The sequence below is a fragment of the Balaenoptera borealis genome (genome assembly GCF_965194805.1).
Source record: "Balaenoptera borealis genome assembly, chromosome: 20".
In the NCBI taxonomy this organism is placed as follows: Eukaryota; Metazoa; Chordata; class Mammalia; order Artiodactyla; family Balaenopteridae; genus Balaenoptera; species Balaenoptera borealis.
Genome location: NC_138879.1, coordinates 12,763,570 through 12,885,465, shown reverse-complemented (window position 1 = coordinate 12,885,465; position 121,896 = coordinate 12,763,570). Strand labels below are relative to the sequence as shown.

The 121,896-nt window shown below is 46.9% G+C and overlaps 3 protein-coding genes and 2 long non-coding RNA genes across 10 annotated transcripts in view; 2 read left to right on the top strand and 3 right to left on the bottom strand.

The window, feature by feature from the left end:
* Nucleotides 1-963: 963 nt before the first annotated feature.
* FOXK2 (forkhead box K2) lies at nt 964-70,794 on the bottom strand. 2 transcript variants are annotated; one of them, XM_082374210.1, is made up of 9 exons: nt 70,284-70,794; nt 29,466-29,660; nt 26,632-26,779; nt 22,945-23,091; nt 17,640-17,833; nt 16,647-16,822; nt 15,208-15,504; nt 14,777-14,986; nt 964-4,198 (listed from the first exon to the last, which is right to left on the bottom strand). In XM_082374210.1, exons 1-9 carry the CDS (start codon nt 70,694-70,696, stop codon nt 4,005-4,007), a joined length of 1,974 nt encoding a protein of 657 aa, XP_082230336.1. In that variant the 5' UTR covers nt 70,697-70,794; the 3' UTR covers nt 964-4,004. The 2 variants fall into 2 exon arrangements, with proteins under 2 accessions (XP_082230336.1, XP_082230335.1); XM_082374209.1 differs by having other exon boundaries at nt 964-4,201; nt 70,284-70,792.
* A 163-nt stretch (nt 70,795-70,957) lies between these two features.
* LOC309619247 lies at nt 70,958-77,700 on the top strand. Its single transcript, XR_014238827.1, has 2 exons — nt 70,958-71,240; nt 75,065-77,700. It is a non-coding gene; the product is annotated as an uncharacterized lncRNA (long non-coding RNA).
* Nucleotides 77,701-95,408: 17,708 nt separating this feature from the next.
* On the bottom strand, nt 95,409-116,027 carry NARF (nuclear prelamin A recognition factor). Of its 2 annotated transcripts, XM_082374237.1 has the most exons (11): nt 115,870-116,027; nt 114,843-114,927; nt 111,696-111,835; nt 109,059-109,191; nt 106,391-106,525; nt 102,392-102,510; nt 101,667-101,796; nt 100,582-100,645; nt 99,509-99,646; nt 99,071-99,228; nt 95,409-97,072 (listed from the first exon to the last, which is right to left on the bottom strand). In XM_082374237.1, exons 1-11 carry the CDS (start codon nt 115,894-115,896, stop codon nt 96,831-96,833), a joined length of 1,371 nt encoding a protein of 456 aa, XP_082230363.1. In that variant the 5' UTR covers nt 115,897-116,027; the 3' UTR covers nt 95,409-96,830. The 2 variants fall into 2 exon arrangements, with proteins under 2 accessions (XP_082230363.1, XP_082230364.1); XM_082374238.1 differs by lacking the exon at nt 111,696-111,835 and having other exon boundaries at nt 114,847-114,927.
* A 2,050-nt stretch (nt 116,028-118,077) lies between these two features.
* On the bottom strand, nt 118,078-120,348 carry LOC309619246. The gene is made up of 3 exons (XR_014238826.1): nt 120,214-120,348; nt 119,113-119,650; nt 118,078-118,244 (listed from the first exon to the last, which is right to left on the bottom strand). It is a non-coding gene; the product is annotated as an uncharacterized lncRNA (long non-coding RNA).
* Nucleotides 120,349-120,441: 93 nt separating this feature from the next.
* The window catches only part of CYBC1 (cytochrome b-245 chaperone 1), a 6,336-nt gene continuing 4,881 nt past the window's right edge, over nt 120,442-121,896 (top strand). For 2 of the 4 annotated variants that reach the window (XM_082374304.1, XM_082374302.1), the window contains exons 1-3: nt 120,466-120,555; nt 120,931-121,149; nt 121,604-121,731. In XM_082374304.1, coding sequence (XP_082230430.1) covers nt 121,647-121,731 — 85 coding nt within the window. In that variant the 5' untranslated portion in view covers nt 120,466-120,555; nt 120,931-121,149; nt 121,604-121,646. Of the gene's footprint in view, nt 120,556-120,930; nt 121,150-121,603; nt 121,732-121,896 lie in introns of all 4 variants that reach the window. The other 2 variants (XM_082374305.1, XM_082374303.1) reach the window with 1 other exon arrangement.

The window sequence follows — 121,896 nt, the reverse complement described above, 5'->3', positions numbered from 1 at the left end:
AATGAATTACCAGAGGAGCTTTTCCTGAGTGAGAAGGGAGAGGTAAGACCTAATGCACTTTAAAGCATCTATTAATACAAAATGGACCGCGCCTAAAGCCCGTGATCTGCGACAAGAGAAGCCACTGCAATGAGAAGCCTGCGCACCGCAACGAAGAGTAGCCCCCGCTCGCCGCAACTAGAGAAAGCCTGTGCACAGCAACAAAGGCCCAACACAGCCAAAAGTAAATAAAATAAAATAAATACATTTGTTAAAAAAAACAACAACATGGACAACAGATCTGAAAAAAACATTTAGGAACGCTCCCTTTTGTTAGGAGAGAGTCTCAGTACACAAAGAGCAGTTCTTTTATGCTAATAGAACTGTTTTTACACTAGGGCATCAATGTCAAGAACAAAACTCCATGTGAACTCTGTGCTTGAGCTTCCTTTAGCTCCCAAAGGGGACTTCATGTCATTTCAGTATTCCTCCTTCCTCTTACCACCCCTCAGGACATCAGCAATCCACACCACAGACTTTCTAGTAGCTGGACAATCCAAGTGTTAACAGTGTGGGGACTGGAATACCCATGTGCCTATTTAGACAAGAATTTCATCTCATGGGAGGATGTATCATCTCAGGCTGTTTGCAATGATCTTTCTCAGGCTGAGGAGCAAGTCTGCAGAAGAAATGGCAGCTACAACCAGAACCTCAAAGTAAGTTTGAAAACTCTAACATGATGGATTGAAAGCCAGCAAGACTGTTATCGCTGCCTGTGACCCAATGCCCTTTTCACATGCAAACACTCAATGCCCCCTTTCTTCTGGTGGAGTCAAGAAGCCTGAACTGCTGTCCTCACAGCAGCTCCTTCGAATATTCGCTCCAGTGCTTTAGGCCTTTGGCATGCTCAAAGAGCATTTAAAAAAAGCAAAAAAGCAGTGCCTGCTTAAGCTTATCAAAATGACAATGATACTCTGTATTCAATTAAAATTAATAAAAATATTTTATTGAATTTCAGGAACTTGGTACTTTTAAAATTTCAAATCTTTGCACACAAATCACCACTATACCTTCTAGAATAGTGGAGGTTAGGACTTGAAGATTGTCACTTGTCTCCTTGTGTAACATAGCACAGAAATCCCAAGTCCTGACACGCCCCACCCCCTTCTGACCGTGACCCCGCCTACTCTGTTGTTCTAGGAGAGGACGATGAGAGGTGTGATGCATTTAAGGAGCTCAACTGTCCGAGTGGAGACTCAACTGACGTGAGAGGAAGATCAATCCAAAAACCATTCATAGACAGCTTGGGATGCGCCACATCACTTGGCTCACGTGTGAGTTTCCCTTTTGTATTTTTGTCTGGTTCAGGGCGAAGCTGCTGAAATGAAATTTCTAGTCCCTGAGGGAGCTCAGAAGTTTGGCAAAGGTCAAAGCAGAGACTTTTTGAAATGAGACACTTAGGAACCACCAGTGGACAGCCGGGCGGGAGTGAAGTGCAATGTGACTGTTGATGTAGCACCAGGCATCAAGTGGGGCCACAAGGACACAAGCTCATGACTCCTGGGTGTTGAAGGGCTCCTGGGGATTCAAAGCTAAATTAAAAAATTTTTTTAAGTGCCCAGTACATGGTAGTTTGTTAATCTATGTTTTCCTTTCCCTGCCTTCTCCTTGATATTCTTAAATTCCTACGTGCCAATGAATGAGCCAACTGAATAAGACAGAAGGAAAAAGGAAAGAGAATGCCCCACCTTTGAAAAAGGCATGCTCTAGCTCCCAGCAGCAAAAACTATCCTTCTCCCTTCTTTAAGTTTGAGAACAGGGTACTTTTCTTACCTATAAACCAAGCAGAAATCCCTCCAGACCCATAAAGTCTACATTTTAGGCTCAGAAATAATCAACTGATGGACTGGGCTTACGCAGGGAAAATCTACCCGAGTCTTTCTGGACGGTTGTGGAGATGCGTCTCCTGGAGGACGCACAAGGCATTTGCTTAGTGTTGCCCAGGCCATCTCCCCATCAGGGTGGTCTTGTCCACTCACCTCCCCAGAGCTCATGGTTAGGGGGCTGCAGTGGCTATGACTGAGAGGTCTGGAGCACTCAGTGGAGTGACCTGACCCCACATGTAGGACACAGCAGATCTGAATTATTTTGCAAATTGCAAACCTTCTGAGTAAAAAGAAAAAAAAAATACATTCCAAGGTATCTGTAAAGTGCCTGGGAGATGCAGATTGCTGCCCTGAGGTGCTCTGATCCATCCGTGCTTCAGTCTGCAAGTTAGATTTTGCTACTGTCACACACGTGGTCTCATTCACATGATGGTTTCGTTTTTATTTTTTAAATGGCTGAGTTATAACTCCAGCTAGTGTGCAGTAATTTCATAATTTTTAATATGCATTATCTGCAACAACATTGTGACAGCTCCATACCGTGGATTGACACATAATACTTAGAACAGGTTTATCATATTTGGTCTTTAGGTAAATAATAAATGTTTTAAAATTGCCTAAATATACCATTCTGAGCCGTTTCATTCCACCAGGAAAATACAGGGGTTTTTTCCTCTCTTTAAAAAAAAATTAAATACCAAAATAACTACATTTAAATAAATAACGTTATGATGACATTTAAAAATTCACAATAAGGCCAAAGCCCTCTTTCTGTTTGCATGCTGCTCAGCTCTGACCCCCAGAACCCTCTGGAAAGGTGAGTGGCTTTCTTCTGGAGGAACATGGGCTGAGGCCGTGTGGGCCTCCTGCTTCTCATTCTCTCACCTTTGTTTCCTTTCCTTTCGCTTTTATTTTTTGTAGGAGAGAAGTCAGCCTTAGTACCGAATTCAGTTCTAAAAGGTTGAGGGGAATTTCCTATTACAAATCAGAAAGCAACCTAGGTGTTTCCAATGCTTACCGGACGGAGGGCGCCTGCTTCCAAGACCCTTGTATTAACAGGCAGCTTCTGCTCCACCCCAGCAGCTGCTCCTGCCATGAGGGGGGCAAACCGCACCATCATCAGGTGGCCGGCTGGTCGGACGATGCCGAGAGCTGGTGACGGCACCTAAAATAGCGAACGTGCCACGGAGAGATCTGTGATGTTTGTTTGAAAAGGGTGTGTGATAAAAGATTGAATCTTTTTTCCCAAATGAAGAAGTAATAGTTCTGTTGTTTTAAACATACACAATACATAGGAGACTTGTTTTACTTAGAGTGGAAAATTATGCCAGGGACAAAGTCAACACAAAGAAACAAACAACAAAAAGTAGCAAGAAAGAGAAATGGGTAAGTGCAGCTCCGCGAGCCTGGCAGCTCTTTCCGTCAGGGTTACAAGTGGCCCGCGGGTGTCCGTCTGTGTGTCTGTCCGTCTTACACACGGAAATGGAGGTGGATTAAATTCATCAGGTAACTGCTCTAACGTGGAAAATTTGTAGATGTCAAGCAGCTCCATTTAACTTAAACAGGACAGACAAAAGTAAATCATTCCATAGGCTGAAAACAAACAACAAAAACAAACAAAACTACTTTGTTTCTTCTCCCCAGATGAAATCCACACAAAAGGTCCTGTGTGATTCCAAAATTACCAGAGTAGAAATGGAGTGATCTGAAATGTCAAAGACCCCATTATTTTGTAAAGAAAGAAAGTACACCTCAAAATATTCTAATTCCACATGTGAACAACAAAATACTGTCTTGTCTACTGGCGGCGGGGTGGCTCTGGCCCAGCAGGCCCGCTCGCACCGGGTCCGTCCTCCCTCGGAAGGACTGAGAGTATCTACTCGGAGCTAAGCTGAGCGCTGGGCGGGGAGACACTGCCGGAGCCCAGCTTTGCTGCGTGTGGTTTTGTTCAGGGGTGACTTCAGTCTTTAAATTAAGGAGTTTTAAGGCCACCTGGGTTTGTGTTTCCAGTGCTGAGGTGAAGTCCAACCGCAGGGCCCTCTACCCACCGAGGGAACGCGCTCTGAGCGTCGGTGAGAGGCAGTGTCTCCTTTTGGCACCACAGAGTTGACGTTAAAGTGAGAAACACTCTCCCGGCCGCTAGTTCTGGACGCTCTTCTCCCGCACGGCTGCCGGCGGCGCATCCATGCTCAGGGCGATGACGAGGCCCTCGCCATCTTCTGTCTTGACCCGCTTTAGCTCTGGCTGCTCCGCCGGGTCGCCGTTCTGGCGCTTGGTGGGCAGGGAGGCTGACGCTGAGGCGTGTGTCGCCAGCATGTGCAAGGGACTCGCCGCTGCTGTGGAGAGACAGTGAGTCAGCGCCCGTGCTTCTGGGTGGACCCTCGTCCCCGCCAGACCCCTGGGGATCAGAAACCCCACCACACGTTAACCGCGTGAACAGTGAGTCTTTTTATGAACGGCCGGCATCTGTTTATTGCTTCCAGTCGTGTGCTGTCTTGCTGAAGCGGGAGGGGGTAAAGGGACTGAGGCAGTGGTGGGGCACAGAGCAGATGGCTTTGCTGTTTTGGCCCATGGGCCACTGCCGGCTTCTCCCTGATGCAGAGTCCCCAAATCCAGAAGGGGATCGGGGTGCAGCAAGCCAAGCCTGCATCTGAGCCACACACCTTCTCCCGAGCCTGTTGGAAGGGAGCTCTGCGAGCCCTGGGCCGGCTTCCCCACACCCCTCCACCCGAGCCCTTCTTCTCTCCAGTCTTCATCACAGAGGGGCCCTTCCTCCTCATGGGGCTCTCACTGGGCACAAGGGTCTCCACCACCTCTGATCTCACCTGCCTCGTGCTCTGCACAACCAGGCAAACTGGTCGTCCCACACCTGGAAGTGCTGCTTCCTCCAATGGGGAAAGCAGGCCTGGGCTGGGAGGAGCCTGGAGCTATTCCACTCGGAGGGGGGTGGGGGTGAGTGGGGGGTGGGATGTGTACTGGAGGAGGCACAGTGACCTGGAGAAGCAGCATCCTGTCCAGGAAGACCCCTGCCCTCCTACCCCATGCCCTCGTGCCCCGAGGGAGGTTTAGGACCATGGCAGCAGGTGGCCAGATGGAGAAAGATATGTGCACAAAGAGCCGGGAAGAGCGACCCTGTCTCCTGAGCATGCCTGAGTCCCAGCAGTGACACGCGTGCTGTCCCGCCACACTGATGTTAGTAACTAGACGTTACGGCTGCTGCAACTCATGACAGTTTGCTCTGCATGCTGCATAAGAGCTGTAAGTATAAGGAGTTTACACCAAGCTTTATAACTTTAGGTATTTTAACATACCGCTTTAGCTGGCACAGGGTGATTACAGAATTTCCTCTCAAGAAATGGAACTTGAAGCTAAGTGAAGAGATGAGGGAGGGTCTACAAAATGAAAGAGACAGGAAGCCACGGGACACAGACGACTGAGGTCAAAGAAAGGGGAGCTCTGACACTGCCAGGATGCCAGTGTCCCCACTCTCACCTCCAGATTCAACACCATTCCAACTGAAAGTCCCAGTAGGCTTTTGTGTAGGAAAATTTCATGTGGCCATGCCTTTAGGGAACAAAGGGACCAGCAGCTGGACCCTGGTTAACATGGGGCCTCTGACCACCTCCAGTGTCATCTCTCAAGAACGACTGCTGTGTCACTTTCATGAATAAGGGCATGTGTGGCGCTGGGGCAGCACTGCCACGGAGCCTGGGTTCTTCCAGCAGGACACACACTTCACTGCTGCAGTCCATGGCAGAGACCCAGAGCCCTGGCTAGTCTAGGAGATGCCCCACAAAATTCTGGCTTGAAAAAATGCTATTTCAGGAGGATGTAGTGGCTGTAGAATCAGAGCAGAATGGAGTTAACGCTACATCAGTGCAAACGGTCAAAGCCTGAAAAATGATGTGACTGGAAGAAGGGGCTGGTGCGCTGGGGCAGGGCAGCAGCGAGCAGGGCCTGCTGTCCGGGAGGCAGGGATGTGGGTGGAGCCTGGGTCCCAGATTCCCAAGCAGGCATGGCGTGGTTCCTAGGCCAGGCTGAGCAGGGTTTTCCGCTAACTGTGAACTGCAAACCCTTAAGAAAGGTGACAGAAAGAAAAGGAAAGGACCAGGACAGTGAGGGAGACTGAGGAGTGGGCAGAGGAGAAATCTCAGCAGGAAGAGTGCAAAGGGGCACTCAGGCCACAGTGAGCAGGTGAGACGCCACCTAAGCATGGCGTCGGCCCAAGACTCCATATCCGACCAAAATGATGAAGAGTCGTTGAAGAAATAACACAGCCATAACCATGCTAGTGAACCACACATGTGCACCTGTGACTGAGGCCAGGGCCAAGAGCCCACCTCACAGCTGGACTCATCCTACCTCTCCACTTCCCATGAACACTGGGCATCAAAATGCCAGGCTTTCCTTTCCGTGCCCTCCTCATGCCCATGGTGGCAGTAACTGGAGCTCAACGCACGTGCCTGGGGAGACAGGCTTCCTTTCCCAAGGGTGAGAGGGCAGCTGTGACAATGTGCTGCACCGGGGCTCTCTCTCGAGGCCACGCAGGCGCCCAGAGAGCAGGGAGAGCACCATGTTCCCGTTGGGGGTACTCTGCCCTCAGTCACATGGTGCCTCAGCAGGAGGGTGACTCAACTCCAGGGTCACCTTCCAAGGGGACGCCAGGCACCATCCTGACCCCTCTCGCCCCCCACCCATCTAATCAGCACTGTCTGCGCACATGGGCAGAGGCCAGCAGCTCCAACCTGGATGGTGGCACGGCCTCCCGGCTGATCCCCTGAAGCCTCCTTGTGGCTGTGAATGCCCCTGAAATACCCATCTTAGGCTTGGACACTCGTTGGTCCCCCAGCTTGCCCGCTTCCCACACCAGCAGCCCCTGGCCCTGCAGGTCTCCCTGCCAATGCGCTGTCCTACCCAGTTTCTTGGCTGTGTCCCGGGATGCACTCTCCACTCAGGCAGAGACTCAACTCCCGTCCAAGCATAACGCATGGACACATTTCCTGCTATAGCCCAGCACCACTGCTCCTAAGAGATGCCTGACACGGCTGTGAGTGAATCAGTGCCCAAAGCTGAGCCATACCAGGTGGGATACCAAGCTGGCAGGTGCTGAGTTGCTGTCCCGGGGAAACATGGGGTAGGGCTTGTCAACTGATCAACACATACCTTGTTTTATGTGGTTTTTGATTAAAGACAATTTAATCTATACTGTTGATCCATTAACACTGAACTCATGCCTGTACTTTCTCCATAAGGCACGTCACAGCCTTCTGTGCCTAGAACACTCCAGGCCTTTTCAGAACCATGCTCAGAGTCCACTTTAAACAGCAAAACCGGGACTTCCCTGGTGGCGCAGTGGTTAAGAATCCACCTGCCAATGCAGGGGACACAGGTTTGACCCCTGGCCCAGGAAGATCCCACATGCTGCGGAGCAACTAAGCCCCTGTGCCACAACTACTGAGCCTGTGCTCTAGAGCCCATAAGCCACAACTACTGAGCCCGCGTGCTGCAACTACTGAAGCCCGCGCGCTTAGAGCCCAGGCTCCGCAACAAGAGAAGCCACCACAATGAGAAGCCTGTGCACCACAGTGAAGAGTAGCCCCCACTCACCACTAGAGAAAGCCCACATGCAGCAACGATGACCCAATGCAGCCATATATACATAGTTTTATAAAAAAACAAAATAAACAGCAAAACCACCAACAAAAATTACAAAACGTGAAAAATGTGGCCCTAAGAAACAGTGAGTAGGACACGTGTTCACAGTGGGAGCTGAAATGAGGAGGAGGGGCACTGCCGAGTTGTGCTCGGCCGGGAACCAGCATGCTGAACTTGAATACTTTGCTGCTCTGCACAAGCCCGCAAAGGACTGTGAAATCAATACAATGAGTACTGATCTGGGAGTTGTAAGTAAATTTCAGTGATCTGCAAGAAATCTGCAAATATGGAATCCACGGATACAGGCTCAAGTGTGTGGGACCACCTACCAGGAGTCCCACAGAGCAGCAGCCTCACATGGGGCGGGTGTTGCAGATGCAGAGGCAGAATGATGCCCCGGAGGAGGCGGCGCTGCCTCACTGCTAACCCAGCCGCGCCCCGCCGAGTCCAAGCAGCTCCTCCCCTTGCGCCAGCGGAAGACGGTGCTGGTACGGCGGGCGCTCTGCCTGCTGCTACCACAACCTGCAAGTGGTTCCCGGAGGACGCTGGGGTAAGTCAACAGAGCACACCACCGGGCAGATGGAGAAGGCTCCCACAAAACCCTTTCACCTCCTCAACACCTAGCAGGGCCTGGACCCCAGGGCAGCACAGGCTGGAGGCTGGGGCCACTTTCTGTGAGAAGGAGTAATACCTGTGAGCACAGGGGAGACTATTTAGGACAACAGGTGAAACGCTGGTCATACGAGGACACTGTCTGCAGGGTGAAGACACCTTTCCTCCCGAGACCACTGCCCCACAAGATGGAGGTCTAGGGTAGCAGAGTCTCCACAAAAATGGACTGAATACCTGTGACCAGAACTGTGGTCCAGTGCGGAAGAGGCTGAAAAGTGGCCAGAGCATGTTGGGTTCAACCAATGGAATACACTGTTTTAATAGACTAAAGGAGAAAACCCACACGACTATCTTAACACAGAAAAAGTATGTGACAAAATTCAACACCCTTTCATGATAAAACTACTCAGCAAACCAGGAATAAAAGGAAAAGTCCTCAACATAGTAACATGTATGATAACCCACACTTAATCAGCTTCAATGGTGAGACTGGATGCTTCCCCCAAGATCAGGAACAAGACAAGGATGCCCGCTTTGCCACTGCTAGTCAACACTGCATTCGAAGTCCTACCAGGGCAGCTGGGCAGGAAAGGGGAATAAAAGGCATCCAAATGGGAAAGGAGGTAAAACTATCTCTACTGGCAGATGACATAATCTTTATATACAGAAAATCCTAACAAATCGACATAAGGAAACCCCCTAATCAAAAAGTAATACAATCAATTAGTATTAGTTTTTGAATTCAGCAAACTTGCAGGATACAAGGTCAACATGCAAAACAATCAGTTGTATTTCTATACAGTACCAATGAACAATTTCAAAAAAAATTATGAAAACAATTCCATTTAGAAAAACATTCAAAAGAAATAAAATAGGAAGAATTTTAACCAAGACTTAAACACTGCAAGACTTATATACTGAAAACTATAAAACACTGTTGAAGAAATCAAAGACCTAAATAAATGGAAAGACATTCCGCGCTCAAGGATTAGAGAACTTAGTATCATTAAGATGGCAATACTACCCAAAGTAATCTACAGATTCAATGCAATCCCTATCAAAATCCCATTTTTTCCCCCAGAAATGGAAAAGCTGATCTTAAAATTCACATGGAATTGTAAGGTATCCAGAATAGTTGGAACATTCTTGAAAAAGAATGCTAGACTCGCTCTTTACGCTGTGACTGAAGATTGAGTTCTCCACTGGATATAATAGTAACTTGATAGTGCTATGTTTTCCGGATGGAGATACAAGCCACTCATACCCATGATTGGTGATGTGGGAAAGTAAAAATAAATGTAAATATCTTCCAACTTAAAAAAAAAAAGAATGGTGGACTCACACTTCCGGATTTCAAAACTTCCTACACAGCTACAGTAGTCAAAACGGTGTGGTGTTGGCATAAGGGTAGACACGAAAATCAATGAAATAGAACTGAGAGAAATAAATGCATACATCTGAGGTCAACAGATTTTCAACAGTGGAGCCAAGACCATTCAACGGGGAAAGAACAGTCTCTTCAACAAGTGGTGCTGGGACAACTGGATCTCCACATGCAAAACAATGAAGCCGGGCCCTCGCATTATATACAAAAATTAACTCAAAATGCATCAAAGACCTAAACATAAGAGCTAAACTATAAAACTCTTAGTAGAAGAAAACACAGGGGTCTAAGTGTAAGTCTTCATGACCTCAGATCTGGCAATGAATTCTTACATATGACACCAAAAGCATAAGAAACAAAAGGGAAAATAAACTGGACTTCATCAAAATTAAAAACTTTTGTGCATTAAAGACACTATCAAGAAAGTGAAAAGACAAACCCACTGAATGGAAGAAAATATCTGCAAATCATATACAGGTATCCCCCCACACCCCCCTTTGCAAAAGTTCCCTTTATGCCACTTCACTTTTATGAAAGACCTACATTAGTACCCATTTTTGATAATGGGAAGAAATCTGAAGAGGATTTTCACTTTTATGGAGAAAGGCAAAAAGCAAACAAATAGGGCTTCCCTGGTGGCGCAGTGGTTGAATTACCATACAACTCAGTAATTTCACTCCTAGGTATACACCAAAAAGAAATGAAAACAAGGACTCAAACCAATACTTGTATATGAATGTCATAGCAGCAAGAAAGAAAGAAAGAAATTCTTAAAAAAAAAAAAAGAGTAAGATGGCCATGATCAAAAAAAAGGAGAAAGTACCAAGTGAGGATATGGACAAATCAAAACCTTTGCACATCATTGAGGATGGAATGGAAAATTGTTGTGGCTGCTGAGGAAAACAGTTTGGTGGCTACTCAATAAATTAACAGAGAATTACCATACAACTCAGTAATTTCACTCCTAGGTATACACCAAAAAGAAATGAAAACAAGGACTCAAACCAATACTTGTATATGAATGTCATAGCAGCAATATTCCCAATAGCCAGAAGGTGGAAACAACCCAAATGCCCATCAACTGATGAATGAATAAACAAAATGGAAACATATTTAGCTAAGGAATGATGCACACATGCTACAACATGGATGAACCTCAAAACATTGTGCTAAGAGGCCAGCTAAGAAGAGCCACAATTCATACGATTCCATTCACAGGAAATATCCAGTACAGGTAAATCCACAGAGATGTAAAGTACATTAGCGGTTACCAGGGACTGAGGTAAGTGGGGAATGGGGAGTAACTGCTTAATGGGTGTGAGATTTCCTTTTGGGGTGATGAAAATGCTTTTCAACTAGTTAGAGGTGATGGCTTCAAAATACTGTGAATGTACTTAATGCCACTGAACCACATACTTTAAAATGGTAAACTTTATATTATGTATATTTTATTGAATACCACAATTAAAAAAATATACAGATGATTTGAACCCTAAGGAGACACTGGGTATAAAAGAATTATTGTTGGGACTTCCCTGGTGGCGCAGTGGTTAAGAATCCGCCTGCCAATGCAGGGGACATGGGTTCGAGCCCAGGTCCAGGAAGATCCCACATGTCGCGGAGCAACTAAGCCCGTGCACCACAACTACTGAACCTGCGCTCTAGAGCCCGCGAGCCACAACTGCTGAGCCTGCGTGCCACAACTACTGCAGCCCGTGTGCCTACAGCCTGTGCTCTGCAACGAAGAGTAGCCCCCACTCCCGCAACTAGAGAAAGCCTGTGCACAGCAACGAAGACCCAACGCAGCCAAAAACTAACTAAAAGAATTATTGTTTATTTTTAAAACTATAACAGTGGTATTGTGCTTATATACTAAAAGAGAGTCCTTATCTTTAGAGACACATGCCAAAACAGGGAATGACATGTCTGGATCTGGGTGGGAGCAGATGGGGCGGGTGGGGAATATGGAACAAGGCTGGCTGTGAATTAATTTTCAGAAAGTTTGTCATTTTCCATCATAAAAATTTAAAATACCAAAGCTTCTGATTTTCAAAATTCATTAGTACTAGGCACTGCTTCCCTTTCTTGAGAGTGACTTTCAAGGGTAAGGGAGGTCACAGCTGGGTCATACAGCATCCACATCACACCCAACATCAGTTTTCAAAAACACCACCATCAGAGTCTCCACTTGCCCATGGAATCTTTCTAAAAGCTGATCTGCCACCTCCTCCCTCCTCCCCTTTCTCAACAGCCTCTCTCTCACCCACTCAACTGGGCTGCTTTTGGGGATGCAAATGTCAAGATGGAGCATGAAACAAAGGAAGAGTGAAAACACTGGCACTGTGAACCTGACTTACTACTGACTAGACATCAAATCCTCTTCTAGACCAAGTGATTTCTAAGTAAAAGTTTGAGACTAAATTCAAGGAGAACCAATAAAATTTCCTACTAATGGATAATTCCCACTAAAAGATGACTAAAACTGGAAGGAGTTTTAGCATTTCTTCTACCCTTCCTTATTCTGAGTGGGAACAAGGTTTCTCAGGGCTGACCCAGCACTTTGCCTACTGTTCTCAGCAGTGATCGTCAATATAATACAATAATTGTGTGGTTTTCTTTAAAGCCCAGATATATTGAGAAATGCATCTTTAATACCACCTATCTATCTATCTATCTATCTAGCTGTGCCATGCGGCTTGCAGGATCTTAGTTCCCTGACCAGCGACTGAACCCGGGTCCGTGGTAGTGAAAGCGTGCAGAGTCCTAACCACTGGACCGCCAGGGAATTCCCAAATACAATTTTTAAAGAATTGTAAGTTTGATTTTGATCAATTCTGTAGTTATAACGATTGATAAATGAATCCTTATAGTCATAGACAATTAAATCTCTAATATTTCTCCATTTTATTATTGCAAAGAAAATATGTACTCAGTTAATGACATTTAAGCATAAAATATGTGGCACTAGCACAAAATCTGTGGGGGACATGGGATTGAGCCACAAGAATTGGCGAGCCTGCTTGTCTGTGTGCCGATATGCGGGTGAGAATGGGCATCAAATCAGAGCAGTATTTAGAGCCAGGAGCACGTTTAAAAGAATAATGTAAGTTTTATTTTAAAACATCAGTATTGGGAATTCCCTGGTGGTCCAGTGGTTAGGACTCCGCACTTTCACTGCTGAGGGCTCAGGTTCAATCCTGGTTGGGGAACTAAGATCCCGCAAGCTGTGCAGTGCAGCCAAAAATAAAAATAAAAAAAATATTTTAAAATAAAACATCAGTATTTTCAATAGTGGAAAATTTAATTCCTTGCTTATTAAATTTATAAAGAAAAATTTTAGACACCAATTTAAGTATGTGAAAAGGATACACAGTTTCTCAAACTCCTTAGACAGGTGGCCATAAAAGGGCCCTGACCTGCACAGCGGTTCTCAGAAGGTCTGGAACATGTGAGAAATGTACATTCTTGGGTCCCAGGCCAGACCTGCTCAGTTGGGGACTCTGGGAGGGAGCCCTTGAGTGATTCTAAGGCACATGGTATCTGGGAATCAACAGCCTACACCATGGCTTAAGACAGGGAAGAACGGCTCTGACCAGAAATAGACCGTCCACCTCTTGACACCACCTGCTCCCAGCCACACACCGGGCCACCAGGTTTGCCACATCTGGACCACCTGTGACAACCAAGTTATTCATGGAGAAAAGAAGAACGAGGCCTGAAAAACTCTTAGTTACTTAGGAGACACCCGGCTTGAGGAAGAAAGCATTTTAAATGGGCAACTGGTTGCAAACTTCTCAATTTATCCACAAGTGGCATGTTACCTATTACTTAAAAACAAAAAACTCTCAGTGGTTAGTCTTCCCTAGAAAAGATCGCAGATATCGTTCGTCCATTAAATTTGGGGAGGAGCAAGGGGGAAGCAGAATCACATGAGGTGTCTGTCCCAGGTCTCTGTCCCTTAATAGCTCAGTAAGGAAGGATTCAGAGGTCAACACAATTAAGCCTTCTGTTCCCCACCCTCTTTCCAAGAAACTACCTCTGGGCACAGAGAGCTACTTTGAGCCAATAGCTTCTGATTCTACTGCCTGGAGTCCTGTAGTTGAATCACGACAGCCCACATGTGTGGACAGCAAGCACTCCACATGCCTGGGTGAAGACCCACGGCAAAGACGTCTGAACACCAGTTCCAAGGACCCCAAACTCCTGAGATGACTTAACAGCCAGCTGGACTCCTACCCTTCACACTGCTCCACAGGACTGGGTGGAAGAAGGTTCTCTGTCCTCTGGTTTAAAAGCCAAGCTCCCTTAGGCTCGTCCATGTCAGAACATCTGCGGGAGCTATGTGCACAGGGCTCCAGAGGGCTTTCAGAGCAAAGAGAACAGGAGACCAGCATTCTCCCCTTCCACCATCAGATACTCTCAAGCACACCCCTGCCCCAGGGGAGGGCACCACCATTGGACAGATCAGCTGGGACAGCCCCCAGGTTGCTTCTAGGCCACACCCAGATGTCTACAAAAGGTGGGAGTATTTTCATCTCTCTGGATACGTAAGTCCCCTACATACAAACCTTCAAGTTGCAAACTTTCAAGGTGCAAATGTGCAGTCCATCAACGTCAGGCATGGGTGAAACTGCAGCTTGCCCTCCGTCTCCTATTGCTGATGATCCTTCAGCTCTACCATCTCCCACCTCCTCTCCCTCCTCCAGTCAGTAACGTTTCTTGCCTGTTCACTCCATGCCAGCCCCTGTATGCCAGCTGTTGTACTGTACTACTGTACTTTTCAAGGTACTGTACTGTAAGATTAAAAATGTTTTATTTTTTGTTTGCTTGTTTTTTATGTGTTATTTGTATGAAAAGTTATTATAAACCTATTAACAGTACAGTACTATACAGCCAATTGTGTTAGTTGGGTACCTAGGCTAACTTTGTTGGACTTACGAGCAAACTGGACTTATGAACGTGCTCTTGGAATGGAACTTTTTCATATGTAGGGGACTTACTATATTTAGAAATGCTTCTCTCTTCAGATGGCTCCTCCAATGGGAATCACATGGGAGCCAATTCCCACAGCCAATTCCCCGGTATCCTATAGCACTATTCAGTTTCCTATAGTTTAGAAATGCAAATATTTCTTCAGACAAAAAAATTAAAATTGTAACAGTCAGAATGAAAACCTTGAACACCATGCTTCATAAAAGGACAGCAGAGGACCTGTGCTCGAGTTGTTAGCACCCAGTAACCCACGGAGGACACTGCTTACCGTTATTCACCTGGCCGTGGACGGCGGCGGGGATTGGCACCACGTGAGTCCCGTTTTGTGTTACAGTTTTTATTGGAAGCTGGTGCTGACCTAGAGGTGCCTGCTGCACTATGGTGACCGTCTGGACAGGGGTGGTCTGTGACGTCTGAATGATCCGGCCAGCAGCACCTAGTGTGGCATGGCTAATCGCAGGAATAGGTTCTACTTTCACTAAATTCAAAGAAAAGGAAAAGAGAAAAAGTGACACCAACTAATATTACTGGGTAGCTTACAGAAATCTCACTAGTTTGAAGTACAACAAACCAGGCGGCGAGCAGCCCTGCTCCATCACAACGTTACGTAACATGTTAGCAAGGGGGTCAGGATGAACGAGGCTGGTGGGTTTCTAAGAGCTTGAAAAGCTGCCCGAAGTGACTGCTTCTGCTGCTCACCTTTTACTTCTCTGTGGTCTCCATTCTCTTGTGGCTCTGCCTTAGGGGGCGCCAGCACGGCCGCCTGAGTGACCACGGCCTGTCCTGCGACGGTGTACGTGTTTGCCGGGGCCAGTCCGGCCACGCTGGTGACAGACACCGCTGGGATCTGGTGGACGACGTGAACCGTCTGCACGACGGGCTGCTGGGAGGTCGAGGTGGTCACAGGGGCGGCGACAGTGTAGGTAACAGGCTTGATCGTCGGTGGCAGTGGTCGCTGCACGGCGATTAAGACGGGCTGACTAGACAGAGGTGAGCCTACCGAGGACGGGAGTGGGGGTGAGGCTCATACATCCCAAACCAACTAACTATGACCCTTCACTAGCAACATGCAGACTGATTTAAGAAAACAGGACATGGCCCCTTTCACCTGGTAATAATAAAGTCATTCATGATGAAAGAAATGACATATTTAATGGGGATATTTAATGTATATCTAACTGCTAAAAAGGCAATCTCTGCTTTGTTCAGATTTCTTTTCTTTTTTTTTTGGACGCACCATGCCGTATGCGGTACTCCCTGACCAGGGATCAAACCCGGGCCCCCTGCAGTGGAAGCACGGAGTCTTAACCACTGGACCGCCAGGGAAGTGCCTGTTCAGATTTCTTACAACACCTCTTCCCACAGTTCTCTCATGAAAAAGAAAACCTCAACACAAGATATGGGAAGAAGGTGCCCAATGAAGCCTGAAGGAGGGGGCCATGTTCCCCAAGATCAAAGTCTCCATCTTATGATGGGTACAGAGGAGCAGGAAGTGTGCAGACAGAGCTGGCAGCCAGCAGCTCTGCCAGTCTCTGTTCTTTCTGATTTGGGCGTTTGGACTCCAGCAACAGGAATGGGGGCTGGCAGGGGGTATTGCCAGCATGGCCAGGAATTCCAATATACCAAAATGCACATTTTGCCAACCAACAAGGAACCATAACAATTACTTTGGACACATTTTCACACTACTTTTTTTTTTTTTTTTTAATTCCCCAGGGCACATATTTTTATTCTACATTGCGACTTTGTAAGTACACTGAGAAATGCTCACCTATTCATTAAATAGACATTTTTTTTGCTGCTAAGGTCTACTTCATCAAATTTATATTATTTCTTTACAAGGGGAATCTTTTTCATAGATTTTTGAATGATAAAGCAACTAAGAAATGGGTTAATTCTAAAATATTTCAGGCACCTACACAGAGTCATAAAAGAATGTTGACTGATTTTTTTTTTTTTAACGCAGTGCAATTAATTTTTCAGAGCCTATAAAATAACATTCAGGTACTATGCAGAAAGTATCAGGCACAAGGTGCAAAGGATCCAAGGCCTCTTGCTATTTCTTCTCTGATGAGACTGGCTCACATGCTCATCTGACCCACCCCTCTCCCACCACACTTGCCCTCTGCACATCTCACCTGGTGCACTCTGGGCAAACCGTGCCTCCTGGATGACAGCGAGTTTGGGCTGTGAGGCACCAGGCTCGGGCTCCAGAGGGGCCGGTGAACCTTCCCTCGACAGGCTCTCAGGGGTCTGGGCGCCACTGGAGTGAGCAGACAGCACTCCAGCATGATTGGGAGAGGCTGGGGCACTTCTGTATGACCAAAAAGAAGACAGTGGATTTTTACAGGTAAAGCACTCATAAAGCTGCCTTGTTTTAATAGGCGTATTTTGCAAAAACAAAGGTGTCATTTGTCTTCTGCCAACCAACTACAGTTCCATAAGTCTTACTTTAGGTGTGATGCCTGTGACCTGAGACGGACACTCAGCGAGGCTGGCATGGCTGTGACAGAGCCACTGTATGCAGGGTGCCGCTGCTCCACACCCAGCACAGGCCGCACAGCATGGGGTGGGACTGGTTGCTTCCCTAGGCAGCTCCCATCCACAGCCAGGCAGCAGGAGCCAGCAGCGTGCGAGCCAGCTGGGGCTCAAGACTTAACGTTACAGTCATTTCTTTTTTTGTTTAAAAACAGAAATCTAATGGAGCTAAAAATATGGATTTTAAAATCAGGCAATTAATACTGTATAAACCAATCTTGAGTTTAAGCAGCTAAGATGTAGCTTTAAAGAGCTTTTCACATCCAAGAAAAAGGAAAAAACATTATTCATCAACATGGCATCGTGATATTGCCGACTCATCATATTGACAATATGCATTCAATGAAGCAACAATGTTACATAGGAATGAAATTCAAGTAAAACTTTATAATCTGAATTGTTTCAGACCACTAGAAACAAAAATACATGGGTGGCATCCAACACTTTTTTTTTTTTTTCCAAATCCCCAACCCAACATTTAATCATAATGCATTTGGTAATTCCTTCATTTTCAAAAGGAAAATTTACCAATACATCAAAGGTAAATTTACTGACCATTAAATGAGGTCTTTTTGTTTGTCTTTTTTCCTTACCTAGACGAGAGCGGTCCCAGAGGGGTTCTAAAGCAAGGCACGCCCCTAGGCCGTCTTTTCCTAAAAGCCTGCTCTATTAATTTGCTTTCAGAGGCAGGATCTATCCTCCAGAATGAGCCTTTGCCTGGTTCTTCCTGGGAACGTGGTACTTTGATGAAATAACGATTCAGAGAGAGATTGTGGCGAATTGAATTCTATGAAACATAAAAAAATACGTAGAATTCATATATTTCTTTGCTGAGAAATAAAAATGTGCCCCAGTTTTAGTGCCCTGCAAAGGTCCTGCAGCTCTGTGCTGGAAGGAACCGGCCCTCCCCAAAGTGAAGGAGGAACTGCGGGGTGTGACTACTCAGAGGCTGCAACATGGCTTCTACAGAGGAAAAGACACAAGGACACAGGGCACTGTGAACAGCATGGCAGGATGGGCACCAGGAGGCAAGGAAGGGAACTGGGAATGGGGAAGGGGTGAGAAATCTACACCACACAGAAAGAGGCTATTTCCAACGGGAAAAACGTCAACTTCCACCTTTTTACCAGGTAGGAAATCAAGGGCTATCACTGTGACCTCTCCCTGTTTGGAGAAGGACAGCGCTGAGATCCACTATTCCTTTAAAATACTTTTTTGAGCGCAAAATTAGCTTATAGAAACTGTCACAACCTTTAAAATGAATTAATCCAGCATAAGGTATTTGGCAAACCAGCAAAGGAGAAAAAAATGAGCCAAAGTTTGAGAAATATTATTGACACCATCTTCCCATAAAAGAACTTCTATATACTTTGATTCTCAAAATAATATTGTGAGGCACATTGAGAAAATTTTTCTCAATTCCTAAGTCCATTCTTCTTTCTATTACAAAAAGCTCAGCTCACAGTTTACACATGATTTGAGGACAGCTCCCTGATGCACCGAAATCTGAGACCTACGAAAGGTCAGGAAAAGCTGGATGGAAGTCCTGCATTCAGATCCTTTCAGCATTTACATTAATGCTTAAATTTAAAATTAATAAACTATTAAAGTTTCAACCCAAACTAAAATTCTGGCTATCCAAAAATCATTTCTAAGTTCTCCAACTAACTTTCTAATAGAACTGCTAGTCACGACCTGAAATTCTGAATTCCCAGAGGTGGCTCAGAAATCAACACATGTCAAATACTACTTTACAACCAATCTAAGGGACTATTCAAGAACCAGACCAGTCACAGGCCACGACGAACCACCAATGCCTGTGGATGTCAGTCACCTCATTGGCAACATGAAGGGACAGGCTAAGCTATGTCTGTGATTTGTGAGATTGTTTATAAGCAGATGTAGTATATTAGATTTAGAATATATGCATAACCACAGATACTTGCTATGACGTTTTATCATAGGGTTTGGCTGATAACCAACCAACGCCTACCAATCCCTCCAGAAAATCGAATCTGTTATTGGTGCCCCCATCAAGACAGAGAAGGCAATCCTTCTCCATCTGCATTCAGACCTTTCGAGTGTGGAGTAGAAGGCAGATTCTAAGAAAAAAGACTGAGAAAAGCCAGCCCAGATGATGACACTGGAAGACACTCTCACTGTGAACTGTGGGTGAGGGTCCAGAGTTCCTGACTGCGCCGTGGGAGGCCGGCACCCAGATGGGAGCTCAGAAGTGACCACTATAAGCCACAGTGCTAGGTGACACGTGACAAGGGAGGTGCTGAGCCTCAAGTGAAGGCTGGAACTGCACTAACTGGGGTGAAGTAGGTTCACATGCATGTTGTTAGGAGGAGAAAGGGAGGTTAGCACAGTGGGAATCTGGAGGCAGGAAGTGCTACTTCAGGGGACTGGGCACTAGGATTTCTACCCACTGACAAAGGTCAGGACCAGGATCAGCAATACAGCTGTTCCGTTAACCCTCACACCACGGACAAACTGTACAGTTAAGTCCTTAGGTCAGGGAGTTGCTATTTTCTGTTCTGAAAATGTAACAGAACCCAGTCTGCACCATCAAAAGAGGGTCTAACTTCCTCTGCGCTCCAACAACAATCTCACAGACAAATGACCCCAATTACTGGTCACCTGTGATTCTCCAGCCAACAAGACTCTAGAAAACATGAAGAGGTAATAAGAGATATTTAATGTATACACAGATAGAATAAATAATTGTATTTCTAAGGTAATTTAAGGCCTTTGTAATTTGACCAAACCAAGCTATATACATTTAAACCACACTGATTCAATTCCAGTGATTCAGAAATTATTTTAAAGTATTCAGGGAGAAGGCAGGTTATTATTTAAAACTAAATACGAAGAAAAGGATCTTCAATACTGTGCACATTCTCTTTCCCCCAAATTCTCCCCAGTAGGGGCTGCTTCCCAGAGCCCAGCTGACAAAGGGGAAAGGCACAGAGCTCATCACTCGTGCCTGCTCTGTGCCGTCCTCCCTGAGCGCCTCCAGCCTTCCTGCCCGTAACCTACACTTCTCATGGGCAGTTTGTGTCTGTTAGTCCCACTCAGCACTGAGCATTTGCCCATGTGTACTCAGCATAGTAAGGACTTGTAAAGAAATTTAAGGGAAGGACCTTCCAGAGGAGAGTCCAGTGTGCAGGGAGTGGGTGAGCACAAGTCACTCCCTCTACTTTCAGAAACCAGCTCTGGTCCTTTCAGAGGCCAAGAGCTCCAGAATTCTCAAACTTTTCAGTCACAACAAATACCTCAATTCTGAGCGGGGTAAAATTATAAGTCATAACAAAGTGAAACATTTTGGCATAAGTATGCAACCAAAAGAGATATGCCATCTTTCCAGCTAGTGTTACTCAGACCATCTTGCTTTATCCTCAAGTTTGCTCCGGATTAATCAATAAGCTTTTGGCATGGGTAGACTGCATAATACCAAAAGTAAGTCTGAAAGGAGACATGGATTTCCATTAAGTGCTCAGAATTGGCATGGTGGGAAGTGTCCGCAGGCGTCATCTTAGGAACTGAGGCAGAGCAAGGGGCTCAAGCACCGGGACCTGAGCTCCGAGAAGCATGGCACTGCCATCTCCCCTGCCCCACTGGGGAGGGCAGGATGCAGTCTGCAAATCCACACTTGAAAAATGGGCTGTTTTGGTTGACAGTTGGTTTTTTTTTTTTTCTCAAAAGAAAAAGGATATGGGTCTTTTATGAAACAAGGTTGCAAAATAGAAGGCTTTTTGTTTTCATCCAGGAGAGAGGGAATGGGAATGAGCCTTCCGTGTAGAGTCTGTAAGTGCAGTCCCTCAGGATGGGCAGCTCAGAGAGTCCCATGGCAGAAAACAACACATGCGGGCATGCTGGGGAGAGCAAGGACTGCTGAGGACAGGAATTTGAGTGCATATCCATGAATTAAAGGAGGGCTGGAGCAAGAAAGCCCTTTCTCGCTAAAATAGCTGGAGCAGGAGGTGTGAAATGTCCCAGGAACAGCCTTACACGGGCAAGAGGCGCAGTCACCCTTACGAACCTTTATCTGGACAGAAAAGAAGATGTTTCAATAAAAACAAGCGTTAATGACAGTTCAGTAGAGAGGGTGTTTATAACTCTCAGTTCTAAGTGGGCTGTGAAGTCACTTCAGGAGCCAGCAGCAATCAGTGTACTCAGGGGTCACCTCCACAGGCCTCGCCTCTCCATGATCACGGCCCCTCCTGACTGACTCACTCCCCAGGACCCCGAGGCCAGGAGGAGGTCGCCCTTCAGCCTTCAGTCTTCTTTAGCAAGAAAACCCTGTGATGCATGGAATCAGTTCTCCCGTAAATGGATGCTACAAAGCACAGGGAAATATGACCAGAAGGGAAACACACCACTGAAAGTCTGGCCAGGCTTTTCAGAAACACTCACTCCCATTACAACCCAGCTCACTGGCATTTCAAATCATCAGAATTCCACACACAGTTCCTGGACAGGACACTCTGTGACAGACCTCACCTGCCTGTGCCCAGGGAGCTGTGTGACATGGACATGGATATAGACTGTCGTCTGCTTCTGCTTCTTTTGTTTTTCATTTTCTTTGAAGCACAACCTCACTGTTACAGATTAAAATACGGTAAGTACTGCTGGGACCTAATTGTACATCATCTTAAGAGAACTGCCAGGTAGCTGGATACAGAAGTGTTCTCCCGAGCCACTGTTTCCCTCATGGCCAACTAAGAAATGCCACCTTGCTGTGAACAGGAAGGCGGGCAGGGCACAGATGCTCCAGGCCAGGAGGATAGGCTAGGTCTCATTTCGTACCTTTAGTCTTTACATGACTAAAGACCCCTTACAGAGGAAAGAGTCAGGATTTGGCTGGAATACTATTTTTTATTACAACACGTTTATACATCTGCAGATAGAAGAAAAAAGTTTTTACCCTCCGTAAACAGAATGGCTTACCCCCTACCCCGCCCACATCACTTGATTATGGTTATGGTTCAACAGATGTATTTTTCAAAGGATCATTTACTCATTAAGCCTCAAAGGAATTCTGTAGCCATTCCTGGTTACTTAATAAATTCAAAATATGTAAATGTATGTTTCTTCTCTCTTTTGTGATGCTTTTACTATTCCATACTTCAAACTTACCCTTTCCCATACTGTCTGAATTAGTGAGGTCTTGCTAAACACCTAGTAAATGGCCACACATAACACAGACACGCAGAACAAGGAAAAACATACACAATGTAGAGGTTTAAAAATTAAACTAAATTAAAAAGCTAAAAAATGGAAATACTATGCACCAATTTCAAAGTGTCCTCTGAGGAGGCCTGGATTCACAGACAGCCTAGGAATAGGCTGGAAGTACAGGTGGACAATTGAAACAGGGCAGCGCTGTGTTCATCTGTTTTGTATACTGGCCAACTGGAGGAGGTATCTTTTGAAGAAAGGGTTCCTCAGTAAAACAGTTTGAAAACCATCTCTGTGCAAACTTCAAAAAGCTACGTATGTCAGCAGACGTATAGCTAAGGAAGACAGAAGAATGCCAAAGTAAATGGATGGACAAGATTTTTAACTCTCCCTCACTTTAGACATATGAACTGCACTGGTCCAAGAGAAACATCTCAAACGATCCACACCTTTCCCATCCATGGAGACCATAACAGTAAAAAACAGTGCTGAGATTTCTTCTAGAACCACTATTCCTCCCACTCTGCGCTAAGGAGGTCAGAGAGAGTGTGGCAACAGCAGGCCTCTTCCTTTCTCGGCACAAGAGACCCTCACTCATCTCATTCTACCTGTGCCCCAGCTACATACATAGCAGCTCAATTCTCTTCTCATTTGCCAACCAGCATCTACAAGACATGTAACAGAAACATTTAATAACAACTGAAATGGATTTACCTGCCAGCCCTTGTCCGCAGTCCTGTAGTAGGGATAGTTTTTCGTGATGTGCGTATAAATTCCATTTAGGGTGAGTTGTTTATCAGGAGCCATCGTAATTGCTTGTACGATTAATTGTGCATAGGAATAAGGTGGCTTTGAATCATCCTGTGTTTAAGTTAAAAAAAAAAAAGTATTGAAGTTATCAAAATTTTTACTAAATTTACTAAAATTCAGGATTCTTGACATTTTTGAGCATTCCTATGATAATGCTTAGTTTTCCTTCCTATAAAAGTAATCTAATGTGATGGGGGGAACTCCCTGGTAGTCCAGTGGTTAAGACACTGCGCTCTCACTGCTGAGGGCCCAGGTTTAATCCATGGTCAGGGAACTAAAATCCCACAAGCCGCGTGGCAGGGGGAAGAAAAAAAAGTAATATAATATGATGGGAAAGCATTTGGAAAATTTGGAGGAAGCAAATGGATGCATGTACAGCAGCATAAAAAAGAACATTAAAACCACATGAGGAAAAAGTCCAAATGGTAAAAACGAAAAGAATAAGAAAATGAGAAAAGCTGCCTCACCTCAGCAGGGTCCACAGCATGCACACTAAACCATGCCAGAGGACCATCACGTGGCTCTAGCAGTCAAGTGAAGAGCTGGGCCAGGACAGTGGTGGCGAAGGGTGGAGTGAGCCACCCTCTCTCAGGCCCCTGTGGGGGTCCTCATACACCCAAGGAGATGGGGCAGGAATGCTGAACACCCCAGCGCCAGAGTAAGGACCACTCAGAAACAAGTGTCCATCAAGAGGCTCCTCCTGTAAGAAAACCCCACGCAGAGGAAAGCACCAGGAGCCAGACGCAGGGTTCCCACACCGGGGTCCAAGGCACTTGGGCAGGCATTGTTCAGGTGTGCAGGGCTGCCATGCACACCACAGGATGTTGGCATTCCTGGTCCCAGCGCACTCAGAGCCACCAGTGGCTCTTTGCCACTGTGACAACTCAGAACCCCATACACGTGCACAAGCCCACTGGGGAGAGGGTGCACCTCTGGCTGTGAACTGGGAAATACACATATCAACAGAGAAACCACAGAACCTAACATTGAATGTAAACAGTAAGCTGCAAAAGAATACATTCAAGATGATATTCCTTATATGAGGTTTAGAAATGAACAATTTAGATATTGTTTAGAGATAAATACAAATAGGCAGACAAGCAGAGGACTGTAGGATGGGTGAGGAAGGAAAGTGAAGTGCCAAAGAACGGAATGCAGGCTTCACCTGTACAGGCTAACTTTAGTCCTGACAGCTGGCCGTGGGCATGTGCTCTGCACTGGAAGACTGAACCACCTGTTATCCCAGCACCCCACTTTTATTTACTTTTTTTATTTTTTAAAATATTTATTTATTTGGCTGCACCAGGGTGTGGCACGCGGGATCTTCGTTGTGACGTGCAGGATCTTTAGCTGCGTCAATGTAGGATCTTTTTTTAGTTGAGGCATGTGGGATCTTTTTTAAGTTCATGTGGGATCTAGTTCCCTGACCAGGGATCAAACCCGGGCCCCCTGAATTGGGAGTCTTAGCCACTGGATCACCAGGGAAGTCCGTTAGCATCCCATCCGTCCATTCATTCATTCACTCATTCATTCATTCATTTATTTATGGTTGCATTGGGTCTTTGTTGCTGCGCACGGGCCCTCTCTAGTTGCAGCGAGCAGGGGTTACTCTTCGTTGCAGTGTGCGGGTTTCTCATTGCAGTGGCTTCCCTTTGCTGTGGAGCACGGGCTCTAGGCGCGCGGGCTTCAGTAGTTCTGGCACTCGGGTTCAGCAGTTGTGGTTCTCGGGCTCTAGAGGGCAGGTTCAGTAGTTGTGGCACACGGGCTTAGTTGCTCCGCGGCATGTGGGATCTTCCCGGACCAGGGCTCGAACCCATGTCCCCTGCACTGGCAGGCTGATTCTTAACCACTGCACCACCAGGGAAGTCCCCGGCACCCCGCTTTTAAATAGCTGATATTTCCTGAGCACTTGGGCCAGGCTCTGCCCTGTCTGTCCCCTGAGTGAGCTCACGCTGAGTTACAGGAAAGGGACGGTGGAGTGGCTGAGCTGGAGTACACACCAGGTGAGAGTACAAAGCCTTCCTCACTGTGCCTATGCTGCTGTGTTTGTTATCTTTCTTCTATACATTTCAATTTTTTAAAAAAGCTTTTTTATATTGAAAAACATAACACAGACAGAAAAGCCCGTAATACACCCATATCAGGTAAAAACAAATTTTTGTAAAGTGAACAACAGTACAACCAACACTAGGTCAAGAGAGAACACAGCCCACGTCTCAGAAGCTTCCTCGTGCCCCCTCTGCCTCCCAGAGAGGCCACTACTATTCCTGACATTTTATACTAATCATAACCTTACTGTGACTTAAGTTTTACCATCTAAGAATGCATCTTGAAACAATTTAGTTTTGCCTGGTTTTAAACAGGCAAATGGACTATGGACAAAAATGGAATCCAACAGAGGGTGCCCCTCTGTGTCTGCCCCTGCCCAGCACCCTGTGCAAGAGGCTCCTGGCTGCTGTGGAGAGACAGTGCGCAGCCACGGCTTAGCCATTTCCATGGCTGTGACGTGTCCTATGACACGAATATACCACATTTTATAAGTACATAAAGTAACACTATGCCTGGTTTTATTTTATTTTTTCACGTAGCATTATATCAAGAGCACTTCCATATCAGTAACTATGCCACATAATATCCCCTTACTTAATCATTCTTCTCTCAGTTAGGGGCATTTAGGTTGCTTTCAATTTTCTGTTTTATATGAACTTTTGTTTTGAGATTTTTGTCCATTTCCCTTAAATGAAGTCCTAGAAGGGGTGTTACTGGGTCAAAGAATAGAAATAAGCAGGGTCCTACTGTGGGCCATCAATAATTACCATCCAGGGACTTCCCTGGTGGTCCAGAGGTTAAGAATCCACCTTTCAATGCAGGGCATGTGGGTTTGATCCCTGGTCAGGGAACTAAGATCCCACATGCCGCAGAGCAACTAAGCCTGTGTGCTGCAACTACTGAGCCAAAGTGCCACAACTACTGAGCCCGCGCATGCTGCAACTATTGAGCCCGCACGCTCTGGAGCCTGTGCTCCACAACTAGAGAGAAGCCCGCGCACCACAACGAAGAGCCTGCGTGCCACAATGAAAGATCCTGTGTGCCGCAACGAAGATCCCACATGCCACAATTAAGACCCGATGCGGCCAAATAAATTAAATAAATAAATAAAATTAAAAAAAAAAAATTACCATCCAAAAGGGGAACTGATGTGCCCTCTCTAAAGTGTGTTTGTGTGCATATGTGTTCACATGTACATTCAGACATGTGTGTGTGCAACCTTCAGCATCTGGGACAGGAGGACTAAATCCTAAGAGTGGTCTCCTAGGACACCAGGCAGTGACCTTGTGAGGACCAAGGGTTCAAGCTCTCAGGACCTGGGCCCATAGCTGCCACCAAGGAGGGCCCAGTGCTGAATGACCAAAAGAACGCATCTCTAGTGCCCAGCACTGAGAACATGCTCAGCAATGACCCAACATCCGCGTAGACGTGCACTTCTCAAAAGGCCCTGGGGGGTTGTTCCTTGACATGCAGGCAATGCAGTGAGGACAGCTGGCTCCCCAACAGGCCCTGGGTTCTGTTTCGAGGCTATAAAACATTTACCTTTGGGCTGTCTCCACCTGAAGCTTCTTTCTCATTTTCTGGCTGTGAGTTGTCGGCCATTAAATTGAGGTCAGATGGTATCACACGGCCCATTTTGTACCCTGAAGACCCTGCTCCCCGGGGGCTGGATGGACAGGAGTTCGCAGCACTGTGGACGAGAAAAGGTTGTTCCTATCAGTCTATGGTAAAACGTACATCACACTCTGTTTCAATAACTGACTCTTATTTCAAGGAAAACAAATTTTAAAAGTAAGAGAACTTCAGCATTTTCCATGGAAAAATGGACTCATTAACTCTGTGAAATTTAAGATCACCCTAAGAAATCAGGTATTTGCTTCCACATGTGTCATCTTAGGAACTTACCAAGGACACAGAACCATGCATGATGGCTCCAGGACTCGGCCTGGTAGAGGAACACAGACCACTGCTCTGCTCGCCCCCTCCCACCAGGAAGCTGAGGACAGGCTGTGACAAAGGACATGGCTTCCAGCTACACTGGAAAGGTCAGGGGGAGTCTGAAGAGAGGGGGACAGCAGCGAGGCTGAAGACAGGACGCACAAAGAGGGGAGGAGGCCGTGGATACAGACACGCAGGCTGTGACGGGCTCACAGGGAACACCCAGAAATCAGAAACAGGAACCTGTTTTCAAACATGCACTTTCTTTTTTCACAAGGTAGGGCTTGGCCATGATGCTGAGAATGTTCTGATTCTTGATGTCTGCTGATTAAGAGCCACATTCATTTGTGGTAATTCACCAAGTTATGTATTTAACTTATTCTCCCTTTTCTGTACAGTATTATACTTTACAAAAGAGAACAAGCTACTGAAATGGAAGGATGCCAAGATAAGACTGTTTTAAAAATCCAGTAAGTTATAGAACAGTATGTATGGTTAGATCTCATTTATGTTTTGGATAAAAAAAAGTCAAGTATTGCAAATGTATAGAAAATTTCTGGAAAAAATACCTAAGAAACAGTAGTTACCTCCAAAAAACTGAACTGGAAAGGAGGGGCCCAGGAGGTGGAACAACACACTATTACCTGGCACCCTCTGAAGCACTACTGGACTCTCTACCATGAACATGCACCGTCAGTATATGCACTCACCCACGAAACAAGTGTTTACCGCATGGCAGGAACAACTCTTAAAGCACTGGGGAGAGAGGAACAAGACAGATGGCAGGACCACACTCTTGGAACTCCCACTTTATGATTTTAAAACTAGCTAACATAAATGAACGGTCAATGTGGTGAGTGGCCCCACTGGCTGGGTGGTGGTGGGCTCCACCACCGTGAGCTGTCTCAACAGCAGGGGTGCTCTGCTGCTCGGTGCTGGTGGTGGGGTATGAAGAGGGGATGAGCAAGGAAAACAGGATGAAGATGGGGCAGGGGGTGAGGAGAGACTGCATCAGCTCCTGACCCAAACCCTAAAGTTTCCAACCACCTCCAGTTCCCTGAGCGCCCACAGAACTTCTGTCTCCACATGGCCAGGCAGTTTGCCAGTGACCTGACCCTAAGGCTGCTGCTTCCACTGTGGGCCGCTGTCCCACGTGGGTAAACACGGGCTTTCTCCTCTTCCTCTGTGAATTCTGTGCACTTTTCACACAGTGCTGAATAAAAATCGGGCCACCGGCTGCTGACTTCTGCCTACCCACTGCCACACTTACTACCTGGTCCATCTAGTCACATGCAGACAAATTCAACCAAGTGGGAGAGACAGAGGCAGCATCCTCAGCGGAGCAGCCATGGCAGGGGGCAGAGAAGGGGCCCGAGAGCAGCTGCACTCACACAACACCAAGCAAGGGTGCAGCCAGAGTCTACCTGACACTCCTTCCAGGCCTTTCCAGAAGGATACCTTTCTGTGCATGCTGGCTTTTAAGATAAGAAACAGAAGTGTCCGACTGAAAGCTACAACCCAGAGCTGCCAGTGTTCCCTCTGTGCCCTCCTTGCTCTGCTACATGTAGGGGTCAGTCCCAGTGGACGAGGCAAGGCCTTCTCTGCCTGGAGCCATGCCCTGCGGACACACCTGGACAGTAGGAGCTTGGCTCTCAAGAGAAGCAAATGTGTTCCTTTTGCACCTAAGTCTAACATTACTCACATGGAAGAAGATGCCTGAATACACACTTCACTCTTCTAAGACCCAACAGAACACAGGAGGACCGACCATCTGAGCCCTGTCCTAGGGTCGCGCCTGCTGGTCCTGGGCAATTCCTGACCTGACCCTCAGCTACTGCCCCCTGAAAGCGCGGCACAACATGACCATCTTGCACTGGGTTATGCAGTGGAGAGCACGCCTTGAAGGCACCATCCTCCACTTCCTGAGGCTCCCAGTCTCTCTTAGGACATCAGAACAAACAGAAGTTTGTCACCTCACTGTGGTCAAACTCAGTAATCCAAAGTGTAAGTCATGAAAATTTGCACGAAATTGTAGCAAACCAAAAAACTCAAAATGCAACTGAAAACCCACCTCACACTTTAGACCAATAAGACAAATCATCTGTCCTTTAAACTTACACTCAAATAAAAGAATCCACAAGTGAAAACAAGGAACATTTGGGAACCGTGTTTCATATGCAGGAAACTAAGAGCAAACAGTGCTCAGAAACTAAACAATATTTTAAGTGCCCTCAACATCTCCCTCTCCATGTAGGTCAGCACCAGGGAAGGGAGAAGACGTCGCTGTGTGCTGCTGCCCACTACTGTGACGTACGATGGCTTCTGAATGTCCCACTGCAAGAGGCAAGGACTGAAATTTGGACAGGGTCATGTCCACCTTGGCACATGCACACCCTGACCCCACGGTGACCCCGTCTACCATGGAAGCTGCTGTGTACCTGATGGTTCCTGTGGGGGAGGGGAGGGGGCTGATGAGGTGGGCCATGGTGTCTGGAATGTTGATGGTCAGCGGCGAGATGTGAGCCTGCACGGGCTTCACTGGGGACTCGGGCGCTTCCTGTTTCTCCCTCTTCTCGCTGGACAGGGCAGTGAATGTGATCTTGATGTTTGTGCTCGGGAACCTGAACGTGCACCTAAAAAAGAAAAGCCAACTGTCAGCGTCCATCTGCCGATCGGTGGGCAGGATGCCCCACCCACAACAGGTTGCAGAGCCCGAGTGTCCCCAGACATACTGGAGCCTCGACTTGCATGGAAGAGTCGGAAAGAAGCCCACTTCAAGTTCACCTCACATGTTACAAGTCGATTAATGAGTGAAACACAAAGGAGGCATCACATGATTTAAAAACACTAGTAAGCAAAAACATCATTTAGACCAGCCCAACAGGAAAAAAAAAAAAGGGAGAGGAGACTCAAAAAAGACTCAAATACCACTTAATCTACACTGGGCAGGCTCTGGAGACAGGCTTGGGACCTGGAGATGTGCTCTTGGCATTGAGTAGGTGGAGGCCAGGCAGGAATGCTGCTAACCCTGCAGTGCATGGACAGTCCCATCACAAGGAGGAGGCGCCCCAGGCACGCCCCTCACCTGCTTACCTCTGATGACATCTCTTGCCCAGCCCTTCTCTCAGGTACCCACTCTAGTCTGTCTGCAGCCAGGAGCCAGGGTGTTTCTAAAACAGCAAGATCTGCATGTGGTGTTCAAAGATACAAAAAGGCCAGCCTCTGTCTCTTCTGCCCTCGGGGCACAGCTCTTTCCTTCTCGAGATCCTTCTCTCATGCTGTCCTCCCTCCACTTTAATACCCCAGAGGCCCCCACCCCACTGTGGGTCAGACCCCACATCCCTGCCTCTTGTCCGTTCCTCCCCTTGCTCACTACCCAGGGGTCCCCTCCCACCCCTCAGCTGCCTATCCAAGGGTTTCCTTACCGCCCCACACCCTCCCCTTGCTGCCTTGTTCTTCATTTCACTCTGGCCACATGATTCTATGTTACCCCACTTTTGCTTGTTGTCACCCCAATAGGATACAACCTCCATTAGAACAAAGCTCAGTTCACTGCTATAACATGGAGACCAGAAGAGTCCCTGGTATATACAGAGAAGGCCCTCAGTACACACTTGTTGGAATTAATGAACAAGTGCCCAGTTTCATACATTAAAAAGGTAATTAAAACAAGCAAATCACATGAATACAACAAACGGGAAGCCCACAATTGCAGCTGCCCCTTTGTCGTTAGCATGAGATTTGAATAATCAACTCCAGGCCTAGAAAAGAAGGGGATTAAGACCCCACTGGCCTTAATTTCTAGCACAATATATATAACAATTATGGGAGTAAGGAAGTTTCCTCCTTTTCCTCCCATTTGTAGTTCCCGAGCCCCTGTCCTCAGGCGACAGTCATTGTTCAGCAGGAAGGTCAGGCTGTTAGAACAAGCATCGTCACCCAGCACGAGGGCATCCGATCCTGCAGAGCAGTTACCTCTCTGTGCCTGTTTCCTCATCCACAGAACAGATGACAGCATCTTTCTCTGAGAGTACCATGAGGATTAATTCAAATATTTATCAAACACTCAAACGTTTATTAAAATGAAAAAACCAAACTACCTTCAGCCCCACTGTAAGATGTCAATAGTACTTGCTTTTCCTACAGTTGGACACTCGCCATCCACTGTGTTGTTTGTTCCGTCATCACCTGGGAACTCACAGAAGCCCAGACTGCACCAGAGGAGCAGCACACCCAACTGCCTGTCCTCCATGTGCCACGGAAGCAACAAAGCACTGTGCACAATTCCAACACGGGAATGTGAGAATGGGACTCCTCCCTCCCCCAAGGGGTACCTACACGTCTCCCGGGGTTTATTTCTGCTTTCCACAAAATAGGACCACACCCTGCACATTGGCCCTCAGTCTGCACGTTCCCTCAGTGTCACCCACAGGGTCTGTTCGCACAGACGGCTGAGCGCTGCCTTCAGGGCTAGCACCACCACATGGAGAACTTCCTTCCTTTGTATCCTATTCCCAAAGTTTCCAATTAAAGACAACAATCGTCTCCACGGCACAGGCGCCATCCATAAACGTCAGGTTCCAAGGGCACAGAGGGCATCTAAAGCAACGCAAGGCACTGTCAGGCCACCTGCTGACAGCCTCTGAGCGACAGCATGTGAGAGTGTCCTGGCCATCAGTGGACACTGCCACTAACCCCACCCCCTTGACAGGTGAAAATGGTATCTCTGTTTGCATCTAAGCGTGAACTTCTCATACGTGTATGAGCCATGAAACACATTTAAAAGCTACCCAGGTAGTGTGGTAACTTTGTTTTTTAATCTGAGTTATTATTACATGGGTGAGTTCCTATTAGTGAAAATTCATCGAGTTATGCATGTATGAAACATACACTCTTCTGTATATGTAGTATACGTCAATAAAGTTTTTTTTTTTTAAATAAAAAAAGCCATCTGTAGATGGATACAGAAATTGGTAAAATGTTGATAACATGTCAGGGGGTTCACAGCACATATTCTATACTTTTGGGTTAACAGTGGCCTATTTCTTTACCTGGGTTGTGATTACATGGGCACCCATGTTATAATTATAACCGATTTTTCTATGTAGGTTACATTCAAAGCAAAATATATCAAAACGGTGTTTGAGTTCTCTATGGAGTTCCATTAGTGATGAAATCCTTGTTCCCCTTTAGGGAATGTGAATGGCCACTGCTTGACTTTTCTAAGCTAGAAATAAAAAACAGTGGGATAGGGACTTCCCCGGCGGTCCAACGGTTACGACTCGATGCTTCTACTGCAGGGGGCCCAGGTTGGATCCCTGGTCAGGGAACTAAGGTCCCACATGCCACGCAGCCAAAAAGAAATAAAATAAATTAATAAAATAAACAAAGCTTAATTACAGAGACTAGGTAGCCCAGCCCACCCTACCCAACATGTTAAAAAAAAATAGTGGGATAATTTTAATTAATTGTTTCACAAAAGTAAAAAGAGCAGCAAAACATTAAAACAGCAGACAAAGCAAGGTGAGTGTCAGATCTCTGTCTCCCCCACACCACCACCAAGAGGCTGTTACGTCTGGGCACTCTGGTCCTCGTTCCCATGAAGCACCTCAGGTCATGGAAAGGGTTTAAGAGCCTAAAAGATACTATACTGATTTGGGAAATTAAGAGCATGCTGCCCGGGTCTCACACTGCTTCATACCACCACAATACCTAACACCGTGTGCTCTTTAAAAATACTTTAACTGATCCTGAAAGATTTGTAATAAAGCTCAGTATAAAAATAGGCATCTGTGGGCTTCCCTGGTGGCGCTGTGGTTGAGAATCTGCCTGCCAATGCAGGGGACACGGGTTCGAGCCCTGGTCTGGGAAGATCCCACATGCCGCAGAGCAACTAGGCCCGTGAGCCACAATTACTGAGCCTGCGCGTCTGGAGCCTGTGCTCTGCAACAAGAGAGGCCACAATAGTGAGAGGCCCGTGCACCGCGATGAAGAGTGGTCCCCACTTGCCGCAACTAGAGAAAGCCCTCGCACAGAAACGAAGACCCAACACAGCCATAAATAAATAAATTAAAAAAAAAAAACAAATATATTTTAAAAAATGCATCTGTTTATGAGAACTCTGAGAAATATGACAGAATAACAGAGAAAAGGGAAAGATTTTAAAATGAACAATAAGAAAAACCAGACAGCAGAAAGCAGAACGGCAAACCCCTAAGCAAAAAATGACCAGGTACTGAGCACCTCTGAGAAGCCACACAACTTGAGCCACAAATCAAAACTGAAGCAACACAACAGCTGATGGTTTCAAACTTAGGCAAGGACCCTGATAAAAACTAAGTTTCTTTTACTTGAATAAACATTAACAATTTTAATACGAATTCAGAGTTGCAAATATCTTTTTCTTCACCTCTCTCTTAGTCTCCTATACTTGGTGACAGGCATTTTTCTTGTTGGAATGGAAACTCTTACAAATGAGATATGCAAGCCAATGGCTTGGGTCTAGAGCTCTGAATTTTCAGATTCACAAAGAAGCTCTAAGGATTCTGAAGACCTGTTCTTTATTTATTTATTGGCTGCATTGGGTCTTCGCTGCTGCGCCTGGGCTTTCTCTAGTTGCGGCGAGCAGGGGTCACTCTTCTTTGCGGTGCGCAGGCTTCTCCTTGCGGTGGCCTCTCTTGTTGTGGAGCACGGGCTCTAGGTGAGCAGGTTTCAGTAGCTGTGGCGCACGGGCTTAGTTGCTCTGCGGCATGTGAGATCTTCCCAGACCAGGGCTCAAACCCATGTCCCCTGCATTGGTAGGCGGATTCTTAACCACTGTGCCACCAGGGAAGTCCCTGAAGACCTGTTCTTTATATATCAATACAAAGCCAGGCCTTGCTGTAAATACTTCAACACTAACATCATACAGCTAGGCAGAAATAAGCCATATTGAAATAAGTCTCCAACCAAATGGAAAGTCAAATTTAGTGATATCTCTATGCAAAGCAAGTTCAAACAATTAACCAATTAGGCAAACTATTCCCTACAACCAAGTCCAACTGGGCCACTTCAGAGGTGTAGCTGGTCTCAGGAAGAGGTTGGCTCCCATACCCTTTACCCCATAGAAGACGAGACAGGCAGGAACAGTGGTCTGGCCCCACAGCACCACTCGGAACGGTGAGTGCAGCAGAGCAACCTTCCACCTCAGCCCCCACAGTGACGGCAGGCCCCGGGGGGGACGGCCACCATGTCCCCCAGCCTCCTGTCATCCTTCTCTGTCGTGGCACAGATTACTCAGACACACTTCCTGAGTTGGAAAAATCTCCCCACAAGTGGGCTCCATTTCTACCTACTTAAAAAAACACATCTGAATGTGATTCAGACAGTCATTATTAGGATAACTCTGGAGTCCCTCAGTTTTTAAAGAGTATTTTAGAAAGTTTAATGGGACAAGGCCTGCAGATGCCACCCTCATGGCCAGGGCACAAAGCAGCAACAGTGTCCCTGCCATGGGGCACCGAGAAGACACTGCCTCACCTTTGGATTTCCTGCTAAAAATAACAAACCTGGATCTCACCAAGAGGAAACATCAGACAAATATTCTACAAAACAACTGGCCTGTCCTCAAATATTCTACAAAACAATGGGACTTTCCTGGTGATCCAGTGGTTAAGACTCCATGCTCCCAATGCAGGGGGCTCAGGTTCGATACCTGGTCAGGGAACTAGATCCCACATGGCGCAACTAAGAGCCCACATGCTGCAAATAAAGATCCTGCATGCCGCTAAGACCCAGCACAGCCAAATAAGTAAATAAATATTAAAACAAATGAACAAAAAACCCCAACTTTCTCCAGCTCCCTAAATCTATGACCTGCTAACTTCCTATCTCACCCCCAGCAGCTGACCCTACTTCTTAAAAAAAAATAAAAATCAACATACAAGACACAGAAAGGCCAAGGAACGGTCACAAATGAGAGTAAAGTTCAATGCATGTGTGATCTGACTCTAGAAAAAGGGCATCAGTAAACGATTGCTAAGTCCAGTTAAGGCCAGTGGGTTAGGTCACAGTGTTGTATCAACGCTAACTGGCATTGGTACCTGGGCTGTGGTTATGTTAGAAAATTTTTTAGGAAATACACATGGAAATATTTTAGAGGTAAAAATGAATCATGTATGCAGCTTATTCTCAAAATTTTCAGGGAAAAAACAGAGTAATGAAGCAAGTGTGGTAAATGTTAGTATTTGGGGAATCTGGGAAAATGAGAATCTCTGTTCTATTTTTGCAACTTTTCTATAAGTCTGAGTAATTTCAAAGAAAAAGAAAAAAATTTGGAAACTTTCAAGATGTCCAATGCAAAGCTTGATGATCTAGGCTGTGCCACTCCAGGTGTCGCTGGGCCTGAGCCAGGCCAGGAACTGTGTCATGAGCCATGACAAGGGGAGCATAGACACAGTGTTTGGAAACCACTCACTCTTCTACTTGTTCAGACTATACCTTCTCCACAGACTGTCTGAGAGCCCTGCTCTGGGACACACCCTCATCATTATCTATCTTCTATATATTTCAGAATCCCACCAAATTCCAAGGACAATCTTGTGGGACACCTGACACAGTTATGAAATGTCACCTCACTGCAATTCTTATCAACTCCAGACCCTCCTCCAGAGTCAGTTTGTCCCTGATAGTCAGCCTCGGGCTAAGCAGGGAAGTACAACCCCAGTTCTGGAGTTCACAGGACAGGGTCATGGCCACATTCACATAAGTGACCCTGACATCTATGCCCTCACATTCACCCAACACAGTTGATGTCTGTTAAACCTACACACCATCCCATCACTGGGCTTCCAGACTGTGACCCAAGAAGCTATGGTTTGTGGTGACACCATACTCTGTACTCTGGATTTCTTCTCTCCTGGGAAGATTTGTCCCATCCTACATATAGCAATATTCACACAGAACAGTATCTCCCAATCATGTTCCTAGAGCACAGCATTGAGTGTCCTGACAGCCAGCATAGGCTGAACCCTGCTGTTCTACAAACGGCCCAAGATCTCTGTGGCTCACAGCAAAGGTCTGGGTCTAGCTTCTACCATCCACCCACCCCATAAGTGGCTGCTCGTGGCTGCTCTGCTCCACGTTTCCCTCACTCTGGGGCCCAGGCTGATGCAGTGGCTCCACTGAGGATACTGCTGGTTCCAAGGCAGAGAGAAAAGACAGAAGGAGCGAGTTCCGTGGCCACACCTGCGGTCAATGGGCAGAAGGGCTTACAGCGAGGACCCGCTCCACACACCATCACCTCTCTAGTGTTAGCAATCCCAAGGGATGTCTGGAAAATCATTTCAAGTCCTTTCAGCTATGCAACTGGCCACAGAGACATTAGCTGAGCTGCTGACCTGCTCTCCAAGGGAAGAAATGGGAGGCTAGTTACTCTGTCATTCACCTGTGACAGCTGACAAAGATAATCTAATAAGAAGGGGAAGACAATCCGATCATTTAATCTCGGGATTGGCAAAGGAAAGACTGTGTCAATAAAAATAACATGTCACACAGGGTGGACAGTGCTCCGAGGCCATCGAAGACTTGCTATAAGCAGCAGTGATTGCCAAGGAGGAAAGCAACAGGATCTTCCGCATTTGAAGAAATGTGTGGACAGTTACATCCAAGACTGGATCGGGAGATAAGGGGGGAAATGAGGAAACCAGTGAGGAGGCTTCCAAGGAGCCAGGGTGTGCAGTGCTCACACCACGTGAGGCAGTGAGGACAGAAAGAGGAGACGGGATCTGACTGGTATGGGAGATGGAAATAAACGGCCCTGATGACCCACCAATATGTGTGGGCACAGAAGGGAGAAGACCGCAGGATGACTGGCTTCACATCTGGCTCGTGTGACTAAGAATGTTGGTACCAATTACTGAGATGAGGATGGATGAGGAACAGGCTGGGGGGTGCAATGGCTAAGTGGACACATGACCTCTGAGGTGCCCATTACCCATAATCCCAGGGGGACATCCAAGCAGCCCCTCCTGAAACCTGGACACACTCACTCGGTGTCCTCGGCGGTGAGAGGGTACATTCGCCACATCACAGAGGAGAAAGAGCCTAAGAAACTCAACCAGCAGGCCTGGTGGAAGAGAACAGCCTTCAGGACTCAAGCAAGCATTACCCTGCAGGAGGAAACACTATTGTGGGAGTTTAACAATGGGCTCCAGTCAACCCATAACTCAGTTACGATGGCAAGCCATGCCTCTTTTTTATCTTTTGCAAAAATGGAAGAAAATTCCATTGGAATTTTGGAAGAAAAATTGGAAAAAAAATTCCTCTTCTTTCCAAACCCTGAGGCGGACTTAGCCAAAAAGGCACTTTAAATGGGCCTATATATACACTTTGATCATTCTCTTCTACTAGTTTCCTCTAATTTTTGACAGAAATATCAAAACTTTTACTACAACCTTTAATGAATTGTAGCCCTTAATCAATCACATTTGTCAGTGACTCATAAATCACTCCCCCACCCGGGGCTGCCTTTTCTGTGGCTCCAAGAGCAACAAGTCCGCACCACCAGTCAGTCCTACCCGCTGGTCACGCTGAGCTGCCACCACCATGGGTCTGAAAGGGCCACTCGGAGCCTGGCGGGTGCTCCCTTCGCCCCAGAAGAGGGTATGTGGAGGGGCAGGTTATCAGCTCAGGAGAGGGCTGCCCTCAGAGGAGGTGTCTTTGGGAGGCCAGCAGCCACTTATTAAAGAGCACAAGTCACAGGTCGACAGCCTGACCCACTATAAGACAGGTTAGGACAATGAAGACCATACTGGAAGGAGCCCGAAACCCTAAGTAGTCCACACTTTTCTCTGCTGCTCCTTTGCAGTAAACCTCAAGCAACACCTATTACCTCAGCTTGACTTCTTACCCTGAAAAACGCTAAAACATTCTATAAAACTCATGAAACACAATGGTGTTTATTAAAAGAGGCCACGTTACTATAGTTTTTGTTGGGTTTAGCATGAATTTCTTTTTTATATATAATAAAGCTATTCCTTCTTTTTTAAATTTATTTTTTATTTATTTTTGTCTGCGTTGGGTCTTTGTTGCTGCGCGAGGGCTTTCTCTAGCTGCGGAGAGCGGGGGCTCCTCTTCGTTGCGGTGCGCGGGCTTCTCATTGTGGTGGCTTCTCTTGTTGCAGAGCACAGGCTCCAGGCACACGCGCTTCAGTAGTTGAAGCACACAGGCAGTAGTTGTGGCACTCAGGCCCTAGAGTGCGCGGGCTTCAGTAGCTGCAGTGCGTGGTCTCAGTAGTTGGCGCGCAGGCTTCAGTAGTTGTGGCTTGCGGGCTCTAAAGCAGGCTCAGTAGTTGTGGCGCACGGGCTTAGTTGCTCCGTGGCATGTGGGATCTTCCTGGACCAGGGCTCGAACCCATGTCCCCCGCGTTGGCAGGAGGATTCTTAACCACTGTGCCACCAGGTAAGTCCCTAGCATGAACTTCTAACCGGAGCCTCAAAAGCCTAATTCAATAAGACACCTGCAACCTGGGCTCAGGCGCTGCGAGATTTATCTTTGAGTGAAGCACTTTCACTGCACGTTTAGCTTTGAGGTGACTTAGAAACTACACAGCACGTGAAACAACGCTTTTCTGCGTGGACAGGGACACTGCAGGCATGTGGCTAGTTAGTGAGTCAAACAGGCGTTGTGCTCAGAAGGGCCCACAGATGAGGCTGAATGTTCCGTAGCCACCACCTTGAAATCTCTCCTTAATCATTTTATCTGAGTCTGTGTTTTGTAAGTGAGGTCCAATGGGTCAAAGGACCACAGCCTGGGGCCTGGAGGCTCAGTTCACACACATCTTGCCTCCCACACCCCCTTCCCCTCCACGACCACCCACTGTCCAGGACGGGGCCTGGACAGGGGCACCTTAGGCACCTGGGAGAGTCTGCACTTGCCCCACGAGTACCCCTCCACCTAAGAAAGCTTGATATTAAATAACAAAAACACCGCAGCAGGTTGAGAGAGAGAGAGACCACAAAAGAAATGAAAAGCTTTTTGCAGCTTCTTAAAAAACCGAGGTATAGTTCATGTACAATGTTACATAAGTTTCCAGCGTACAACACAGCGATTCACAATTTTTAAAGGTTATGTTCCATTTATAGTTATAAAATATTGGTTATATTCCCTTTGTTGTACAATATATCCTTGGAGATTTTTGCAGCATTCTTAATCCACACTTTCATTTTGCACTGGACCCCATGTATTATGGAGCTGGCCCTGTATCCTAAGATACTAGTATATTAGGAAATGGTGCATTTCCATAGGCAGATCTGCTTTTGTTCCCACAGACCAGGAAGCCTTGATTCCAGAAACATTCCTGACCCAATTTAGAGAGCTGGTGTTGGGTTTTCCAGCAACACATGTGACCAGCAGCTTCACAACTGCTTCTGAGTTTTTTCTTTGGCTTGGAGAAGAATTTTGTCTGTTGGCCACTTACTGCACTGCGATTCCATTAATGAAGGTACTGGAAAGAGCTGCCTTATCTACTACTTTGCATGGCAATTTGCTGTTGGGGGAAAGGCTGACTCAGAGAAGCACACTCATTTAAAATCCTGATGCCAGGCTGAGGGTGAAGGCAGTACTGGATATTAGTGTAGTCAATGTGATGCTTTGTGCTTCCAGCAGTCTTATAAAAAACCACAGTACAAATTCTACTTTAATTTTCAGTCATTCAAAACATGTTCTAGACTAACAAAGATTTCCGCTAGTTGTAGAAATAATCCCATGAGCCCTCTCTCGCCTGGATCACAGCCACCACACCCATGGCTCTGGGTGCAGATGGCTGGGTGGGCCCTCCTTCCGTGTTGCTGACGGTAGCAGCAAACAGTCAATCGTGCTGAGCACACAGTAGATGCTCAGAGAGAAGCGATTACCCCTCTGAGGTGGGACTACTCTTGAGATTACCCCAAACTTGCCCAAATAACATTCACATGAAACCAAAGCAGGCTCTCCAACAGACACCTGACTCAGACTGAACTCATAAGCAAAGCCATGGGGCAGGGCCTGGGCTCCCTCCTTCCTCTCCCCAGTTCACAGCAATTCCTTCCGCCAATGCAGAAGAGCAGTAGTCTCCAAATATTTTTGATTGTACACTTTTAAATGAAAAATTAAGCAGGAGTCAACATATGACTAATATATCATCAAGAAATGAAAAGGCAAGGGACAGAATCTGAGAAATATTCATAATACACATAGCTCACAGATGACTTGTGTTCAGGATATACAAAGAATTCTTAAAATTCAATAAGAACACAACCCATTAAAAATGGTCAAAGAGACCTTCACTAAAGTAGTACAGAAATGGCTAACAAGCACATGAAAATATGCTCAACATCATTGGTCATCAGTGAAATGCAAGTCAAAACCACAATAAGATACCACTGCACACCCACAGAATGGCTAATATGAAAAAACTGACAAAACCAAGTGCTGATGAGGTCACAGAGCAACTAGAACTCTCCCACACTGCTGGTGGGAATATAAAAGGGTGGGACTGCTTTGGGAAAGTCTGTTGGCTTCTTAGTAAAGCCATTCCACTCTTAGGCATTTGACAAAGAGAAATGAGAGCATCTGTCCACACAGACTCCTTCATGAATGTTCACAGCAGCAGGATGCATAACAATTCAACCTGGAAATGGCCCAGGTGTCCAGCAACAGGTGAATGGATCAACCAATGATGTTAAGTCCATGCAAGAAAATACTTCTCAACTACCACTCAACAATCACAAAGGAAAAAACTGGGGGCTTCCCTGGTGGCGCAGTGGTTAAGAATCCGCCTGCCAATGCAGGGGACACAGGTTTGAGTCCTGGTCCGGGAGGATCCCACATGCCGCAGAGCAGCTAGGCCCGTGTGCCACAACGGCTGGGCCTGCGGTCTGGAGCCCGCGAGCCACAACTGCTGAAGGCCGCGCGCCTAGAGCCCATGCTCCGCAGCAAGAGAGGCCACCTTAATGAGAGGCCTGCACACCACAGCGAGGAGTGGCCTCCACTCGCTGCAACTAAGAAGAGAGCCCACATGCAGCAGCAAGGACCCAGTGCAGCCAAAAATAAATAAATAAATTTGCAAAAACAAAACAGAAAAAAAAGTGCCCAAACAAGCAACATGGATGAATCTCAAAAACATGTTAATCAAAAAAAGCCAAACTGAAGAGTACACACTGCATGATTCAATTCTTAAGAAATCCTAGAAAAGATAGAACTAGTCTACAGTGACGAAAAGCAGATCAGTGATTGCCTAGGACTTTCAGTTTAGTGAAGAGGGGCAAAAGGGCAGGAGAGAGATTCTGGGAGACAGAAATGTTCTATTATCTTGACTGAAGTTTTGGTTACACAGATATATGCATCTATCAAAACTCTTTGAAAGGTACCCTTAAAATAGCTTTGTTTTATCCTATGTAAAGTATACCTCAAAAAACGTTTTTTTTAAAAGATTAATGTGGCAACAACACATTCACATATGTATAAATTATATTACTGTACTACACATTATAAAACATAAAAATAGCAACCAAACAGGATGAGAAAAACAATCAGAAGCATATCTTCTTCCAAAATTCTAAAAGATCATCTTGATCTCTTTCTGGGGTACACACACACACTCTGGAGACTAATGTACTAGAGAAAACATCACTTTTGTTTTCCCTGTGAGGTTCCAAACACAAGGGCTATAATGTCTAGGATTGTGGAATTTTTTTGTTATATTGAGATAAAACATGGTATAAGTTTAAGATAATGTAAGGTAATGATAAATGCATATAGTGCAGACTGATTAGCACAGTAAGGTTAGTTAACATCCACCAACTCAATAGTTACAGTCTCTGTGTGTGTGTGTGTGTGTGTGTGGAGAACTTTTAAGATTTACTGTCTTACCAACTTTCAAATTTACAATACAGTATTGTTACCTACAGGCACCATGTTGTACATTACATCCCCAGGACCTATTCATCTTACAGCTGGAAGTTTGTAATTTTGACCCTCCCCCCTTCACCCACTTCCTCCATCCTAGGATTGTGTTTTTTAAACCACTGATAAGGCTACCAATTACACAGCAGTAAGAGACATGACTGCAACAAGTTCCTTATTAAATGGACAGTTGTTACGTATGTTCGACAATGGAGTAAGGCATTCCATTCTTGGGGCAGCTTATAAAAAGATAATTTCCACTTTATGGGTAGGAAAACAAAAGCATAACCCATAAGGTGTGCTCTCTGAATCGGCAGTTCTGATGCAGTGTCACCCTCCACATTGAGGTATTGCCGATGCTGAATACCTGCAGGTGCATTTAGACTTCTCACTTATTAGGTCAGCTGCACACAAGAGGTGTGCATTTGCTCAACCTGCAGGAAAGTCTTCTCAAAATACCATGCTGAATGGCCAATATGCACACGAAAAGATCAACGTCATCAGTCATCAGACAAATGCAAATTAAAACCACAATACAATACCACAACATACCCATTAGAAAACCTAAAATGAAAAAGAGAAAATGCCAATGTGACGAAGCTGTGAAGACACCTGAACTCTATCTTACACAGTGTCAAAGAAGTGTAAATGTAGAAAGCGTTTTCCAAAGTGGTTGTACCTACGAAAGCCGAACATATGTACATCCTGTGAGCCACTGGAGCCTACCCAACAGAAACGTGCACGTGCTTGTCAAAACACAGCTACCAGAATCTCAATCAAGTGTTCAACTAAAAAAGTCTTCCACTTAAAAAAAAAAATCTATGAAAGACTCATACAGCATTATCCATTATAACAGCCCCAAATAAAACTACCTAAATGTCCATCTATGGCAGAATATCAAACTGCACTATATTCACATTATTAAATACTTTACAGCAATGAGAATGAATGATCCACAGCCAAGTACAAAAATATGGGCTAATCTCAAAAACATTTTATTCAGTGAAAAGCCAACACCACCCTCTGAAGTACATTCTGTATAACTCCATGTATATGAAATCAAAAGCAAACACTCTACACAGTTTAGAACTCAGGATAGTGGTTCTGTGGCTAGGAGGGACACATGGCAGGCTTCTGTGTGCTGACAAGGCAATGTTTCTTAACTGGGGGCAGGTTACACCATGGGTTCTCATTAAGCTTTATACTTAGGATCTATATTGAGCTTTTCTGTATGTAGATTATACTAAAAACAAAAATAAGAACAAATTGTAGAGGGTGACAAGACTAGAGACCAACTAAGAAAGTACTCCAGAAGGCCAGGTGAAAAATCGCTAAGTCAAGAGCTATGCAGCAGGAAGGTAAGGGAAAGATCTGAGAAATGTTCAAGTGGAATGAAGGGGACAAATAAATAACTCTATGAATTCAGAGAAGCAGAGCAGAGTGGGGAGAGTGTGAGCCCTGGTCCTAGATAGACATCAGCTCACAGGACGAAAGGAGGATACTTGAGCAGAGAGAAACAGCAGGACCGCAGACTCTGGGCTGGAGGACAGCCACCTATCAGCATCTTACTCTTCATATCCCACCACAATGACTTGCCTTCAAGGCCTCTACCTTATACAGGCCCACAACACCTTGTTCACAAATTCCAAAAAGCAAACAGCTCCAAAAAACGTGATCTGAAATGATTTGCAGCCAATTCTGATCTGAACTGAGAAGGAGCTAATTCTAGCCTTTAATTATCCCACTTAGAAAATTCATGTGTTTTGTAACAGAAATTCTAATGTGTTGGATTACAGGGTGCTGGGAATGTGAAACAATATACAGTACACACACTGTACTACTTTTCTAAAATCCAAACTACTCTTGATTCTGAAACACCTCTGGCTCCTTAGGTTCTGGGCGAGATCTGTGTATGCCTGCTGGGTTAGAAATGGTACCATTTCCTTAAGAATTTCTCCAGAAATAATTCTGATTGTTGAAGGGGAAATCAGATGGCTTACTTCAAAAAAAAAAAAAAATCCATTAAGCTACTGTCCAGAGTAGAATATCAATTAGTATTTTTGTTGCTGTCATTAACAGGCAATAAATGTGCATGGCGCAAAATTTAAAAGCCACAAAATAGTAAAAACAGCAAGACTCTCTCTCACCGCTCCAGTTTCTAGTGACAGCTCTCAAAGTAGACCCCAGAACTATTCAAACAAACAAGTAAACAAGCAAAGAGAAGCCTGCCTCAAGAGGCAAAGGCCCTGGGTTCCAAGCAGACCAGCAGTGTCTGCCTCTCTGCTCACTGCCATTTCTTCAACTCCCCACTTGTGGCGCCTCCCCACACCCCAGAGTAGCTCACAAAGCCCCTTAAAAGAAGTGTTCATCTGTGTGCAAAAAGGCTGTTTCACCTACTGCCTCGCTGGTAACTAGCATCTCACTTGTGAATCATGTCTGACCCTCAATAATTTGATTAGCCTCCACAAATGACCAAATTGCAATGTGTTTTTCTTTTTTAAAAAGACATTTCATCAGAAAATTCTGGCACAGGCTACAGCATGGATGAATCTTGAAGATATTATGCTGAGTGAAATAAGTCAGACACAAAAGGACAAACACTGTAAGATTCTATATGAAGTCCCTAGAGGAGTCAAATTCATAGAGACAGAGAGCAGACTGGTGTTGGCTGGACCAGGGGAGGGGAGGATAGGGAATTAGTGTCTAATGGGCACAGAGTTTCAGTTTTACCAGAAGAAACGTGTTCTGGAGGTGGTGGTGTTGCACAGCAGTGTGAATGTGCTTAATGTCACTGAACTGTACACCCTAAAGATGGTTCAGATAGTACATTTTATGTTATGCGTATTTTACCACAATTTAAGAAAAAAATTTTAAGAGCACATACAATTGTGTCAGAACATAGTAAGCACTCAATAAATCTTTATTGTTTCTTTCTTTATTTTTAAAAGACATTTCACTGAAAGAATTTGACGACAAGCCTGACTGGGAGAAAATATTTGCAAAAGACATACCTGATAAAGGGGTGTTATCTAAAACACACAAAGAACTCTTAAAACTGGACTAGAAAACAAATAACCCAATTTAAAAATGAGCAAAAGGGCTTCTCTGGTGGCGCAGGGGTTAAGAATCCATCTGCCAATACAGGGGACACGGGTTCGAGCCCTGCTGCGGGAAGATCCCACATGCCGCAGAGCAACTAAGCCCGTGCGCCTCAACTACCGAGCCTGCGCTCTAGAGCCCACGAGCCACAACTACTGAGCCCAAGTGCCACAACTACTGAAGCCCGCACGCCTAGAGCCTGTGCTCTGTAACAAGAGAAGCCACCCAATGAGAAGCCCGCACACCACAACAAAGAGTAGCCCCTGCTCGCCGCAACTACAGAAAGCCCGTGTGCAGCAACAAAGATCCAACGCAGCCAAAAATAAAAATAAATAAATTTATTAAAATAAATAAATAAAATAAATAAAAATGAGCAAAAGAGCCGAACAGACAACTCACCGATAAAGATATACACATGGCAAATAAGTATAAGAAAAGATGTTCCACATCATATGTTAATCAAGGAAATGCAAATTAAGACAATAATGAGATACAACCACGCAGAATGGTAAAAATTGAAAACAGTGGCAACACCAAATGTTGAGAAGGGTATGGAACAATAGGAACTCTTATTCATTGCTGGTGGGAATGCAAAATGGTTTGGCCATTTTGGAAGACAATTTGTCAGTTTCTTATAAAACTAAACATACTCTTACCATATGATCCAGCACATAAATAAACTGTGGTCCATCCAGGCAATCCAATATTATCAAGTACTAAAAAGAAAGGCGCTATCAAGCCTTGAGAAGACAGGAGGAACCTTAACTGCACATTACTAAGTGAAGGGAGCTAATCAGAAAAGGCTACATATTTGTGTGATTCCAATTCTGTGACATCCTGAAAAAGGCAAAACTATGGAGACAGTAAAAAGATCAGTGGTTGCCAGGGGTGGGGTTGGAAGAGGGAGGGATAAATAAGTGGAGCACAGAGGATTTTAAGGGCAGTGAAACTACTCTGTATGGTACCATAATACGGTGGATACATGTAAATATACACTTGTCTAAACCTACAGAATGTTCAACACCAAGAGTGAACCGTATTGCAAACTATGGACTTTGGGTGATTATGACCCGTGGATGTGGGTTCATTGACTGTACAAATATCCCACTCTGTTGGGGATATTGATAGTAGGGGAGGCTGTGTGTGTGGAGGCAGGGGGTGTATGGGAAATTTCTGGACCTTCCATTCAACCGTGCTATGAACCTAAAACTGCTCTAAAAGTATATTACCCCCTTACCAAAAAAAAAAAGACATCTCAAAATATTATTGATAGAATGTCCAGTTTTTAGTTAATATTTCCAAATAGTTGAGGGGGAAACAGATTTAGAAAACACTGAGCCCCCCACACGGGAAATGACCTCTGACTTGTGGCCCCTCTGGAGACAAGCCAAAAAGGCCTTGCTACAGTCAGACACAGGCGTATCCACACAGCCAACATTACGCCTTCTAATCAGCTCAGGAAGTTGAACCAATTCCATATCTCCTTCTCATGTAAATAACCTAAACAGTAGCCAAAGGCAGGCCGTTTTAAAAGAAACAGAGAAAAACAAACCCACACAACACAGCAAGCACCACCTGCACACTGGCTGACCGACCCCTGGCTAATACAGCTCTAACCCACCTCCCGCCAGGCTCCTTCTCTATGTCTCAACCTTCCCACCTCCTGAGCCCACAGGAGCTTTAAGACACAATGTAGTTTAAATAGTTAAGTTAAGCATAATAAAACCATTTTTCAGAAGTTTGCCAAAAGTTTTGTTTTGAGTGTCATATCTGGTTGTCACGCAAGTTGTCAATTTTTAATATACAGATTTAATAAATTAAAAATTTAAATCATTAGACATTCAGAATCTGTAACTACTTTTTGAAATCCCAACTCCATAAAATTGCTTACTTCAGGAGTACTTTTTTCTTCCACACATGCTCTCCTCCCTCCCTCTGTGAGAGAGGCTGGCCTGATGCACACCTCCGCCCAGAGGACGGCCTGTTGGTGGAGCCAGAGACCAACGCACTCCAGTGTGGACCCACCGTCCCAGAAGGTGGCAAGTCAGTCCTCCAAGGGGGCCGCTGCACTCCAGCCTACACAGTATTAACAAATGAAAAGGCTTCCCACTCAGCAAGCCCAGGTGCCAAGTGCCAGGAAAGCCATCCACTGCTCATCTATCCATATGTGTGCCCTCCGCCATCACTCTTGACAAACTACTTGAAAAAAAACTCAGAAAATGAGTATTCAATGAAACCTATGATGTTTCTCCTCTAAACCTCTTCTTAATATGACAAATGACACAAATAAAATAAATGGTACTAGGTCCAAAATTATTAATTATTTTACTGAACTATTGTTACTGTTGTTGTCTTTTCTTCACTTCTATATATAAGCAAAAAAAATTTTAATGTTTGATTCTTTGTAGTTCATCTCAGTGTAACTAAATTAAAAAATTTAACATTTAAATTTACATCCAATTAATAAGTTGTTCTAGCTGTAGATGCAAATTTAAAATACTAGTAATTTCAAATAAACCAAATTTAAATATAAATATTTGACCTAAAAGTCAGTCAGCTTTACAGTTGTAAAAGCTTCAATACTCTTTCATTTCTCCCTCCCACACTCACATCAAGTTTTCAACTTCAAAAAGAAATCCCATCACCTCCCAGTTTTAAAAAAATTTTCTATCTCACCAGAAAACAAACCAGAAAAGGAAAGAAAATAAGATTCTCAAGGACTCATCATCACTGCCTGGGTTGGGTGGTCTGTAAGCCCCTCCTCAGTGTGGTAGGGGGACAAGTCCTTCACTGGGCTGCCCATGGCTGAGCATGGCTGGAGGAGGTATCTTAAGTTTGGATGGGGTTTCTACTTCATATAAAAAGAGTAAAACACTTTGCTCTTTTATTTTATACCACAACACAATACACAGAGGAGCCCCTAGCAGCAGTCCAGAGGGCAGCTTTCCACCATTCGTATGTCACAGACAACTAAAGGACCACCAGAGGATTCTGGGAGAAGGAAGAGAACTGCTAGGATGGTAGAATCAGGGTGATCTTTCCTTTTGCAAAATGAACTCAGTGGTGCTACATGTCACTTTTAATAAAAAGAAAGAACATTTAAAAACAGAAATGTGCATCTGACACAAGAACAGCAATTCTAAGAATCTACTAATTCAAAATTCAATCACAGTATTGTTAATAATAGCAAAAACAGTTAATCTAAATGTTGAACCACAGGGGATGGTAAGGTAATTCACAGCACGTCCAACAGAAGGAAGCTCATGCAGCATGTTTTAAGAGTTAACACCATGAAAAAAAGTAATTGAGTGAAAAGAGGAGACAAAAATCCTACCTATAAAGGGAGTCTCTACTATTTAAAAAACAAATTTAAACCTATTCATAGAATAATGCACATATGTTTTGTGCCAACAGTGGCTACCTACGGATGGTGAGATTACAGGTAATTTTTCCTATCCCTTTTAATTGTTCCAAATGTTCTACTGCAAGCATTATGTTATATTATTTTAAAATTTACAATATTTCAAAATAAACTTAATTTGATCATTTAAACTCTAGCCCACAGCCCCACTCAGCTGTCTGCTGGAGGTCAGCCCTCAAACACGTGCCCAGAGGGTGATGCACGAAGAGCCTTCTGCAGCAACTGCTAAGTTTTATACGCTTTTTCCTGGAGAGTGCTTTCTAACCTCAGGTGCCTACCAGAAGCCGCTGGAGAGGTTTTCCAAAGTATACACGCACACAAACACACACACACATCCCTCCCACTGTCCCCTCCGCCAGTCTCTGCAGGGAAAGGGAGGTCCAAGCACCATTTTTCAAAAGACCCCCATGTGACGGTAATGCGTACCCCTGGTAAAGAGCCAAAGGTGGGAACAAACAAAGTTGGACATTTGGCACCACCTCACAGCCCATCCCAGTAAGGGGCTGAGTCAACTAGGGCTCCCACTTTGCCTGCAGAGCAGGGCTTACTCAGGTTTTAAGCACCAGGTAGGGCCAACACATCACCAAAATGATAGTAATGAGGCCAGTGAGGGGTGCGAGGCAGACACGTACTGCGCCTTCTGCTCTTCCGAGAGGAAGAGAGCAAAGGCGGCGGCCGGGGAGCATAAGGGCTGAGAATCCTGAACCTGGGCAGGGCACTCTGACCACAGGCCCCACAAGTCTGAGCGACAAGCTCAGCTTCCACTGCACATCCTATCTGCTCCTCACTGTGTGTACCACCCCAAATGCTATGTTTTTGGCTGACGTCAAAATTGGAAAGGCCAAAGAAACCTGTGCCTTAATAATAAATCCTGGGGATTTACCAGTGCCTCAAATTCAACAGGTCCAAAACGAAATCCAGCCACTCCCCATCGGTTAGGGCAGCGCTAAGGTGTAGGTTTACTCCTAGGACCTCCCCACCCCCGCAGCATGTGCTGCCCTCTGACAGGACCCGGTCCTGTTGAGGTGCTGGTCTCAGCACCCTGTCCACTACAGCCTGTGGCCCACGCAGAACCAACCAGTATGCTTCCACCTCTTCTCATGTTTTGAAACAGGTGACCTCCTGGGAGCACCAGCCTAGATCCTTCCCCTCCCTTCAGCCAGGAGGGAATTCAGGTCCACAGGAAAGCAGGAAGAGTCTAAGGACATCACCACCGAGAAAGACACAGGAGACAGTGGGGAATGGAGACATCACAGGCCCTGAGAAGCACCTGAGACCACCTCAGTCCCTCCTCCTCCATAGTGGAGCTTCTGCTTCAACCAGCTTGAATTCCAGCACTCCGCAGGTCAAAGGGGGCCCAGGACAAGAAGTACACAGAACAAAGAAAGGACAGTGAAAACTATAGGACAAAACCAGAAAAAACACCAGATTAGAACATTAATGCCAGAAGGAAAAACATAAAGGGCATATACATAAGCCAAAAGATCTGTGTTATCCTCTTGGACAGGGCTTAGCACCTGCTCTGTCTCCCATGTGCTCAGACTAGTCAATGTCAGCAGCAAGAACCATTAACTAGAGCCTAGAGGTCTGTCTGCCTGATGCCCACAATCCCCTCACTCCTGCGAGCTGCACCACACAGTATCCCTGCTCCCTCCCTCCTTGCAAGGGCACCTACAGTTGCCAGCTTACCCACATGCTCTTTCAGTCAGGTAGAGCCATGAATTCCAGTGCTAAGCAAGAAGATGCACAGGAAGTGCCTGGGACTCCAGGAAGTGCTCACCCTGCTGCCTGGAATGCAGGGGTAATGCTGGAATGCCGGCCATCACACATTACAAAAACAAGAGCCATAGTAAATTCATATTTTTAAAATGAGAGAGAGGGACTTCCCTGGTGGCGCAGTGGTTAAGAATCCACCTGCCAACGCAGGGGACATGGGTTCGAGCCCTGGTCTGGGAAGATCCCGCATGCCGCGGAGCCACTAAGCCTGCGCGCCACAACTACTGAAGCCCTCCTCCTTCCCTAGGGCCCATGCTCCGTAACAAGAGAAGCCATGGCAATGAGAAGCCCGCGCACTGCAACGAAGAGTAGCCCCTGCTCGCCGCAACTAGAGAAAGCCCACGCACAGCAACAAAGACCCAACGCAGCCCCCAACCACCACAAAAAAATAAATAAATTAAAATAAAAAAATAAAATGAGAGAGAAATACACTTCCATGTGTACAAAATCCCTCATCCATAATTCTGAAATCACCAAAGTCTGGTTTTTTTTGTTATTCATTTGGCCACAAAGCCTGATCTGAAAGCGGAAATGTACATGTTTCTCTGCAGAAACAGGATATGACTGAGGGGTAGCACTGCCCAGCCTCTGCAGAAGATCCCAGGAGCTGATTTATACATAAGCACTGGGTCACCCTTCTACAATCCCAAAGCATTCGGAATTCCAAAAGATTTCTGCCCCGCAGGTCTGTGCAAGGATCTTTTTAAGGCCCTGCTAGCTTCTGTCTAGTCATGAGCAGCAAAACCTAGGCCTGGCTCTGCATCCATCTCCAGCCCCCCTCTTCTCAAGTGCAGCACCTAACCCTAACCCCCCACCCCCACCCCATCGCCGTGTAGTCATGATCGTCCTTCTGCTCAGACCACCAGAGCTCCCTGGCTGACGAAGGACAAACTCCTGGGCAGGCAGGGTACTCCCTAGCCTCAGGCCCCATGCCCATCAGTCCACATACGCAGCTTTCTAGACTGTGCCTTACTCCAACTACCCCCAGCCTCCCTGTCCCCACATGCTCCCTCCCACCAAGGCAGGGCCACATCTTCTTGGCCCTCGCATCATAGCCCTGCCTGAAGAAGCTCAACTGCTGGGCCCTCGAAAAGCCAAGGAGTTTCATTGTGGATTCTTGTTTATTGTGAGGGAAAGACTTGAGATCAGAGAGAGGCAACATTTACTATAGTTTAAAGTACTGGGGACATCCCTGGTGGCGCAGTGGTTGGGAATCTGCCTGCCAATGCAGGGGACACGGGTTCCATCCTTGGTCCGGGAGTATCCCACATGCCGCAGAGTGACTGCGCCACAACTACTGAGCCTGTGCTCTGGAGCCCACAAGCCACAGCCGCTGAGGCCCGTGTGCCTGGAGCCCGTGCTCTGCAACGGGAGAAGCCACAGTGGTGAGAGGCCCGCGCACCACCGATGAGGAGTAGCCCCCACTCGCCGCAACTAGAGAAAGCCCGCGCGCAGCAACGAAGACTCAAAGCAGCCAAAAATTAATTAATTAATTAATAAAATTGCCCATGCTCAAGCTCCAGTCCAGGCTAACTAAATCAGAGTTTCTAGGGGTGAGGCTTGAGCATCACTGTTTAAAAAAAAAAAAAAAGTACTGACCTCTCTAAACTGGAGGTGCCCTGAGGCCCTGCCCCTGCTTTGCTCCCCATCTGAAGCCCCCGGGCCCACCCCAACCAGAGAAAGGGCAGGCACCCAGACATCTAAAAAAGCACAGTTACTACACGGAAGGAGAAGAGTGACCTTGAACTGTCCAAAGTACAGATGCCAACAACAGACAGGATGGTCTGGGGCAGAATCAGGAAAAGTAATCCTTCTTTCCTTTCAAAAATGAAAAGGAAAAGAAAGCTTTCTTTGCCTATGTCCACAGATAAAAACTTTAACACAAGCCCAAAAAATAAACAATTTATTTTTGATGAATCGGATTTTCCTTGCTAGCAATCAGAAAGTTAGATCTAAAGAATAAAATTCCCATCAGACTGCCCTATGAAGGCAACGCAAACAGAACATAGAAATTTCAACACGTGGGGGCCATGCAACATTTATGCCAATAACTGACTTCACGTTACTTCCTATTCCTCCTTTAGAGCAGGGGGGCAATCCTCACATGGCTGAGAATTGGAGATTATTTTTAAAATACTCATTCCTAAGAGCTGACAAGCAGTGACATCATCTACTGATGGGCACAGATGCCACAATCCGTGGACACAGCCTATTCTAGGAACAAGACACACACAGCATTTCAAAGCGAGACTAAATGTTCTTCCATGTCAAAAGAGTATTACAAAATAAGCAAACATTCACTTACATCACAGCTCTTCAGCCTATTATATAACATACACAGGCCACTTCACAGTCACAAGGCAGGTCTAGAAGCCACAGGGAGTGTAATTCACTTGCTGCAGAATATGAATAACTAATATGCCTAAAAAACACATTAATCTAAATCAGAGTAGTCAACTTTTAGATGCAACAGTTTCTTATTAAACAGAAACATATGCTCATTACAGTAATTTTTTTAAAAAGGAAAACAGAAATGTCAACCCATGATGCCCATTTGAAGATAAGCATTCTTACCATCTTAATGCTGTTTTAAACGCAGATATGCATCAAGTATACCACACACATACACTTACATTTTTAACCGATGGAATTACACCACACACGCTTGTTCTTTAACTTTTCCTGCTGAACACGAGACTTTCTTTCTATGTGAATAAACACACTTTAATGACTATATGGTATTTCCCTGGCCATGAGTAATTTACATATCTAAATGCAAAAAATAGATTAGAGAAATCAGTGCTATTAAAAAGCTTATTTTATTATTAGAGAAATGCAAATCAAAACTACAATGAGGTATCACCTCACACCAGTCAGAATGGCCATCATCAGAAAGTCTACAAATGGACTTCCCTGGTGGCGCAGTGGTTAAGAATCCGCCTGCCAATGCAGGGGACACAGGTTCGAGCCCTGGTCCGGGAAGATCCCACATGCCGCGGAGCATCTAAGTCCGTGCGCCACAACTACTGAGCCTGCGCTCTAGAGCCCGCGAGCCACAACTACTGCAACCCGTGTGCCTAGAACCTGTGCTCTGCAACAAAGAGAAGCCACTGCAATGAGAAGCCCACACACCACAACAAAGAGTAGCCCCCGCTTGCCGCAACTAGAGAAAGCCCACGCACAGCCATGAAGACCCAACGCAGCCAAAAAACACATTAAAAAAAAAAAAAGTCTACAAATGATAAATGCTGGAGAGGGTGTGGAGAAAAGGGAACCCTCCTACACTGTTGGTGGGAATGTATATCGGTGCAGCCACTATGGAGAACAGTATGGAGCTTCCTTAAAAAACTGAAAATAGAGTTACCATATTATCTGGCAATCCCACCCTGGATCCTACGGGGCATATATCTGGAAAAAACTCTAATTCGAAAAGATACATGCAGCCCAATGTTCACTGCAGCATTATTTACAACAGCCAAGACATGGAAGCAACCACTGACAGATGAATGGATAAAGAAGATGTGGTATATGTATACAATGGAATTATTACTCAGCCATAAAAAAGAATGAAATCCGGCCGTTTACAGCAACATGGATGGACCTAGAGATTATCATACTAAGTGAAGTAAGTCAGAGAAAGACAAATATCGTAACACTTATATGTGGAATCTAAAAAATTATGCAAATGAACTTATTCACAAAACACAGACTCACAAACATAAAGAACAAACTTATGAAAAAAAAAAAAAAAAAGAACAAACTTATGGTTACCAAAGGAGAAAAGAGTTGGGGAGGGATAAATTAGGAGCTTGGGATTAACAGATACACACTACTATATATGAATAAGAAGGTCCAACTGCATGGCACAGGGAACTAGATTCAGTATCTTATGATACCCTATAATGGAAAAGAATCTGAAAAAGTACATGTACATATATATATGAACCACTCTGCTATACATCAGAAACTAACAGCACGGTAAACCAACTATAGTTGAATTTTTTTTTTTAAAAAAAAGAGCAAAAATAAATAAATTGAATAAACATCTTATTGGTTTAAAAAAAAAAAAAACAGCCAATTTTAGATTGACCTGTAGAGTTTCCCATCTTCCATCCAATGGCTTTTTCTTGGCCTTGAGTAAAGCTCAGTGCTTTAAAACACTGGCAAGAAAACTGGATGTGGGTTCGAATCTCAGCTCTGCCATTTCCAAGCTATGCAACTTCGGGTTAATACTTCCAAGCCTCAACTCTCAACTGGAATAGGGATAGGAATCAACTCAACAGAACTCACAGAGCAAATGAGAGCAGAAGCTGCAGGTCGGTGCCCCACAGCCTCCATTCCATCCTCAGTACCATCTATATGTAAGAACTTCACCCTTTCCCACTGGCCTACACATGGCAACATTTGAAAACATTTGTAATAACTTAAATGCAAAATTATTTCTTACTTTATACAGAACATCCTGCAGGTACTAAGAAACATTTCTTTAACAAAATCACTATTATGATCTTAACTTTTTTTCTAAGGGATTTTAAAGAAAATGAATCAACTTCACGCAATGTTAAGACTCCTGAAGAAATTTCATATCTTCTGATTCAAAGTATAGACCCTAACAAATTACTAAGAATAGTCAAGACAGACTTATTGGAAATGAATGAGAGTGTGACTTTCATGTCATTTTGCACTCAAGGTAATTTAGAAATTTTGTCGCACTCTATTTCACTTTTAAAAAAATGAGACAATAAGTTTGATTTTATTCAAATATTGTCATATCTCTAAATCCAAGGAAAACAACTGGACTATTTCATACTCAGTGAAAAATGAGAATTAAAAGAATTAAAAATTTCACTGGAAAGAACTAATCAATCAGAGTGACATCAGCAAAATGGCTCAGTAGGAAGTCTAAGCTCTCGTCCCCTACAACACACACACACACACACACACGCACACACACACAAACAAACAAGCAGAAACTGTCAGAACCAATATGTGGAAAACCCTGCAAAGCAGTCAGAAATCTGTAACCACTAAGTGCTGAATTGAGAAAGAGGTACTGGAAGGTAGGAAAGTTTTAGAATTTGCTACCCCTGTCCATCCCCTCTGCAGGGCAGCAGCAGACTTGGTCTTAAAGCATAAATGGTCTTAAAGTGAAGCAGCCTGGGTTGCTAATGTGGGACTGTTTCCCTGGTTCTAGGGAGCAGAGCATATCTTGAGACAATTTATTGCATATGTCTGTTCCAACCTGTCTGAGGGCTACCTGAAGGACTGACACAGGCACCTCTGTGTTTTGCCTACCTCAGAACTCAGGCTGAAAAAGCTTGAAAACACTGCAAATCAAATCTGCCCCAGAGCCTAAGGTGAAAGATTACAGTCCAAATATACAATACACTGCCTAAGGCAAAAGATGGGGAGAGTTTTCCTGGGAAATTAGGACATTCAAAAGTAACAGTGCAGGGGGGAGAGGGGGACTCGGAATTGGTTGTAAGTACTTTGCATATTGTCTGATTAAACACAAACAGATGGGGTGGGGGGAGTAACAGTGCATGCTGGGAAATTCAGAAAGCCACACAGATGCCCAGCGCAAGATGCATGCTCATGTAAGACCTGAGAAGACCCTGGGCTTTCACCTTGGGCTGATCCCCAAGCACAGTGCAAGCCTGACCAAAAGTTGAAGGAGGGCCCAGGCACAGAGACAACTTTCAAAGACTGGGAGATGGGAGAGCCCCTGGTGTTTGAGGAAATCTCTGTCAAAACACCAGCTGAGGGACTTCCCTGGCAGTCCAGTGGTTAAGACTCCATGCTTCCACTCAAGGGGTCATGGGTTGATCCCTGGTCGGGGATCTAGGATCCCGCATGCCACAGCCAAAAAAAAAAGAAAAACCAAACAACAACGACAACAAACCCCCCCACCAGCTGAACACAAGCCATGAAATAGGACTTCAGGGACCACTTTGTCAAGGAATACAGTCTTTGCAATAGCAGTTTGAGAAAATCACTAGGCAAAAAGGAGTCCTGTAGCCTTCAACAAATGAAAAACAGCAATCCCTAGGGAAGGTGGAAAATCTGATTTTCAGAACTATTACATTATAACAGTCAAATGTCCTGTTTTCAATAACAAAGAAATTACAAGGCACACAAAGAAACAGGAAAGTATGACTCAAAGGAACAAAATTAATGAACAGAAATCATCTCAGAAGAAGGTGAGAGATAGGACTTGCTAGATAAAGACTTTAAAACAACTGTGTTAAGTATGCTCAAATAACTAAAGGAAAACACAAAGAACTAAAGGAAATCAGGAAAACGACGTATTGACAAAAATGGAATATCAATAAAGAATACAAAGTATAAGAAGGAACACCACAAAGCCTGGAGCTGAAAAGTACAGTAACTGAAGAAATTCACTACAGGGGTCCAACAGTATATTTGAGCAGGTAGAAGAATGAATCAGCAAATTTAAAAGATAGGACCAATGAAATGATCAAGTCTGAGGAGCAGAAAGAAAAAAGACTGAACACAGCCCAAAGGACTCATGGGACATCAACGAGCAGACCAACATACACATTTTGGGAGTCCCAAAAGAAGAGAGAAAAAGACAGAAAGAATATTTTTTAAAAAATCATGGCAGAAAATGTCCCAAATTTGATGAAAAGACATGAACCTACAAATCCAAAACACTCAACAAAGTCCAAGTAGGTTAAACTCAGAGGTCCCACACTGAAACATTATAATTAAACCATCAAAAGACAAAGAAAGAATCTTGAAAGCAGCAAGAGAGAAGTAACATGTTACATACAAGCACTCTCAATAAGGTTAACAGCTGATTTCTTATCAGAGACCACGGAGGCCAGAAGACAGTGGGATGACACTTAAAGTCCTTAAAAAACAAAACAAACAAACAACAACAAAAAACCGTCAACTTACCAAGAATTATATCCGGCAAAACTGTCCTTCATAAACAAGGGAGAAATTAAGACATTCCTCAATAAACAAAAGTTGAGGGAGTTTGTTAACATTAGACCTGCCCTACAAGAAAGGTTAGAGGGTGCCCTTCAGGTTGAAATGAAAGACCAGGAAACATTGACTCAAAGTCATACAAAGAAAAAGATTTCCAGTGAAGATAAACACATGAGAAAATATAAAGATTAGTATTGTGACTATGGTTTGTAACTCCACTTTCCTACAGGATTCAAAAAACAAATGCATAAAAATAATTATAAATCTGGGAGTTCCCTGGCAGTCCAGGTTAGGACTCGGCACTTTCACTGCTGTGGCCCCGGGTTCAATGCCTGGTCAGGGAACTAAGATCCCGCAAAATGCAAAATGCAAAAAAAAAAAAAACTATGTTATTTGGCACATATGTATGAAGATGTAATTTGTGACAAAACATAAAAGGGAGAAAGAAGAACTGTATAGGAGCAGAGTTTTTGTTTTTGAAGTTGGTATCAATTCAAAATAGACTGTTTTAAATTTAGGATATTAAATGTAACCCACATGGTAACCATAAAGAAAATATCTTAAAAATACACTCAAAAGGAAATGAGAAGATAATCAAAACAGTTGACTACAAAAAAAATCAACTGAACATAAAAGAAGGCAGTTAGGGAGGAAATGAGGAACCAAAAAACTCTAAGACATAGAAAAGAAAACAAAGCAAAATGGCAGAGTCCTTCCTTATCAGTAATTACTTTAAATGTAAATGAATTAAACTCTCCAATCAAAATACTTGAAACAAGAAATTTAAGATGTTTTCTTTAGAGAACAATCATTAATATTCATTCAGCAACTCTCCTGCGTCAGGCAAAGGCAATCCATACAACAACCCCATGAAGTCGATGCAGTAATATCCATGTTTACAGAAGAGGACCCTGAGGTTAAGAGATTAAATAGCTCAGCCACAGGGGGAGGGGCTCTTGCCTTCCTTTGGCCAAAGTGACATTATGACAGTGTTTCAGTAGCCTGATGAGCATACAGTGCCTGCCTTAGTCATTCTCAGCCCACCCTCAACCTTTCCTACGTGGAGCGGTTTGTGGAGAATAACACAGAGAGGGGAATAACAAGCAACCTCTGGGATGTGATTCTTAAGTGAAGCCCCTTGAAAGCTGCCCTCCAAAGAACAGAAAGGAGACCTAGGCTGATCCAGAGCTAGCTAGGGTTACTGGACACCAGGAGGTGAGGGATGCTCAACCAGCCTTCTCAGTTGAGCTCCACCTCAACCTACAGACAATGCAATGACTCACAGAGGCTTGGTCAGATGCCCAAAGTTAATCTGCAGCCAAGCCAGGATGCTGTTCCAACAGCATGAGGTGTCCTCCAACAACTATAACCAAGGCTTAGCGCACTGCTTTAACAAATAATGGCATAAGTATACAAGTCAGTCACAAATAAAAGCGGTCAAATAATTGTCATCCCCAAAATACTAAAATCACTTTAAAAATTATTTATAGGGACTTCCCTGGTGGTCCAGTGGTTAAGACTCTGCTCTACCAATGCAGGGGGTCCAGGTTCCATCCCTGGTCAGGGAACTAGATCCTGCATGCCGCAACTAAAAGATCCTGCGTGCCTGCAACTAAAAGATCCTGCATACTGCAACAAAGATCTCGCACCTGGCAACAAAGATCTGCGTGCCGCAACCAAGACCAAAAAGTAAATAAATAAATATTTTAAAAAATTATTTATAAAAGTAAAGCTCTTCCCATGAGAGATACACAGGAAAAGAAACCCTAAACATTGAATGCCTGGTTACTAGGAACCCACAGATGTTATAAAGAACTAGATATTTTTCAAAACTGTGACTAACAGATAAATTTGCATCAACAAGAAAATGAACACTCTGAAAGACAACTTTTAAGAGAGAACAAAATAAAAGATCAATGGAAAATAAAGTATAACTTTCAGAGGTGGGGCAGGAGTGGGGGTTAGAGTTGGACCACCTCATTAGGACAAGGACATGCTCTGGACTGGGCAATCCCAGAAGGATCTCCCCAGACCTCTGCAAAAGTCCTAAGCCAGAAGAACCACTAGGAGCCTGGCCCTCCTCCAGCCTAAGGCATGAGGCCATAGGAGCCAGGATCTGTGCACCTGCTCTGTGGGAGAAGTGAAGACATATTTGCAGGGACGTAGGCAAGACTAGATCCACCTTGTCTAGCATGGAGCAACACTGAAGAAAAGAAAACTGCATGGTCTGACTTGCTCCTGGAACAGGTCTACAGAAGCTACCCTGCAGCATGACAACAGTTATATGATCAATGCACATCATCAAGGACATTTTTATTCAACTACAGGAAATTCTGTCCACGTGTATCCAGGCTTCCCCTGACCCCCTCCATGTATCAATCAACTTTAACTTTAAAAAACATATATACAAAACCAAAAAGGCCATTTAGGATGGTCCACCATCAATATAAACAAGAAGACAAGTGCAGGGAACTGTAGAATCAAAGAGTGAATTTAATTTTATTTATAACTGTTCTAAACTGTTTCCTTTGGTGCAATATCTATCAAACACAAACCTTGCAGCCTACAAACAAATTCACCAACAGACACTTGAGTCCTTATCATGTTCCTGGCACTACTCAAGGTCACTGAAGGTCACAGGCCACAGTCCCAGTAAGTGTACAACCTGAGGATGAACGAGCCCAGCCCACAGAACACTTGAGTGCCAAGGTACAGGATATGAACAGTGTTTAAAACACGTGTGGGCAAGTTCAGAAGGAGACTAGGCAAAGTGGGAACACAAGACTCAAGGAGGAACCAGAATGGACAGTTTACATTTAAACCACATCTTCCTCCACCCAGCTCAAACAGCTATAAAACTGATGCTCATAAACCTAACATCCTCCAAAAGTTTAGAAGTGGCAAAAACATAGTATTTTTAATACATCACTTAAGCACTCAAAATGCTATTACAGTCTGAAAAAGACCAGAAAAACACAACACTCTCCAATCTACTTGTTTAGGGTTTTCTGTATTCCATCTGTTCAAGAGTCAAAAGATGAGTTTCATACTGCTGACAACTGGTGACTAAATACTATGAAAAAACGGCATCTGACAGCAGTCTTTCACAGTGTGGTTGTAATGACACTAATTCACACTCCCTCACACCGTCAGTTCATTTTCCAGGAGAACCAAGACCACAAAAAACTGGAACAACTCCGCTAAGACAACTCAGTGTTCTTCTCATTAACCGTAAGTGCTTGTAAAGTAATTTGACCAACCTAACTAAAGCCACTGGATATGCCTGAGCGCACATATTCCAAGGGGGAGAACATCAGGCTACTCCCTAAAGTACTAAGGCCAATCTTCTTACAACCCAGGTTAAGGTTTAGGGTCGCTTCCCATGAGTGTCCTTCCAAAGTTGCAAAGAGAATGATTCTATGCCAGGCCTCTCCACCTCAGGCTTCGTTTCAGAAAGGCACCTGCCACTGAATTAGAAACAAATGCTTTGGGGTACCTTAAAGGTTGTAAATAGGTACCATTTGTAAGTTATTAAAATTCACCATCTATGGGGCTAAGAATATCATCACACTGTTACTGACTGCTAAGATCACTGTGCTCCAGGGGTCTCCACCGTCCTACCACTGATGCTTGGGGCAGGATCATCCTCTGTTGTGGGGGGGCTGTCCTGTGTACCGCATTATTTTTGGCAGCATCCCTGGCCCCAGCCCACTAGATGCCAGTCGCACCCCCTCCCAATTGTACCAACCTAACATGTCTCCAGAGGTTGCCGAATAACCTGGGGAAGGGAAGGGTACCCCAGTGAGAACCACTGTTGTACTCTGATACCTTTCACTGGATAAGATACAGAAGCACTCTGCAAATGACAAACTGCAGCAAAAGCCAAATAATGTCTAAAATCCCTATGGAATTCCAGCAGAGCACCAAACATATACTCCAGAAACTGAGGCATGCTAGGAAAGGCAGCTTCCTAAGAGGTGCTTTCTAATCTCCCTGCAGCCATTTCCTGGGATGACGGCAGTTAACACTTTGTCATGGTGCTCAAGCTGCTTCAAATCACAGAAATGGCAATGTGTGCCGCCTTCAATGTGCCCTGGTGTACTGTGTTTCATTAGCAAATTCAAAAAATCCTCATTATAAACTAGGACCAGGGATTTCCCTGGTGGCACAGTGGTTAAGAATCCGCCTGTCAACGCAGGGGACACGGTCTTCGAGCCCTGCTCCGGGAAGATCCCACATGCTGCGGAGCAACTAAGGCCATGCACCACAACTACTGAGCCTGCGCTCTAGAGCCCATGAGGCACAACTACTGAGCCCGCGTGCCACAACTACTGAGCCCGCACACCTAGAGCTGGTGCTCCACAACAAGAGAAGCCACTGTAACGAGAAGCCCGCATACTGCAACGAAGAGTAGCCCCCGCTCGCCGCAACTAGAGAAAGCCCAGGCACAGCAACAAAGACCCAATGCAGCCAAAAATAAATTTATTAAAAAACAAAAACTAGGACCAGAAGTGTGGGAGCTGACTTACTGTATTATCGTTAAGATATTGTAAACTCTCCAAAACCCAGACATAAAAGAAAACATGAGCTACACAAAAATGTTAAACAGATAAGAATACTATCCAAAATGCTAATTGCTTTGGTTAAAAGCTTCCTTATTTTAGAAATCCTCTTTTCTTCATTTAAAACACACAAAAAAACCTTTCTCTCACCAAAGCAAGAATCGTTGAATTTTCACAGTGGAAAAACTTGCTGTTACTGAGGCTGTTGCCTCGTCTTGTGGAATATTTCCACCAATTATGCATGAAGCTATGCTGTGCTTCTGCAACTGTGTATCTAGATGAGACCTGCTGATGAACAGGGGACCATAAATGGTGGGGGAGCCACACCTGACTAGAATCCTGTCACTAAATGATCAACATTTGAGAATATTCAAGTAACAGTAATGTCCTAAATCAGCAGCCAACAGGCACATGTATGCTATTTTTTTTTTAAGATTTTTTTGACGTGGACAATTTTTAAAGTCTTTACTGAATGTTACAATATTGCTTCTGTTTTATGTTTTGGTTTTTTGGCCGTGAGGCATGTGGGATCTTAGCTCCCTGACCAGGGATTGAACCTGCACCCCCTCACTGGAAGGTGAAGTCTTAAACCACCGGACTGCAGGGAAGTCCCTGCACATGTATATTATATATGTACCAAGTGATGATGGATCTGTGCCATTACCAGGGGGAACAAAAACATATAGGACCTGGTCCCCACCTTGGAGGACCAGCAGGGGAGAAAGTCAAACAAGAAGACAAGTTCCAGCACAAGGTGATGAGGAGGGAACGTTTTGCCTCACCCAGCTTGACAGCGGAAAGTGTTGCTGACAGGCTAGTCCCAAGAACGGGCTCCATAACCTACCCCTCCTAGGGGGTCCACAGCACTTTGAATGTCTGAAAAGCACACGGCTGACATTCGAGGCCTGCAGGGGAACCCAGCTTCAGGTCCTCACTGCCTCTAAGAAAGAGACCATGGCCCAAGTTTCAAAAGTATATGTGGGAACTTCCCTGGTGGCACAGTGGTTAAGAATCCACCTGCCAATGCAGGGGACAAGGGTTCAAGCCCTGGTCCGGGAAGATCCCACATGCCGCGGAAAAACTAAGCCCGTGTGCCACAACTACTGAGCCTGCGCTCTAGCGCCCGCGTGTTGCAACTATTGAAGCCCACGCGCCTCGAGCCCGTGCCCCGCAACAAGAGAAGCCACTGCAATGAGAAGCCCGCGCACTGCAACGAAGAGTAGCCCCCGCTCGCCGCAACTAGAGAAAGCCTGCACGCAGCAACGAAGACTCAACGCAGACAAACATACATACATACATATGTACATACATAAATAAATAAAAATTTTTTAAAAAGTAAACGTGGTTTGTGGGACTTCCCTGGTGGCGCAGTGGTTAAGAGTCTGCCTGCCAACGCAGGGGACACGGGTTCGAGCCCTGGTCCGGGAAGAGCCCACATGCCACGGAGCAACTAAGCCCGTGCACCACAACTACTGAGCCTGCGCTCTAGAGCCCGCGAGCCACAACTACTGAGCCCATGCGCCACAACTACTGAAGCCTGCGTGCCTAGAGCCTGTGCTCCACTGCAATGAGAAGCCCGCTCACCGCACTCGCCGCAACTAGAGAAAGCAGCAACGAAGACCCAGAGCAGCCAAAAATAAATAAATAAATTTATTTAAAAAAAAAAAAAAAAGACTCCGTGCTCCCAATGCAGGGGGCCCGGGTTCGACCCTTAGTCAGGGAACTAGATCCCACATGCATGCCACAACTAAGAGTTTTGCATGCTGCAACTAAGGAGCCCGCCTGCCACAACTAAGGAGCCGGCAAGCCACAACTAAGGAGCCCACCTGCCGCAACTAACACCCGGCGCAACTAAATAAATGAGAAATAATTTCCTAAAAAAAGTGTATGCGGTTCGTTACACTTCAACAAAAAGGCAGTTTTAGAAAGAAAAACAGTATACTGTAAATTGCAAAGTTCTTCGACTGGACAGAGAAGCCATCCTTCAATTACAAAATGAGTTTGGCCAATGGCATTAATGAACAAGAATCCTTCAAATCAGATGGCAAACAGGACATGACTTTTAACCAGTTCCTTTTCCTGACTTTGCCCCCAAGGCAGAGGCACTTTTCCTTTCCCCCTGAAATGGGGAAGGTTTGTGGTGAAGCCGACATACTGGAGTGGAGGAGAACCAGAACGGAGGCTCTGGGAGAGAGGGCACCCCCAGACAGACCTGGCGTGCTGGACGACACCATCCACGTCCCATGGCCTGGCTTTATCCTCAGGTCCTGGCAGGGAAAAGACAACTTCTCCCAGCTGAAGAAATTTCAAACTTCGCTCACTACTCCCAGAGGCTCTTGATCAATTTACTGCAAACACGTGTGCATGCGTGTGGAGCTATGAGCAAGTTGGAGAGTGCTGGCCCCTTGAGGACATTTTCACCCCCATGTCATATTTTCTGTCACGTTAGATCTCCATAGGCCCCTCCACACCAGGACACTGTGATAGATAAAATACAAGCAGCCCCTGATGTCTAGCAAGGGCAAGGGCACAGGCATGGTGTTAACCGTGCCACACAATGTCACTTATTATCCCTGTTAAAAGTGAGGGAACTAAAACTCAGATAGGTTAAGCGGCAGGTCTGGAATTTGACTCCAGTCTGTCCAGCCCCAGAGCCCATCCTTGCCTTCTCCTGACACAGTTAGCTGGCACACAAATGACCACTACAGGAGACAGGTCCCACCATGTAGCCTTGTTCTCAAACTCTGTTAGAAATTAAAGTTATTTTAAATCTAACCATCTTAAACTATTCCTTAAGTAAACATTAAAATGAATAGACTGAGCTTTACCACTAGAAGAACTACTAAACACTATGTAAAGTACAAGTAAGCTGGTTATTGGGTTATTTTTAACTTAGTAAAGTAATAATTATGCTAAAATAGCTGCACTGCGTTCCCAATGTCTACAAATCAGTGATAATAAAAATGTATCTCAATTTGCCAAATGAATATATATTGTAGCTTTTAAAAAAAATACATAGTGGTCATTAAAAGCAATTAATTTGTAAACTGAGCACTTTCCGAAGTGTAAAGCACCTCCGCTCCTCTGCTACGGATCTGCCATTACATGTCGCCCACTTCTGGGTCCTGGACTCCAGCCATCCTAGACCCCAGATCTTAGCTCTGCCTACAAGCTGGTCAGAGTCTCAGGTCATAAAATGAAGGTGTTTCAGCCAACTCTGCAGCCCTGAAACAAAAAAACATGCCAGACCTCACTAGTGGCTCTGCTTAGGTCTTCTAAGAAGACACCCTCGGGACTTCCCTGGTGGCACAGTGGTTAAGAATCCGCCTGCCAATGCAGGGGACACGGGTTCGAGCCCTGGCCCGGGAAGATCCCACATGCCATGGAGCAACTAAGCCCGTGCGCCACAACTACTGAGCCCATGTGCCACAACTACTGAAGCCCATGCGCCTAGAGCCCGTGTTCCACAAGAGAAGCCACCACAATGAGAAGCCCGCACACCACAACGAAGAGTAGCCCCCACTCTCCAAAACTAGAGAAAGTCCGCACACAGCAACAAAGACCCAACGCAGCCTTAAATAAATAAATAAATAAATAAAAGAAGAAGACACCCTCATTTTGGTGGGAATGCAAACTGGTACAGCCACTATGGAGAACAGTATGGAGGTTCCTTAAAAAACTGAAAATAGAGCTACCATATGACCCAGCAATCCCACTCCTGGGCATATATCCGGAGAAAACCATAATTCGAAAAGATACATGCACCCCAGTGTTCACTGCAGCACTATTCACAATAGCCAGGACATGGAAGCAACCTGAATGTCCATCAACAGAGGAATGGATAAAGAAGATGTGGTACATATATACAATGGAATATTACTCAGCCATAAAAGAAGAACAAAATAATGCCATTTGCAGCAACATGGATGGACCTAGAGATTCTCATACTGAGCGAAGTAAGTCAGACAGAGAAAGACAAATATCATATGATATTGCTTATATGTGGAATCTAAAAAAAGGCTACAAATGAACTTATCTACAAAACCTAAATAGACTTACAGATGTAGAAAATAAACTTATGGTTATGGTGGTGGGGGGGGTGTAAGAGTAGGGGAGGGATAAATTGGAAGACTGGGATTGACACATACACACTACTATATATAAAATAGATAACTAATAAGGACCTACTGTATAGCACAGGAAACTCTTACTCAATACTCTGTAATGGCCTCTATTAGGAAAAGAATCTAAGAAAGAGTGGATATATGTAATTGTATAACAGGTTCACTTTGCTGAAACTAACAAAACATGGTAAATCAATTATACCCCAATAAAAATTAAAAAAAAAAGAAGACACCCTCATTTTATCATCTCCTACTGGGAACTCTATCCTTCACACCTCATCTGTGTCCATTCTTTGGGCCTCAGCTACATATCTCAGCGGTTCCCGCACCCACTTCACCCTGGTGATCCACATGGTTTCTACTCCCTCTAACCCTAATATTGCCTCTGCCTTCCTTAGAATATCCACCCTCTCCCCACAAACACTTCTTACACCCCCACTCCCTCCTCCCTCTCTTCACCCAGGAGTCCCACACCCCATCTCCTTCCTCATCCTCCAAAACATCCTAATCACCAAGCCCATGGCTTCCCATGGAGGGTGACACTGCAGGTCACTGTCCTTTTCCCAAGGCTCTCCTCTCTTGGTACACCCCTTCTTATTTCCTTCTTCCTGGTACTGGTATTCTCTGGGAAACTTGGTTCTGCCCAATCCCTATTATCTAAGCAGGACTGAGTCACTGTGAGATCCTTCAGTTCTCTTCTTGGAGTCTTCACCTGCGAAGCTCCAGAAGCCACTGTCTGCTCAGCTTTCTACTGTCCTCACCTTAGAGGATGCTACCTGTGATTTAGTGAGAAAGTCTTCAAGTGTGACATTACCAAACTTCATCTGCAAGTTAAAACATGCCACATAAGAAAGAGGAGGTGTGCTGTATCACCAAACGATAGGCAGTTAATTCAGCATAGAAACAGGGTCACTTTCTAAATAAACACAACTGCAGTTCTGCATGTTAAATATCTTTGGGCAATAGTAAATTCAACTTGTTCTATTTATGCTTGGCTATTAGATATTTAGGATCTTACTGATTGGAAAATACATCAGATTCACTTGACATTTCAAAGTATAAACAACTGTTAAAGAGTTGTTTATTTTTATTTATAAATTATGCTTAGTTTGCTACCATGGCCACAAGAAGAGCAACAGCAGCAAAACCAGACATTCCTGCCCAACAGATCTTCCTAAAACACTTTACTGCTCACTCAGGCGCCAGACCAGGTCCTTAGACAAACAAGGACCCTGTCCTCAAAGAGAACATTCTTCATTCTCTCGTTGACCACTGTGAAAATGCTCCCCCACCAGGCCCAGGCAAACATCATGCTCCACAAACCTGTCCCCAAAGTCCTTTCCAGCCTGAATTCTCTCTCTCCAGTGCCTGGATGCTGGCCCAGCCACACCTGCAAGGTCACTCTACCTGCCCACTTCAGGAGCCCAGCCCAGGTGGCCCAGGGCTCCCCCACCTAGATCACTCCACAGACCACCTCCCCCCCAGTCCCAATAACACCTGAACCTCCAACAAGTCAGACGCTCCTGGGGAGGAAAAAGTTGCATCTCTGTACACACAGCCCTGCATACTTGGCCAAAAACCAAGGATTTTTGGAAATCACTTGTTTTCTGGAAAACCACACTATGGCACTCTTGTACATATTCAGCTCAAACCCCCGCCCCCCCCCCCAACATACACACTCACGCGCCGGTCCTCACTAGGCATGGAACTTACCAACCACCATGGAGAAGGTGCTTGTACTCAGATCTTACCCAAACCATTTAAAATACTCACGACACCAACATACAGGATCACAGTCCTCATTTTCCTCTATTCCTCCCAAATTAATACGTTAGTATTTTAATAAAATAGTGAACCATACTTTAAGCCTAAAGTGTTTATATACTCTTCCAAGTCCTCTGTATATAAACTTTTAATACTAACTACAAAATTTAAGTTCATTTTAAAGTTGGAATAGTCATTGTTATTCAAATAAGAGACCAACCATAGGTTGTCATATTTTTAAAACTCCTCAGTGATTTTTCAATTCAGTAAGCAAGTATGAAATAAACAGTAACAATACTTATTAACCTCTGGGGACTTCCCTGGTGGTCCAGTGGTTAAGACTCCACACTTCCACTGCAGGGGGCGTGGGTTCAACCCCTGGTCAGGGAACTAAGATCTCGAATGCCTTGGGCGTGGCCAAAAAAAAAAAAATTTCAACCTCTGCGTAATCACTCTAAGTTACATTTGCTTTTAAACTTTCACAATTTAATTATTTTTAATGTTAAAAAGAACTTGGAACATAAAACTGAGTTTAATTTCAAGAAAAAGATTTTTAAAACAACTTCTCTGCATTTAGCTAGCACCAATCGTCTTTACACAGTTTTTTTCCTGTAACCTGTATCTATGATCGCCCTACACCAACAACTTGGAAACAATGCCTTACAAAAAGGGAGGTGCTGCAAAATCCTAACAGATATCCACTCATCTCACACTGTAAAAATGCCAAAACCCCTTCCGTGAAAAAAACCACTCCCCTCTGTCAGTATGGGCAGAGGTTCCCAGGCCCAGAAGAAATCCAGGGTTGGTGGTAGCCTTGGTGGCCCAGGGACTCTTCACTGTGCACTAGCTGGAGATGAAGGCCAGAGACCCGGCAACTACCCATCACCTTTTTTTTTAAGATATTTTATTTTTATTTTTTATTTTTGTTTTGTTTTTTGTTGTTGTTGGTTTTCCTTTTTTTGGCCCTGCCACGTGGCACGTGGGATCTTAGCTCCCCAGGATCAAACCCGTGCCCCCTGCATTGGAAGCGTGGAGTCTTAACCCCTGGACTACCAGGGAAGTCCCCCCATCGCCCTTCTTACTCATCTCCTCTGACAGCCTCACTCCACTCCTCAAAAAGTCTGAATTCTGCTCCCTCGCATAAAAATCAATTTATTTCCATGTTTGGTAGGTCAACGCAAATGGTTTTGGCTGAATGATAATAAAAGAATTTTCTTCAAAAACCTCAAAGTTCTCAGAGTAAAAATATAACGCTCTTTGCTGTGATGCCAAGTTATTTGTAAACAACAAACCATCAAATTAAAAAGCTGCCATCAGGTACCTACTATCGATTTTATCCAATCTACAGTACAAATACACACAAACAGCGTTCTGGTTTGAAAAATAACATTCTTTGAAATGCTCCCATCAAGATTTAAGGAACTAGCTGGTGCAGCTTTCCAGGCTAAGCAGTAACACAGCACCCACATACAAAAGTGAAGAAATAAAGAAAAGCAAGAGCTCTTATCACCATCTCCAACAACTGAAAGCAGTCAAAAATTCCAGTTTGTGGAGAAAGGTTCTACTTGGAATAATCTAGAAAGCCCCTGAGGAATAATTAGCATTTCCTAGAGAGCAAATTTGTTTTTCAAGCAGACTAAATAACTTCACAAAACCATAGAACCAAGCTGAACTGCTTTGTAGCAGAATTGACAGTTCCTCAAGAAGCTCACTTAATTATACTCTATAACACCTTATAAAAATTTCTAAATAATTTAGTGACTTTTTAAAAAAAGTTATGTTGAAAGTATCTAGTTTTCCAAAATTTTAAGATTCAGAGCACAGATTTAAAAATCCATCATGCTTCAAGAGCTTTCAATTTTTAGGCTACAAAAAACACAATGAGAGAAAGAAGTCCTTGCAGCTTAAGAAACACACGATTGAAATAATACACTACTGAAAACGTGTAGAACAAAAAGAAAGTAACAGATAACCCAACATCAGTTAAGAAGACACAAATTTTTGTTTTGGGCAGTTCCACCAACCAGAGTTTTACATTTCTATTCTATACTACCTACATGCTAGTTACGAAAAATATATGCGAACTCCCAGAACGCACACAGTACCCCAGAAAACCTCAGCCCACGTGGACAGCTGCCTGAGCCTCCAGTTTTGGATAGGTGAGGATGGGGGGTCCCGGGCAGGGATTGTAGTCTGTGTTCTGGTCGTGGGTACGGTGGATGAGGTCGGGACACTGGGGTCATGGACTGAGATCCAGCCGGGATGATGGGGTCTGGGTCTGGTTGTAGGAAGAACGAGCCCAGATGTCGGGATCTAGGTCCTGGTTGGGAAGATGGACAAGGGCTTGGGGTCGGAATGGGGCTCCGAGTCTGGGTCCTGACTGTGTCCTACTCGTGGCTAGGTCCAGGCGGGGATCGCTGGCCGGGGACTGGGTCCTGTAGGTGGAGGCAGCAGATCCCGGGGGGTGGTCAGGACCCAAATCTGGGTCCTCCTGGTCGTAGGTGGGGGTAGGGGGTCGTGGATCGCGAGTCGGTGGTCCGGGTCGTGGTAGAGGTCGTGGTCGGGGTTCGGGTCCCGCCGGCCAGGCCGCACCCCCGCCCGCCCGCCCGCCCCCCCGGCCCGGGCCCCACTCACACGCGCGGCAGCTGCAGTGGCGGCGCCCCGCGCCTTTGGAACACGCCGTCCACGAACACGCCATTCTTGCCGAGGCAGCGCAGGTAGAAGTCGCCGCCCGCGTCGGGCCCGGGCTGCGCCGACGGCTCCGGGGCCGCCCCGCCATGGCCGCCGCCGCCCGGGGGCGTGAAGATCTCGAGGTGGCGCCGCGAGATGAAGCTCGAGTGGCCCATGCTCACGTCCACCGAGCCCTGCGACGAGTTGCGCCCGATGGTCACCGAGCGCTTCTTCATCAGGTACTCGAACTCGCGGCCCTCGAGGCGCGCCACGGCCCAGCCGCCCGGCGGGGACCCGCCGCCCGCGCCCCCGCCGCCCCCGGCGCCGCCGCCCGCGGGAGGCCCGCCCGCGCCCGGGAGCGCCGCGGCCGCCGCCATGGGCCTGCGAGGGCCCGGGCCGCCTTCCGCCGCCGCCACGGAGCTGAGGGCCGAGCGAGGCCGCCGGCCGGCGAGCGACGAGCGGCGGCGAGGGGCGGGACACGCGCGGCGCGCCGCGGGCCGGCGCCGGGCCCGTGACTGACGGCGGCACCCGCCTATAGCGGCGGTGCACGGCAGTGGGGCTACCAGAGGCTGGCCAATGGCAAGGCACGCCGGCCGTGCGCCCGCACGTCGGCCGCGGCGCCCGACGCAGGCGCGGCTTCTGGCGGTCTGGAAAACCCGGTACGGAGCTGGGCGGCCGTGGAGCCGACGAGCCGACGCACGGCGCCGCGCCGAGCGGGGAACCGGGACGGGGCGGGGGCCGGGCCGGGGTCAAGGTCGGCGGGGGCAGGTGGCGGGGGCCCGCACACTCCGCACCCGGCCCCGTGCTTTGCCGCTGCCGTCACGCGCGCATCCTCAAGCGTGGCCGGAGCCTGCCTCGTGTTAGCAGCCGAAATCCACGCGTTTCCACGGTTGGCGGTTGCAGTGGCTGTGAGACCCCACCGTGAGTGTCTGCGGGCCGACGAGGAGGGAGAGAAGAGTGGGGAGAGTCCACGGGGGCAGGGGGAGGGTCCTCCGGGAGGAGAGTGGGGAGGGCCCGCTGGGAGGGTCCAGGGGAGCGTGGGGAGGGGGCGAGGGGAGGGGCGCAGGAGCGCGGGCCAGCGTCCCGACGCCGTGGGCCTGGAGTGAGCGGGAAGCTTTCGAGGGCCGCAGGCAGGTCGGGCTCCGGTGGCAGAGCCCGGCACTTGGGGTTCTCTGTGTAAAAACCCATTCTAAAGAAATGAAAATTAACGTGCCCCTCTGAATGCGACATCTGTCTGTCTCATTTGCCGTAGATGTGTTTGCGGTTATAGTATAAACCCCCAGGGGTTAACACTGCTTTGAACCATAAGCGTGGCAGAATCTCCTAGACAGAAGAAAAGTAGTTTCGTTAAATACTTATACGTGGGAGAGATTTTAGGTGGTGTTGAGACAAGAATGGAAGTATTGGGTTTGGCCAATGAGTTCGTTCGGGTTTTCCGTACGGGAAAACCCGAACGAACTTTTTGGCCAACCCATAATAAGTAGGGAACCTTTCATTTTCAAACGAAACACAGTCGATCAAAAGAAAAAGCATCCCATCAAGTATAACTGATGTTTTCAAACCAGTTGTCAAAGTGACCAGTGTGTTGTCCCGAGGTCCTGGTGCTCTGGTGGGGGACAACCACCACTCTACTTGGCATTCGGAAGCTTCCTTGTGATAAAGTAACTGACTGTGTTCGGAGTATGTGCTGTGTGCTGTTGAACTTATGTAAGGCCGCTCACTAGAAACGTTCACTTGCTTTTCACATTTTTTCGTCAACACAGAGTGTCCACCGCATGCAGGGAACCCAGGCCTATAGGTATAAAGAGGGTGAGTTTGTCCCATTGAACTGATGTGTCTCAACAATGTCCCTCCTATGTAGACACAAGGCCCCTTGATGAAAAGATGGACAATGCCAGGCAAGTGGAAATGGTAACAACCACACGGTTCTGAGAAGGAAACAGGTCACCGACACTGGGATAGTCAGAAAAGGCTCCAGAGCAGAGGGGGCTTGTACCGGCCCTTCCATCCGTTCCGAGTGCCCAGTAAGCACCCGTTGTATACCAGTCACAGGCCAGGGTTGGACAGAGAGCAGTGAGCAGACCCGGCAGCCACGTCCCATCAGCACGTGTGAAAGAAGGGGCCAAAAGGAAGCAGCACGCAAGATCCATTGAGACAGGGGAAGAGCACCAGGAGATGCTCTCGGGGTTCAGCAGCATCGCTGCTCTTTACATTGAGCAGCTGAAGGCGGAGATGTGGAGGAGACACACCCCACCCAAAGGGCTTACAAACCTTTGTTCTCTCATCTGGGGGTGTGTCCATGCTGGACACAGGTGCAGGAAGAGAGCGAGACCACGGGGCACCTGCCTGGTGGGGCACCTGCCTGGTGGTGCTTACGGAGGACCCACAGTGCACATGTGAACACATATAGGCACAGCCAAGGAGCAGCACATAGAGCAGAGTGAGAGGTCTGAGAGGCGGGCAGGAGGGCCGGAGGAGGAGGATACCTCTGACCTGAGGCCTGAAAGACATGAGCCAGGGCCACGGTGACCTCTGGGCAAAGAGCAAGGGCAATGGCCCAGAGGCAGGAGTACTATATGCTCCGTGTGTCAGGGGCGGGGGGGGGGGCCCTGCATGAGGGGAGAGACAGCCAGGGAGCAGTTCAGAGGCTGCTGCTCCATGGGGCCCTCAGCACCTGAGATGGGAAACCACTGGGCATTTCAAGCAATGAGCAACATGATCCAATTTAACTTTTACAAAGATCAACCTTTCTGCTGTGTGGGACAAAACTGAAAACAGGGAGGCCCATTTGTGTCTCTTATAATGATTCAGGCTACAGAAAAGGGTAGCTGGACTCATGATCCTCAAAGCTTTTTGCGTAAGTACCCAACAAACTAGTTCTGTGAAAATTTGTAAGCTTACACATTTAAGATAATAGCAGAAATTTCCATCATGTTTAAATAGTTGCAATAGATGCAATTTCCCAAATGTTAGAAACATTGCCTTTTAAAATAAAATCATGGAGACTTCCCTGGCGGTCCAGTGGTTAAGACTCCATGCTTCTACTGCAGGGGGCACAGGTTCGATCCCTGGTTGGGGAACTAAGATCCCATAGGCCACACGGTGCAGCCAAAAAAATTTTTTTAATAAAATAAAATCATGACATCATTCCTTAAATGTATCAAATGGATCCTGAATGTTACTGTAGTTTGAAACCCACTGTCGTATGTTTTATAAACATATATGTAATTTCTTGGTTAACCGTTAGGAGTTGTATTAAATCCTCTTTTCCTAAACTCAAATCCCCCTGCAATTTTAGTTCTAAATACAGTTAAGTGTCTATACTTGAACACTATTTATTTATTTATTTATTTATTTATTTTTGGCTGCACTGGGTCTTCGTTGTGGTGTGTGGGCTCTTTGTTGTGGGCTCCTCTCTAGTTGCCATGTGCGGGCTGCTCTCTAGTTGTGACACACGTGTTTAGTTGCCCCACGGTATGTGGGATCTTAGTTCCCAGACCACGGATCAAACCCACGTCCCCTGCATTAGAAGGCAGATTCTTAACCACTGGACCACCAGGGAAGTCCCTGAACATAATTTATTGATGACCCTATTTTTATGCTTGGAGAGAGAGAGAGATTCATATATACATACATATTTTTAATTTGCAGTTTGCTGTGAATTTGTCTCATGATAAAAATACTTCTCCTGGGGACTTCCCTGGCGGTCCAGTGGTTAAGACTTCGCCTTCCAATGCAGGGGGTGCGGGTTTGACCTCTGGTCAGGGAGCTAAGATCCCACATGCCTCACAGCCAAAAAACCAAAACATAAAACAGAAGCAATATTGTAACAAATTCAATGAAGACTTTAAAAATGGTCCACATCAAGGGGCTTCCCTGGTGGCGCAGTGGTTAAGAATCTGCCTGCCAATGCAGGGCACACGGGTTCGAGCCCTGGTCTGGGAAGATGCCACATGCCACGGAGCAACTAAGCCCGTGAGCCACAACTACTGAGCCTGCACGTCTGGAGCCTGTGCTCCGCAACGGGAGAGGCCGCAACAGTAAGAGGCCCGCGCACCGTGATGAAGAGTGGCCCCCACCCACCGCAACTGGAGAAAGCCCTTGCACAGAAACAAAGACCCAACACAGCCAAAAATTAATTAAAAAAAAAATGGTCCACATCAAAAAAAAAATTCAAGTTTTTTTTTTTTTGAGGATGACATCTTTTATTTATTTATTTATTTAAATTTTTTTTGGCTGTGTTGGGTCTTTGTTTCTGTGCGAGGGCTTTCTCTAATTGTGGCAAGCGGGGGCCACTCTTCATCACGGTGTGTGGGCCTCTCACTATGGCGGCCTCTCTTGTTGCGGAGCACAGGCTCCAGACGCACAGGCTCAGTAGTTGTGGCTCACGGGCCTAGTTGCTCCGTGGCATGTGGGATCTTCCCAGACCAGGGCTCGAACCCACGTCCCCTGCATTGGCAGGCAGATTCTCAACCACTACGCCACCAGGGAAGCCCCCAAAATTCAAGTTTTGATTAAGACTAAAGAGTTGAATTATATTGGAGATTTGTCTCAATAATGGCTAAGGCTTTTTTCCCCCTAACAATTAGTCCATATATCCAGTGATGAGAATTACTAGAATGAGGCAGGGTACAGAATCGGTATTATCCCTATTTTTTTCATAAATGTATGCACATAAGTAAACAGAACTGGGGGAAGTTTTACTAAAGCAACCTAACTGTTCTTTGAACCTCTTCTGTCTGCAGGTCCTACATGAGAGCTGAACAGAGATGGCAGAGGTCCTGCAGGACTGGGAGATGTTGAAGCAAAGAGAAGAGATCTTGGTGCAGCCCAAGCAACCAGCTGGGACACCAGAAAGGCCACACCCTAGAAGACTGAATACAGCTGAAGAGAGGAAGTTTCAACTCAAAGTCACATCACTAGAAATCATCTGAATCAAAACACAGGAAAAGGGACTTCCCTGGTGGCACAGTGGTTAAGAATCTGCCTGCCAATGCAGGGGACACAGGTTTGAGCCCTGGTCTGGGAAGATCCCACATGCCACGGAGCAACTAAGCCCGTGTGCCACAACTACTGAGCCTACATGCCACAACTACTGAAGCCCATGTGCCTAGAGCCCGTGCTCCACAACAAGAGAAGCCACCGCAATGAGAAGCACACGCACCGCAATGAAGAGTAGCCCCTGGGCTTCCCTGGTGGCGCAGTGGTTGAGAATCTGCCTGCCGATGCAGGGGACACGGGTTCAAGCCCTGGTCTGGGAAGATCCCACATGCTGCGGAGCAACTAGGCCCATGAGCCACAACTACTGAGCCTGCGCGTCTGGAGCTTGTGCTCCGCAACAACAGAGGCCGCGACAGTGAGAGGCCCACGCACCGCGATGAAGAGTGGCCCCCGCTCGCCGCAACTAGAGAAAGCCCTCGCACAGAAATGAAGACCCAACACAGCCAAAAATAAATAAATAAATAAAATTTAAAAAAAGAGTAGCCCCTGCTCACAACTGGAGAAAGCCCACGCACAGCAACAAAGACCCAGCGCAGCCAAAAATAAATAAATAAACATTTAAAAAATGAAAATAAGGAAAAAAGATAACAGAAAAGAGTATTAGAGACCCATGACAAGATCAGAAAGGTCTAATGTACATGAAATTGGACTCTCAAAAGGAAGGAAAAAGAAATGGAACAGAAGAAAATTCTTTTTTTTAATTTATTTCTGGCTGCGTTGGGTCTTCGTTGCTGTGCGCGGGCTTTCTCTAGTTGCAGCAAGTGGGGGCTACTCTTCGTTGCAGTGCGCAGGCTCCTCCTGCAGTGGCTTCTCTTGTTGCAAAGCATGGACTGTCAGCATGTGGGCTCAGTAGTTGTGGCTCGTGGGCTTAGTTGCTCCATGGCATGTGCGATCTTCCCGGACCAGGGCTCGAACCCACGTCCCCTGCATTGGCAGGCGGATTCTTAACCACTGCGCCACCAGAGAAGCCCCCAGAAGAAATTTTTAAAGAGAGAATGTGTACAGATTTTACAAATTGGTGAGAATATACCAACCCACAGATCCAAAAAGGTTAGCAAAAATAATATATAAAATATATATTAACTTACATAATATATATTCCAAAAATACAATAGAGGAGATGAAACAAAATTTTTAAAATACATGAATAATTTAGTAGAAGGCAAAAGAGAAGGAATAAAGGGCAGATGGAACAGATACACAACAGCAAGGTGGTGGCTTTAAACCCAACCATGTCAATCATTACATTAAATGTAAATGTATAGAAAACTACAATTAGAAGTCGGAGACTTTAGAATTCCCTGGCATCCCAGTGGTTAGGACTCAGTGCTTTCACTGCTGTGGCCCCAGGTTCAGTCCCTGGTTGGGGAACTAAGATCCGGCAAGTCGAGCAGTGCAGCCAAAAAAGAAAGAAGTTGGAGACTTTAGACTGAAGTGGAAAAAAAACCCCCACCTAACGTAAATGAGTTTACAAAATCGATATAATAACATAACTGCCTAATGTTCAAAGCAAAAATTGACAGAACCGAAAGGAAAAATAACCCACTAATAGAGTTTGAGATTTTAACACGTTGCTATGTAATTAATGGAACAAGCAGGCAAAAAAGACAGTAAGGATGATTTAAATACTTATTAACTAAGCCAGTTACACTCCATAAAAATGATTATGTACCCTCACCATCAAAACTGCAGTGGTCCAGCCACATTGTGTGCCAGCAGAGTAAGAAGGCACCGGGGAGAAGTCTCAGATTTCCACTTGGGTCTTTCCACTAACTGATGAGTGGTGTGGCCTGGGTCCCACCGTCTTGTCCACATTCTCAGTTTCCTCACCTGCAAGATGAGCCACGGCACGGGCTGCTCTCAGAAGCCTCTTCCAGCTCTAACCCTCCATTCTAAGGAGGCTCTAGGGGCTACCCCAGGATGCTACCCCACTTGAAAACCCTCTTTCTAGAATAAAACGAGATTCAAACAAGGCCTGACACCTCCAGTGTTTATGTTGGGGCTGTCCTGACGGAACCTGCTATCAAAATTACCTGTGATTCAGTTAACAAACGCTTGTGCAGCATTCTCTGCACGCCAGGTACTGCTCTAAGGACTCTGTCTCAGCTGCTCTATCTCAGCCTGAGATACTGGCTCAGGCCATCCTCACGATACACCTCTAGTTGATGGATGCTCTGACTGCCCACATATTACTCCTCGGAGGCACAGAGAGGTTGAATAACTTGCCCATGTCAGCACACCAGTCTGTTCTTTATCACTTCACTGGAGAAGCAAAAACAAGGCTTCCTGTGTGCCACTCACAATAAAGAGGGTGCATATTGATGATATAATAATCATGAATTTTGATACTCTAAGAAACAAAAATTCAGAGTAAACTCCAGCACTGCAACTGGTGTCATTTAACAAAATAATATGTGATGAGAACAACTTGTGATGAGAAGTCCTGTGATCTTGAGAATGTAACACCAGGTTTCATAACTTTTCCTAGTAAAAAACCTTCAGAAGCTCATGGTTAGACACCAGATGGAAGCCAGACCCAACAGTCTGTGTTTCCTCCCTGTCCAGCTCCTGCCCAACTTTCCCCATTTCTTCCCACTGCACCCAGGTGGCATGGAGGACCTGTATATCAGCTGCCTGCACTCAGCACTCTCCTCCCAGCTATCCAATTCCCTCTCCCTGCACAAAGTATTCCAGTGCTGCAGCAACTCTGCTAGGTTCTCCAGGGCCCCGGACTTCCTAACTTGTGTGTTCTGTGACACTTAGTAACATACTGCCTACCTTGCATTGTTACTTACTTTCCATACTGTTACTTTTCACTAGTGTGTGGTGTATGTCTTGTCTCCCTGACTCTATTACTGCAAACTTTGAGCTGCCACTCTCAGAGACAGGCATTCAGCGCCCAGCTGCCTCAGGAAATCATGCAGCTCTATCCATCTGACTGGGCTGCCAGGTGCTGCTTTCAGCTCTGTCCTTGGCTGTGGGTACCCTATCCATTTTGACAAGATGGAAGCAGCACTTTGAATTGCATGGAAAAAAAATGTACAGAGAGGAGACAAATATTCTAATTTTGGCCAAGCTTTCAGAGGAAATATAAGGTATGTTCATTAAAGTATGGCCCTGCTGGTAATCAGTACTGGAAATTCAAAAGGTATTATCTTGGATAAAAGATAAATTTCACATTTCTGGTTCTCTTTACAGAAAACACAAATACCACGGAGTAAATAAGTCATAGTATCATAAACTTTTTGCTACCCAGGATTCTGAGACGAATGAAATGTTACATTTGATCACACATCCTCGGCTCTGAGGCAGGAATATGGCTGTTCCTGTGTTCCTACCTCAGCATCATAGAGCTGGCAGGTAGTAGGTATTTCATATATTTGTCAAACCATGGAGCTGAATTGAGGTCCACTTGATAAAGAAATCCAAATTTATCATATGATGATATCACTTATATGCTAAATCTAAAATATGACACAAATGAACTTATCTACGAAACAAACAGAGTCACAGACATAGAGAACAGACTTGTGGTTGCCAACGGGGAGGGAGGAGTGGGGAAGGAAGGGTTGGAAGTTTGAGGTCAGCAGATGCAAACTATTATATATATAATGGATAAACAACAAGGTCCTACTGTATAGCACGGGGAACTATATTCCATGTCCTGTGATAAACCATAATGGAAAAGAATAAGAAAAAGAATGTATATATGTATAACTGAATCACTTTGCTGTACAGCAGAAATTAACACAACATTGTAAATCAACTATACTTCAATAAAATAAATTTTAAAAAATTTATCATATGACTGTGAAGTTTCAAATAGTTGTGATACAGTCAGAACAACCTGACATCAAAACCTTACTGACGTGACTTTTCTTGACAATTCAGGAGGCATTTCATGATCTCACGGTGCCCATGATCATAATTACAAATACCGTTTTTTCACTGGCATGCTATATGTGGAAAAGTACCTGCCAACGTGGAGTTCATCCTGATTGGTTGGTTAACTATATTGGTATACATCATTAAACAAAAGTAATGTATTCTTGAATATTGATTTGCTAAGTTGGTTATATGACCCAATTGATCTATAGAGTCAATATCATCCCAATCAAATCCCCAGCTAGCTTGCTTGTAGGAATTTACAAGCTGATTCTAATATTCATATGGAAGTGCAAAGGATCAAAATGATCTTGAAAAAGAAGAACTAAGTTTGAAGGATTTACAGCTATATTAATATAAATTAAAATAAAGCTGTAATAACCAAGTGAATATAAGATGCCTTCTCTAATTCAGCCTTTAATGAAAAGCTAATCAAATACAGTATAGCTATAGTAATCAAATCAACATAAAACTATACTAATTAAAATTGTGTGCTACTGGTGTAAGAGTAGACAAATCAGTAGAACACAATAAAAAGTCCAGAAATAGACCTCCACATATAGAATCAATTGATTTTCAACAGAGGTGCTGAAGTTACTCAATAGGGAAAGGGCAGTGTGACATAATATATACCTGGCCTGTGCCCCTGGTTCCTGACACAGAGCTCCTAAATCCCTTGGAATTTCCTGGGTGATAGGAGCATCTTTTGTTCTAATGAGGCAACTCTGGGTGGGCTCCCGGATGGGGGCTGGTCACCAGAAAGACCGAGCCAGGGTTAGAAGTGGAAGTTTTAGCCCCATCCCCATCCTCTGGGAGAGGGGCTGGAGATTGAGTTAATAATTAATCATGACTATATGATGAAACTTCCATAAAAGTTTCTAAACTATGGGGTTCAGAGAGCTCCCAGGTTAGTGAACACATGCATGTGCCAGGAGGGTGGTACTTCAACCTCACACAGGCAGAAGCTCCATTTAAGACCCTTCTGGAACTCTCATACATTGTTTACGGTAAGAACATACAATGATGCAGCCACTTTGAAGAATGGTCTGACAGTTCCTCAAAAGGTTAAACAGATAGCTACCACATGACCCTGCAATTCTACTTCTAGACATATACCCAAGAGAAATGAAAAAGTATGCCCATACAGAAAACTGTACATGAATGTTCATAACAGAATTATTCATAATGGCCAAAAAGTCAAAACAACTAAAATGTCCATCAACTGAAAAATGGACAAATAAAGTGTGGTATATGGGGACTTCCCTGGTGGTGCAGTGAATAAGAATCCGCCTGCCAATGCAGGGGACACGGGGTTCGAGCCCTGGTCCGGGAAGATCCCACACGCCGCAGAGCAACTAAGCCTGTGTGCCACAACTACTGAGCCCACGCACCACAACTACTGAAGCCCGTGTGCGTAGAGCATGTGCTCCGCAACAAGAGAAGCCACCGCAATGAGAAGCCTGCACAGCGCAACGAAGAGTAGCCCCTGCTCACCACAACTAGAGAAAGCCCGGGAAAAAAAATTATTTTTTTAATTATTTTTTTAATTTTTAAAAATTTTTAAAATGTGTATCTATACAATGCAGAATTACTTGAAACCAAAAATTTAAATAGTAATACATGCTACAACATGGATAAACTTTGAAAACGTTATGCTAAGTAAAAGAAGCCAGTCACAAAAGACCTCATATTATATGGTTTAGGAAGTCTACTCAATAAACAATGCTGGAATAACTGGATATCTGAATAATTGTAACAACCACAAATGAGAACTCTGACCCGTATCCTACACCATACAGAAAAATTAATTTGAGATGGATCATAGAGTTCTATGTAAAAGCTGAAACTATCAAGCTTCCAAAAAGAAAACATAGGAAACTATCCTTGTCTTTTGGGTCTCAGCACCCCAAACATGAAAACCATAAAAGGAAAAAAATTGTTTAAATTAGAGTTATGGGGCTTCCCTGGTGGCACAGTGGTTGAGAATCTGCCTGCCAATGCGGGGGACACGGGTTCGAGCCCTGGTCTGGGAAGATCCCACATGCCGTGGAGCGACTAGGCCCGTGAGCCACAATTGCTGAGCCTGCACGTCTGGAGCCTGTGCTCCGCAACAAGAGAGGCCGCGATAGTGAGAGGCCTGCGCACCGCGATGAAGAGTGGCCCCCACTTGCCGCAACTAGAGAAAGCCCTCGCACAGAAACAAAGACCCAACACAGCCAAAAATAAATAAAATTTAAAAAAAAATTAGAGTTATGAAAAAATAAATAGGCAAGAGGCTTGAACAGCTACTTCACAAGAGAAGACATGTGAATGATCAATATACACATGGAGAGATGTTTGGCATCACTAGTCATCAGGGAAACGCAGATTAAAACCACGAGGTACCGGAAGAATGGCTAAAATTTGTAAGACCAACCTTTCTAAGTGCAGACAATGATGTGGAGCAACAAGAACTCTCGTACGCTGTCGGTGGGAATATAAAGTTGGTACCACCACTCGGCAAGAAAGCCTGGCAGCTTCTTACATAAAGTCTTACAAACACACACACACACACACACACACACACACACACACACACACACACACATCCCTACCACGTATGTGTAGATGCAACCATTGCACTCATAGGTACTTACCCAAGAGAAAAGAAAGCAGATGCCTGCAAAATTGCTTGTCCAAGAATGTTCATAGCAGCTTTACTCGTAATAACCAAAAGCTGAAACAACCGGAGTGTCTTCAGCAGGCAAGTGAGAAACAGATGTACGGGATGGGTGCAGCGGGACAGGGGTGCCTCCCCGGATTCCGGGGAGCTGGTGCAGGCTCTCCCAGGCACACCCTTTGGTGCCTCCTAATATAAGCATTTTGTGGAAAGTGTTTTGAGTTTCCACAAAAAGGTCATTCGAATAGAGCAAAGCTGGAAGTGTGGTATCTTCAGACTTGGAGGTTCCAGGTGTAGGAATTTACAAGTTACCAGCACAGCTGTGCTAGGTTGATTCCTGCAGGGTTCAAAACAGAAATCTACACAGCACTGTAACGTACATCAGTGGCAGCCAGCTGAATATTTACCAGGACATCCAGACATTAAAGAAATGAAGGGGCTTCCCTGGTGGCGCAGTGGTTGAGAATCTGCCTGCCAATGCAGGGGACACGGGTTCGAGCCCTGGTCTGGGAAGATCCCACATGCCGCGGAGCAACTGGGCCTGTGAGCCACAATTACTGAGCCTGCGCGTCTGGAGCCTGTGCTCCGCAACAAGAGAGGCCGCGATAGTGAGAGGCCCGCGCACCGCGATGAAGAGTGGTCCCCACTTGCCGCAACTAGAGAAAGCCCTCGCACAGAAACGAAGACTCAACACAGTCATAAATAAATAAATAAAAGAACGTGAATTTCTTTAAAAAAAAAAAAAAAAAAGAAATGAAGAGGTGCCAAGACTTCCCTGCTGGCGCAGTGGTTAAGAATCTGCCTGCCAATGCAGGGGACACCCAGGGAAGATCCCACATGCCTTGGGGCAACTAAGCCTGTGCTCCACAACTACTGAAGCCGCGTGCCTAGAGCCCGTGCTCCACAACCACACAAGAGAAGCCACCACAATGAGAAGACCGCACACTGCACTGAAGAGTAGCCCCTGCTCCACGCAACTAGAGAAGAGTAGCCCCCACTCTATGCAACTAGAGAAAGCCCGTGCAGCAACGAAGACCCAACGCAGCCACAAATAAATATATAAATAATAAATTAATTTTTAAAAAAAGAAATGAGGGCTTCCCTGTTGCGCAGTGGTTAAGAATCCGCCTGCCAATGTGGGGGACACGGGTTCGAGCCCTGTTCTGGGAAGATCCCACATGTCATGGAACAACTAAGCCCGTGCGCCACAACTACTGAGCCTGCGCTCTAGAGCCCGTGCTCTGCAACAAGAGAAGCCACCGCAACGAGAAGCCCGCGCACCGCAATGAAGAGTAGCCCCTGCTCGCCGCAAATAGAGAAAGCCCGTGTGCAGCAACGAAGACCCAATGCAGCCAAAAATAAATTAATTAATTAATTAAAATAAATAATTAATTTTAAAAATTAAAGAAAGAAATGAAGGGGTGCCAAAATAAATAAATAACATATATATTTTTTTAAAAAGGAATTCCCTCGTGGTCCAGTGGGTAAGACTCCACACTCTCAATGCAGGGCACCCGGGTTCGATCCCAGGTCCAGGAACTAGACCCCACATGCTGCAACTAAGACCTGGTGCAGCATGCATAAATGAATGAATGAATAAATAAAAAAATAAATATTAAAAAAGAAAAAAGAAATGAAGGGGTGAATCTGCCCAGGTGTGGTAATGGGGATGTGATGTTTGCCCCATGGTCAGGGCTGATCTACCACCTGTTCACCAGGAAAGGCCCAGAACAACACTCTCCCAGCTGCTCATATGAGCTACTCCCACTTCTTAGGATTCTACCCTTTTCCATAATAAGAAACAATAAGCATGTCTCACTTTTGTAATTGCAATTTAAAATTACATTTTAATTAAGGTTGGAAAACATAATTAGATCACATAAAAGTTAAAAATTGGTAAAATGTTTTAAACCCTGTCTGATTTTTGGAAAGAGTGAGTTTTATAGGTGAATAATACACACATTCCTAGTTGAATTTCATTCTAAAAAAATTAGAGCTTCAGGGACTTCCCTGGTGGTCCAGTGGTTAAGAATCTGCCTTCCAATGCAGGGGACGTGGGTTTGATCCTTGGTCAAAGAACTAAGATCCCACATGCCACAAATAAGACCTGACCCAGCCGAATAAATATAATAAATTTTTTTTTTAAATGAGAGCTTCAGAGATAAATCTTATAATACCAATTTAAAAAAGAAAATACTGAGAATACCCTTAAATTTGCTGATATTAACTGGACCTGAAAGTGTGTTTCTAATCCTCTTCCACCAAAACCTCTTCTCCAAAGACCTCCCTTCGGAGCTTTGGAAACAGGGGGAGGCATGTTCCCACTCTCTGTACACCTGGGGGCAGGAAGGGGGTCCTTGGGTGTGTCCCTGCATAGTTCTTCACACGTCACAGAAGCCATTACATATGTGGCTATGTGTACAGTAAGTCTCCTAAATACGAACCTTCAAGTTGCAAACTTTCAAAGATTCCAAAGTGCATTCCATCAATGTGAGTGAAATTGCAGCTTGCCCTCTGTCTCCAATTGCTGATGATCCTTCAGCTCTACCATCTCCCACCTCCTCTCCCTCCTCCAGTCAGTAACTCTTCTTGCCTGTTCACTCAATGCCAGCCCCTGTATGCCAGCTGTTCTATTGTACTGTAAGATTAAAAATGTTCTATTTTTTGTGTTTTGTTTTTATGTATTGTGTGAAAAGTATTATAAACCTATTACACTACAGTACTATATAGCCAACTGTATTAGTTGGGTACCTAGGCTAACCTGTTCAACTTATGAACAAACTGGACTTACGAACGTGCTCTTGGTCAATGGAACTCATTCGTACGTAGGGGATTTACTGTACTTACCTCCTGGGTTAAGGCAATGCTCCCAGAAAGGCAGCCCTCAGAATGTGCCCTGGGGCAGGGGGGCCCTGCTCCAGCTGTCTTGTGTGCCTCTGTGCTCTAGGCCACATTTTTTTTAAAGATTTATTATTTATTTATTTATTTTTGGCTGCGTCGGGTCTTAGTTGTGGCACTCGGGATCTTCGCTGAGGCATGCAGGCTCTTTGTTGTGGTGTGCGGGCTTCTCTCTAGTTGTGGTGTCCAGGTTTTTCTCTAGTTTAGTTGTGGGGCACAGGCTCCAGGGCGCGTGGGCTTTGTAGCTTGTGGCACACAGGCTCTAGTTGAGGAACGACAGCTCAGTAGTTGCGCATGTGGCCTTGGTTGCCCTGCGGCATGTGGGATCTTAGTTCTCTGACCAAGGATCGAACCCACGTCCCCTGCATTGGAAGGCAGATTCTTTACCACTGGACCACAGGTCACATTTACCTAAGTTTGAGAAGAACACCAGGGATGGCCTGGGAGCGGGGGATGAAGGTGTGAGGCGTGTGCCCCTTGTAGTGACTGGTGTCCCATAGTCAGCCACGTGCAGACCCATCTTCGGTTGCCCTTGGCATCGGCCATCCAGCCAAGTCTCCTCCAGGTGACCTTTCTGGATCTCTATGCTGAGGTTAGTGTCCCCCAAAGCCCACATGGAAAACATGCAAAACACAGACAGTAGGACAGACAAGGATTCAATAGCTAAAGGCTATTTCTGAATAGAGGAACTTCTATCGCCTGGACTCAGGGCCCCCAGCCCCAGCCCCATCCAACCTGGGCTGTGGCTTCTCAGAATTTGTCTGGGCATCTCTGGGCCTCCCATCTCCTGAGCTCTAAGCCTCCAGGCTAACTTTGACTCATGGGCTACTCATCGCCCATTCATGCATTCACTCTTTCATTCATTCATTCACTAGCTTGTCCACTCATCAAACATTTCCTATTTCCAGCTTCATGCTGGGTCCAGTGCTGGATGCCCAGGCCCACAGGGAGCAAAGGGGACCTGGGCCCTGCCTTCATCAGGACAGGGAGGGGAGGCAGCCTTGATTCAGCACTCCTCACCTGGACCAGCAGCCCACATTCCCTCACACATGGCCAGCCCCCTTCCCCGGGTCCCCCTCCCCTCACATGCTCACCCAGACACCCAAATGCAAGACCCGGCTCCCATGGCACCTCCATCAGCCGCCCCGGCCACCTGCCATGCCGTGAGAACTGCTCCTCCCTCGAAGCCGCTTGGTACCCACCTGGTTCCCAGCTTGCAGTCTGGGACAGTCATTGCGTACATGTTATCCCAACAGGACTCTGAGCCTGGAATTGGAGCTCCTGATTAGGCTTGGCACTGGCCTGATGCAGAGTAAGTTTGGGAAAGTGACATAATGAGTGAATGATTATTCCAATCACTTACTGTCCATTGGCCCATGCAGAAAACTTCTCTGAGCTTATGTGAAGCACGGAGGACCAAGACGAAAACCTTGCCTCATCCTGCTGGCCCTGGGTTAGGGATGAGAAATAGAGAGGAAGCAGGCAGTCAGAACATGAGCATGGAAGCTGAGGCAACTATTTTGTAGAGAATTCTGATGGTAAACATCAAAGCTAAACATGTCAATTCAACATCGGTGCAGAGCTACATCTGTAGGAGACACTGTGCTTCATTTAGGAAATAAAAAGATGAGAAGGGCTTCCCTGGTGGTGCAGTGGTTGAGAGTCTGCCTGCCAATGCAGGGGACACGGGTTCGAGCCCTGGTCTGGGAAGGTCCCACATGCCGCAAAGCAACTAGGCCCGTGAGCCACAACTACTGAGCCTGTGCATCTGGAGCCTGTGCTCCGCAACAAGAGAGGCCGTGACAGTGAGAGGCCCGCGCACCGCAATGAAGAGTGGCCCCCGCTCACCGCAGCTAGAAAAACCCCTTGCACAGAAACGAAGACCCAACACAGCCATAAATAAATAAATAAATTTATAAAAAAAAAAAAAAAGAAAAAAAAACTATATGGAAAATACTGTCTCATATCTTTAAAAAAAAAAAAAGATGAGAAGACAGGGATCTTGCCTCTAACAAATCAAATACCACAATTTTTAAAAGTGGGCAAAGAAGATTTCTCATGTTGGAGAGTGAGTTACAGAGAAGCAAGGAAAGGCTGGAGGAAACCATGTGGAAACCATGAAGCTGGACTAGAGCTAGAAACGTCAGTATGAACTCATTTCAACCTTCATATGACACAGCAAAAGGGCCTGAAGAAATGTGTTTTCCTATGATAGAACTCCTTCACACATTCACCTGTAAATCACTGTATGTGGTGTACAGTTATTTTATTTCATAGTCATGGAGCTCAGTACACATAGGGGCAATAAAAAAATGCATTTGAGTTGTACTTGTACTTGCCTTAAATTCAGATTAACTTTGTATACTTTTAAAGAATTACTGATCATATCAAAATTCAAACAGAAGGAAGTATTTTACTGGAAGGGCGGGGGAAAAAAAAGAAAAACAAAAACAAAAGAAAAAGTCTGGTAGAAACTTCAAAATATCAAAACAAATGTAACACAATGGAAACTAAGAACGATAATGGTCAAAATCATGAAGGGAAAGAATCATGACATCTAAGAAAATATGGGTAATGAAAATGACAACACAGAGATGAAAGGTATTATGAGAGTCAGAACACTCCTAAACAGGAAGCAAAAAACAAACAAAAAAAACAGAAGGAAAAAAAAGCAGAAGGAAGATGATGATAACAGAAAAGAAAACCACAACCAGTCCACTCAGCCGGACACAGCAGGTGGCCCCACCCACTGATTTTTTACTTCATTGATTACTTCACTAAACCTGTTAGAATGAACACTAATTCCCCCAACCCTGTTTAATGAAAAATTCATTCGTTCAAAATTATGATTCCATTTACAAAGAATCAAGGTACAACAGACAAAAGAGATGCTTCTTAAAACATTTGAAAGTTATTTTTTAACAGGAAAACTGCTACAGGATATTGACTAGCCTATTCCAAGACTAAACATTGCCTGTATTGTTTTGCTTGTGTAGTTTTCAACAAGACAGACATCACTTACATCAGACAGACTTTCACATCAGTGGATGTCTTTAGAACTGTCAAAAATCATGAAGACTGCACAAAGCACAAGAACATGTTTACTTGGGCCACACACAAATCACATAAAAACAGAGTAGGCTCCTTCTGTAAGGAGGTCGGAAACACACAGAACGTATGCGATCCAATTTGTGAAGATGAGGAAAGCAAACATGGAAAGTGTTTTCCATTTCTTCCTGGTCTGACATGAAACACAAATCATGAAATACATGACACAAAGCTCCTAACAAGTCACTGTGAGGCCACCACGGATTAGAGGTGGTTCCCTGCCTCCAGACATACAGGATAGGTTTGGCCAAGTCTGATGGCAACCTTGAAAGAGTATGTAACATCATCAAAAGAATGCAACTCTGGACAATCTTTTCTAAACTATTAATAATAAAAAGCAAAATTTGATTAACCCTGCTAAAGAAAAGACTGAATTATCTATTTACCATATAAAAACAGTATTACCAAATCATTCCCATATGAAGGAGTAATTAAGGTCTGCATTAAAAAATTTAGAAAAAATTGAGACTTCCCTGGTGGTCCATTGGTTAAGACTCCACGCTCCCAATGCAGGGGGCCCGGGTTCCATCCCTGGTCAAGGAACTAGATCCCGCATGCTGCAACTAAAAGAAAAAAAAAAAAAGAAAAAAATATGAGGTGTGTTAGGCAGTTAACTAGTGAAATGTTTTATTTAAAAAAATTTTTTTAATTAAGTATTTTATTTTATTTTGGCTGTGTTGGGTCTTCATCACTGCGCGCGGGCTTTCTCTAGTTGCGGCGGGCAGAGCCTACTCTTCGTTGCGGTGCACGGGCTTCTCATTGCAGTGGCTTCTCTTATTGCAGAGCACGGGCTCTAGGCGTTCAGGCTTCAGTAGTTGTGGCCCGCAGGCTCAGTAGTTGTGACTCACAGGCTCTAGAGCTCAGGCTCAGTAGTTGTGGCGCACAGGCTTAGTTGCTCCGCAGCACGTGGGATCTTCCCCAAGCAGGGCTCGAACACGTGTCCCCTGCCTTGGCGGGTGGATTCTTAACCACCGCGCCACCAAGGTAGTCCCAGTGAAATGTTTTAACTGTTTAAAGTTTGTGATATTAATCATCTGTGTATAATTTGCAGTTTGTTGTGGTTACTTATTCTTATCAACATTCACCTTCGTATCTAATTCCGTATTCTTCTTAAAAAGGGAGCTCCAAACTGCACAAGCTGGAGACCCCACCCATCCTGTGCCCTGCGTGGAGCAGGGCACCTGGGGCCCGACCGGGAGCGCGCAGCGTTTGCACAGCAGGGGCATCAATCAGCGCGGCCCCATGGAGGGGGCAGGCCCGGAGTTCGCCCTGTCCCCAGCGCGGCCACCAATGTCCCTGACCCACGCCACTAAATGCGAAACGTACGCAACCGCTAGGGGTAGACAGCAGCGCCGCCGCCTGAAGCGGACTTACGCAGGGCACGTGACGGCCCTCCCACGTGACCGCGCCCACGTGACCGCCGACGCCGTGCAGAGGGAGGAACCCGGTTCCGCCGAGACCTGGCGAGGTCATGGCTGAGTCTGGGGCCGCGTGGCCGGCGTCCGTCGCCTCCTTCGGCGACGAGTGGAGCGGGTGCCACGCTTGGCAGTGGGCCCGGGGCCCCGAGTTCGACGGGGCTTAAGGCGGAAAGCGGGGCGGCCTCCTCCCGAGCAATTGGGCACAATTGTCAGCGGGAACGGAGCGCTCCTTCGCTTTGGTCCTGCGCTCTCCCTTCTCAGCTGTGCTGAGGAAACAAATGAGGAAACAAATAGGCGCTGACGCGCCTTTCTAGGGCACTGCCTCTGGTGGTGAGGTACTGAAAAGAGAAATCCTTTCCCACGAGCAGAGACCTGTCATTGTAAAGCCCCGTGGTTTGCTGGGAGCGGTGTTGTGAAGGACGCGATGACAGTGGGGTGCCCGAATGGAAAGCAAATAAGTCCAGGTCCGGAATTAGAGTCTGTTCCGATGTGGCCTCACCCTCAGGTGGCTGGCTGCCCGCTCTGCCCGCAGCCAATATTGGGATTTAGGGTTGGCCACTAAAACTTGTACGTGGGAGTCAGGCAGGGCAGGCTTAGTGGGAGAGTCTGCTTCCCTGTCCCCACAGTTCGGTCCGACGGTTAAGCAAGCATCACTAGGATGGCTGAAGAAGGAGTCTGACAGGTATCTGCAGGTTACCTAGGCCACCTGGTTCAGCCTTTCCCACAGTACAGACCTTTGGAAGAGCTTTTGTGTGGAATATGAATCTCTCAAATTCTGGACCCGTTCAGAAAAGTCCATCCCCACACCTCACTGGCAAAGAGCTTTGACCCCAACCCTCCAATGTGGTTTTGTTCAGGCCCTGCCTGAGGCATTGATGAGATGTGCTGCCCAGAGGGCTTCCCCCTGTCTTCTCCCAGTGGCCACCTTTTTGCCTCACAGTGTACCTATATGGCTAGATTTATCAGACTCAGACAATATCCTAGACCCGGGTGGTGGAGATTCAGGCTCACGGTACAGCCCTGTGGGTGCATTTCAGGGAGCCTTATCCCCCAAGGCAACTGCCAGTCTGTCTTGATATTCTGAGCCAGGGGCTGCCCCTTGTGCCCCTTGTGCTGGATGTGTCACTAAAGTTGTAGAAGTCCCTGCCTGGTAGCTTTGCCCAGGCCTTTGCTAAAGTTCCTCCCTCATCTTCACTCTCCCTTCAGAGCCCTTGGCAATGTGGTTGTACGTCTGGATTCTAGTTGTGTTCTGCAGTTCTGGGTGTCTTCTGCTTCCCCTCTAGATCCACCACTACCTTCCTCTTCCCTAAGACCAACAGGAAGCTGGAGGGCAAGAGAGCTGAGTGGCTGCAGCCAATGAGAGGCACTGGTAAGGAGATTAGAGGTTGGGGGAGCGGGGAGAAGGCCTGGGTATTCCTCAGTTCTTCCCTGCCTAGCTGAAGGTCCACAACCTGCTAGGGAAGAAGGCCACAGCTCCTGTTCTCACTGGGTCCAGGAACTCCAGCTTCCAGGCCTTGGGATTCTGACGGCTCAGCGCTGTGGCCAGTGTGGGACTGCATACCGTGCCTGTGGCTTCATTTAACCCTGCTTGTAGAAATAGTTCCATGCACCCCAGTGTTCATTGCAGCAGTGTTTACAATAGCCAAGAAATGGAAGCAACCTAAATGTCCATCAGCAGACGAATGGGTAAAGAAGATGTGGTAAATATATACAATGGAATATTGCTCAGCCATTAAAAAGAATGAAATAATCTCATTTGCAGCAACATGGATGGACCTAGAGATTGTCACACTGAGTGAAGTAAGTCAGACAGAGACAAATATTGCAGAAGCTAAGAAAAATGATACAAATGAACTTATTTATAAAACAGAAACAGACTTAGAGAATGAACTGATGGTTACCAGTGGGGAAGGGTGGTGGGGAGGGATAGTTAGGAAGTTGGGGACTGACATGTACACACTGCTATGTTTAAAACGGATAACCAACAAGGACCTACCGTATAGCACAGGGAACTCTGCTCAATATTATGTAACAACCTAAATAGGAAAAGAATTTGAAAAAATAATAGATACATGTATAACTGAATCACTTTGCTGTACACCTGAAACTATCACAACATTGTTATTCAACTATACTCCAATATAAAATAAAAAGTTAAAAAAAAATAGTTCCATGTCCTTTGACTGTCCTGGTGTTCATAGTCTGGCCATAGAACTCCAGCAGTTTCAGTCTCTGTGTTTATTTTCCCTGATGATTCTGTTGGCTTGAGAGAGGAGACACCCTACTATCTGCAATGGCAAGTTCTATGGACACTTTTTACATGAAACGGTTCAGCACAAATTCAGCGATTTTTTTCCCCCAAAGGATTTATATCCAGAATGTTCTTGGGGGAATAGTTTCTACCTCTTTGAAATGCAAAGTTATTTTTAATTTTTTCTTCAAATTTTAAAGCTGAACAGCAAGATTTCATAACACTTTAATTTTAAGCAGTTTTGTATGGATAAAACAGCTTCCTTGGCCATGGGGAAGAAGTAGGTCAAGAGAAGAAGCCGAATTAAAAGGATAGTTTATTGATAATTGGGACAAATTAGGAGTCTTTTTCAAATGATGGGGAGAAACGTTGCTTTTGTTCTTTTCCGAAATCCAACCAGCATCGCTGCAATACAGAACCTGCCACCATTGTCCAAAGACACTGTGGGCTGAAGGTTGTGTTTCTTGACTTTTTTTAAACAGCAGAAAAGGACGTGAATTCAGAGATTTCTCTGGGTAAGAAGTTGAGGGAGGGAGAGCAAACATCCACTTTATTCTTAAAAGGGCACTTGCAGGAGACGCCCTCCCCCCACCCCTTTTCTTTTGTCTTCTGGGCTGTACCCCAGGGAGGCTATAGGGCTTGTTACAGACAGGCTCAGAGGGAAGTACATTACAGCAGAGTGGTGCAGCGGGAGCGTGCTGGGCCCATAACCCAGAGGTCGATGGATCGAAACCATCCTCTGCTATGAGCTTACATTTTGCCTGCTAGATCTGGCTTTTGGGTCCCCAGCTGTGGGGCAAGGTCGGCCTGTGGACCCTGGTGTCCAGGGGTGGCAACTAGTTCTATGATGTAACGGTTAGCACTCTGGACTCTGAGTCCAGGGATCTGAGTCGAAATCTCAGTGGGACCTGTGGACCCCTTTTGTCCCTTCCCAGGGGCACTTAGGCCAAGGGTGGCCAGCAAAGGGACACAGTGGCATATGGTTCTAAGGTGTAATGGTTAGCTCTCTGGACTTTGAATCCAGAGATCCAAGTTCAAATCTCGGTAGAATCTGCTTTGCCTGTGACCATTTTGTCTCCCTCTCTTGTGTCCCGAGCAGTGGGACACAGGGACATAGTCTGGCACAGGATAGGTGGTAACTCTGAGACCCTGGCAGTCCACCTGATCACCAGTGTTCCCCTTCCCCCACCCCAGAGGGAGCCACGTTAGGGATTTCCTGATCTCTTTGTTCTTTTTAATGTCCTTCCTCCTGTCCTGCCCCCCAGTTTGGCTTTAAAAAAAGGAGACTAGGGGAATTCCCTGGCGGTCCAGTGGTTGGGACTCCAAGCTTTCACTGGCGAGAGCCCTGGTTCGATTCCTTGGTCAGGGAACTAGGATCCCACAAGCCGCACAGCGCGGCCAAAAAAAATTAAAATAAAAAATAAAATAAAAAAAGGAGACCAAAGGGGCTCATACTCTAGTTCTGAGATGTCCCATCATGCACATTTAACCTCTAGAATCCCATGTCAGGACAGACAATTACTTAATCTTCTCCACTGACGAGCTTTTAGTGCGGACTGTTTACTCTTCATGCCAACGCAGAAAAGGGTCCATTCAGGTACTGCCCATTGGGCCCCTGGGCGGCTACTGTCGTAGGAAAGGCTCTTGAGAGTGACAGTGCCCACAAGTGCACCTGCTCTTCTCATTGACACCAATACTTCATAGGTCGTGTGCCCAAGTATATGCTTATGTGTGTATGTGTATATATGTATATGTGCTTATATGCTTACATGTGCATGTCCGTGTACACATGTATATGTGTGTGTGCACATACATATGCCTGTGTATGTATGTGCACACATATATGTACACACCTCAGTGTATATGTATGCGTACACATGCACGTGTATGCGTATATACACGTGTGCATGTGTATATGCATAACACACATACCCGTATGTGTGCACGCATATGTCCATGTATATGTATGCATGGGTATGTGCACATGTATGTATATGTGCACATATAGTTATGCACGTGTATATATGCACACACGTGTATGTACACATATACATGTGTGCACACATGCATGTATGTGTATGTGCAATTTGATTTCAATTTAAAAATCAGACTTCCGTTCTGGTACCTGCTCTCCTTGTCTTTAAAATGTACGGCTTGAAAATCATTACCTTTCACTCAAAGAACATTGTGCCTAAAAGTTTTCATGAAGCTTGTAAGGAAAGTCTATATAAATCTAATTTAAAAGGAAGTCTTTACAAGGAGACGGTAAGAAAGACAGTTTTTCCTTGAAGAAATCTAGGCTTTTGGCAGCTTCAATGTAGCCTTAGAAATACTAGTGCTTTAAGTCACATACAATTCACTACTTGCATGACTCACTGAGTGTAACTACCCTTCACTCTTAGAATGCTGTGCTTGAGTTCTTTCATCAAGCTTTTGGAAACATCCATGTAAAACTAATGTGGAACACTTTTTACAGGGACATGGAAAAGAAGACACTTTTTCCCAGTTAAAAAGCCAGGCTTTTCACAGCTTCAGTTTAGCCTTAGAAAGACTAGTGCCACGGGTCTCTTATCCAGTACACTACATCTATGACTCAAAAAACCAAAAACAAAAAAACCCCAGAACACATGGCTTATCCTTATTCAGGAAGTCCAGGGGCCAGTCTCTGTCCAAACATGAGACCGTGCTCCCTGCTTCCCAGAACATCAGAGTTGAGGGTTCATTTGCTTTAAATGAATGCTATGTCTGCTGTTGCTGATCAGGAGCAAGGCCAACGCCTGTGTGGAAGGAGGTGGCATCTAAGTACCAAGGTTGGGCCCAAGGTGGGAGCTCACGTTTGGTGGCCAGGTGGCCTCAGGCAAGTGAGCTGCCTGCCTGAGCCGCAGTCCCCTCACCAGGTGAGACACCCCTCACCTGCGTCTGATTGGACTGTGTGAAGACCTGAGGTCTCACTGCAGGCGGTGTGTCCAGAAGCTTCTGTTGCTCAGCTTTGGGCCAGCAGGTGAGGCCACGGAACACCTTTAAGTCAGTGGCAGAACTTAAGAGCCTGTAACAGGCAGTGCCCTTGCCTCACACCCTAGGCCAGCATCAAACTGATGTGTGGGCAGTGCATGAACTCCAATCCTTACTCCAGCAAAGCTGAGGAAGAAGCACCAGTATCTACACTGGCTGGAACTGGACCAAGCTGACAGGCCTGGAGGAAACGGAATTGAGAAATCTGGGCTCGGATATGGTCCAGAGCAAGGGCGCTGGAGAACAGCTATTCACCAGGATGGCCGACATACACACACCTACAGGACATGATCACGGGCCACTGGAGGTATCAGTGGCACCAGGACTCAGACAACAGCACTCCTGTAGGGCAGCTGCTGGGTGTGACATGAATCTGGACCTACTCTGTTCCCCTCCTCATGCCAGGAGAGCACTGCTCACTAGCAGACACCCCCTGCACACCACCCCAGCCCGATCGTGGCACCACCCCTCACTGTGACTGCTCATATCACTTGAGTTATAATGAAGGAAAACCAATCCTCATTCCACTTTCCTCTCATGCGGCCGTAACCAAGGTCAGCTGCGGGTAGGACCTGACAACGCATGTGTGAACGCCCAGTCCCCCAGCCTGGGCCCTGGCCCAGGGGTGTTTTTGTTGTAGCTGGAAGAAGTGGCTTTTGAAGCAAGAGGAGCAGCCCCACCCGACTCCTGGCATCCCTGGCCTGCGGAGGGCTTCGGGAAAAGATGCTCCCCTGCTCCAGGCTGGTGCTGGCTCCCAAAGCACGAGGGAGTTGCCTGGGTGGGGCTGGTGAGGGAGGGCACACGCAGGCCCCTGGCTGGGGAGTCAGCATCTGGTTCACGCACTCTCCACACTCAGACACTCTTCAAGTGTTTATTCCATAATCAGTTACTGTAGAGGATAGAAACCCAATTGTATATAGGTTGAAAGCAAAAAATATACAATTTCACACATTATATCCAGTTGTCAACCCAGATAGGTATACAGGTACAATACAACATAGAGTAGATGAAGGAAATCTAACAGCTCAGGCTTTACAGCACTGAGGGATCCAAAAAGAACGTCACCACCCATGATAACAAAATTCAAGTGCTTTGAACAACCAACTGGAGGCCTATCCACAGACGTCTTTCACAGGATGAGCCCTGACATGGAGTTCCATGATTCCATAATTTCCAATTCTTTGCTAGCCCTTTCTGTTTGTGGGTAAACTGCCCTCTTCCACCTTTCTTTAAGGCGAGCTCACATGAGCACTACATGCCAGGTGGGGGAGTCCCGTCAGGAGCCACGGAGGCTTCACTGAGCCCCGTGGACGAGCCAGGCCCACGGTGTGTGGGAAGGACGCCGGGGAGGAGAACGAGGAGAGGTTGGACCATCAGGAAGCTGCCTCACCCAAGTTCAGGGTCAGAAGGGCCGTCACCTGCCTGACCCCACCCAGGGAAGGATGGAGGAGGCTGACTGCCAACCACACAGCCTGGCCTGAGCAGGGCAGCTGCCCGTCCGTCCTTCCATCTGTAACACCTGTCACCTTTCGCAGGCCTCCCTCTGCCTCGAGGTGAGTTCACTTAAAGACTGAATGTGAAAGCATGAGTTTGGGACATAAGTTGCCAGAGCCTGCAGGGCCCACAGTTAGAGGGTCTGGTCCCAGGAGGCGGCTGTTACTGCACTCTGGACACCACAGCAGTGAAGAACGCGGCCCACTGTTGCCAGAACTTTTTCTCAAGAAAAGCTGAAAATCCAGATTCATATTTATGAGCCCCCTGATTCCCAAAGGATGCAGTTTATTCACATTCTGGCAAAAACATTTTTATGAATAAAATAAGTGGGTAAAAATAAGAGCCAACTTATTGACCATAGACCATAGACCCCTGAAGCCTGCCCGCTTCCTGTCATTTCCACATCAAATCTCTCTGAGGCATGTGAATCAGAACTTCCGGGGTCTCAGCTGTTCACAGGACACTTTCTGGATTTTTATTAAGCCCAGAAGACAGTACTCTGTCTCCATTCTTGTTCTTTGGAATTTTTCAGTCTTAAAGGGAACTCAAATTGGGGCACCCTTCTCTCACATTAAAATATTCCAATCACATACATATTACGAAGATAGCACCTCATCGAACTGAGGGAGGGGGCTGCTGACAAATGGGGGTAGCAGAGAATTCTGAAAAACCAAAGTAGTAAGAGAAAAGCTGAGCTGTTTTCTTCCAGTGTCTCTGATACCCACACGTGGCAGCTCCTCCATCCTCAGGCAGCTGACAGGCCTGCCTCCCAGCCTCCTCGACCTTCACCACTTGATGTCTCGGCTGTTAGCAGGATGCCCTGGGCCCTGGTACGCGGTATGCAGGGCTTCCTGGACTCGGGGGGAGTCAGTGCCATCCAGCCACTCCTGGTACAGCTCCTGCACATGGGCACTGGTCTCCGGGAGCCGCACGGGGATGTCAGTGTAGATGCCTTTCATCTTCTGCAGCAGGGCCTTGTCCACGCACCCATCCTCGGTCTGGGCTTGGCCTCTGCCGTTAAGGCATCCTGAAAAACAAAGGAAGCTTACTCTTTCCCTCCTTTCACCTTTTTTTTTTTTTTTTTTGGCCGCACTACATGGCATGTGGGATCTTAGTTCCCTGGCCAGGGATCGAACCCTCGCCCCCAGCAGTGGAAGCACGCAGGCTTAACTGCTGGACCACCAGGGAAGTCCCCCACCTTTCATCTTAAAGTGAAGATGGTTCTGGAAGAGGAGAGGAATGACAGCAGTGTGCAGTGTCTCGTGGCCAGAGCCTGGAGCTGGACCTTGGGCCCCAAGACCCCGGTCACAGGCTCACAGTCCCTGGTGCTTCCTATTCTCTCCTATTCACATTACCCATGAAATGTTTTTACCTAAAGCCAAAATAACTTGCCAACCTTTTAGAACTGAGTGGCTATGTATGCAAATCTGGATTTCCAGTTTCTCTTGAAATTTATCAAAACCAGGAGAGCATAGAAATTATTAATGAACAGCTAAATCACTGGTGTCTGCATAGTGCTTTAGTGTGTGCATCCACATCTGGGCTGCACAGGGGAGGGGGACGGTGGATGGAGACCCATGAGCCCAGAAAGGAGCCCAACACCCTAACACCTCGGCCTGAATAAAGAACATGCCTCCTACGTATTGGTGCTACTTATTTTCAAACGTGTTAGATGATGTCATGACTTGTAAGATAAAAATTCATTTAAGAGAACTTGCAGCGGGACTTCCCTGGTGGTCCAGTGGTTAAGACTCCATGCTCCCAACGCAGGGGGCCTGGGTTTGATCCCTGGTCAGGGAACTAGATCCCACATGCCACAACTAAGAGTTTGCATGCCACAACTAAAGATCCCACATGCCTGCAACTAAAGATCCAGCATGCCACAACTAAAAGATCCCACACGCAGCAACAAAGATCCTGCATGCCGCAACTAAGACCCAGCACAGCCAAATAAATAAATAAATAAATAAAAACATGAAAATAAAAATAAAAGAACCTGCAGCAAATTTCCAAACCTCCCTCCACTTATCCCTTGGCTGCACCCAACAGCTGCCCTCTGGACCTCACGTCTCACTTCCCCAGGGGCCTGCTTCTCTCTCCTCAGATCCCGGCTCCTGCTCCCCCAGCTGATGCTCTAACTACAGGGCACAAGGGAGTCCTGCTGAGCCTCTACCCTGATCGGCATGCAGGTATGGGGTGCCTCTCCTGGAGGGCCTGCATGGACCCCTCAAGCCCATAGCTCCCCCGCTGCTTCCTCGTCCTCACCTCCTGTCCACTCCTCCGTTCGGACCATGGGATCTGCCCTCCATGTCCTAGTCCCTGGAGCGCGGTCCCCAAGGCTGCCCATCCCCCATGGCCAGCGCTCGCCTCTCTGCCCTCAGCCACCCGCACTGGGGCCTCCTCTCCCTGAGCCCGTCTCGCACCTGGATCCGCCCCACCCCCCCAGGTATTTCCACCTGCGTATCTTGTGGGCACCCCCCACCCCAGAATGGCACAGACATCCCTGACCCCCTCTCTGAGTTGGCTCTATCACCACCAAGGGGCCTGATGGGCCATAGGGTCAGGGTCAGGGTCAGGGCCGCACGCTCCCCTCCTGCCCGACTCCACCAGCAGGTCCTCTTGCGGGACCCCTACCCCCTCTCATGGGCCTCCATCCATCACACGGGTCTCTCCCATCACTCACTGACAAACCTGGCTGGAGGAGGTAGGGGCCATTCAAGCTACTGGGCAGTCTCAGTGTTCTCGACACCAGTTGCCACACGAGCCGGCTCTCAGCTGGTGCCAGCCAAGCAACTCTTCTCTGGGACCATGTCCCCAAGAGGTTTTCCAAGGTGACATCTCCCAGCCTGCACTTTCCAATATGTGGGTGTGAGGGAAGGAGAGGGACCATCACGCCACAACCACCAGGGCAGCATCCACACTCCCACAAAGCCCTTGGAGCTGAGTGAGGCTGGGGGTGGCCAATAGGGCCCGTTTCCTACAGGGCTCGGAGGTGCCCAGCTCAGCCTGGGCCCCTGAGTCTTACCCCCGGCACAGGCAAGGACCTCCACAAAGTGGTACGGGAACTTGCCCTTCTTCAGCTTTAGGACCACGTTCTGGATGTTTCGAAAGCCATAAGCAGCAGCAAAGCGCAAGAGAACCTCCCCGCTCTTCTCGAGGGTGACCTCCTGGAAGTCTCTGTTCCTATAAAATCAACAACACAGACTTTGATCTGTAGGGTCCTTCCTCTGTGGTTTGAGGATTATTTCCAATCTAAATTTGGAGTGTCAGCAAAATTTAAAAGTCTGTGAATAACACATAAAAGGCCTTTCGATCTTGACTGGTGTAAATTCTATAAATAGGACCTCCCTCCCGGACCTGCAGCTGGCTTTGGGGGGCGGGAATCCTATTTATAGAATTTACACCTCACAGGCAGTGCTGACCACACAGGCAGACAGACAGAGGCCACCCCAGCCCCACGCACCTCAGGGCGCGGTAGGTGACCTCCCCCACGTCCTCATTGAACAGCTCCTTGGCCGCGTGTCTGAAGATGTGCGCCAGGTATCCGTCGGAGCTGGCTCCGTCATGGCGCCTAACCTCCTCTTCCTTCACGTCTCCAAACCTCACCAGGCAGGAAAAGTGACAGCAAGAGTTAAATCCAACTCTCTAAGTTTTATGATCCAAGGTCGCGAAAACCTTTACAAGTATTTAGACTTTGGGCAAAAACCTCATCTGTGTTGGGTTTCACTGGCTGACGTGAAGCCTGCAGGTGCAGGCGTGCCCACCACTGCCCGAATGACTCCTTTCCTCTGGCTGCATGTGTGGCAAGGTACAACCCTTAGAACCTCACAACTCGGGGCACGAGAACTAGGCATCTGAGGGCCACTTGAGAGGGCACACCGTCTGTGCCCGGCCAGGACAAGGCCTCTGGGTCAGCCTGGGCCCAAGCATGGGCTCTGGCCACAGGCACACCAGTCGCTTACATCCTATGCTTACGGTCCGCCTTCCACACCAGGGCCACACGTGGGCCTGACATCACTGCTGGGAGCATCTGCTGCGCAGCCCGTGTGTGCCCTGTGGCCCCCGCGTGCTCTTGCGGTCTGTGTGCACCCTGGGGAACAGGGTGCAGCAGGAGTGCGGTCAGTGGTTGGGGTCACCACTGATGGCAGAAACCCAGTCTGCTGCTCTTGGGCAAACGGACCTGAGGGAGCCACTCTGTGTCTGGAGGTGCCCCCCCATCCCCCAGTAGGTCCAGGTGTAACGTCAGGAACATGTGAAGTTCAGGAGTGGGGGGTGCTGGTGTCCACGTCAGACCACCAGGTGAATGGTGTCCACTCCATGGTGCTGCGCGTGCATGCAGAGCCAAGGGTCGTACGTAGTGGGGCAACAAAGGGAGTGGCCCCCCAGGCCAGGGGCCTCACCACACCCATGCCTCAGTGTGGCACATGGCCTTACTGTAAAGGAGGGAGGCCTTGGGACGTGCACCTGGCAGAGGTCACAAGGTCACACAGGAGGCCCCCAAGGTGCAAGGGTGCCCCTCCCTGCAAAGCCACTTACAGAGTGTCCAGAGCAGCGTCTCTCACCGAGAGGTCACTTTGTTCCATCATCTGAGTGATTTCACCTACAGACAAAGGAGCGACGTAAGATGCCGTGACGGGACATGGCCCACATTTCCTCAGGAGCTGTTCCCGGTGTCACCTCCTTCCCCCGGAGGACATTCTAGGTTACAATGACCTTGGTCATCACGCCTGTCACAGGCAACAGATGCAAAGTAACACTGATGAAATGCCAGGGAAGAGTCTAATTCCTCCTTCTGCCCTGAAACGGGGGCTTCTACAAACGTCTCCCGGTGTTTTTGTTTCCTGAGTGGAAAGCTTTCATGTGGATAGGATGACAGTTATCTGCAACAAGACCGATCGAAAATCAGGACCACTTTTGTATCTCCCTTTGCACAGGGGATCCTGAAGAAACCCTTAACGCTAAGGGTGTATCCTGAACCAACTGCTGTGGTGTCAGGTATGTGTGAGAAGACTGAACATCTGTGAAAAAGAGTAAAAATCTACTGTATTCAAAGAAAAGATGCCTGAGTGTGCTTCTTAGGAAAACCCATCATCTAAGGTGAGCAGAGGGCTGTGGCTGAGGCTCTCCCACCCCACTCACCCCCATCACCGCCATAGGAGCCTGTGCGGTGGGGACCTTTCCACGGGCTTCCACGTGGGGAGTGAGTTTCTGGTCAGGGGACCCACTGTCCTCGGAGGTTGCCAGAGAGCCAGCCACTCTGCCTCCATGACGTAGGGACCTGTTTTCAAGACCATTTAAAGTACACCCACCTGGGCTTCAGCAAAGACTTAATCTACCCCTCAACTGATGGCAGCATTCTGAATGGCTCTTGAGGATTCCAGGGAATCACTCCCATCCCAACACTGAGAAGGTGCTGCGGCCTCTCTGCACAAGTCCAGGGGCAGGGCCTCAACGAGGAGTCCCCCAGCAATGTCCCTGGTCACACATGTGCTTTCTGCTTTGCTCTGACGGAGGAAGCTTCCGTGTCCCCAGTGTGGTTGGGTATCAGGCCCTCACCGTGGACACGCACCGGCCGCGGGGCTGGCCTCCCCCTGCTGCCTTTCCCGAGTCCCCACCCTCACCTGAGGTTAGCACGCAGTCAGTGCCCCGGGAACCCCTCGAGGCCGTGAGAACGTCTTCCTGAAGGGCCTCCAGCTTCTTGTCATAGCAAGGGGCCACGATGACATGGAAAATCTTGTCTGGGGACAGGTTCTGTGCAGGAAAAGCAAATCCACGTTGGGGGCCGTGCAGAAGGGAGGGGGCAGCTTAACGCGCTGGAGCCAGAACATGCCGCAAGGGAGCAGGCCTGGTGCTTTCTCGGGGTCCAAGCCCCGGCTCCCACAGACCTAGTTCCTGAGCCACAGCACCCCCAAGCCCACCCACGGCACCACCTCGCTCAAGACCTGCTGCCTGGACACTCACAGGGAGAAGCCAGAAGCTGGCCTGTTTCCCCTGAACTATGCACATGGTGACCAAACATCGTGACAACAAGCCACTGCTGGGCTGTAAATGAACACCCAGCCATTTTCCCCGCAGACTTTCCAGATGCTTCCCAAGAGACCAGGCCGCCCCTCTCCGTGCCCCCGACTGAGCAGGAATTGGTGGCAATGCCAGAAGCTGGAAGCTGAGTGACCAGGTGTCTGGATGCCCCCTCAATCAGCAGAGCCTGGGGCTGAGACCACCGCGCATGCCTGGTGGAACCTCCCCTGCCCTCCCTCGCTTACCCGCAGTTCCCATCAGCACCTGTCCGCACACGGAAGCTCGTCGCCTGACCTGCATGCTGCCCTTCAGGAAGAGGCCGGCTTACCTGCCGTCTGGCAAAGTAGTCCTTCACCAGGGATCCCATAATCTGCTGCGGAGACTTGGCAGTGCAGAGGTGGGGGGTGACAGGGTGACCTAGCACCCGCTCAGCATATCGGACCCAGCCTGAGGAGGGAAGGGCCCCGTGTCAGCTCCTCGTGGCTGCCTCACCCGGAGTAGAGCAGGACACGTCTTCTTTCAGGAGTGCGTGACAGGCTCCCTCTGACCAGGCCGCCTCTCCTCAGCGGCTCGGCCACGGGAATCCCAGGTGCGTTTGCTACAAAACTGGAGGGTGCTGGGAATACGCGCCTCCCTCGGCCCCAGACCATAGAGAACAGAGCAAGAGGAAGGTAAGAGCTGGGGTAGCAGGTCTCCCCAAATTGAGAACAAGCTTGGAGGAGCAGCTACGAGGTGGTGTCCTGGGTGGCTTGGTTCCAGCTCCACCTTGCCAGCTGCAAAGTTGTTCTCATAGCCAGGATGGGTGGCCACAGCTCAGACAGAAGCCAATGGCCACCAGGCCCACCCAGCTTCACTCACCTATTGGAAATTAACAGCCCAGTAATTGCCCACTTTTAGGACAATGAAATACGAGAAACCCACACACTCCAAGCAATGCACAATAAGCAGCGCAACCTGCAGCGTGCCCACGGCATGCCCAGCACGGTCCTTAGCATTTCCCCTGAGTCGCTGACTCCCACAATGCCTTGTGAATGCACCACCGCTGCCACAGATTCCGGGGTGGACTGCAGGTCAGAAAGGTCAGCGGACCACACAGCCAGCAGCTCAACCTGCAGGAGCAACAGCCTGCTCCCTTCTCCCGCTGGGCACGACCTGGTGGGGAGAGCGTCCGGTGACGCTGCTGATCCTACAGACTGGTGTGCACACCACAGCACCATGAGAGGGGTGTCGGGGGGGAGCGGGGGGCGAGGAAGCCTGGAGACAAGCTGCCCACCAGAACCCTGGGGCAGCCACCTCCCCAGGCCCACTCCCGGAAGGAGGAACAGCAAGCACCAGCCAATCCATCTGAACAAACTCAAACCACAGCCATCACCTGCTTGCAGGCCTGAGCATACTCAGGAAATGTCCATGGTCACCAGCAGAAGCCCCTAAGAGAAATGTTGCTGGAGGATGGCTCCCCTCGTTCCCAGCCTCTGCACGTGTACATGGAATGGTTCACATTAAAGAAGAAAAACTAGGGAATTCCCTGGTGGTCCAGTGGTTAGTATGTAGCGCTTTCACTGCCGGGGCCCCAGGTTCAATCCCTAGTTGGGGAACTAGGATCCCACAAGCTGCACAGCGCGGCCAATAAATAAATAAGTAAAAAGAAACACTATCAAAGGTCGTTGAGCGTTTGCGGGCCCAAGGCCACTCCCACCACAGGTCTGGCTTTGTAAGGCCCCTGTGCACCCTGGTCTCAGCGCCAGTGCCCGCACCTGCAGACTCGGCTTTCAGGCAGACCCCAGCTCCATGCTGCGGGCGAGCGTGCTATGTGCTGTGAAGGCCTCGCAAAAGATCAGGCAGAACACCAGGCAGTAGGAGCCAGGGCCCCGGAGAACCTCCTGGCCAGGGCGGGGAAGAGGACCAAACAGGGATGAAGAGGAGGAACCAGGTCACAGGGTCCGCAGCACCTGGCATAGGAGACCAGACAGGCTAGCACTTTCTCATGGGCACCCCTGATCAGAACTTGCTACCAGCACCGGCGTGGGGCTTGGTAAGCCCCGCTGGCCCCCCAATTGGTAGCAGCATGGGTGTGGATAGGGCACCCAAATCCCACCCTGTCAGACTACCCACCTCTTCTCAGTGACCCTCTCTGAAGGCAGAAAGGGAACCTGCTCAGAGAAGTGCCTGGCACAAGGTTCCCGCTCTCCAGACACTCTGCTGGGTTGGAGAGATTACTTCCCACACTTCAGCTCAATGAGTGCTCTTGGCGGGATATCACAAAGCCCAAGGCCCATGAGCATGTCCAGAACTGAGCAGCTCAATACCCCCTCTCCCACCCACCCCCAGTGGGCAAAGGTGCATTGGCAAGGTGGTGCTCCATCGGCTTGTGGGCAGCAAGGGCCTGCCCAGATGTCCCTATCCCAGCCTGGATGTGCTGCCCTCCAGTCTGAGGAAGCACGACTGGGACATAGGGACCCTGCGTGCAGAAGCCTGGCGAGTCAGTCCAGGACCACCTATAGCCTGATTCTGCATGCCAGGTCAAATCATCCGACTTGGTGTTGTTTTAATTTCCCTAAGTTGTCATAGGGAAGCAAAACGTCAGCACCAAATTCTAGAAAAGGGTTAGGTCCGAACCAGATCTCACCTCATCTCCCTGAATTTGAGAGGTGGCATAAACCTGAACAACAGTTACAGTTTTGACTGGCTTAGCTACGAAGAGCTCCCGAAGGAAAATGCATCATTATCTAGGAAGAAAACTTGGAGAAGCTCCAAACCCACGAGTAAACAGCCCTGAGCAGCTCAAGGAGACCACCAAATGCAGCAAACACCAAGCTGGAAGAGGGGGAGTGGCTGGTCTGCAGCAACAGCAGACAGCCCAGGTCTCCACCAGCGCTGCGCTCACTCCAAGGACAGAGGGCTCATTGCTTTCTGCAGGAATCAACTACCTGCTTACTACCCAGGTCAGCAGGGCTAGTTCCTGCCAGGAGTGGAGGCTTCTGTTCCAGGCTCCATCCCAACAGGGCCTCCCACATAAGGAGTCCATCGCTATCTGAAGGTTTTGGTGTCAGGACAGCACAGGAATTCCTGTGATCCTGCTGACAGGAACGTGAAATGGGAAGTCTGGAACCACCGCCCTGGGGGCACGTGCCGAGCTCGGGTCATTTTATACTGCCTCTTCCTTGGATGGGTGGGAATGAGCCACAGTGACTGGCTGTGTGGCATCGAGTGAGGGCCCCACAAGGATCCGGTGCTGGGATCCCAGGGGCAGGGGCACCTCTGCAGTGCCCTTGGAGAGCCAGGTGGTTCCCCGAGACCTCAGCTGTGCATATCTACTCCTAAGCAGCTGCAAAAACACCTACAAGGACGTAAACGCAGAAGTGGACACCACAGTCCAGCAAAGTGTGCATTTAGAGTCAGTTTATACGTAGACTCTGGATACAGAAACTGCCTGACACACCTGGAGAGCTGGGAGCATCCACGTGGGGGGTCACCTTTCCAGGAGGACAACCTACACACCGGAAATAAGCCTCACCTGATGCTGATCACCTCTCACCAGCCCGTGGGCTGCTGAACAACATCGCTCAGTTAATGAATCAATCCATGGGCCTCTTGGACAGATGGCAAATTTCCTTTCCATGGTTTTACGAGTGGGTGGAAAGTATTTCCAAATTCTAAGCAACCATAATGTCAACATTCAACTTTATTAAATCATAATCCTAACGATTGATGGGTGACATGTAAAATGCTAGAAAAATTTGGAACCATGGTGGGGGAGGAGGGATAAACTGAGAATAGAAACGTGAACAAAAACCTAAGATTATGTAGACCGTAACGGGGCTCTCACAGACCTGATTTATTTAGAAATAATTTTTTCACTAAATGTCACTTACCAGTACAGCACTTCCTCCCTTCCCTTATGCATCATCTTTAAACATTTTCTTATTCCAAAACTTTCTATTTTTCCAGAATTAAAAAACCTGTGATAAAATTTCTCTACCTCAGGCACCAAGCTCTATATAATAAAACTAATTAAAGACTGGTTTAAAAAGTGCTCCAGGATGGAATCTAGTATGAATGTAAAGAAATATTTTTTATTATGTAATTTCTATTTAAGCTGGCAAAAGATCCATGGGTGTTCATATTACCTATAATTGTTTGGACATTTGAAATATGTCATACTTTTAATAAATATGTTGGTCGATGTAAAACTACTCAAGGCTCAAACTCCTCCCCAAGACCCACTGACACCTGACCTCATCCACTGCCTAGGCCTGCCCCCAAACGCAGACTGATGTGAAATGGTGCTTCAGGCACCCAGAGGCCCAGCCGCAGGCCCTGTGCTCACCAGGACAGGCAGAGGTCAGCATGGGTAACGTGGGCTCTTCCTCATTGTGCTGGCGGAATCGACGCACAAATTCTTTTTGACTCTCCAGGATGCTGAAATCTGCAGCGATTGTTGTATCGAAGACATATTGCACCCCTGCAGGGAAGAGAGGCGCATTCAGCTCCACATCACAGAATGTGGGATCTATTCTCAGGGTCTGGAGTCTCAGCGACGAACTGAAAGGGCAGACTCCACAAGCATCGCTAGCTGCCGAAGTAGGGGACTATGCCCTTTACTCTTTCAAACAACAGCACGTATCATTTTTCACAATAAAACATATATATTCTCTCTCCTGCTTCCTCTTTTCCCCTCTACATGTACACAAACACCTTACCGTACTCCATATATAAATTAATGGAATATTACAAGGTATCAGCAGTATTCTCTTCCAATTCACTGGCTAAATTAAATTCCAGTCTGTAATGGTCTTTGATATCTTTAAAATAAACAAAATGAGTAAACTGGCTGAGCATACCTTTATTATGTTGATTTTTAACTAGCTATCTTTTTTTTAATAAATATTTTTCTTTTTTTAAAACTGAAGTATAGTTGATACAAGTATTATATAAGTTACAGGTATATGGTATAGTGGTTCACATATTTTAAAGGTTATGCTCCATTTATAGTTATTATAAAATATTTGCTATAGGGAATTCCCTGGCAGTCCAGTGGTTAGGACTCAGCACTCTCACTGCCATGGCCCGGGTTCAATCCCTGGTCAGGGAACTAAGAGCCTGCAAGCCGCATGGCGTGGCCAAAAAACAATTTTTGGGGGGCTACATTCTCTGTGTTGTATAATATATCCTTACAGTTTATTTCATACCTAATAGTTTGTACCTCTTTACCCCCCACCCTTATAGTGTCCCTCCCCCCCTTCCCTCTCCTCACTGGTAACCACTAGTTTGTTCTCTATATCTGTGAGTCTGCTTCTGTTTTGTTATATTCACTAGCTTATTATATTTTTTTAGATTCCACATATAAGAAATATCACACGGTATTTGTCTTTCTCTGTCTGACTTAATTCACTTAGCATAATACCCTCCAAGTCCATCCATGTTACTGCAAATAAGTTCTTAATATTGGAAAATAAACCTAAGACAAAAGAATGTGCTTTCAATAATTACAATACAATAAAGCAAGCAAATAATTTTAATATCTGCAGCTGGTCTAAACCTTAAAAGCAGCCAGTTATTCTTAGAAAGAAATATTATAGGGACTTCCCTGGTGGAGCAGTGGTTAAGAATCCGCCTGCCAATGCAGGGGACACAGGTTCGATCCCTGGCCGAGGAAGATCCCACATGCCGAGAAGCAATGAAGCCCGTGCGCCACAACTACTGAGCCTGCACTCTAGAGCCCACGAGCCATAACTACTGAGCCCACGTGCCACAACTACTGAAGCCCGTGTTCCTAGAGCCCATGCTCTGCAACAAGAGAAGCCACCGCAATGAGAAGCCCGTGCACTGCAATGAAGAGTTGCCCAGCTCGCCACAACCAGAGAAAGACCGCGTGCAGCAACGAAGACCCAATGCAGCCAAAAATAAAAATAAATTTATAAAAAATAATTAAAAAAAAGAAATATTGTGTCACCTTAAAGAGTTACCTTAAAAATATCAGTTTCACTGTGGATATATTTTCTTTATTAACATATAATGCCCAATTATTTATTTTTTAAAAATCCCCCCCCTAAAAATAGGGCCTTTCCCTATGAGAAGACAGAGCATCTAATAACTTTGATTTCTGGTAAAACTAAGCTAAACTTAGGCTTTTTAAGATTAAAAGCATGAAGGATGACTTAAGGAGTCCACGCTGGTAGCTGCAGCCTTAGTTTTGGTTGTGGCAGGCAGTGCACCGAGAAACAGCTCCGCGTGGAAAGCAACACGGAGCAGTGAGGCAGGCAGACCGGTGCGAGGACATTTACTCTACGTGTCATCTTATTTTATTAGTAATCCCAATGCATTTACATCTTTAAAAATCCATTGAGGAACAGTAAAAACTCTTATTTGGCAAATGGCTCAAGTTCTCCTCTTCTGAGCCCACCTGAGGACACTCTGGGTTGGAGGGGAAGTTCTAGTCTGACATGACAGACAAGACAGAAGCATTCTTATCGCTGTTTGAGGCAGTATTACTCTAGTATTCATTCACATTTGAGTCCTCATGTACTGACCTTTCATGCTTCACACAAAGGACATAGCCCATTCCCTTCCTGCTCTGCTCTTCAGAGACCTTCCTGGGAAACCAGATGCCAATCATTGTAGATGTGATTCTCCATCAAATAAACACCCTCTGTAACCCCTATGAGCCAGGCAACTCGACACTGCTGGGCAAGTATGGGTCCCAGGTGTCCCCAGCTACGTGCCCTAAGATGGTCATTTGCTGTTCCCGGAGGGGCCAGCCCCGGCCGTAACACAACACCCATCTGCATGGCAAGAGGGTAAGTGACACCAGCCTACCATGCATGGGTCAGAGGCACGGTCCTCTTATGTTCCACAAAACTCTCATGGAAGTTCTTACCTATCTTGTGCCCTTGAAAATTGAACTCTAGAGATTAAAAGGGCAGTTAAAAACTCAAGTTACAAATTCAAATTAAATCAAATTTATTTGCTATAAATAATATCAAAAGGCACCTCACCAAGACTTTTGAGGAAGCCACAGAGTCTTCTGGATGCATCAGTCACACTGAGGCTGAATTTAGCAGCAAAATAAGGCAGAGACTGAGGACATACCGACACTGCCAGCACCTTGTGCTTTGAGGTATCACATTTCTAGGAGAAACAGAGAAGAACATTGGACATGTGGTGATTACACAGGGAGTGAAAGTAAGACACCTTCATGAAAAGTCTAGAACAAACAGAATGTAATAGATGCCCTATGGAAAAACTAATAAAATATACAAGACACTGGCAAGCACAAAGAAAAAGGAAAAAAAAACGAGAATGAAAAGAATGAGACCTTCCAAGAGATTTTATCAATTTTAAGAACACTATTAACTCAAAAATATATATATTGATATTATACATAAATGCAAACATCTGGAGAAAATGGATAAATTTAAAGGAAAAATAAAAGTTACATACAATATTGGACTGTAAATAACTGAAATGACCCATAACAATGAAAATACATGAAAATGAGGCCCTGAGGTCTGTCCCCAAGAGACCTCAAGCCCAGGTCACTTAGTGGCAAATTTTAGCAAATTTTTAAGTAGTAGATGATCCTCATTTTCTGTGAAGTCTTTAATAAGTACCAAAGAAACAAGAGTGAAACCAGGCTATCACAGCCTGAATCCAAAACTAGATCCTGGCAGTTCAAGAAATCCCTAGAAAAATATGAACAAATTGAGTTTAGAAGTGTGCTGACTCATCACGGACACACAGGATGTAACCCAGGGGAGCAGCATGAGCAAGCATGTCGGGTGTTAGAAAGTCAGCAGTGGGATCCCTTGACCTGGGATTAGAGGAGAGAAGATGTACGATCATCATGACAGAGACTGTTCAGGTCAGACACTGCCTGCAAATTAGGAAAAGTGGAAACCTGGACAGAGGTGTTCAGTGGTCACCTTCCACCACAGTCTACCTGTGGACTGGTCACAGACAGGACAGTCTGGTCCTGTCCCCATGCCCTGCCTCGAAGCTCAGGCGAGACAACGCTGAGGCTGCCTGTCTCCTCTGGATGGGATTTCACCTTCATGTGACGCCTGGGAAGCCCACACCCAACAAATCCATCAGGGCACCAAGCTGGCACACACTGACCTCCAGCTCCCTCACAAACTCCTATGATGCCCAAGCCAGCCAGGCATGGTTTCTGTGGTTTGTGACCAGCAGCATCCTAATATAAATTTGGAAGCAGGAACAAGGGGGTGCAAGTTTCAAATGCTAATGGAGGAGGAAAGGCAGAGGGTGGTCTGTCCCCAGCTTCAGGAGCCAGACTCGGCACTGCCTGCCCCTCTGTCTGACACCCTGCCCAGGGAATTGCGAGGGCGCACTCCTCACTTCACTCTCACTCAAATATCACCTCCTCTGAGGGAGCCGATTTATGACCAAGAGGGGATCAGCCTGAGCCCAGAGCCGAGGGCAGCAGGGAAATAGAAACTGCTTTTTCCTGATGACAGCACTGACTGACTCAGCCAAACCCAAAACCTCTCCCACTTCTAAGCTTTCAGTTTCATGAAATAACTAAGCATTTCCTTTTTATGCTAGTTTGACTTGGGTATCCATTTTCTATAGCCAAAATGCTGATTGGTATGAGTATGTACATCTCTTTAATAGCAAAAGATTCTGCAAACATCTATTTAATAGTAAAACTTTACCAGCATTTCCACTAAAGTCTGAAACAAAACATCAGTACTATTTTTTAAAATTTAATTTTATTATTATTATTTTTTTAATTGGCCACGCCACACGTGGCATGCGGGATCTTAGTTCCCCGACCAGGGATCGAACTTGCGATCCCTGCATTGGGAGTGTGGAGCCTCAACCACTGGACCGTCAGGGAAGTCCTGACATTAGTACTATTTTTATCACTACTGTTATTTCAGGTTGATTTAAAGGTCCTAGACAATACCATCAGAAGAAGAAATAAGATATACACAGACTGGAAAAGATAAAATTTGTTACCTGTAGTCAGTACACCTAGAAAGCAACCTGGGCCTCACATGGTACCCGCACTGTCACATGGGCCAAAGCGCCCAGCACTGTGTGTAGAGCCGGTACACACACTTCCTGGGAAGCAGCTGTGAGAGCACAGAAACACCCCAGGCCAGAGTGAGGGCGAACAGAGATGTGCTTTACAGCCTCATCTGCCTCCGCCTTTCCTGTCTTTCCCCTTCACCTGTCTTCCTGTCACTACTGGAATACAAGTGACACTGAGTAGTTCCATCTGTACAGGGGGTCTGCAGGGATGAGCTGAAGGACCACAGCCCTGCCCCAGGCTGCAGAGCCTGTGAGGACAGAAGCCCTGCCTCTGAGAATGCCCCAGAGGCAGAGCGGCAGCAGCTGAGCCGCCGCACCATCCCATGACCAAGCACGCAGAGGCCTCCCCCAAGCCAGGGGAGCCTGGTCAGTGGTGCCGGCCATAGCTGCTGCCCACATCAATGAGGGAGTGTGACTGTGGGTGCGGTTTTGTTCTGACAGGGCTATGGAGAGGGTCAACTACAGCAAGGAACACAGGGCCAGGGCCAAGATGCACTCCCCAAGCCCCAGCAGAGGCTTCATGCCTCACCTTGACCTCCACCCACCTCTGGCGCCAGAGAGCGCCCGGGATGCCGTACCTTGTTAAGGTTCAGAACTCGGAAGAAGTCCTTGGCGTTCTGCTGGGAAACCTGGACTCCTTCCTCTGCAGACACACAGCTGTCACAGGCCAGGCAGTCACTCAGAAATATCTTGGCATCAGCCAATTTATGGAATTCTCCTTTCTACGAAAGAAAGATGATGCTCTGGCCTGATTCTTCAACAAAAACTCTTTAATACTTGCTTCTTTAGAAAAAGTAACAGCACAAGCATAATACAGAAAACTAGTGCACAATCCCTGAGACATCCAGGCCAGGCCTGGAGCTCCAGGTGCTGCAGCCACCATGGTACCAGGGTCCCACGGATGGCAATATGCGGGGAGCGGGCCAGCACTGTCAAATGTGGCAGGAGGAGAGCTACACTTCTGGGCTTCTCCTGCCCCCACGCCTCTCCCTGCTGCCACTGGGGGCTCCTGCCTTGGCCTGCTCTGCACTCCCTGTTGAGCTTGCCCAGTCCCACGGCTCCCCACAGAAGCCTCCCATGGAAGCCCGCAGACTGGCCTCCCTGAGAGGCTTAGAACTAACGTATTTCACTGCTGACCTGTGGGCAACAGGGCCTTCACGTCACAGAGCTGTGACGCTCAAACTCACACATCAGTGACTCTGTTCCTTTAGAGGCCAAGACAATAACCCTTGGCTGCTTCGTCTTCTCCTGGCTACACCTGCACCCACTTGCTCCCTGCAGCCCCCTCCCTAGGCAGAGGTCCATCAGAACACAAGCCACACCTCCGCTGCTGGAGGCCCTCATCGCCGTCACTCCTCCCAGCTCTCACCTCTAGCCACTCTGGCCCTTCCTGCTCTGGGTCTCCCTGAGGGAAATGCTCCCTGAGAGCCTGGCTCACCCCTCGGACCCTTGCAGACACCTGCCAGAACAGTATCCCCTGGCATCTATGTGTTGCCCCTTTTCCCTGAAATGCAAGCTCTGAGGGAGCAACCTTGTCTCATTCCCTTCTGTTCTCTGACATCTCCTGTGTACAGAAGGCACTCAATAAATATTTGGTGGATGAACATATGAATATTCTGAAGCCTATTAGAGCCATTGCAACAAATAAATTCATAACAATGAATATTCTGAAGCCTACTAGAGCCATTTCAACAGCTCCTGATGGTTGTACATTGGTTCTTCTTTCAAACATTTGGTGAGAGAGGGCTCGAGGTGGGGGTGGTGTGGCCCTCCCGTCCACAGCAGCTCTGAACAGGAGTGCACACTGTCACCTCCCTCCCCACCATGTGCCCCGGTGTCACTGTGCAGCGCTCACTCTGGGACCTTGTCATGTTGCAGATGCTCATTCAGGAGGTATGGACAGGACCCAAGGCTTTGCACTTCGAACAAGCCCCCAGGTGGGGCCAGAGCTGCTGCTCCAAGGGTCTGGAGCACATGGCTTGGCACACAGCTGGTGCCTAATAGGTACTGTTGAGCAGCACTGAGAGTTCTGCCTCCACTGCCCCTGCAGAGGCGCCCAGGACCACGCTCTGAGCTGCCATGGGCAGCAGGGCTCCCTCCCGGCCTACGAGCCACACGCCACCCCGTCATCCTCATCCTTCTGCAGGCTTTCAAGGGCCAGGCCTGGTTCCTTCCCACCTGTTGCGGTCCTTCCTCTTTCTCCTGCTGCCTCTTAAACATGGGCATTCTCTGCAGAAGCCTATCCATCGGCCCTTCTCTCCAATCAGCCTCACTTCTCAGAGCAGCGTCAGGCCCCTACTCAACCTCTCCAATCTCTGCCTCCAGGGAGCTCTCTCCCTCCCAAGCTCCAGACTGATATCCTGCAAAGCTCAGTGTCCATGCAGCTCAAACTGCACTCAGCTCCCTGTGCCGCGCCCCCTTTCCTGCTTCTGCCACTCTGGCTGGCCCACCCAGGCCTCACCACCCTTAGCCTCCCAAGTAGTTTCCTTCTATTCTTCCCCTACTCTAGTCAGCTTAAGCCACCTGCCTTAAAACATGCATCCAATCTGTCTCCTTGCCCTGAACACCTTCCCTGTGCCTGATGAGCTTTCACCCTATCCCTACATCCCCCACCCTCAGGGCCCACTCCAGTAGCCACTTTCCTGACTGGCTCTTCCCATCAGGGGGTCCGCCCATTGTGCTGGCAGGGCGCCCACTTAAGCCATGTACACACATTATCTCCCAGCTACCACAGCCCTGGGAGAGAAGTAACCCAACTCCCCATGTCACTGATAAGGAAACTGGGGCTCCCAGGATTAGATGTCTGTCCAAAGTGATGTAGCCAGAGGGTGGGTGTGGGAGGCCCCAGGCCAGGTGCTCTGGGGCTGCAGGGCCCCAGGTGCTCCCTGCCTCTCTTCTGCCTCAGTGCCCTGGGTGCTTGTCTCATCCCCTGCTGCTCACTAAGCCGTACAGTCACCAGAGCACACAGCAGCACTGGTACATGAGGGAACCAGATCGAAGCCTGTCTGACTCAATGTTGTATTAGGACTCCTAAACTAAAGAGGAAACCTGCTGCTTGCTTCTCCCATGTTGCCAATTCTCCATTTCTAAAACCGGTACCAGTACTTTTTAAGGGAAGAAATAACCTTAACCTCCCTGTACCGCATCCTTCTCTCTGTAAAATGGGGACAACAGTAGGGCATACTTGAAATGCTCATTCTGAGCACGAAGTGAGATCACATGTATAAAGCACTTTCTCTAGCGCCCAGCTCAGGGTATGTACCCAGTAATTGTAAACTGTCACTACTAGCTAAGGAAAACTTAAAAACTCAAAAACTGAGAGAAGAAACCATTAGAAAAATAAACTTACAGAATCAGGAAATCTGAATTATTTTATAAATTACCTACCTAAAATCCCATCTTACAGAATAGAACTTTTCACTAAAAAAAAAAAAAAGGAAGTTTAAACATTACAGCTCTATTTCTAATAAACAGCCAAGGACAACATTTTTCTTTGTCCCTAACATGGTATGTTTTGGCTTGGTGTATTCTGTGAAGAGACGCTGTTTCGTGCACTTACCTTGAAGATCGTGTGCCTCCAACTGACTGACCTGCACGTTTGGCCCCTGCATTTCTTGCTTCTTTCTTTCTTACAGCAATGATATACCTGGTGATGTGAGCCCCCAAAGAGGAGAAAAACAGCAGCAGCTGTTTACTCCAGGCTGATACAAAACTGAAAAATCTACTTGCCTCTCCATTCTCGTGGGCTGGACTTGGTACATCGACTGATGCATTCTCTTGGTCATCGGTTTTTGTTTTTTTACTACATTCCTTGAAAAGGCAAAGGAACATATGAAAGAACTTTTAATCTGACTCTGTGAATTTAAAAAAACATACATACTTGCTGAATTCATCGCATGTCTAAAAATCTTTTCTACAGAAATAGAAGCACTTATAATTGTGGACATACAAACACACCCATACACACCTTTATACCTGCATTGTTTGCAGCAAATGAAAACTAGAAGCAATGTGGCCTCTCATGACAGGTAAATTAATGCCAGACTACCTGGACATGTGTATACTTGGAATACAACGAACTAAGGTTGTGTGTAATGCTATGAAAAGGTATCTCCTGTATAACGTTGAATGAAAGAAAGAGCAAGTGATGGAATAACATTTATGATACGATCCAATTTTGAAAAAACAAACAGAACCCCCCCCTGTGCATCACAGCCTAGAAATAAGTGGGTAAGGCTATCACAGTTACTGTGGTTACCCAGGTAGCAGAAGGCCCAGCCCGTGTTTCCTTCCTGCACTTCTGTATCGTTTTCGTTACTGTAAGCACTAAAGTTTTTAGGTAGCATAAAGCCCCCTCAAAACACTGTTGATCACCATATCGCTAATTCACACTAAGGATGGTGTTTGCTGTGAATGCCCTGACTGGTAGCAAAGGTTGGTCGGTTTTTCTGGTGGTTTTTGGCTTCGAAGGTACTTTGAAAGGATAGACATGCGCCCCGACGTCACGCCGCCTCCGGGAGACGGGAGCGGGAACCGGACGCGCGGGTGACCCACCCTCAGCGGCCTCCACACCCGAGAACGGGAGCTGCGGGCCGGCGCCCGGAGGTTCTGTCAGCGACAAGGCGGAGGCTGAGGCGCTCGGAGCTGCCAGGCTCCCGACGCCCCCGAGGCCCCAGGCTCTGCGAGCGTAGGCTCCTCCGGGCCCCAGACCCTGCCCCGGACCCCGCCCCGGCCCGAGCGCGCGGAGCCCACCTTCCGCGTGCAGTGCTCACACTTCATCTGGAGCGGGGCTGGCAGGTCCGGGTGCGCGGCCTGAGCGGAGCACCGGGAGACGCGGTCACCGCTACCCGCCGCCCGCCACCCTTTGTTGTCTTCGCTCCGACGCGGCCCCACCCCTCGCCGCTCCGCTCGACCAATGAAAGCTCCTGGAGCGAGCGAGCCACAAGCCTGAACCTACAGGAGCGCGTAGAGGGCGGTGCGGCTCCACGCTTCAGGGCTCCGCCTAGGCCAATGAGACCGCGGGAAAGGGGCGGGTCAGGCCCTGGAGCCAATAGGAGCACGCGGGGCGGAGCGGGCGGGACCCCCGCGGAGACCGCTGCCGGTTCCCAGGTGGGTTTCCGCGGCGTTCGGCTCTGACGGCGGCTCTGGGCGAGCTAGCTCACCGTGCCGAAGGGACGGCCCGAGATCGTTCCCAGGGCGCTCGGGCGCGTCAGCTCGGCGCCAGACGCGCGCCCCGCTCCGGGCTCGGGCCGGCCGAGACGGCGCCGCCCCGCCGCCATTTCCGCCCTGAGAGGCGTCACGTAGGCCCGGCGGGGCGGCAGTGCGCACGCGCGGCGGGTCGGGAGCACGTGTCGCCGTCGGGAGCGCGAGGCACCTGTGAAGCGGTGGTGCTGGACTTGCGTCCTTCCGCTGCCTCTAGCAAACCGGGGGTGGTGGGGGGGATACAGGGCTAAGTGGAGATGCTGAACTCTGTCCACTGTGAACATTTTATGAAGTCTGTGCATGGTCATCGTACCATCGGAAATGAGAAATACGCCTGGAAGAAAAGCATGAGGGTGTCTCTATCAAACACCAGCAGTTCACAGGAATCTCAGGAATGGACCCTTCTTCCTCCTAACCTTGGGGGGGAGTCACAGAGGTCAGCAAAACATTCAAGTATATTCCACGTCCCAGAACCTCACTAGGATCTTAAAATTTTCCCCATTAAAACCTTTTTTTTTTTTTTTTAGTAGTTTTTGGTTCGTACCACTTTTTTTAATAAATGCCATCAGTTAAATTCAGGAGGTCCTAACTGGCTGCCAGATTAACCCATTGTATTACTCAAATCTATGTCAGCACCTCTCAGAAAACATCTTCAATTATCAGCTTGAAGAAAAGAATAATTTTAGGTTGTCATTTGTATATATTTTGTTAATGTTTTAAAAACATCAACAGTATCATCATGTGTGAAAAAAGCAAGTTACAATTAGTTTAATCAAATGTGTAGATAGTGTCCAGGTTTCTGTCCAGGTTTCCCCAATGGTCTCATCATTTTTCTAGTTTCAATCAGGATCTAAATAAGGTTCAATGTTTTATTAGTCTATATTTCTATTGGTTTGTGTTTGTCTCTTAGAAATCTTTGTTTCTAGAAAAAAAAAATAAGGCTCACTTAGAAGTTAACAAATATAGTACAGGGAGTTCCCAGTCTTAAGGTTTTGGGAGTTTTTTTGGTTTTTTTTTTAAATCTATAGGTTCCATCCACGTACCCCCTTCTCTCCTTGCATATCATAAAGAAATCAGGTTGACTGCAGGGTTTTCAGCAATCGCTGACTGCATCCATGTGGAGTTCTTTAGCATACCCTTGTTCTGAATTTTCAGCAAAGGGTAGTTAAAACATTCTAGTGGCTTGATCACAGTTAGGTAAAAATTTTTTGGCAAGACTACTTCATAGATGGTGTTGTGAAATCCCTTCAGGGGGTTCTATTTTCTGTCCTTTTTGTGATGTTAATTAGCAGCCATTGATGAGATTGCCTAGATTCATTAGGGTGATTTTTGAAAAATTATTTATTGGCTGTGTTGGGTCTTCGTTGCTGCGTGTGGGCTTTCTCTAGTTGCTGCGAGCGGGGGCTACTCTTTGTCGCGGTGCGCGGGCTTCTCTCGTTGTGGAGCACGGGCTCTAGGGTGCGCGGGCTTCAGTAGTTTCACACGAGCTCTAGAGCTCAGGCTCAGCAGTTGTGGCGCACGGGCTTAGCTGCTCCGCGTCATGTGGGATCTTCCCGGACCAGGGCTTGAACCCTTGTCCCCTGCATTGGCAGGTGTATTCTTAACCACTGCGCCATCAGGGAAGCCTCATTAGGGTGATGTTTTACTCCTATCATTTCTTCTTCACTTATTAGCAGGACTACTTCCATAATGAGAAATTCCTCTTATCCACTATTTGATTATGCTGTTGAATTCTTCTGACAAGACATTAATAGTCTCTTTGCTTTTTTTAAAATAAATTTATTTATTTTATTTATTTATTTTTGGCTGCGTTGGGTCTTCGTTGCTGTGCGCGGGCCTTCTCTAGTTGCCGCGAGTGGGGGCTACCCTTCATTGCGGTGCGCGGGCTTCTCATTGCGGTGGCTACTCTTGCTGCAGAGCACGGGCTGTAGAGTACAGGCTCAGCAGTTGTGGCGCATGGGCTTAGCTGCTCCGCGGCATGTGGGATCTTCCAGGACCAGGGATCGAACCCATGTCCCCCGCATTGGCAGGCGGATTCCTAACCACTGCGCCACCAGGGAAGCCCAGTCTCTTTGCTTTTTAATACATTTCCCTGTACATTTCTTACTTCAAACCTGACATCAGTCTCACTGGAGGCACTCTGCTACAAAACCACTTAGGGGTTGCTGGGGAAGGTGGTGGATGCTGGGTGCAGTTGGCCAGTGTGTGTTGTAAAAGCTGGACACTGGAGAAGCCCTGTGCACTGCAGGAGCCTGTGGATCCAGCACAACAGAACCAGAACCAGGAAAGGAAACTCTTCCTCCAAGTGTCTCCAGCACCCTCTACTGACAAAGCTTAATATCATGCTAGAGAGCACAGAACAAAATAAGGGCTCAGATGCATTTTCATAGAACAGGCAATGAAGTCTGAATTTAGAACAGAGATATAATGCATTGATAACTGGCAAAATATGCAGATTTTACTCAGTCCCCTATTTATGGATTTTGTATTTATTTCCAGACTTTTGCTCTTATCAGTATTCAGCAGGATTGTAACCAAATCAGACATCATTTGTTCACTCATTTAACATTAGTAGAAAGCTAGTGTAGGCTTCATTTTTAAATGGCTTGTACTCTAGTACAAAAGGTGAAATTATGCAAATAACTGTAATGCAAAGTAGAATTTTCTGGGTATCAACTCAGTTCTCCCTAAGTCCTAAGGAATTAAGATCACTTTCAGCTGCACCAAGCAAGAGGGACTTAAAGGAGGTGCTAACCAATTCAAATGGACCTTCAAGATGGTGTGGGATCTTACCCGAGAAGGCATTTCAAGAAGATGGAATGTGAGCTGAGGCATCAGGTCAGGAAACCTGCCACATTCAGGCAGAACCTTCTTCTGTTCCAGCTTAGAGCATAAGTTCTCTGAGTGTGGTTCCCAGAGCAGCAGCACATGTACATTTCAGGCCCCATCCACTGCTGGGAACAGGTCCAACAGTCTGTGTTTCAACAAACCCACCAGGTGATTCTGAACCACAGGCGGAGAGTATATGGAGACTGGTAAAATAGAAAAGTCATCTCCAAATTTTTGACATTGTGCCTATATTGATAAAACATCTAGGGTTATGCATATCTATGTATGTATATTTCTTTATAAGGTAATTTGCACTGTGTATTAATCTTATGTAAATTATAAGACACATGACAATAGATATAAAAACATAAAATAAGTAGGAATACAAGCTCTAGTACGTTTTTCTAGCACTTCACAGATCATCTTGACCATCCCAGTTTGGAGGTCACTGAAGCAGGCAGTGGCCGTGTGGTGGAGGCTCTCCTGTAGTGTCCTTCTCCATCTGGTGGAAAATAGAAAGGCAAGTCAGGGTCCTGCTTGGGGCCTCATGTGGGGGCTGTGGGGACAGGTGCTGAGTGAGTTGGTGGAGAGTGGAGCAGGGAGGCCACCGAAGCGGCCATTCAAGATTTTCTTGGAGAAAACTGTCTCTCCTACTACAATCCTCCTTCCCAGACACTGGGGCAAGCTTCTGAGCAGCAGAAAAACTGCCATCACGAACATGTGAATGTTCAGTTTCCCCAGCTACACTGAGTTTTTTGGGGGTCAAGGATCTCTGGTTTTCCCCTACCCTCCTCCACTGTGCCTTGCAGCATTGTTCAGATTTAGTTTTTTAACCTGTTGATATTCTTACTGGGTTCGCAATTGAATCTGCAGATCACGTTCGGAGAATTTACATTTTTACAATAATTTTCCAGTCCATGAACAAATATCTTAGTTCTACTTTAATATTTCTTATTAAAGTTTTTACAGAATCTACCATAATGTTCGTACGTATCTGTTGTGAGGTTAACTACGTACTTCACGTTTTCTCACCATCCTAAGCGGATGTTTCGTGGTACAACTCACCTCACCTTCCTTTGCGGACTTTCTAAAGGTTGTGACCCCAAACGCTATCTGCTCAGAGCCCGGGCGCGCACACCACACCACGCGGCCGCCTCTGCTGCTCCGTAGGCAACCTCCCGTTGTAGCCCCGCCCGTTCTCCCACCTCGAAGGCCGAATGGGGCTCAGAAGTTAGCGTCCGCCCGCCCGCCCGCCGGTCCGGAAGTCAGCTGTCCCATCCGCCCCCGCGGGTCCGGAAGTCAGCCGACATAGCCCCCAGCTCCGGAAGTCGGAGGCCGGCGGGTACTGAAGCCTAGAGGTCCGGCCTTTCCCCGCGTCCGCGTCCGCGCCCGCGCGCGCGCCCGCAGGTTAGTGTCCGCGGTGGACGCCCGGGCCGTGCCGCCGTCGCGGGTGGGAGGTGCGGGGTGGGCTGGGGGGCCGGCTCACGCAGCCGGGGTCCTGCCGGGAGCGCGGTCTCGGTACCCGGCCCGGCTCAATGCCCCGGAGGCCTGGCGGCGTGCGAGCCGGGCGGGGCGCCCGGTGTGGCCGCAGGGGTCAGCGGGGCGTGTCTAGGGTGGCTTGTGCCGGTGACAGGCGTGATCTCGCCCCGCGGGCGGCTGAGTCGCGCGTGGAGACAGATGAGGCATGTCAGGGGAAGGAGCCGGTGATGTCCCAGGATCCTGGCTTTGTTTGTGTGAACTGAATTAACTATTTGTTGTCAGAAATTTGACTTGACTTCACAGGGAATATCTGAAAAGCTACCCAGAACGGGGTCCCTGGAGCCAGCAATTCGAGCGTATTGTAGCGTGCAGGGCAGAATTCTCCACGTGTGGAAGATCAATCCCCTTTGCTGACTCGTTCATTAAACCGGTGCTCTGGACTCTCCGGACCCTCCGCTCCCTCTGCTGGGTGCAGACTGTTCTTCTTGGCAGCTGTAGGAGACCACAGAGCTGGCTTTTTCGGTCAGTGCCAATACAGACTCAAACCATGATGAGACTTTCAGTTCCCTTTTTCAGAGGCCAGCACAGGGAAATGAGGGTGTTCTGGTAGGTTCCGGTAGGGTGCTGGAAGTTTGAAGCCTGCTGGGGGCTAACGGTTTCCAAGAGACTGAGGTTTCCAGGTAGGAAGGGAGCAGGTGATGATCAAGTGTTTGTTGATGCTTTGTGAGTCGGAGCAGGGGACAAAGCCCCAATGCAACCATTACAACTGAGCAGAGAAGAACCTTCCTTACAGGTCTCTGGGGGGATTAAGTGACTTGCCCGACCACAGAGACTGCAGTCAGCACGGGCTGAGTGGTTCCTGAGCCTGTGTGGGCCTTGCTAGTGGGCAGCCTGGCTTCCTGTTCTGGAGAGGAGCTGGGTTCTTGTCTGTTGGCAGTGGCTCGAGGGCTCCAGCTGTCTATCTGCCCTTCCCCAGCCCCCCGGTCTCCTGTTGAAAGTGGTGGCAGCACGTTCCAAGGATGTATATGCAGGTGGAGACACGCACCAGTTCCTGCCTCCATCTGAAGAGGGCTCCAGGCATCAGGTCCTGGTCCCTGCTGGTTGGTAAGGATGTTCATATTTCTTCTCAAGTTAAAAATCTAACTTTAAAAAAGGATGAAAATTAAACTAAATTTTTCCGTGGTTCTACTACCCCAAGATATAGCAACTATTGTGCCTTTCCAACTTTTATCCTCTACGTGTGCTTTTACAGATGATGTGTGTCTGTCT

What these genes read in the sequence shown, in the direction of transcription:
- FOXK2 (XM_082374209.1), bottom strand. Translation starts at nt 70,696, where the DNA reads ATGGCGGCGGCCGCGGCGCTCCCGGGCGCGGGCGGGCCTCCCGCGGGC. An exon ending in CTGGGACCGCTCTCGTCTAG is followed by an intron (nt 16,823 to 17,639) that starts GTAAGGAAAAAA and finishes TTGGTCATACAG; the next exon opens with AAGTGCCCCAGCCTCTCCCA. An exon ending in GTTTGCCCAGAGTGCACCAG is followed by an intron (nt 15,505 to 16,646) that starts GTGAGATGTGCA and finishes CGTCCTCGGTAG; the next exon opens with GCTCACCTCTGTCTAGTCAG.
- NARF (XM_082374237.1), bottom strand. Translation starts at nt 115,896, where the DNA reads ATGAAGTGTGAGCACTGCACGCGGAAG. An exon ending in TGGCTTCCTCAAAAGTCTTG is followed by an intron (nt 106,526 to 109,058) that starts GTGAGGTGCCTT and finishes TCTTCCCTGCAG; the next exon opens with GGGTGCAATATGTCTTCGAT. An exon ending in GCTGACCTCTGCCTGTCCTG is followed by an intron (nt 102,511 to 106,390) that starts GTGAGCACAGGG and finishes TTCCCTCCTCAG; the next exon opens with GCTGGGTCCGATATGCTGAG.